Source organism: Cibotium barometz, chromosome 58 (genome assembly GCF_041138505.1).
Source record: "Cibotium barometz isolate CiBa-2024 chromosome 58, ASM4113850v1, whole genome shotgun sequence".
NCBI classification, from domain to species: domain Eukaryota; kingdom Viridiplantae; phylum Streptophyta; class Polypodiopsida; order Cyatheales; family Cibotiaceae; genus Cibotium; species Cibotium barometz.
This window is the reverse complement of record NC_141103.1, coordinates 12,327,790-12,471,968: the sequence shown is the minus strand read 5'-3', so window position 1 is coordinate 12,471,968 and position 144,179 is coordinate 12,327,790. Positions and strand designations below refer to the sequence as shown.

General features: G+C 43.5%; 3 protein-coding genes across 3 annotated transcripts; all 3 read left to right on the top strand.

Annotated features, from left to right (window-relative positions):
- The first annotated feature begins 59,540 nt into the window (after nucleotides 1-59,540).
- LOC147605907 (uncharacterized) lies at nucleotides 59,541-133,845 on the top strand. The gene is made up of 8 exons (XM_086792850.1): nucleotides 59,541-59,746; nucleotides 60,213-60,236; nucleotides 104,149-104,254; nucleotides 104,363-104,431; nucleotides 105,863-106,356; nucleotides 106,590-106,851; nucleotides 132,945-133,153; nucleotides 133,251-133,845. Exons 1-8 carry the CDS (start codon nucleotides 59,742-59,744, stop codon nucleotides 133,315-133,317), a joined length of 1,236 nt encoding a protein of 411 aa, XP_086648976.1. The 5' UTR covers nucleotides 59,541-59,741; the 3' UTR covers nucleotides 133,318-133,845.
- LOC147605909 (uncharacterized) lies at nucleotides 71,726-76,717 on the top strand. The gene is made up of 3 exons (XM_086792544.1): nucleotides 71,726-71,805; nucleotides 75,075-75,473; nucleotides 75,586-76,717. The coding sequence occupies exons 1-3, from the start codon at nucleotides 71,726-71,728 to the stop codon at nucleotides 76,715-76,717; spliced, it is 1,611 nt and encodes a 536-aa protein (XP_086648670.1).
- On the top strand, nucleotides 124,458-125,754 carry LOC147605908 (uncharacterized). The gene has a single exon (XM_086792561.1). It carries the CDS (start codon nucleotides 125,059-125,061, stop codon nucleotides 125,737-125,739), a length of 681 nt encoding a protein of 226 aa, XP_086648687.1. The 5' UTR covers nucleotides 124,458-125,058; the 3' UTR covers nucleotides 125,740-125,754.
- Nucleotides 133,846-144,179: the final 10,334 nt, after the last annotated feature.

Sequence of the window (144,179 nt, the reverse complement as noted above, 5' to 3'; positions counted from 1 at the left end):
TCCTATCCAGCCATGATATGAGAGAGAGAGAGAGAGAGAGAGAGAGAGAGAGAGAGATCCATTATGGATAACACTGGATTGCATGCATGTTTATTATGTGGTATCAGTAGTGATTAATTTGGGCCGACTTCCCATGATATCCCCCCCTATCCTCTATGACCATAATGAGTGTGTAGTTATGTCTGATTTAGCCAACACCCATCTCTAATTGATAGCAAGGCCTATGTGTATGTGAATGTGAATGCTTGTACTACATGACAATTGGAGGCCACCAAATACAAAAATAGCCCCAACCTGAACAGGGCGACTTTTGCCCAGACAAGCTTGCTATCTAGGCAAAAGTTGCCCTATTCAGGTTGGGGCTCCTTTTGCATTTTTTAGCCTTCAATTGTCATGTATAAGCATTCATATAGGCCTTGCTATAAGCATTCATATACGCCTTGCCATAAACTAGGTGTTTAAAATTAAAGATATATAGTGCCCTACAAAGTAGTATTAAGATCATAAAAGATACCCTTTTACATGATGAGAGAGTTCTTACACATGGAAGGAGAGAGTTCTTACATGAGTGTGTAGTTCTTACATGAGTGTGTAGTTCTGTCTGATTTAGCCAACACCCAACTCTAATTGATAGCAAGGCCTATGTGTATGTGAATGTGAATGCTTGCACATGACAATTGGAGGACACCAAATACAAAAATAGCCCCAACCTCAATAGGGCAACTTTTGCCCAAAAACAGGCTTACTGTCTGGGCAAAAGTTGCCTTGTTCAGGTTGTTAGGACTCCTTTTGCATTTTCTAGCCTTCAATTGTCATGTATAAGCATTCATATAGGCCTCGCTATAAACTAGGTGCTTAAAATTAAAGATATATAGTGCCCTACAAAGTAGTATTAAGATCATAAAAGATACCCTTTTACATGATGAGAGAGTTCTTACACATGGAAGGAAAGAGTTTGATTAATGTGAACCATAGCTATATAAATACATTTTTCCCATGATGAACTACCGATAAAATGGAAAATTTGGTGCCTTCACACTAGCCCTGACATCACCTAGTTATTTAGAGTTCAAAGTAAAATGGTAAAATGTTGCACTATCCCTGATGCTGACATTGGAAGCATATTTTGAGAACTATCTATATCATACATTGCAAACCTTGCTATCACCAAGCAATTTACAACTAAATAATATTAAAATAAAAAAATTATTGATACATATGGTTGAGAGGAAGGTTTACAAAGGCAAAAAGACCCCAACCTGAACAGGGCAACTTTTGCCCAGACAGGCTTCCTATCTGGGCAAAAGTCACCCTGTTTAGGATTTTTTTTCCTTTCCTTACCCTTCAAACTATACATACTAGAAAGTGAAATATACAAATCACCCTTGCAAATGAAATATACAAATCAAATACATTTAAATTTTTTTGATACAACCTTGATGTGGACAACTTGAGAAGCACCTAAAAAAAGAATATATTAAGTGAAGTTTTACATTGTCCAATCATGTACATCATAAGGGGGAATATTCAGACATTATCACATTGAATGGTGCGTGCTAGCTTCATGTCTTTACACATGATTGTGACCCGTTTTACATGGATTACACACAGGTTAGAATCCTCAAACATGGTGACCAAAAATGCCTCCGTTGCTTCTTGGATTGCAGCCAACAAGGCAAGGCTTTGCATCCTCTTGTCTCGGCCCCCAAAATCGTATAGTATCTCTTTGACAAGATGTGCAAAATGAGCTCTCAGGATGAGGAGGTCGACACTCTTCTGGAACCTCCGAATCTCCTTTAGAGCTGCCATGCCATTGCATTGTTTCCTCCTGGGGGCACGAGGAGGAGGGTTTCTTGTGGGTGGTCGAGGAGGAGGAGGGTTTCTTGCGGGTGGTCGAGGAGGAGGGTTTCTTGCGAGTGGTCGAGGAGGACATGCATGAGCACTCCAATCTCATGCATGTTTACGTTGAGAGGATGATGGAGCTCCTTCACAAAACTGCTGCTGCTTCTATTATAGCTACTTCCGTTGCTGCTGTTGCTGTCGCTGCCACCCCTTCTCATGTTGGCAACAGACCCATGCCGCCTCGATATGCAGGTTCTTCCCCCCAGTTATGGAATGTATTGGGGGGATAGGAATATCACCCCATGGCACTCCATCAGGATCAACATCACTCCCTATCTCTCGAAAGGGTCAGTGGTGGTGGCCAGATCAGTGGCGTCCAAATGAGGGGGAGAGGGAGGTGGAGGTGGATGTGGCGGTGGAGGACGATGAGGTGATGGTGGATGCTTACGTGCAGTGTTTTTTGTACGAGCCATTGCAAAAAGTGAAGTCAAAATATAGAAATGAGAATGAATGAGACTATTATGACTTTATATAAAGTCATTTATAATGTGTTTAGATACTATGAAACCGGTCAAATTTTACAAAACCACCAAATTAGACACGTTTAACCCAACGTCTGCCATGTCTTGCCATTGTGGCATGCCATGCAACATGGCCTACTCTTGAACTTCCATTCCACTTCTCTATGTTTGCCTCCTTTCTTTTGAGTCGTGCGGCTTTAGCAATTGCTGACATTTGAGCCTTTTCCCTAGTAACATTTCTTGCAAGATTGTTGTTGCGATAGAACCAATTAAACATCTCCACAAGATAATTGCTACGTGTCTTCCCTCCACCATGTCGATTATTCTTGAAGTACACTCCTTTGGCTGCATAATGTGATTTTTTCATGCCTTGGGTGGTGAACATATCCAAGGACCCATATTTTTGTAGAAAATGTAATATGTAATGGAGGTATCTCCCAACTCTCAATATTAAGCTTGATGAATTCTGTCACTTTGTTCTTCTTGAGTTGTTGTGCTCTTTAACATAGTTGTCACAACCTTGTCAAAGTAAGCCCACACCTTCTTTCGCTTGTTTCGTAGAGTTTACAATCCTTGTCTTGTAAATATCCTTCCAATGCTCCCATCACAGACTCCTCCTTGATCGTTCATAGGATGTAAGAATAGCCTCACCTTTGCACCGCTCATTGACACTTGTTGAGCAACAATATGATGTGCCCCAAACTTCTTAAGATCTTTCACAATCTTTACATTCTCGCCAGATTTAACATCTGCATTGCTTGCCTTCTTTTCTAATGATACTTTGTAGGAAGAAGGAAGAAAGTGCCCTCGAATCCCTCGGGCGCGAAGAGCTCCTTTGATGACTCCATAAATTCCCTTGCAACCCTTGTGAGACTGAAGCCAGCTTCATCACATGCATCTTGTACATCCCTTGCACTAATAAGCCCCTTGATATCTTGCATAATGTCCTTTGTAACCACCTCAAAGACCCTCTTGTAATTTGGATCATGGATGATTGATGTTATCTCTTTGTTCTTCATGCAGACTTTGAAAACATGCATAGTATCTCCCATACCAAATGTATCAACTAAGAAATTCATGCAGACTTTGAAAACATGCATAGTATCTCCCATACCAAATGTATCAACTAAGAAATTCCCAGGACATAATGAAACCACCATTAGATCTATCAGGAAAAACCTTCAAATTAACACATACATAAAAAATACAAACAAAAAATTTCATGAAAACATGCATTGTTGCCATGGCCCTCTGTTTCCTTGCATCGCCTTGCACCAAAAGATTTTCAATATTAGAAAGCTTTTGTTTACGTTCACATGCACCAATTGGTGTGTGCTTCAATCTCCTTATTTTTCGTTGTAACCTAGACAATTTATCTCTTTGATTATTTATGAGTGCTTCTTGTTCCTTATTTTTCATATCTAGGTCATGTGAATGTTTTTTCAAATCTTCAATACTTGATTAAAGACTTGAATTAATTGAGTGTAAGTATTGGTTATGAAGACCACCACTAATAGAAAGTCTTTTACAATAACCTAAGAGCCCATTTTTCCCATCACCTACACATCAAACAAAACTAGTCGTCATGAAATGGTAGACTGTACAAGGTCAAAGGGTCATAGGGGAAGAGATTCCCATCCACCATTTTTCTTCCCCTCATTCCTTAGTGTGGACATGGTTGAATTAGGTAATGGTTTCCTAACATATGGACGTTTTGCTAGTGCATAATCTTCATCTATGCGAATGTGAATGTCTACTTTAGCTTTCTACCATTCATAATATCATCTAAAGGCATGCCTAATTCAAGATAACAGAAAAATAAGATTAATAGAGGATTAGAAAAGAGATTTAAATTATATAATAATATTCTAACATTTGAAATGATCCTAGAGAAATATATATTAAGAATATATCTCTCTAAAAAAGCCATTATTGATACTCCAAAAATAAAGATTCTAGTCATGTGATAAGGAGATATGATAAGAATGAAAGGAGTGGGGTGGCATTAAATGACATTAAATGAGATGAGGATTTAAAAATGACATTTAAAAATAAACTTTTAAATATAATATATATATATATATATATATATATATATATATATATATATTTGGGAGAAAAGATTTACATTAAAATACACTATATCAAGACAAAGTACAATAGACAATGCAATAGATACACAATGGAGAGAATTTCAAATTCTAATTATACCAAAGAAGTCCAAAGAGGTCCAATTGATGGAGACAATTTCAAATTCTAATTATACCAAAGAGGTCCAAGTGATGGTGTTGTCCACCTGTGCGCTCTCAAGTAGAGCTTAGATGGCAATCTAGACAGACTCTGGATGGAGTATGTATGAAATGTAGAAGGGGGTGGATACTCACAAGCATTGGATACCTTAGCTCATGGCAACCATGTCCATATATAGTACTATAGGTGGTGTGGTAGACGCGGATACAATGAGGGCGGTTACACTACATAGACATGGTCACTGCTCGCATATCAAGAATGCGGCCCACCAACCACCACCCACTAATGAGAGACCTGGTATCCAAGGGAATATTTTAGGGAATATTCCTCATGCCATCGCCTCGAGGGCTCCCTCCCCCAAACCCCCGCCAAGGGGGCTAGCAGGGGTGATGCCCCGGACCCCAGCTAATGCTCGTACCCCTGACCATCTCCTAACCATCATCAATGGTCACAATAATGACCCCATTGGTGTCTAAGTCGAGGTCCCACTAATACATATGCACCATGGCTCCTCCTCATAATGGGGTCCTAACAAATGTGCATTATACATCAAAGTGAGATACATGCTGAGAGGTGGGCATTGACTGTATACTAACAGTTCCTAGTGAAAGTGGAAAAGGAAAGAGTGAAGGTATTAATAATGGTTATTATTATTAATAATATACATAGAAAAAATGATATTATATTTGAATGCAGCAAGAATAATGATGCTCTATAATATAGAACCTAAGATAATCTTATACACAAGTAATGTCTTGCCTTTGTCAAGCTAATATAAAAACCCACATTACTCTTATATTGGGAAGAAGGATCTTGATCATAATTTACAATGTGGAAGACTTATGTTTATCCATGTCAACAAAAACTGGCATTATCCTTTATTATAAGGGTGTTGTATTGGAGAATCAAAGGCCTCATTTTGTGTTAGAACACATCCACCTAAGTCCTATCCTTATTTGTATGTAAGTACTTTTTGAATTCAAACAACCACCTAACCCAAGACACCCTTAAGAATCTATTTCCCACCTTCAAATATGCATTTGACTCAAGCTTACGTACATATAAGATCCATTTGACTCAATCACACCTAAGATTCATTTCCATGTTTTTTTTGAGTATTTTTCAAAGTTAAAGGATTAACTAGACCCCAAGATACCCTTAAGAGCCTATTTTCCACACCCAAATATTCACTTTTGTAGTTGTATGCACTTAAGATTTATTACCATGAGTTCCAAAGTAAAAGGGCTACCTAGACCCAATTAAAAAAATCAATTTTTTTGACTCACTCTGTGTGAGGGATTATCCATTTAAGATCTAATTCCATATATTTATGAGTACTTTGTAAAGAAAAAGGATTACATAAACCCTTGGAGACCCTTAAAAACCTATTTTTAAGCCTCCATTTGGGTGAGGGTGAGTCCAATTAAGCCTCCATTTGGGTGACGGTGAGTCCAATTAAGATCCTTTTTTGAGTGTGCATTATTACTTCAATGCTTTCATTTATTGTTCTTATTCTTTTATGTGTCTAGTCGTTAATTACAAGAAGATTTGTAATACCTTAAACGTCAAGCAACATTGCTCCTAGTGCAAACAAGATAGTCATCTTATATCCGTTGGCGGGGCTAAAAATAGTAAGTTCCCCAAGTCCTTGTTTGTAGATAATAAAGTGAAACTATCATTACCCATCTCTAAAAAGGACACTAGTGAGCTCATTGACCAAAATGACATGCTAAACCAAGCTTCATATGGTAAAGATATGGCCACTAAGTTGGAGGCTAGTACTGGTGTTGGAGGCTAGTACTGGTGTTGGAGGCTAGTACTGGTGAATTAAATGTTGCTATGCTCCACTCCCAAGCAGTGAATGCCACCTTCTTCCCCAACACTGTGCAATCCTCATCACTATAGACTCCATTAGTAAACTAGGCCTCGATGTGCATTCTCTCCTACCATACACCAAGTTGCATTACCCGTTTGACTCACTTTGAGTGAGAACAAGTCTAACTAAATCCATGCTTTAGTGTCTATGATTACCTATCTTATCTCAAGGATGACCTAGACCTCATGACACCTTTGAGAAGTTATTTTCCACCCTCTAATACCCATTTACATCACTTTTATATAAAATTAGTAGTTTTAATTGATTTCACATACATTAAACCCTCTGGGTTATTTTTCATATCTAATGTATTTCCATGGTTAAAACCATTAACTTACTTCTCTTATCTCAAGGATGACCTAGACCCCATGACACCTTTGAGAAGTTATTTTCCACCCTCTAATACCCATTTATATCACTTTTATATAAGATTACTAGTTTTAATTGATCACACGTACATTAAACTCTCTAGGTTTTTTTTCATGATGTATTATCCATGGTAAAAGCCATTAACTTACTAATTTGATATAGCTAATGGTATTATCATGGATAATATTGAGGATTTATTTATAAAAATATCAAGGTGAATAGTTTGAATATTTTCACATTAATAGAAAAGTCTATAAATCTTTAGATAGCTTTTGACTAGATCCATAAAATTCCTTACTAAATTAGCTTGGTATACGTTCCATACGTTGTAGTCTGACATTATTGGGCCATTGGGCCATTCATCAATTAAAAGTGTTTCAATCAGTGATCCATTTGTTGTAGTGTGGCATGATTGGGCCATTGGGCCATTCATCAATTTACGAGTGTTTCAAGCGGTGATAATATGGATTACAAGTGTTTCAAGCGGTGATAATATGTATTACAAGTGTTTCAAGTGGGGACATGATTGGGCCATTAGGACATTCATCAATTACAAGTGTTTTAAGTGGTAATCGAAGACCAAGGTTATAGCACACTCGAAGACCAAGGTTATAGCACACTTGAAGAAATTGAACCCATGGAAAGTGGGTTCATATGAAGAGAGATGATTTGGACATGAAGAGTGATGCTTTGGAGATGAAGAGGGGTTCTCTATAGGAAAGAATTTGAGAAATGATAACATGGATTACCAATGTTTCAAGCGGAGACATGATTGGGCCACTAGGCCATTCATCAATTATAAAAGTGTTTCAAGTGGTGATAAATAAATTATCCTAACCTCTCCTCTCTTTAGAGAAGTTCTTAAGACAAATCCTTGTGATCTAGGTAAAGGGATGGAAAATGGAAGACCAAGGTTATAGCACACTTGAAGAAATTGCACCCATGGAAAGTGGGAACATATGAAGAGAGGTGCTTTGGAGATGAAGAGAGATGCTTTGGAGATGAAGAGGGATTCTCTATAGGAAATACTTTGAGTAATGACATTTGTTGATTTTTTATCATGCTACCAAATGATTATGTTATGTTTCAAGCATGTTATTATTGAAGCAAGGTTTCCTCTCTTGTCTTCAAGCAAGAGGGATTCTCTATAGGCGAGACTTTGAGCAATGAAATTTGTTGTTTTATTACCATGATTATATTATGTTTTATTACCATGATTATATTATGTTTCAAGCATGTTATTATTGAACCTTGTCTTGAGTCTATTTTTGAACTTAAGGGCTTCATGGTATGCAAAATCTTATGTACACACGGGTTTTTAAAAAAAAATAGCACTCTTAAGTGAAGATCTTGTGGCCAAAAGTAGATTAATTTTTCAAAGATTGGGTGGCACACCATGAAGTCTTGGTGCTAGGGGGGAATTTTTTCTATGAGCTTTAGAGCTTCCAAGATACTTTCACAAGATTTTAACTTTTTTCTTTTTTTTACTCTCAAATATTATACCTAAAAGCTCACAATATTTTGAAAATATTTTAAAGATTATGATGTGTAAGATATTTTCTCAATGCCTTAAGGCTTTCTTGATGGGGGCTTTGCATTATGTAATCTCTCTCTCTCTCTCTCTCTCTCTCTCTCTCTCATACACGTTGAGAAATGTGGTGCCAAAGAGCACAAGGAAGAGGTAGGGAGTGAGAAAGAGTAGCCCAAGAAAGTGCAAAGCATAGCATGCAGCCACATGAGCAAAGGGATTTATCCCACATTGATGTACAAGCCTAAGGGTGTACCTCCTTATATAAAAGGGGGCCATTTCAAGAAATGAAATCATATCACTTGCAAACATCTCAAGCCTCTTTATGAGTACAAGTCTTAATCTTATAACCTAATTGTACTTGAGTCTATTGCACATACTCATCATCACATGAGTAAACTTAGATTACACCCACCTTAGATTAATCATATTAGTTGTGTTGTCATTAGTGTAGGATTAGTTTGTGTTAGGTAAATATCTTGTTATTAATAATTTGTTTAGGAGAGCTCGATACATTCTTTCAACATGGTATCAGAGCTTAGGTCTAGCTCTCCTAGCGTAGGCCGCTTGAAATAGGTGATAGTAGATTCATTAGATTCTAGATTAGTTCCTTATCCCTCATTTTTACCTCTTGTAGGTAGTAATAAGAGTAGTGTTTATCAAGAGAAAGGGAGAGAGAGCATTGTCAAGGAGTAGTCCCTTGGGAAGAGATCGTCTTGTAAAGAAAAAGAGGACACTGCTTAGGGCAGATTTACACCAGCACAATGGAAGTTGCAAGAAATAGCAAAGGAAAGTAAGAAGAAGTGGCAACTTGAGCAAGACAATTGCATCATAGCCAAGAGAAATAACAACAATGCTAAAGGAGCTGGCCCACTGTAGCTAATGTGCTCAGAGTGATAGAGAGAAAGGTGGTGACACTAGCCAACACACAGAGAAGGAGCAGATATAGCAATTGCCAAATGCTGAAGGCAACTATACTGCGCATATTCAATCAGCAAGGTCAGTGCAAGCAAGTGGTTAAACGACGTAGAAGCCTGCAGGAGAGAGAGAAAGAAAACATTGTAAATCCATCCCATAAGTGCGATAGCCAGCCCCGATCAGCTCTATCCATAGCATAGGTAGCATTTCCTATCTCAGTAGTAACAAGGTGATGGTCTCTACTGCTGCTGCAAAGTAGTGGAACCAATGCAGGCAACAATGAGAATCTCCTCTACACATCAACAGTGCACAATACAGAGAAACAGAGGATAACAAGGGTCACCAGCGTAGGGGAGAGAGAAGTTTCTATGTATAGCAGCTTCGTGGATGACCGCCTCTAAGCAACGCCATGATTAGAAGGTAGACGGATCATGTGTCATCCTTCATTCCAACAACAGAGAAGTGTGCATTGTCATGCATCCACAGCCACGTGAGCAAACGTGCATCAAACTCCACCACATAGCTCTATAGGCTTAGCGATAAGATTTTTTTATGAAAAAAGAAAGAAAAGATAAGAAAAAACAAAGGGTTAATACCATATCCTTTAAAAATATAGTGTAAAAGACTTACACTAAAGAGTGTTCACACAAATTTCAAAGCCAAGATAAAAATGCACTTCATCATGGGCCTTCACACGATGGTCATCAGCATCAAAAACTTAAGAACCTTTGTAATTTTCCATGGGCAAATGAGTTCTACATCATCTCATGCAATTCTTACCACAATGGATTTTTGCAATATCATCATCAATGTTCATCAAAAATTGTGTAACCCTTGTTGTAAAAGTGGCCAAATAAGCATGCTAATGCATGTGCATGTGAAAAAGAAGAATACAACTCTTGTAAAAACGCTGCAACCAAATGAGTATGCAAGCGTAGGTGTGCACAAGCAAAGACCAAAGAGCCAACAAGAAGAAGAAGTCATCATCGTCGAGACAAGAAGAACAAGCAGTGGAGTCAAGGTCATAGCAACCAAAAGGCTACCATGACATCAACATCAACATGAAGCAAACTCTAAAAATATCGTCTAAAACATACACATGCTAATGCATGTGCATGTGCATGTGAAAAAGAAGAATATAACTCTTGTAAAAACGCTGCAACCAAATGAGTATGCAAGCGTAGGTGTGCACAAGCAAAGACCAAAGAGCCAACAAGAAGAAGAAGGCATCATCGTCGACAGAAGAACAAGCAGTGGAGTCAAGGCCATAGCAACCAAAAGGCTACCACGACATCAACATCAACATGAAGCAAACTCTAAAAATATCATCTAAAACATTTTATGTCCTACCCTCTGGCACCGATGATGTAGCCAAGGTAGAAATAGCCAAGATTTGTAACCCTACTCTTAGAAGAGACCTCTAGACCTCAAAGATAGGCCAAGTCTCTATCAAGGGGGGGACCTCACTCTTAGAGATGACCTCTAGACCTCAAAGATAGCCAAGTCTCTATCAAGGGGGGGACCTCACTCTTAGAGATGACCTCTAGGCCTCAAAAATAGGCCAAGTCAAGGGGGGGACCTCACTCTTAGAGATGACCTCTAGGCCTCAAAAATAGGTCAAGTCACCATCAAGGGGGGTGAAAATATGTTGTAAAACCTTGCATCCAACCACCTTAAGTAGCTCAAAGATTTGGCACCAAGGGGGGGTGTTGAGAAATGTGCCAAAGAGCACAAGGAAGAGGTAGGGAGTGAGAAAGAGTAGCCAAGAAAGTGCAAAGCATAGCATGTAGCCACATGAGCAAAGGGATTTATCCCACATTGATGTACAAGCCCAAGGGTGTACCTCCTCATACAAAAGGGGGCCATTTCAAGCTATTATGGACTACCGCATCTCCCAAGAGAGAACTCTAACCATTCACAATTGGAAGAAGCAATAGACAACAACCATCGTTGGGTACTATCAATGCTTCGAGCTCACATCCCTTGAGGTCCCCAAGCTTGCTTTCGAAAGCTCTACTCCTCCAAACTCCACCTCCTTACTGTCACTGTAGATTTTCTCGCACCACAAGGCAATCTCTTTCTCACTCTTCCATACATACATGCATAGAAAAGGAACATGTTCTAGAGTACTCTCTCTCTCTCTCTCTCTCTCTCTCTCTCTCTCTCTCTCTCTCTCTCTCTCTCTCTCTTATAAGACAAGCAAGAGCTCTCATAGCACAGAGGGGGATTGTGTCCTTCAAGTATGAGAAAATGCCTTATATACAATTGGCCCTTATTCACACTTGAGCGCCCAAAAATTACTAACTAAGGCCTTGGGTGGCCAATATCTCATAACGTACAACTTTTATAGTGCCCTTGCATGACACTTATTAATGTCCTCAAATGGAGGAGCATATTTGTTAATCCAAAATGGGATTAACATCCCCCCTACCTAACGTAGGTTCTATCCTCAGAACCTGTTACCTAGGCCGAGAGAGCCTGTAAAAGTTACAGTGTGACTAGATATTTTTTAAAGTTCTTCAAAAGGTGGAGTGAGAGGTCCAGAACCCTATGTCGACCATATCTTCAAAGGTGATATGCATGTAGCCTGGAAGACACCTTAGGCGATGATATTATAGCATCATTCCTCTTTCATTTGGCCCTATGTTCATGTCAAAAAGGAGTTGCTCTTCTGCATTAAAGCCATCATATGGCTCCTTTAGTTGATTAAGAAGCACCACGATCAACTTCAAAAACCTGACAGTTGCCACCACGATAGCTGGATCTAGAATACGGCACTACGCTTGTATCCATGTCAACATTTGTTGTAGTTGTTGTGCTATATCTGAAAATGTTGCTAGGAAAAATTGTGGGAAATTTTAGCACACATGTGAATCTCGTTGCTTTGCATCATGGAACTACAGTGGGGTGAGCCTCCGCTTAATTGGCATGTATAGCGGATCAACCCTTTGGTTTGGTGGGGTGAGCACTGGTACTGTTGGCTATACTCTAGAATGGTCAAGTACTCTTTATGCCAATCGAGTTGTATACCAAAATCTTCAATTATGGGATTGGTATCATCTGTGACAATGGCTATATAACCCCTCTTGTATGTGCAGGATTTGCTCTTCACACCACCGCAAAAATAGTAGATCATAAATTCAACAATTCTGATCTCGATCAAGTCCAGTAAGTGAGGGTTGTCTAGCTTTGTATTTTTTGCTACATTTGCCCCCATAAGGTTCCTTCTCCTGCCACCACTGGCAGTAACTCTTCTAATTCAGGTATTGGTGCTCGGAGAGGATATGGCACATATGGTTGCCGTGTAGATGAGACTGTTGAATAGGCATCTAGCATGATTCTTTTGTTTGGCTCAAAAGTTGTGATTTGCATCAACACCTTGAACATCAGCTTTGGCTTTAGTAATGGGTTGCATGCCCTGATAAGCCCTTCATATTTTGCACACGACAAGGACTCAAGAATATTGTTGTCAGTAAACGGCTCAATGTCATCTCTTGGTTGAATGGGACATACCTCTTGGTGGAAATGGGTGGGGTGCCAGCGTCTCCTTAGGGTCGAGAGGGTTAGTGGGAAAATCTAAAGGTATAGAAGGTAGTCGAGAGAAAATGTAGTCAGTCTTAGTGTTGTTAGTAGGAGTAACACTCAGAAAGGGGTGTAGTAACTTACTTGCCATAGAAGAGAAAATTGGATAGGTAGTAGGAATGGACAAGCCTTGTGTTTCTTACTGGCCCTCTCCTGAACTACTAGGGGGTATGTGGGTGGGCTTGTACTCTTGGAGTTCAATGAGCTCTCCTGTGGTCATATTAGGATATTCAATATGTACATCAAAGTTATATACCACATTAGTCATCATTGCCTCTAAATGTTTATGTATATTGCTGTAAAGCTTTATAATAGCAAACGGATGATAGAGGGTAAACTTTGAGAGATTTAAATGTTGGTGTGTATTATAACCCTCTAACCACCCCATGACTAATGATCCACTAACTACGTGCAACCACTAGTCGGCTGGTGTGGTGGGTATATCATCTTGCATAAACAGGTCAAGTTTGTCGACACTATTATCCAAGATGTCTAATTGTTGTAACACCCAACACCAACTATGGAAGTTAAGCATGATTGGATGTAAGGGATAGAAACATATATTAGCTGGATCTGATAGTACTAACTCACCCCCCCTAAAGATACCCATAATGATAGTTGGATCGACATCTCTTTCTATATTTTGGCAAATTAGTATCAAACCTCCTAAACTAAGGTTGTCAATTAGGTTTATCTCATACTAAAGAAGGGAGAGGGTTAGTGTAGACAAAACAAGGTTAAGGTTTGAGAGGAGGGGCTCGAGGAGTTACCAACAAACAAACCTATCTCTGAGGCTCGTTCAATGAGTAGTCTCAATGCATCTGTAGGCTCCATTCTTTCAGTCCTTTCTCTTATTTCTAGCTCGCATTTCAATTCTTGTATCCACGAGTCTTTTGTTAACACTGGCAAATTAGAGAGTATAGCCTCACGTACCATTTGTGTAGCATCCAACTCTTTATATCTTCTTGTAGCTGCTTCTTGTGCCCTTCTTTGCTGACGCTTCTAACGCATTAGCAGCTTCAATTCTCTTTAGTTTCTCTTCGGCTGGCTAATAATTGGTTGCTTCTTAGCTGTTGATTGACTCGATCGAGTACTTGTTTGTGGTGGCTGGCCATCATCTTATCTATTTTCAAAGATTTTGTAGTGATTACTTCATTTAAGGCTTTGATGTTTTTGGCATGTGCTTTGTTTAAAATCTCCCTTTCATCTTAAAGATTGCCCACTTTCTAATCAACTACCATCATGGATTCAATGAGGATGGAGATTCGCTTGGTTAACCCTTTTTCTTTGACCTCAAACGATGCCTGAGCCTCCTTGAGCTACTGTGTATGTTCTACTTCTTTTTCTTGAGCATTAGCCACCTCCTTTTGAAGCTGCTCTTTGACTTGTGTTGAAAAGGAGCCCTCCTCTCCATTTCAAAGAAGGGAATGAAGCCTCCTCAATTGAGCATTTTGTGTCATTGCCATTCTCTTATCTTCAAACCCTTATTCAAACACTCTCTTTACATGTGAATGTCTCATTTAGCATTAGCTCCTCATGCTTAACCCAATTTTGGACCTCTTTGATGATTCATGATAAGTGGGATAAGGAGTTATTATCTTGGTGGGCCTGTAACTTCTCAAGGTAGCCCTTGCCTTATTGCCACCCTCCTTTGGAGGTACCAATGGTTTTAGTGGTAATGAGCATGTGAAAAGACTTTAGGAAGAACCATAGGTATATCTTTATGATTGTCCGCGAAGCAATGTTAACCCTTACCCTTTTAGCTTGAATCATGAAGGAGATGAAAGGCAAGAGGCTATGTGAAAATTGGGGTTTCATGCAAAGAGAGGGAAGTGCAGTTTTTGTGGTCTAATACCCCAAAGTTCAACCACTCAGGTATTGGTTTCTAAAATTGATCATATGGCTAGGAAGCTCTTTATATGCTCTCATCACTCACGTATTAGTTTCTAAAATTGATCATATGGCTAGGAAGCTCTTTATATGCTCTTTCCACTCATGTAACTAATTTCTTAAATCCTTTACTTCATTGATGATCAGAATTTCTCCCAAAGTTACTAACTTTTAGACGAATTTTAGTCTTGTAGTAAAATGCTCATAACTTTTCGCTCAGTTGCCCGTTTTCAAAAGTTTTTATATAGGCGCAAAGCTCTCTTCAAGCTCTACATACTTATGTAATCCTCTTTTATACAGTCTATATGGATTTAAAACTGCAATTCTCTGTGTATCTCTATTTTTATAGACTTTTGGCCATTATTTCTTCTTAATAATGATTAATTCCTCTTAATCTCTTATCAAAAAGCAAATCCCATCTATCTTTTCTTCTTGTTAGTGATTGCTATATTCTTTTACTTTAAGATGTTCTGTCCAAATCGCCCAATTCGAACGGATGAACCTTACCAACATTCCCCATATGTTTCCATTCACATAATCCTGAGTCGGAAGATTTTCTTCCAACAAAGAATTGCTCTCTTGTTTGGAGCTACAAGACTAGCAAAAATTCTTGCTTTTCCTGAGCCTTTCATCTTTCCTTCCATGAATTATGATCTCACCTTTGATGTGTTTATCTTTATCTTAACCTAGGGAGAGAAAGGGAGGTGAGAAGGCTGTGAGGTTTCATACAAGTGTGTTTTGATTCTAAGAAGTGATCGATATCTTAACCTAGGGAGAGAAAGGGAGGTGAGAAGGCTGTGAGGTTTCATACAAGTGTGTTTTGATTCTAAGAAGTGATCGAAGTCAAAACCCCAACTTTGTGTCACATCTTTTGGTGGAGACGGCGGGCACGTTTTATTTAGAATTATTCTATTTTAACCTCAAGGTCCGGCGGCATGATTAAAGAAAAGTTATTTTGAAATAAGTAAATTTCCCTTGTTGCTACTCATCTTTTGGTGTAAGATGTTCAACATTCCGGTGTTCCAAGGATCGGAAAGAGAAGACCTGGGGAGTTATCTCCGAGAGTTTAACCGAGCATGCCACTTGAGGGGTTGGTCTATGGAGAGGGAAGAAATACTTCCAGATTTCTTGGAGGGTGTGGCCTTAACTTGGCATGAGGCTTTGCTAGAGGAGTCCAAGAATGATCGGGAAAGGTTGACCAAAGCAATGAAGGAGAGATTTGGGACATTGGAGTCACCAAATGCTTTACTATTGCAATTGGATCAGATTTTCCAAAAGGAAGGAGCGTCAGTTTCTGCCTTTCCAGTGAGGTATGAAGCCTTGTTCATCAAATATCAACAAGCTACTTTACATGTTGTTGCTTCTTCTTTTTCACCATCTATGGGAGACTCAAAGAGTTCTTTAGCAATGGAGCACCTTAAGAGATGAGCAAGTTTATCATGGCTTTAGATCCCCGCTTGCATGGAAAAGTTCTTAGCAAAGATCCCACTAATTTCAAAGAGGCTCTTCGTATTGCTTTGAAGAAGGAGGCCACTCTTCATATTGAGTCCACATTTCAATCTTCTCCGAGTGTGTCGACCCCACCCCACGAGTAGAGATAGCCTCAACATCTCAAGTACAAGCTCTATCCTTGGATCATAACATTGCACAACTTATGGCAGAATTTGCTGATTTGAAGTTACACTTAGTCGCCACCTAGGGTTCCACGAGTTGAGGATAAACCTAGGGATAGAAGTAGTGTCACATGCTATGAATGTCAAGAGAAGGGGCACTATCGCACTGAGTGTCCAAAATTGAAGAAAATAGAGGATAAAAGTTTAGTACTTTTAGAGGAAACATGCTCAGAAGAAGAAGAGGAAACATTGATGCCATTAATGGCAAAAAGGGGTCGTAAAACTAGGAGCCAAGAAGAAGAAGAACAAGAAGATAAATCTGAAGAAGAGGAGAAAAATAAGAAGAAGAAGAAGTCATCTAGGAGAAAAATTGGACAATCTGACTTTCCTCTTGGACAAGGATCTCTTAGTTATATGACCTCTTAACATATCTTAGGGAGAACACGGCACAAATCACATTTGGGCAGCTTTTAACACTCTCTCCAAAGCTCAGAAAGGAATGGGGTAAGCTGGCTAGCACAAGGGAATCTAAGAAAAAGAAGAAGAGGGATAATGGGACTCCTATGGCTCAAAAGGTAGATATTGATGTAGGAGATGATGTGCCTGTGATTGATATCATTGAGGGGCAAACAATTTCTAATGCATACATTGATGGAGGTGCGTCAATCAATGTCATGAGTGAAAAAACAATGAAAGATGCCGATTTAAAGTTTTCTACTAACTCTCTCTATCGTATCAAACTTGCTAATAATACTAGGGTGAAAACCTTAGGAATTGTCAGGAATTTGGGAGTGGATGTATGTGTATTTCTCTGCCTATAACTTTCTAGGTCATTCCTACAAAGCTTGATGCTAGGGCTTACCCATTGATATTGGGTAGGCCATGGCTTTACCAAGTGAAGGCAATTCAAAAGTGGGAGACAGGTGATCTTATTCTACAAGGTGAGAATAAGAAGGTCCACTACAACATCAAGAGTCATCCGCAAGAAAGTGGTAAGAGGTGAACCTTCAACTTTCAGAGTTAGAGTCATTCGATCAAGAGGAGACAAGTGGTAGCTCCGAGGATTCCATCTTAGAAGAAGGGGAGGTGGAGGGAGTTGCATTTGGTCTTTCCCTGGGAAGGGATCGAGGGGATGCTGAAGACAATGGAGCCTTGGAAGGGGAAGCTTCTTCAACCATGTTCAAGAAAGGAGATGTGGACCTCACTAGTCTTCGCCAACATAATGAACTTCTTCTTGATGAGTCCATAGCAGGTACTGAAAGGGAGAATTACTTAAAAATGTTGGATGGATTTCCTAACCTTTTTGCAAACAGCTATTCACAAGTACGCCAAGTTACCCTAGTAGAGCACAAGATTGATCTCAAGCCCCAAAGTAAGCCAGTGGTACAGTGGCTAAGGCATTTGGGAATAGTGAAGGCGGAGGTGCTTAAAAATGAGGTAACTAATTTGCTTGAAGCTGGATTTATTTTTCTAGTAGATAATTCAGAGTGGATTTCCCCAGTTGTAGTCACTCCCAAAAAGGGTGGAAAATGGCATGTGTGTGTGTGGACTTTCGCCCTCTGAATACATGCACAAAGAGGGATTATTATCCTCTACCCTTTCAGGATGAGATTTTGGATCAAGTTGTAGGTCATGAGTTGTATTCAGTGTGTGATGGATACTCTGGATACTTTCAAATCCGGATTTGTGTGAAGAAGATCAAAGGAAAACCTCATTTATCACCCCTTGGGGAGTGTATGCCTATAGGGTGATGCCATTTGGCTTGACCAATGCACCAGCAACTTTTCAATGCTTCATGAGTTAGGTATTTGCACCTTACTTGGGAAAGTTTATAAGGGTCTTTTTGGATGATTTTTGCATTTATTCAAGCCACATGGATCACTTGGAAAAGTTGAGGTTGGCCTTGCAAAGTATTGATGATGCAAAAGGGTGTCTTAATCCTGGAAAATGCTACTTGGCACGAAAAGGAAGGTGGTTCTCTTGGGATATGTTATCCTAGAAGAAGGCATAGAGATGGATCCTGAGAAGGTACAGGCAATTGTGGCCCTCCCACCACCTACCAATGTAAGGGAGGTAAGGAGGATTTTGGGAAAAACAAAGCATTACCAACACTTTGTTGACATGTTCTCTGAGAAGATGTATCCTATAAATCTGTTGATAAAGAAGAATGTTTCTTTCCAATGGGGGCCCGATCAAATTCAATCTTTTTGTTTACTCAAGGAATGCATGAGTCAAAGTCCAATTGTGCAACCTCCTAGGTGGGGGGAGGACTTTTATGTGAACCCAAGTGTCTCATCACATTCAGTGGTGCTATGCAAAAGGGAGAGCAAGGACATATGCAATTATGCAAGCCGACAACTCACTGATGCCGAGGAGAGGTATGGTGAAATGGAGAAAGGTGGTTTGTCTCTTGTTTTTGTAGTAAAAAAGTTCAGGTCATACTTGTTACCTTGCCCTTTTTTCTTCCTCACATCTCAACCTTCTTTACAATTCTTGGTCCGCAAACCCAATCCTGTAGGAGGGAAGTTTGCAAAGTGGATTTGTGAGCTTCAAAAATTCTCTTTCACTTTTATTACAAAAAACACCACTAGGGCGCCTTGCAGATTTGCTTACAAGGAACAGAGAGGAAGAAGGAACAGGAACAAAGGAAGAAGTATATGAAGATTTGGAGACACCAACAAACTGCTTTCACTATGCATTTTGATGGAGCCTTTAGCCCTTCCAGGCAATGTGGGACTGGGGGGATAGTTTTATTTGATCCAGAAGGAAAAGTGGTATGGGCCAAGGGTAGGGAATTTCCAAAGGCTATATCAAATAATGTGGCTGAGTACAATGCATTAATTTGGGGATTAGAAGATTGCATAAAAGATGGAATTAAAGAGGTAGAGGTTAAAGAGGATTCGCAATTGGTCATCCGACAAATGAAAGGAGAATATAAGGCAAGGAGTCCTAATCTCCAAGAATCGTATAAAAGGGAAATGGAGTTAAAAGGCTAATGAATTGGCTACTAAAACTTTGGCTTCTTTCAAAGTAGCTATTCTTACATTAATGGATACAGGTTGGCCTGAGCTCCAAGATGTTCAACACTATTTAGATATAGGATACTTCCCTCCTGGATTGAATCCTCAACAACAGAAGCAAAGGCTTATAAGGAAAGCTCATCCTTACACAATTCTAGGGGATGTTCTTTACAAGCAAGGTAAGGATAAGATTCTTAGGAGGATAGTGAGCCTGGAAGAATCTAAAAGGATTATGGAATTATGTCATGAATGTTCAGGTCACTTTGCCTCAGCCAACACAACTCGGAGGATCCTTAACATAGGTTATTATTGGCCTCGACTCAGCAAAGATGTCTATGAGTGGTGCAGAAACTGTGAAGTATGCTAGGCATATGGGCATAAGAAATTGGTTCCCGGACCCTTAAACCCTATCCCATCATATGGTCCATTTGAAAGGTGGGGATTATATTTTGTGGGCCTACTTCCTCGTTCCTCACATGGGAAGTATTACATATTGGTGGGGCCACAGATTATGCAACAAGGTGGGCAGAAGCAAAGGCCATGGTCAATAATAAAGCAGTGGCTGTGGCATCCTTTCTCAGGAAATACATATGTGCCCGATTTGGGTGTCCATTAGAAATCCTTACGGATGGGGGGAGGTCTTTCAAGAATGACTTGATATTGAAGCTTTGGTGCAGAAATAAAAAATAAAGCATGCTATGTCAACTCCCTATTATCCCCCGTGAGGTTTCATACAAGTGTCTTTCGATTGTAAGAAGTGATCGAAGTCACCGAAGTCAAAACCCTAACTTTGTGTCACAGTACCACGCCCCATCTTCTTCTTTCTCCTTATGCACTTTGGCTATTCGGTTGAGAGGAACCCTATTATATATGTCAACTGGCTTGACCTGCATAATCATAGACATTTCTAGGCATGTTGTCTCGGTTACTTGATCATGTATATTCTTATATTCTGCCCCATGTAAGAATTCCTTTTGAGCATTTCTTCCATGTGAATCTTCTCAATATTGTGAAAGTGCATTTTATGGGTGGGGCAGCTACAGCACCTCACATATCAACTCTTCTGAGAGGAGGATACATTCTTTTGTGCCATCTGCCTTTGTGACCCGTCCCCTCTTTGTGGCTTTATCATAAGATTTAAGGTACTTTGCACATAAGTCTATGTTGATTGTGCGGGGGAGGCATTCGGCCATTCTTCCAAGTTCTACTCTCTCTAGCTTCCCTTTGACCTCTGTCTCCTCCAGTATGTGTAAGCATTTAGGGTTGTGGTACTGGAGTGTGATCTTCATGTATTCAATTTGAACTTCTTTATTGATCACTAACCCCTAGAAATTCTGTGCATATGGCCCAAGGTAACTGAGCTTGGTGCCAGTCCTCTCTTCTTGTAACATTAGAAAGATCATCAGTCATAACTACTGGTAGGAGATCATGGTCTTCCTCCTTTTTTTGGCAAGTTTTGTGTGTGTGTGTGTGCGTGTGTGTGTGATGTGTGTGTGTGTGTGTGTGTGTGTGTGTGTGTGTGTGTGTGTGTGTGTGTGTGTGTGATGAGAAGTATGTTAGTGGGGTGAGTAGTAACAAGGTGGATGAGTGCTAGTCGGGAAATAGTGTTACCACGTAAAAGTCTTAAGCCGTGAAAGTGCAGGTGCGAGGCTTAAGATGTGAAAGTTTAACACGTGAAAGTCTTAAGACATGAAAGTGTTAACATGTGAAACATGAAAGTTCTACCCAAGATGATGTCATATGAATCCGGTTGGACAAAAAGTCCAACTGGACAGAAAGTCCATCACAACAAATGTATGATGGTCACGGAAATAGGACCAACTTTTGGTTAGTATAGTTGCTCGTGAGAGAAGCATATCAGCTTCTATTAGTCACACCCTTCCAAGGATAGCATGCCTTTTATCTAGGTGCCCACTTGGCCATAGCTTGGATTGTGCTTCTAACACCATGTTTGTAATTATTTTTATACATGTAAAATTGTGTTTTTGGAATGCCATGCATCTCATACCATGCTCTACAACATACCTCACTACCATTCATATAGATTTATATTTCTTCCTACCAGCATTATCCCTATGGTATGCCATGCCTAATGAGTCATATACATATGTCACACTTGTTTTTGTAGTGCCTACCCCTAATAGCCCCTTTGTAATTCCAAAATCATGTTACAATCAACCATTGGTAGATAGCACCTATATCTAGAATCTATGTTAACAGAAGCTACAATGACCCCTGAAAGATATTTATTTATCCTTTAATGGTTTGGCTTCCTATTGACCATGGGATATTTTCTTTTACAAGATTGAATGTTTTAAAATCCATAATAAAACTTAGTTTGATTATCTTACTTATCGTCTATTGTGATAGGTATTAACGTTATAGGTATCAAAGCAGAGCCATCATGAAAGTGAGATGAAAGTGCATCTATTAATAGGCCATTTATATTTTGAACTTTGATTAACTAGTAATAAATGTCTGACCTGGAATTATGTTTTCTAATAACTACTCCAATGTTGTGCTCACCTAGCTCTTTAAACTTTACTTCATCATATGGAGGATAAAGTAATACTAGTACCCCTTTTCTAATGACCAATTTAAACTTTACTTCATCATATGGACAGAGCAATGATAGTAGCCCTTTTTTTCCAATGCGCACAATATTATCTATAGCAACACTTTTTATTTCTCCAATTGTAGCTAATTTTGATCCCATCACATGCAACCTTCTCTAGCATTATTGATTCTATTCCTTGTTTTCTTGATTGCTCGGATTGATTAATCTACTTAAAATTTTGCATGATACTCTTACACCATTTAATGTTACTTCCCACCACGATCCCATCACATGCAACCTTCTCTAGCATTATTGATTCTATTCCTTGTTTTCTTGATTGCTCGGATTGATTAATCTACTTAAAATTTTGCATGATACTCTTACACCATTTAATGTTACTTCCCACCACATCCCTCAACTTACTTGTATCCATCATTGGAAAAGGCAGACTAACATCTTCATTAAAAATCTTCATCATAAATATGGATATCCAACCATATTCGATCGGGATTCCCCAACAAAATTTAGTTAGATTAGTTGAAAACACTTTATTCTAAGCCACAATCGCAACTCTAAACCATGATTTCCACAGCATCATCATAGTGAAATACAAAGACCATTGATACTATCACCAAAAAAGAACAAACTAGCCATGTAAGAATACTCTCTCTCTCTCTCTCTCTCTCTCTCTCTCTCTCTCTCTCTCTCTCTCTCTCCACCCATGGCGCTTCCTACTTGATGCAACTTTCTCCCAGTTAGGGTAGTTAACCATTAATAGTGGGTACCCGATCCCTAGATAGTGGGTGTAACTTCTTGCTGCTCAATCAAGGGGATTAGCCACAATAGTGGGTTCAACATCCCTAGGCTACAAGCTTTTGTCGCTTTAGTCTCTCTTCCCTCATTGTGCAAAACACGTATCCCCTACTCCTCATCTCGTCACAATAGCTTACCTCCCCAGTCATTTCCAAGCCATTTGCTCGATCAGGCTCATGACAATCGACGACCCAACACAATCATAGTTGACAAATATGAAGTAAAGCCTACACTGCCCAATCGATTATTAATCATTTTGGCCTTCCTTAATATGGTAGCAAAAACAAATTTGAAACTCCTTGCTCATAAATTTTCTCGCTCATACAACGTCCAAGGGGTGCTCCAATAAGATAATGGCTGTCATGACCTTTAAGACACTTGGAGAAGAAATTATAATTCTCAAGCACAAAAAGTTAGAGCATAGCATAGACTTTGCACAAATTAAAAGCATAAACCTTAATAAACAAAATTAAATAAACAAGATAGATAGAGAATAGGGAAGAGATCACTCGTCGACACAAGATTGGGTTGAATCTCCCTTGGATGAGTGTGGCCCTTGTACCAACTCACCCATATTTATATGTATTAAAAAGCTTGCTATTCAAAAAGATCACTCCAAAAATAAAATCTCAAGTGGTTTTACATTTTTGAGCAAAAACGCTCTTACAAAAGTATAGCAAGCTACAAATATAAAGTCTTGGGCCTACCAAAAGTATAAAATACTAATTGGTATATACAAAGGTGTGAGGCCTTAACCTTACAAAAATATTCTCTTCCAAAATATCTCATAGTGGTCCAACACATGGTCCATCCACAATCAACACATAATCCGCTACTCAGTCATCACTTATATCCAAAATAGTATATTAGTTAGTGCACACAACTTATTAAAAACATTAATCCCAACTATATCATATCAACACACATAGCTGATTAAATACATTAATCCTAGTAGATAATATAAATAGAAGGTATATCCAAAAAAAAGTATCTTGGAATAAAACATAAAGGTTATGACGAACATTCCCTCTTGCTCTCAGGTTACAATTGATCTCAATTACATGGATGGTAAGAGTGGATAAGATTTTGGTAAGAATGAAGAAAAAATTATAGCATTCCATTTAGCATCTTCAATATGATGATTCTTGAAAGTAACAAGATATTTAACATAAGTGTTACATGTGCATATAGTGATGGTCTCATGGTCAATGATAGACTCAGGAACAAGATGTTCTTCTTCATCTATAATGTTGAAAGGTCCATAAAATCTAGGAGCTAATTTTACCATAGGTTTTTTCTTTGTCCTTTAAGAGGTGAGACTTTATTTTCAATAGGTTTAGGCATACCTAGATCGTCAAGAATGTTCTCTTGTTCAGACTTACCCTCTTACTCGAGAGAGAAGTCGTCATCCTCATGATTGACTTGTGTAGAAAAAGATGTCAAAGAAGCCTGTATGGTGGCCTTGATGATATATTTCCCTTGAAACCCTTGATTTAATCTTCAAAAAACAACCCTTGATAAATCCTTAAAGTTCTCCTCTTGCTTGTAGCCCTTGATGCTCAATTTCCAAAAGTAATGCTTTTGTAAGGTTTTACTATGAGGCCTTGTTGATTTTATAGACTTAAGGTTTTGCAAACCTTTGAAATGAAGAACTTGTTAAGCTTTTAAATATAGAGCTTGAAAGAGTTTTAAAGCTTTTGAATTTTAAAGCTTTATAGCTTTTAAAGCTTTAGAGTAGAAAGTTTTTGAATGTAAAAGTTTTAAAACTTTTGAAATACAAGCTTTTAAGCTTTTTTTAAAAAGCTAGGCTTAAGGTTTTAGTTTAAGACTTAAGCCTTTAGTTTAAGCTTTATAAAATTTTAAAGGTTTTTAAGCATAAAGCTTTAGAGCTCTTTAAGGCCTTTAAAGCATAAAGCTTTAGAGTACCAAGCTTTTAAGCTTTTATAGGTTTAAAATTTAAAGCTTTTATAGGTTTAAGATATAGCTTTTAAAGATTTTAATAGTTATAATCTTTAAAGCTTAACGTTTAAAGCTTTTAAATTTTGAAGCTATGCCTAAAGTTGTATTAAAAATTTAAGCTGAACTTATAGACTAGCTAACCAATAGCTTTAGCTATATGACCAATATCTTTAGCTATTCTAATCTGCAAAGTAAAGGTGATGGCAGGCATTCAGTGCATGAATTAAAATAAAATCTATACCAATATACCATATGCACCTCTAGGTCTTAGGTCCTAGAGCACCTCTTAGACATGATCCAAAGAGATCCTCTATGACCTAAGTACAAAAGCTAAATAAAGTTCATCTGCGACTCTAGGACATGAGCATCAATATGTCTTGAGTGCATGGACACCACATACAAGAATTGAGACAACCTTGAGAAGAGTAGAATCTAGGTAACTCTACCCGTTCATTGCCAAGACTAGCCTTGAGAAGAGTAGAATCTAGGTAACTCTACCCGTTCATTGCCAAGACTAGCCTTGAGTCATCATCCTAGAGACATATTGTATTGTAGTCCAAGTTAAGACTATATCAAGTTCTACAGGTAACTCTATCATGTGCATGTCTCTAGGACTTGAGTCATATATCGCCTCTAGGATTTGTTGCCATTTATATGGTAGTGATGTGTGGACATATAATAATGGGCTGAGGCACTTTTCCCTCCTTAGGAGGATTTTTCCCTCAAACGTATGTACACACTCTTATGAGTGAGTGTATAAGTGACCTTATCATGTACTTCACTTGTTTTCATCAATCTACTTTGAGTGTTGTGCTTCTCTCTATCTCTATTTGCTTGATGCATCTGTGTGTGTGTGTGTGTGTGTGTGTGTGTGTGTGTGTGTGTGTGTGTTGCTCCTTTGTCTCCACTCTGACATTTATTATCAAAGCATGTTCTTTTCGCTCTCACCCCCTCATCATCACCTCCTTGAGTTTCTCTTCTAATTATCTAAGATTGAAATATCCTCTTAGGTGAAGAATGTATACCCTAGAATGTTCCATTGACTATGTCAACTAACTATGTTAATGATATTTTTATGCCTTTTGGGCCATTTTAGGCTCTTTTTGGGGCTTGTTTCCATGTTTTAAGGTTTTCACAAACATTCAAGGGAAGTACCAATTAAAACTGGTTTTTCGCATACATCCTAAGAGAGTACCAATTTAAACTATCTTTGTTTAATTTCTTGTTTTGAGCAATATAGTATAAATTTGGTGTGCATACATTTTATCATCGCTTCTCCATTGTCATCGATATTGCATCTTCAAGCTTATCAACATCATCATTTTGTCATTTTGCCAATAACAATTCTACACTTTACAGTTAGCCATTTTCATACACTTTGCCAAAAACATTTCTACACTCAACCATTTTTATACACTTTGTAGGTTTCTTCATCATCAATGATCTACTAATAGCCATCTCGATTGTATTTAGTGGCCAAGTACTTACAGGTTGTTCAGATATTTATAGTTTGTGTTCAATTTGTTATTTGCACGCTGAAATAGCAGACAGTGATGTATTTGGGATGCTTTTATTGAGGATAAGCTTGATGGGACCAACTACTCCTTGTGGTCCTATATGATGTGTCATATGTTTTAGTTGCCAAAGGGCTTTAGAATGTTGTATTGGCATTGAGGCATGCCATGTCTCACCATAGCGCAGGATAGTATAGGTACTTTGGATGGTGATACTAGTTTAGATATAAGTGGCATATCCACCTCCACCTCTCACAATGGAACAACAGGTGGGATGACAAGGATGCATAGGCACATGTATTGGTGGAGCTTTGCGTGAAAAAGAGCATCATTCCTCATATTTACTTATGTAAAACCGCTAAGCATGCTTGGGATATGCTTGCTATGCTGCTTTACTAAGTGCATAACTACTTGCGCAACAAGTAGTTAGAGTCCAATCATATTATTAATCATTCAACGGTGGTTAACATGGGGTGGGCTTTGCTCCAAAAAAAATTTAACTCATTTTAGCCCTAATTCCACTCATAAATGCAATATAAATCCACTCATAAATGCAATATAAATGTATTGGTTGCCTTCTTTGAATAATAGCCAGGAACTTGGTTAATGCTAATTTGTTTATTTTATTTTTTAAAAGTAGAGCTAGATGTATAAAATTGTCTGTTATGTACTTCATTATCCAAAGGAGGAGAGTTACTGGAGTGTAGAGCTCAATTCTTTATTTTGGGCACTCTAGGGTGGACACACTTACTCTAAGTGTGGACACACCAAATTTGTATGTAAGTCAATTTTCTCTCATAATACAATACTCTCTCCCATTAGTGTATTGAGCTCTGCTTTTCTCAAGCTCATGCTTATGCTTATTCTAAACCCTCTTATTATTTCTTCTACATGCTTACGTTTATCATTATGCTTATGAATGCTTATTCTAAACCTTCTTATTATTTTCTTCTACACATACTTACTTGCTTACTTATGTAAGGGAGTGAGAATCAAACGAGTAAAGAGTGTGAGAAGAGCTCTTCACCAACCCCTCTTCCTTTGGATTTGGTGCGGTGATAAGCGGCTCTACAAACCATGGAGGCTCCCCAAGCTTGACAACCTTGGTAGCAAACCAAGCTCTCGGGGGTCGAACTACAAGTTAGGCATTGGGTAACACCCAACGATATACAAGCACAATGGTAAGTGGCTTCTAGGTACTTGAAATCAAGCTTTCCATTTGGTGCAGTATTACTCTCTCCTAGTGTCACCTTGGTGATTCTTTTGTACAAGAAGAAGAAAAATAGCTTTTCGATTCATATAGCCCATAGCCACAACTAAAGAGGTTAAGAGGAAAAGAGTCTAAGGAGTGAATTTGTGCATGAAGATTATGGTTTTGTTTATTTGAATTGATCCATTAGCTTTTTGCTTTGCATTTAGAGACATTAGGATGTGCTGTTGGAATTAGGGTTGCAGGAAAGCACAAAAAGCTTGGAGAAGAAGAAGCAAGAATGCACATAACACACAGTGTATTAGATTGTGTCAATGTACAAAGATAAGATAGCCCTAAAATTATGGGTGTATATGCGGGGGAAAAAACCTCCTAAAGAGGGAAAAAGTGCCCCGGCGGTCCTAAGTGTGTTCACACACATCACTGCCTATATATATGGCAATAAATCTCCCCTGGGAGAGTGATGGTGTGAACGAGAGCTAGCACTCATGTATAGGGAAGTGCCATGCCCGAAGTAGATCAATCCACAAAGGGGAGCAAGCCCAAAGCTTTGCGGAAAGCTTCAAACTTCTCACGAGGAAGCGCCTTTGTGAAAAGATCGACGAGGTTGTCCTGTGTTGGCACATATGCCAAGCTGATCTCTCCTGTTAAGAGTCTCTCCCTCACATAGTGATAATGCACCTCAATGTGCTTTGTGCGAGCATGAAAAACTGGGTTTCTCGCAACTACCAATGCACTCTGACTGTCTCAGTGTAAATAGAGGTGGCAGACTCCTGTCCAACACCCAAGTCAGCCATAAGCCGTCTGAGCCACACACACTCAACTGTAGCTGTGAAAGCTGCCCTGTACTCAGCTTCACAACTAGAAGTGGCCACAGTAGGTTGCTTCTTGCTCAACCAAGATATGCATAAGCTACCGAGCATGAAACAAAAACCACTTGTGGACACTCTTGTGTCATAGCAACCAGCCCAATCTGAGTTCGAAAAAGCATGTAAATCTGGTGGCAATGATCCCCCCTTGGGATAAAACAACCCAAGATGTATGGTGCCACGCAAGTAGCGAAAGATGCGTTTAACTACCTTCCAATGCTAAGAGCCTGGGCTATGCATAAACCTGCTCACCTGTGAGACTGCAAACTGAATGTCCGGCCTCATAATGCATACATAAATGAGGCAACCAACAGCTGTCTGATAGAGTGTGACATCAAAGTGATCTCCAGCATCATGAAGACTCAACTTCAAATGTGTCTCCATTGGAGTAGCAATAGGCTTGCAGTCTTCAAGGCCAAATCTCCACAACAATGTCTCAATATACTTTGTCTGACACAAAGCAATACCTCCATCACACTACTTAAATTGTATCCCTAAATAATGATGCAAATGCCCCAAATATGACATCTCAAAGGAGGCATTCAAATCAACCTTAAAATCAGCTATATGACTCTCATTTGGTCTTGTGAGCAGCATGTCATCGACATAGAGATGAATGATTAGATGTACGTTTAACATACAAAGTGCTTTCTGTTGGACTATTCTGAAAACCATGTGCAGTCAAATATGCATGTATCTTTTCATACCAAGCTCGTGGAGCTTGCTTTAAACCATACAAAGCCTTTTTCAACCTGCACACTTTGTTTTCCTACCCTCTTTGAACAAAACCACAAGGCTACGATACCTCCTCATGCAAATCTCCATTCAAGAACGCAGTCTTTATGTCCAACTGATGTACATTCCAACCATTATGAGCTACCAATGCACAAATGCTACGAATGGTAGTCATACGACAAGTGCGAGGAAAGGTCTCATCAAAATCAATACCCTTTTCTTGAGCATAACCCTTCGCAACAAGTCTAGCCTTATAGCGATCAACACTGCCATCTAGCTTTCGTTTCAACTTAAAAACCCACTTACATCCAATGACCTTTTTACCAATAGGCAAATCACACAAAGACCATGTACCATTCTTCATTATAGCATCATATTCACTTTGCATTGCAACCAACCAATTTTCTGATTTTTGTGCCTCATCAAATAAAAGAGGTTCTTCCTCTTCACACATACTCTAGACATAGACAAAGCATAACAATTTGATGCATAAGAGGCATGCTGAAAACCTAAACGAGTATGACTAGAAATAGATGCATCAATTTTACTATCACGCAAGGTTTGCGCCAGCCATTTAGGCATACCTCTAGCCTGCTCATTTTCAGCCCTATCCTCATAAATTACATCCTGTAAATCTACATCAGAAATAGGCTGATCTATGATGTCATTTGAAATCTGCATAGGCTGAATATTTACTTCATTAGGACTTACATTTGAATTCCCACCTGTAAACAAAGGCAACAACGTATCAAATACATCCCGTGAGCTCACACCTGTCTCTTTGGTACATGATAACAAAGGCTACACAACATCTTCCACAAAAACAACATTTCGACTAATCAAGATACGCTTTGACTGCGGATGATACAATCTGTAATCCTTGCTCTCAGCAACATTGTAACCAACAACAAAAATGCATTTGACAGCCTTATCATCTAATTTTCTACGTTGTTGCATAGGCACTAAAGCATAGGCCAAGCAACCAATGCAAGTGACCAATAGAAGGCTTCATGTCATCATGCCAAGCTTCGTATGGAGTAACAGACTGCAAGGCCTTAGTGGGACACCTGTTGAGTACATATGCAGCACACATGACAGCCTCAAGCCAAAACGCATGTGGCAAAGCTTGGCTCTTGACCATACCCATGCATGCCTTGAGTAATCATCAATGAAAGTCATGAAGTACAAGTGTTTACCAAATGACGGAGTTTGCATAGGCCCACATACATCACTATGTACAAGTTGCAATTTACAAGTGGCCCGCACAGAACCATCCTTTGGAAATGCAGAACGCTGCATTTTGCCCAAAATACAGCCTTCACAAACATGTTTTAATGGTGCCTCAAGAGGGGGCAATGAAGCAACCATATCAAATTTTTGCAAACGCAGCAAACTAGCAAAGTTGAGATGACCAAAACGAGCATGCCATAGTTTTGCATCTAAAACTGCCTTTTCATCATAAACTGCATTTGCTGAATCTTCCACACACACTTATCATAAGAATTGAGCCTATACTGAGCCTATACAGCCCACGAAACAAGGTTCCAGATACAATAATCATATCACCAGAAGTCAAATCATGAACAGTACATCTATCATCCATAAATTTGACTACAAGTCCAAGTCTAGCAAGCGCAGAGACAGACAATAGATTCTTCTTTATCCCTAGCACATACAAAGCATCTGAAAGTGTGAAAGCGCTGTCATTTACAGCAGTAAGCATAATTTTACCAATGCCCTTCACTGGGTAAGAAGCATTATTGGCACATGTGATAGTATTCCCATTAGGGACAGCCTCAAGACAAGTGAACATATCACGATACGAGGTAATGTGCTTTGTAGCACCACTATCAAAATACCATACATCAGAGTCAACAGAAATTGCCAAACATGCATCATGTACAGATGGGTCATACTGGCAATACACGCTAAATGCCCATTTTGTATCTTGCACAACATTTGCAGAATCTGCATTTGTAGAAGCATCCGCTATTGTGGCTGCATTTGTAGAAGCATCCGCTATTGTGGCTACATTTGACTCTTTCTTCTTCGCCTCTTTAACCTTTAGCGCTTAGGGCAGTTCTTAATGACATGATCAATTGCCTTACAATAGTTGCACCTGATTTTTTTCTTGCCTTTATCAAGAGCCTTCTCAGACCTATTGTTGCTACCTGTGGAAGGAGAAGAAGTTGCAGACCTACTAATAGGAGAAGAAACAGTGGAAGGGGCTGCCTTACCACTTCTTCTCTGCTGGGCAGCAACAAATGCCTGATCAACTACATGCTGCCTAGCCCTATTTTGCCTGGACTGCGCTTCTTGTTGCAAGAGCTTGTTGACTAAAGTATCATACTTGACAACATCAGGTCTGTCCTAAAAGTAACAAGTCTCCATGTGGAAGCAAAAGTCTGATATGACTCAAGTAAAGCATCAAGAACAGTCTCTGCACACAAGAGAATGATCAGGAATAATCTCACCTACATAAATTAATTATTCCTTAAGATCTTTAATCTCAATAAGAAAAACATTCATGTCATCATCTTCCTGCATAATCTTCGATTCTATCTCTTTACGCAGGTAAGAGATTTTTGCCTCGTTAACGACCTGCATACAAACCAGCTAGAATATCCCAAGCCTGTTTTGCTGTTTTAGCTGAACGAATATGTGGAGTGATGTTATGTTTGATAGAAAGTGCAATCAAGGCATGAGCCTGTGCATCTTTACCATCCCAACAACGAGCTTGTTCAGTATAGTGGGTAAAACAGCAACAACAGTAGAGCTGCTAGAACATGCAACATCCTGAACAGATCCTACATCCACAGAACCTGAACGTACATCCATACCCTACACAATTTTCGACACTCCTTTTGCAACCAAAACATGTTGCATCATGTATGCCCAAAGTGGGTAGTTGTTGTCTCCATCCAATTTGTCATCAGTAAAACAACATGCGAAATACATCATTACTGTTATCAGCCATGGCCACTGACTAAAACTGATGCAAAAGCTACCTGTAATGAAGCAAAGACTAAACAGAAAACAACTCGTGCTATGTAGCAGGTCCACAATAGAATATGTATGCCTGTTTTATAGAAAATTGCACTGTCAAAATTTTTGCACAAAATGACAAAAACACCTGTACATAACTTGTAATGCAAAAACGGAGCCCGAAACGACCTCAGATACAATTTCTGAGAACGCAAAGCCCTACGAGTGTATCTACAAAGTATAGGGACCTGCAAGCGCTCGTGAAAGCTCCCCTCAATCGGAGAACGTGAGTCGGAGGGTGCTAGCGGCGTAGCCCTGGGAGCCGATGCCTACTCTCATACCAATTGTTGGAATTAGGGTTGCAAGAAAGCACACAAAGCTTGGAGAAGAAGAAGCAAGAATGCACACAACACACAGTGTATTAGATTGTGTCAATGTACAAAGATAAGATAGCCCTAGAATTATGGGCGTATATACAAGCCGAGAGGAAAAACCTCCTAAAGAGGGAAAAAGTGCCCCGCCGGCGGTCCTAAGTGTGTTCACACACATCACTGCCTATATATATGGCAACATGTGCATGAATAATGGAAAAACAAAAACTATGGTTGTATGCAACCGCTCCAAAATTTGAGGGACAGGACCAAAATTGGGAAAATTTTGAATTAATCGTGATTAAAGTGGCCTTAATCCCAAAACATTTATGTTACTTCCTTCATCTCCACATGCTTGATTCTGAGGAAAATAGGGTTTCAGCTTCTTTCCATTGATCAACATTGTTTTAGGGATTTGATAGTGCATTCCAAGACCTTTCTAATGAATCTTTCGATGGAGCTTCATGAATTTTTTTCATGGAGAAAACGCTGAACTGTTCTTGCACTCTTTTAAGGAGGGTGTGATGTCATTTTTACACGAATAGGAGTTATATAGCCATTGTATACCTTATAAAGCTTTAGCCAAGGTAATGCAAGCTTAATATATGCCATTAAGCTGTGTATAGTGTTCTTTTTCTACGTTAGCAGACCTGCGCATTTTTCCTTGTCGTGAGGCTTGAGGGAGCTGCCATTTTCGCTCCAAATAGCTTTGAGAGCAAGCAAGAGCTTGCCTAGGCTTGGCTTAAGCTTGGCAACAAGTGACTAAAAAGGTTATGAATCTACTACATTTGAAGAAGGCCGGTCGGGAGGAAGTATTCCATTCAAGAGGCGTGGAAGGAGATGCTTACCAAGCCTTTGATCATCCTCTTCATGTCTCAAGTCTTCAAGGCTTCAACATTCAAGCAATCATCATGGAATAAGACTGCATTTTAAATGTTTGAATGCCATTGCTAAGAAGCATCATTATTGTGGTATAAACACCATATTAGTGAATTTGGGAATTTTCCAATTCCCATTTTTGAATACTTAAAAAAGGGGGACATGGATAACATGTTTGTAAGTTTCTCAAAACCCTATCATATGACCTATCGTTGGAAAGCGCTTGAAAAATGGAATCTAAAGAGCTAAAAAGCGCTCATTTTGGATTAGTGGTGTTCAAGTTATGGTTAATCCAAACTTTTGATCACGTGTCCCAAACTTGTGGGAAATTTCCATATTCCCCAATATGGTGTTTATATGGGATGCTTATGGTTGGCTGCATTTTAAGTGCTTGGAATGCCATTACTTTACCTACTTGCATCCTAATTGCAATGGTGGAATGCTCATGAGTTGTGGAAGCTTTTGCATGGTCATTAAATCCACCATTGAAGGGACTTTGGAATGCATCATATGAGCTCTTTCTTTGCTTAAGCATTAAGTAAGCATCATTCTTTTGGTGTTCATTAAACCAATTAGAGTCTACTTGCCATTTGGTTAATTGTTTTGTTCATTGATGAGGGCTATAGTCAAGGCAAAGGGGTTGAAGTGATGCAAATCAGTGAGTTGTGCTTGTGAATCGCATGATGTTGGATGCTATGTGGATGTTGTTTTTGTGGTGATTGGTGTGACGGAGCCACTTTGGATGAATGGAGAAAACATGAGTACATGCTCTTTGTAATGATGAAATGAAATAGCATAAGTCGTGCTAAAAACATTGTAAGTGATCCTACCTTATCCTTTTAAAGCTACATCCACATACACTTCAATTCATATTATCTAGCATGCTTGTAAGGGTACCTCGGGCATTGGAGGAGAGGCCCGGGAGCATGGCATGAACTCTCCTTGTCGTGAGTGCTTTTGGTAAAGCGGCAAGGAGGGGGATTAGGTACTTGGATGTGGACTTAGCCCCAACTTGTGCCTAGAATCAAACTAGGTACGAGTGTGGGAAGGCTTGGCCGGGAGATCGGCAAAGCATAAAGTGCTTCTTCGACACACATTTAACTATATTGCAAGCATGCCGAGGCTATGGAAGCCAATTGTCACTTGATTGGGCATGCCATGGATGGTTGATAGTGGTAAAAGCATAAGGTTTACATGAGCAAGTATATGCTTTTGATGATGATTGTTTGGGGAATTATATCATGAGTGGATATTGGGCAAGTGCTTATGTATTTTGATTGAGATTTGGGCTAAATTGCGGGGAGACTATGGCAAAAATGTTGTGATTTTCCTGCACTCTTGTTGCAGTAGGTAAAGAAGGGAAATTCAGTCCCAATCCGTTCAAGATTTCTCAAGGCTCTTTAGAAGCCTTAAAAGAGCGTCTTAAGGTGATCCTAACTAGCTATCAAGTGGTTGATTCGGACACCATCTTAGAGTACAAAGTGGATAGTTCGATCAGGCTAAAAACCCTAATTCAGTCAAAATCAAGGCAAACTAAATTGAAGGTGTTCATATAGCTTAAGAATACTACTAAAGAGCTTCCCAATGAGCCAACAAATTCCCAAATCAATGAGACCATTTGGATGGTCAACCTCTCATAGTTGACTTTCATCTAAAAGTCAAATAGGGGTGCTCAAAGTGGTGATCCAAGGTGATAGAAGTGTTCCTCTCACATCAAGACGAATGTGGCAAGCCCTTGATCATTCAATTCCAACATAGGTAGCACCAAAAACCCTAATTTGGTACCATGGGTGACCGTGAACAAGAGGGAATGCCTTTACATGACATGAGCGATCACATGGTGAATGAGGGCATGTCAGGACATGAGCGATCACATGGTGAATGAGGGCATGTCATGGCATGTCAGGGCATGTCAAGGCACACAAGTGGAAGTGCACAAGTTTCTTTGGAGCACATTACTTTGGATGTGCTAAAGGTTACTATCATTGAAGCTATAAAGGATGCACAAAGGAATATTTGCTTCCAAAACAGTGAGCTTTTAAGGCAAAACAGTGAGCATATGTGGCAAAGCAAAGTTCTCATGGTGCAAATGTTCAATGCTATGAATGAGGGCTTCAAGAAGCTTGATGATGGGATAAAGGAAGTGCAAAGGTATGTGAAAAAGATTGACACTTCTCTTGATAGGACAAGAGGCTAGTCACAACCACAAAGGTCATTTCCAAATCCATCATCTTATGAGTTTAGTCGGCATGAAATGGTTGTATTTGAGGTGGGAACTTCTAATGGGAACACTCAAAGTATGAAGATAGCACTTTAAGAGAACCCAAAAGATGTTTCTCATGTTGAATCACCATTTTCAAAGCCCTATGGAAAGGAAGAAAAGGATAGGCAAGATTTGATGGAGTCAAAACAAAAGGAAATAGCCATAATTTCCAATGAAGATGACAAAGATAGGTATGCACAGTTGTATGATGAGGTCATACACAACAAGTTATCAACAAAGGATGAATTTGTGGATCGTATGATTTCTACTCCTATTGGAAGCTTATGGTTCAAGCATGGTGAATCATTTGTGGAAGCTTTGCTCTCTTTTGATGGGGAAGGAGTCGCTTGTATACAGCTCAAGGAATGGATTTGCAATTGGGATGCCTACTTTTGTGCATGTCCATGCAATGAGGGAGACAAAGTGAAGCAAGTGACATGCAAATTTGGAGGCAAAGCTAGACAATGGTGGTTGCAATTAATGCATAAGTACAAATAGGATTGGGCAAATCTAGCCTATGAAGTGGTACAAAACTTTGTGGCTACTCAAGAGCAATGGAGCTTTAGGGAAAATTGCATGCCATTATTACATATGGATTCATTGCCTAAGTATGCCGAGGAATATTAGTACCTTTCCTTATTTGTGCCTAAAATTGAGGAGAAGGAGATCATAGGTGGATTTGTGCAAAAATTAGGCAAGGAGTTCATGATGCAAGTGGTCCAATGCATCATGGATATTGACAATGACATTGCTCTTAATGAGATCATGTTGTTAGTGGAGCTCTTCTATAAGCCTACCCCATCTATACATGGGCTTTCTACTAGGAGTTCACTTCAGTCCACAACTCTTATTAGAATCCATTGCTATGGGGACACTTCAAGTGATGAAGGCGATGCTAATGGTTCATGTGTCAAGTGGCTTCAATGCATGTATGGATGGCTGAAAATGAACCAATGGTGGACAGACATGATTGAAGATGCAAGTGTTGATGGGAAAGATAAAGAGAAAATGTGTGGATCTCTTCTTGGGGAGAATAGTATGGATAAAGATGAATGCAATGAGACTCTTTTTGATGAAGGAGACAACTCTTACGAAGATCTTCATGGTGTTGCATTGCATGAGGAATTTGTAGTTGCCAACCATGAAGATGTGGCACATGATGTGGATTCACAAAATGATGGTGTGGATGAAAGCAATAATGTGGTTGATTGTGATCCTTATGATGACATTTATGAGGAAAATGCTTTGGGTAATGATGATGATGATGCTTTGGTTTATGGAAGTGATTCATGGGTGGACTTTGATGGTGGTTCTTTGGTTGGTGATGACACTTCCAACCATGATGTTTTATACCCATTTGATCTTGGTATACATGGAAAGATGCTTGATGTGTTTTCATTTCCATATGATCCGGGTGGACAACATGCATTGCCACTTGAAGCGGATGGATTTCCATATGACCCGGGTGGATACTATGAATTGCCACTTGAAGTGGATGGGTTTCTTTTTGAATGGTATTTCTAGAAGTCAACCTTATTGATGGGGACTTGGTGTGGGTCACCTATTACCTTATGCTAGAGTTTTCATGAAATGAGTACGGTTGTATAATGTCTTTGGATAGCTATATGCATGGAATGGGATGATGGCATGAAGGGTGTCATTGCTGCCAATTTACTATATGGACAGCCATAGCCATTGGTGTACTTCACCACATCAATCAAAGTTCAACAAGACTCAGTGGGCTTATGGATATCATAGGGGGCAATCCATATGTACATCAAATAAGTGGATAGCTCTGTGTGGAGTTCTCTTGTGTGAGGCACTTTTGGAGTTGCAAAAAATGTACTTCCGCGCATTCATGAGAGAAGTCAAGAAGATTCCCAACAGCCCATTGCTCCATACATGGTTTCGAGGATGAAACCTTTGGGTGGGGATGGTTTGTAATGAAGGGGCTTGGAATTAGACTCAAAGGGAGCCCATGGACATGGATATGGCTGGGAAAGTATGGATATGGCTGGGAAAGTATGGAGGCCCAACATTAATGAGTGTGAAAAGGTGGGCAAGTATATAAGTGAATATTGTAACTAGGGGCAAAACACACTTTTGACTAATGAAATCATACTTCTTGGAGCTCCATGCTTCTTGGGCTATTCTACACCAAGAGGGGTAATATTCAATCACATGCTTTCATTGACTCTGATCAGTGGACTCTGATTATTATGCCAAGAGGGGTAATATTCAATCGCATGCTTTCATTGACTCTGATTGGGCAAGATGTTATGACAGGTGAGTGTCATAACATCCACGTGACTCCGATTGGTGGACTGGATGTTATGACACATGAGTGTCCACTAGGTGGCTTTTTCTTTCATCTTGGTGATTTATTTATATCATGGCTCAGCACAATGGTGGGTCGGTTTAAGGTGTGAAATTGCGTACAAGGTAGCTTTAAGGCACAATGGTGGGTCGCTTTAAGGTGTGATATATTTATTTATATCATGGCTCAGCACAATGGTGGGTCGCTTTAAGGTGTGAAATTGCGTACAAGGTAGCTTTTATAAGTGATTGTGGACCCTATATGGCTCATATGTCTTTTAGTAGACCTTGGTGTTGCCCCCACCTCCATCTTTACTGATAGTCAAAGTGCATTGGTCAAGGAACCCAATATTTCATGTTTACACAAAGCACATTGAGGTGCATCATGATTATGCTAGGAAGTGGCTCATTGTAGGAGAAATCAACTTGGCTTATGTCTCTACATACGAGAATGTGGCAGATATGTTCACTGCTCTTTTTATTTTTTGTCTTTCATTACCTTTTGGCTTGCTATCCTTTTTTAAAAGAAACTTTGAGTACCAATGTATCCGATTAAATTATAAAAATGTGGAGTTAGTTAAATTGAAGTTAGTAAGAAATAGGCAAGAGGGAGGAACAAGTACCTACCTATTTAATTGAAGTATATTCTCTTCTCTCTTATTGCTTGTGCTACATTGGTTGTTGAAGCTGATAATGTGGACTTTGATTAATTTTTCATATGTTCTTGATGAGAAGTTGTTGTACTTCTGATTTCCTGGGGGAATGGATGTTTTTGGATTTGCATATTGTACATGGTTAAAGAGGTGAAACAAGTTATGGATCCTTGTTGAATTGTTGGTTGTTAAGTGGTAGTAAGGATGCAATGACATTAATTGATTGGAGAGGCTACTAGAAGTCCTTGACCACTGTATATTATATTCTATGGTCAATTTTTATCTAATGGCTTTAAAGAAAGACATATATCGTATTGCAGTCTACTTTTATCAACTTATATCATATTGCAATCAACTTTTGTCAACCTTGACTAGTGCTTATTAATGATTGCAATATATCATTTTGTAATCAATCATATTGCACTCAACTTTTATCAACTTATATCATATTACATTTATCTTTTATCAGCTTATATCATATTATAGTCAACTTTTGTGAGCTTATATCATATATCAAATCATTTTGTAATCAATCATATTGCACTCAACTTTTATCAAATCATATATCATATATCAAATCATTTTGTAATCAATCATATTGCACTCAACTTTTATCATATTATAGTCAATTTTTATTAAGCTTAACCACTGCGCTTATTGATTGGAATATCATATTAGTCAACTTTTGTCAAGCTTGACGACTGCTTATTTATTGGAATATGTCATATTATAGTCAACTTTTGTCAAGATTGACCTTTACTTGTTAATTGGAATATATCATATTACAGTCAACTTTTGTCAAGCTTGACCATTGCTTATTGATTGGAATTTGTCATATTACAGTCAACTTTTGTCAACTTATTAAGATGTTGATGGCTTTAAAGGAAGCCACTCTCTACACTAAGGGTCATGGTTCATGAACACTATAATTGTTGATGTTATCAATGATCAAGTTGTATTACTCTACTAATAAGAGAAATTGTGTTCTCCTTCAAGGGGTTTATGGACTAATTCTCCAACCCATTTTTTTCATATTTTTCTCCAATACTTCTACTTTCTTTAGCATTTTTTGCCTTGTCAACTCTTGACCTTTTTTTGTCACGAACAATTATAGTTTTCTACTATTGGACTATTAGACTTTTCCATTGTACATTTTGAATTATATGTGATCATTGTGTACTATGCACCATTGGAGGATGGGCACGGAGCATGTTTCTCCGAGCAGGTTTTGGAGCGGGTTTTTTTCAACCACTCTCTCTCTCTATGTATACCCATGTCTTCTCTTTCTTCTCCTCTCCTCCCTACTCCCCCTTCCCCCTCGCTCATGCTCCCTCTCCCCCTCCAACCCATTGTAGCCAACATGCTCTCCCTCTCCACCTCTATCGATCCCTCTCCCTCTCTCTCTCTCTCTCTCTCTCTCATTTCCACCGTACGCTCTCTCCCCCTATCTATCCCTCTCCCTCTCTCTCTCTCCATGCTCTCCCTCCTTCTTTCCCTCTATCTCTTTCTCCCTCTACACACTCTATCTCTCTCCCTCTCTTTCTCATCCTCCTTCAACATGCACCCTCATGCTCTCTCCACCTCTGTCTGTCCCTCTCCCTCCCTCTCTCCCTCTATCTCATTCTCCCTCTACAGTTCCTCCTTCAACACGTACCCTCTTTCTCTCTCCTCCTCTGTCTATCCCTCTCCTTCCCTCTCTCATTGCCATCATACTCTCTCTCTCTCCATGACATCCCTCCCTCTTTCCCTCTCTCTCTCTCTCTCTCTCTCTCTCTCTCTCTCTCTCTCTCTCTCTCTCTTTGTCCCTCTCTCACTCTCCCTCTACACACACTCTCTCTCCCTTTCCCTCTACACACACTCTCTCTCTCTCTACCTCTCTCTACTCCCTCTCTGTTTATCTTCATCATTGGCTACTTCTTTTTTCTATTTGGCCATGCAAGGATCACCTCTCATTGATTGGGTGCATGCAGAAAGGAACACCATTCCTTTAAATGGTTTGGCTATGCAAGGATTACCTCTCATTTTTTAGGTGCATGCAAAAAAGTACAACATTCCTTTCTTGTGTGTGCATAAAGTGTCTCTCATTATTCACAAAAGAAAAAGTGACTTTCCTTTTCAATATTAAATTAATCAAAGCTCATTACCACCACACTGTTTACTTATTATTCAAAAAAGAATAAGGAAATTTTCTTTATTTTATTATTTAATTAGAAGTTCTTTTTTACCACTCTGTTCACTCGTTATTCGACAAAGTAAAATTGAATTCCATTCTATTCAATAATTGAATAAAAGTTAACTATAAAAGTTAACTATCACCAAATAGTTCACAAAATTGTTTGAAATAAATGCAATCGCCAATCGTAATCTTCATTAACATAATAAAAAACTTCTATTTTTCTCCTTGAAAAAGATCCTCCCTAAAAAAGGACACGGATTTCACGAATTGAAGAACTTTTATGACACTATTCATAAGCAAGATTACAAAAAAACCATCGGAAGTCATGTGATCAAGCCATTTTCAAGGAGAGAAACATAAAAATGATTCCTTGGCACCACATGCTTACACTGGCATTGACCTTCTAGCACTCAAAATCCTGGGAAGGTCTTCCTTCTTAAGATCTGGTTGGTGTATGAATATGTTATTGTTTGCATCGAGCCCAAGTACACACAGGTAGACAAAATACATGTGCTTACATGCAACAAATGGACGTTCACCACATACTCTCATCTAAAAATACAGACATGTACAGCATGGTAGCTTTCCAATCGTCACATCATACCTCTCATCTTGCATCCTTGAAGAGTCAGTCTCTACTACAACACCTCATGTTCCATTTTCTTCACAACCCTTTCTACAATTTTTACTGACTGAAGCTGAAAAGGTGAGAGTATTGTCTATCCTCTTTTCTAGTATTTGCGACACTCCTCACCTACCCTAGCTGCCTATGTTACATTTGAAGTTTATGTGCATGTAGGGTAAATTTCCATTAGAAAATGTATATGATTACTATGTTACATTTAAAGTTTATAATTGAAGTTTACAATAAAGTTACAAAATCTGCATCATAATTATAATGCATATTTTGTAATAAAGTTGTAAATTAATATGCATAATAATTTTTCACAGGGCTCTTGTGTTTCCTCTTCTCAAGATACTCATGACCCAAAAAGTGGGTAGTTTTCTAGGATTATTGTTTTCTCTTCTCAAGCTACTCATGGCTCAAAAAGTGGATAGTTAAGTGGGTAGTTTCTTGGATGATTGCTTGTTCACCCTAATCTAAAATTGATTATATATGTGGGGGTCAACAATTGCACCTTGGTATTTGATTTCATAGTATCTCTCATAATCATGATTCATGTATTGTGTGTGCAAATACTTTTAATTATGGAAGTGATCATATGAATGATAAGGATCCCATATAATTTAGATGACATGATTTGAATTTGTTATGTCTTTTGTTTTTTCATGATGACAAGTTATTCTCACCATGCATGTGTGACAATTAAAGGGGATCAACTTAGCAAATTTAAGGAATTACGTGCTTGGTGACCCCTTCAAAAATAACGTTTTACATACTTTTATTATTCTTTTATATATAGAAGCTTCTAAATTTTGTGATAGCTTCAACACATTATATACATGTGTCCCTTTTACAAGCCATGGTTTGTACATTGAAATCATGGGTGCAACATGCATGAGAAATTAAGTTGAATATGTCAAAGTAGCTACTAGCTAAGCGAGTGGATGAATTTAAAGTGAAAAATTATATCCTCATGTTTATCACTTATAAAATTATGGCAAGGGCATGGAGAACCATGAATTTGCTTCACTCAAAGCAAGTGGCGGTTATAAAACTCCCAATATCTATAAATTTCATTGTGGTGGTTGATCTAAAGTGGACATTAGGTATCTGTGTACAAGTGATTTGGAGGTAGCCCTTCTTCTTTCATATTTCAAAAGTGCTACGTGAGAGTACATGTTGTAATAGAGATTGACCATTATGTTTTGGCCCTTTCTCCTAAAAATATGTAAAAGTTACCAATGTTGTTTGGGTCCTTTCTCTTGAAATTATGTAAAATTTACCAACATAGTTTGTTTTTTTTAATGATTAAGCACTGTCTCCTTGAAAAACAAATCTAAAATCCATATTTTTGCAACTCTTGGTGTAGACCAGCACAGCAGCTCAAGGGATCGAAAGAAGGGATGCTCACTCAATCAATTCTCACATCTTTCTCATGACTCTATAAGCAAAAACTTGTAATGTTTTCAAGTACCCCTTGGACTAAAGAAGAGCATAGGATGTTCTTGTTGGGCTTGTAGAGAAGCTGGCTAACAGCAATTGGAAGGGCATCTCCTAAGGCTACTTTATTAGGCAAACCAACTTGATAAGGTAGAAGAGGAGGTCCAGCCTCTTTGATATAACGTATGAAGCTGTGAGTATAACGTATGAAGCTGTGAGGCTAGTGTAATTGCCCTTGGGATGACATGTACCCACCTGGGTTCAAGTCTCTCCGTCGATTGGTCTCTTTAGATCAATAAGTCGACGTTAAGCATCTCTGATCTCATCTTGTTAGTTATGGGCAAGCTTTCTACTCTTCTAGTAATTAATAAGGATGTGGCATCGAAACAGGGATCCATTATTGCAGACCAAAGTGATGGTGTGGCCGAACCTCAACTGCCACCATGACTATGGCCACCTCCTTTCTTCCTTTATTTGATGTCTAGGTTGTGACTCCCCTTCCTGCAGAACCTCCACAATGGTCTAAAGTCGCCCGCGACTCCTTTGCATAGCATTTCCTCATGACACCCACCCCTTGATACCTACACGCTAGCCAACTACACCACCACCACCACCACCACCCCTTGCTTGTGCTACTCCATTGCTTCTGGTGTTAGCTCTGACACCTCTTCCTCTTGGTGCTAATGAGCGACACCACCTCCTCTCTATAGATCTCCTCACTCTGTCTCACAGCACCCAACTGCGCCTTCTTTGACATCCGATTTTTTACCTTACTATAGCAAAGTTATGCTTGCCCCTTGCTGTAACCTCTCACAAGCTCCTTCATTGCTTTGCTTGTGAGAGGTTCTTGTGAGCCGATCAAGATGCAAACTATAGGCTCTCTAGGTTGTAGTTTAATGGACTCTTGCAAGCTACCTTCTCCACTATAGGCTTACTAGGGACCCTTTCCATGGACTTGGCATGTGATATCCCTTGGTTGTGATGTGTACATTGAACTTTTGGTGCCCCTTTACACTATTGCCCCCATGAGCCGCGCCAAATTTCTTCCTTTTTACAACTATAATGCCTTGGTTATGGGACATCTTTCAAAAAAAATATCTCCTCCTTTCGTGCTTCCTTGCACCCTTCAAGAAAATTTATAAATAATTACCAAAAGGAATTGCCAAAAAAAAAACCCACAGCTTACACAAGAGGTTTGGGCTCATATGATCTTTCACTTGTGTTAATGTAGCCAACATATTTATTGGACGATTCTTTACAAACTTGTCTTAGAAACAAAACTATTGCTAAGCCACTGATGAGATGCTCTCTCAAGTCCAGACATTCGCAGCAGGAGTCGATGGAATATACCCATGGGAGGTCACCCAAGAGCTTGTCTCTCACCCAAGCCTTTGAATATCGAATAAAGAATAAAGAATATGCTAATCTAAAGAAAATGGGAGGAGAAAGGAAGAGGGTAATGAGGGAAAGAAACCTAATATAAAAGAAAAAGCAAAGCAATCACCTCCACACCACACTTACCTCTCATTCACCAGCCTAAGCTTAAGTAAATGACAAGGACACTGCAATGAGATAAAGGCAAACCCACACAAGCTCTCAATTGCAAGCCTCCTACACATGGGGAGTGCTTAAGAGTGAGCAAGCCACACTCAACACCCTAAGCTCCACTCTTAAGAGAACAAGGAGGAGATGAACTCACTCAACTTACTAATCTAAGAAAGTAGGAAAAATTAGGGCCATCCTGTATGTATAATGCTACATGGAAATCTTAGATGAGTCCTCAGAAATATACACAATAATCTCAATGTTAACCCATATCCTAAGGCAAACAAAATAGGACGTGCACCAAAAGATATGCATACATATACATAGGTGAGTCCTCAATATATATATATATATATATATATATATATATATATATATATATACACACACACACACACACACACACACACACAGGTGAATCCTCAAAATAGTATTCAATAAGCTCAATGTTACCCCATATCCTAAGGCAAACAACATAGATATGTGCTTTAAAAGATATACATGTACATGTGTATGTGCATCATCATATGTGATGGTAGGTAGTGCTAAGTTATGATGCTTCAAGACATCTTGGGGGAGTATTAATTCAAACTAGCTTGGTTCAATTTTAGATTTTATGTACTATAGCAGCAGCATACATTTGGTGACATTTTCTATACATACATGGCCATCATTACCGCTTCTCTGTCTCGACATTGCATCTTCGAGCTCATCATCAATAGCTTTATCAGTATCATCGACTTTTGCATCCTTGCCCCCATAATAACATTTCTACACTACACTACCATTTTTCATTGTAAGTTTTTTATACACTTTGTAAGTTTTTCATACACTTTACAAGTTTTTCATACACTTTACAAGTTTCTTCATCCATTAGTGATCTATTATCAGGTCATCTTGATTGTATTCAGTGGGCATTAACAGTACCTATAGGTTGTTGGGATTTTTACATTTTGTGTCATTATTTTGCAAGTTAAAATGGTAGGCAATGATATATTTGGGATGCTTTAACATAGTGGGCTCTGGAATTTACTTCCAGCCTGCCATGTAGTAGAGAATATTTGTTAGTATTCATTGGTTAAAGATATTACCCTTGGATTTGCACACAATGTATGTAGATCTTTGTTGAAATTCTCTACCTAGTTGTAGATATGCTTGCCCTTTAGATGTGCAGTGCCATTGTGTTACTGTTGGCATACTTATTAAACCAAAACATCTAGGTGACCATTATATAAGCTCTAGTGGGTGCAATTATCTCTTTCTCCAAGATTATTCCCCACAAATTATGCCCTTGTTTTTGAGGTCAATGCATGCAACTGAATTGGTAAGGATTTTCTTGGTAGTCTTCATCTATGTCCACTTTTCACTAAACCACTAAGAGCTTGAGAGTGTTGTGGATTTTGTCGATGTCCAAAGTCAAATATACTTATTGCTTTATCATATTCTAGAGTCATCTTGTGTGGTGGCCTTATGGTACGTATTAGCCACCCACGCCTGGACAATACCTCCGGGGTCTTCCAAGTAATATACTATTGAGAAGTATGCTACTTAGTACTCCTTACTGGCATCATCTTTCATTGATGTATGGTAAAACGCTACACCCAAGATCTCATCCTAGAGGGGTTTAAGGATGGATTTGCTAAAGTACATGTTGCCATACATTTGGTATGGTGATTTATCTCATTGCATCACTTTTTTGATGTTTGCTCTTCCTCAATGTTATGGCTCAAAGATGAGGCCATGGTCTGGTAGGGAGTTCCTTCTAGGTCATTATATATAATTGGTGTTAAATCGACTCTCTTACTTTCTCTCGCAGACTAAGGTCTGGTAGGGAGTTCATTTTAAGTCCTTATATATATACTTAGTGTTAAATTGACTCTTGCCCTATCTCACTCTATGTTATGGCTCAAAGATGAGGCCATGGTCTGGTAGGGAGTTCCTTCTAGGTCATTATATATAATTGGTGTTAAATCGACTCTCTTACTCTCTCTCGCAGACTAAGGTCTGGTAGGGAGTTCATTTTAAGTCCTTATATATATACTTAGTGTTAAATTGACTCTTGCACTATCTCACTCTATGTATTAGCTAAATAAATAAGATGGTGAGTCCTTGGGATGCCTAGAAGCTCTAGGTGAGTCCTTGGGATGCCTAGAAGCTCTAGGTGTGTCCTTAGGATGCCTAGAAAGCTCCATCTGCCGATACTAATAACCAAAGATGGAGCAAAAATGGACACATAAACAATAAAGAATCAAGATGTGAAGCGACAGTGTCTATTTCAACCACTCGATTGGGTAAGCGTAATGGTCTAATGGAATACCTATGGTGATTTTTTCTCTAAGAGCATGGGGAAACAAGATAAGATGAATTTTTTCATGATGTGATTCATGGGTATATTATATGATTAAGCATTTTATAATAAGTAGTAGGAAGGTGAATTTTTTAATGATAAGGTGAATTTTTTAATGATGTAATTCATGGGTATATTATAAGATTTAGCATTTTAAAAGTTGTGAGGCATGTGTGTGAGAGGTGCCAATTATTATGAGTGCCAGGCGCACGAGGTGCATGTGAGCGAGGTGTAAGTGCGAGTGCACACATGGGAGCGGGGGTGTGGGTGCGGGGTGGTGCAAGGTAAAGCTTCTTTGTGCTTTCTCTACTCCAAGCTACACATAGTAAGAAACAATGGAGATTTCTCTACCATGGGACTCTCACAACCCTTTCCACAATCCCACTCTTTAGCCCCACAATTCCTCTTGCTATCTCCTTTACCTATGCACATCTCCCTCTCATCTCTCTAGCTCTACTCCCCTCCCATGCTCATGATTCTTTCTAGCTTAATCTTGAGATTTCATCCCAAACCTTTCTCCTTCACTCATGAGAATGTGAGCTTCTCCTACTCACATACATCTTAATCTTAAGCAGAGCCACAAATCAAACTAAAGCAAAACACAATAATATAAGAGTCTGCATGAAATCTAGAACACTCATAAGTCCCATGGAAGCTATAAATTATAAGCGAGCACCACATATAAGTTGCATAGAGAAGCACCCACAAGAGGGAAAGAGGGCATGAGTGCTCCAAAGTCAACACAAGCATGTAAAAGCTAGAAATTATAAGAGAGAACCACATATAAAGGGTATAGAGAAGCACAAGAGGGAAAGAGGGAATGAGTACAAATTCAACATGAGCATGTAAAAGTGAATTTAGTGTATATTTTAATGTGTAAGTTAGGGGCATTCACACTTGTCTATTGCCAATTGTAACTCACTCAATTACTAGTCTAATCTTTACCTCCTTATTTACTAAGCTCCTAATTCAACACACAAGGCCTAGGCACATCCTTGGGGATGCTAATGCCATCAAGGGCATCTCATAGTACATTTACCTATTTCAATGAAGCTTTGAGCCAAAAATGACTTTCCATCATGCTCCATGCTCTTGGGTTTTGGATCATTGGGCTTGGCTAATGTAGACCATAAACCCATCTCTTATTAGCATGTTCAACCTTAGAATTGGTGTTTTACACCAGGTGGACCCGTATTGGACCTCCATCCATAAGTTAGAGGTCACCAACATGCTCAATCTCTTTGTAAAGCTTTGTAAATTTCACACATTGCTCTAGTAGCATCCATGCATCCTTGGCATTATCACTGACTACTTCCTTATTGACCTTTGACTTACATTGACTCCCATTGAATTGGGTTGACTTGCATTGACTCTTGTCTTGACTCAATCAAGGCATTAACTGGGTTAACACTAGCCGTGGTATTTGACTCTTCTCCTAGGAACCCCCCAAACATGGATGACCTTTACGGCGGTTTGGTCCTTCTTTCTAAGGTAGATGTGATATGTATACAAGTTCACCTTTACAGTTTGGTCCTTCTTCTAAGGTAGATGTGATATGTATCTCAAACATACATCATGGAATCCCAGTTGATGGTGGAAGTCCATCACAACAAAAAAGGATGGTAGCTATCTAAAATTTTTTGACTTTCATATCTCTCCAAAGTCCAAGCAATTTTTAGTCATATTCCTGTCAGCTCATTTCATAACCAAATTAGTCTCTTCCATGGGTGGTTTCCCCCCAAAACTCCCAACAATGTTCAATGACATATTCCTGTTAGCTCATTTCACAACCAAATTAGTCTCTTCCATGGGTGGTTTTCCCCCCAAAACTCCCAACAATGTTCGGTGACATTGCTAACCCTAACATCACCAAATTAGTCTCTTCCATGGGTGGTTTTCCCCCCAAAACTCCCAACAATGTTCGGTGACATTTCTAACCATAACATCACCACATCAAACAAGAATAGCTATGACTTCATGGATTTTGTATACCACTAGTAACACCTCACATCACTTTCAATGCTCTAAAGCACCTTAGGTATCTTTTATAGTAATGTTATAACTTCTTTACAAGCACCTTAGGTATCTTTTCCTTTCCTTCACTCAAAAAGGGTCTCCTTTTGATATAGGTTTGGGTTCAAATTTCTCGTCCATGATTTCTCATAGTCTCCCTTTCATTTCCCTCCTCAAACTCATATTAACCCTCTAATAGGAACCTTGATCTCTAATAATGTTATAAGTCCAACAATATCTCTTAGCCTATAGTCAACTCACGCAATAATGGATTAGATTCTGCATTTGTTTAGGGAATATGAAATGTATCCCTTTGTAATGGGTCATCAAGATATTGATTTCGATGTATTGGGATAATTTTGGAAGGGTTTCTTGGAGGAATCATCTAATTCATATCCTAAATTATGCAAGAGGGGTTATGGGAATACTAAAGCCCTACCCACTTTTTCAATTAGCAATACAGTAGATCTGACTTGCCTTTCACTCACCGTTAAACTTTTTCAGACATTCTTGGCCTAAGATTTGGCTTCCTCTATTTGTTGTTTCTCCTAAAGTGGGTCTAGGTATTCACCTAGCCCTTTAAGTGTGGCTATTTCTTCTTCTTGAGTACTACTTTAGTGAGTCACTACTTTTAAACCTTGAAGGTTCTTGGTTTAGGGTCTATTGAAGTAGTAGATATGGACTCATTATCATAATCACTTTGTATGGTAGCTTTGTCTTCACATTTTTCATATGCCAAATTTATGTTTCTTTTATTTTTCCATGAAATTGAGCTCAACTAGACACCTCCTTAGAAGTCTGAGTACTATTAGCTTCGTTTGCCACCACGAATAGCTTGCAAGCGTGCTATTGCATTAAGATATATGGTAGTGATTCTACCTCCTTGGAAATTTAATAGATTCATACTTACATTTTGTGTCCCTTATGAGTTGTGGTTTACATGTCCTCATAGGACACATGCCTTGTAGAAATGATCAACTCCACATCCATTACAAAGAGGTGTATTGGTACGGGACAACGTTGATGCTAGCAACTTCTAAGGACATTTCACCACTATTTGTAGTACTTAGCAACGGTAACATTGCAATGGGCCTCTCTTCATCACGTTGATCATGTCTTGGCCGCTACCCATAGGTCACATAACCAATTGACAACAATTGTTGAAACGCTGGTATCTCATTTAGTACCATATAGTAGAGCGATATCTCACTTTGCTCTTCCATATATTAAGGATAATAAACATCTATCTTCCAAGCCTTTTACAATTCTCCACTTGACTTAGTTGCATAGGCATAAGCCTTTGGTGCTAGTGGTTGTGGTTGGCAAGACAATTAGTGACAAAGGTACTTTAAGATCCTTACTACCCTTTGTTGGTTCATATTCATTATAGCAATAGTTTGTCAATGCCAAAAATGTTTATCCTCAATGCAAGGATTGTTAGAATACTTACCGTAGTGCCACCGCTCAACCTCCTAGTGGTGGACGGTATATGTACTTACACTCCACTCCATTTTCATGCCATAGTGGTCTTTAATCCATTGAATATAGAGGAATGCTTGGATGGAGGGTTATGTAGGCACCTCCAATCACACAACATGCTAGCCTCACACACTTTTGAGATCGAGAAGCACCAGTATAAAAGCAATCCCTCTCTCACATACACTTAACCACACTTCGCACACACAAGAGAGCAAGAGAGAACTCAATTTTTGGATGTTAGTATCATATTTACATGATCAATCTTTTTACATGTGGTGCGTCTAGGGCTCCCATGGTCCAGAACTCAATTTTTGGATGTTAGTATCATATTTACAAGAGAGCAAGAGAGAACTCAATTTTTGGATGTTAGTATCATATTTACATGACCATCTTTTTACATGTGGTGCGTCTAGGGCTCCCATGGTCCAGAACTACTATATATGACTCATATCTTAATGCGTAAAATCTTGGATCTTCATTAATGTGGGAAATTACAAAAGTTATGCCACCACACTTACAAAATATAGTGTTACACTCACGAAAGAGAACTTAAATTTTGGATAATAGCATTGTGTTAGTAACTTATATGTAGTGTGTCTAGGGTGCCCATGGTCCACCAAGTTGTGGATAATAGCATTGTGTTTAGTATCTTAAATATATGACCATCTTTTTACATGTAGTGTGTCTAGGGTGCCCATGGTCCAGCAAAAGTACTATATATGGCTCATAGCTTAATGCATCAAAGCCTCGATCTCCATTAATGTGGGAAATTACAAAGTTATGCCACTACACTTTAAAAAATATGGCGTTACACTCAAGAGGAGGTAATGTTGACCATGGTGGTTATTAACAATGGCTATGTGTATCTTCAAGAATGGTAAATTGTATGTATTCCAAGGAAATCATACATATTAATGATTGAGTTATCCTAAAGTTGGAATCATTACACTACCAACATTGATATGGAATTACCATTGCTTCTAGTTTATCAATGTAAAGTCCAAATGAGTAAGTGTATAAGGGCATTCTTATGTCACCCCAATGTCACTAAAAGCATCTTCAAGAAAATGGCACTTAACCTACTCAATGTAAAGTCCAAATGAGTAAGTGTATAAGGGAATTCTTATGTCACCCCAATGTCACTAAAAGCATCTTCAAGAAAATGGCACTTAACCTACTCACAAACTCATGTAGTAGCATACATGATCTTAGGTGGAATTCTCAGTTATCCTTATCCAAAGAGTGTCTCTTGTGATTATAAAGCTACAATTTAATCTTTTACCAAAGTTCTCTTTCCTTCTTAAGCACTCTAAGTGCTACCAAATGGTATCAAATGGTTACTTCTTAATGCTCCAACTCATAGTAGCACTCCCAAATGAGAACATAAAACCACTGGTAGATCTTGCTTGTCCCTTGGCTTGCTTGTTGTTTTCGTCCCCCCACATGTTTAGTTTATATTCCATGATAATCCAAAAAATGATAATCCAAAAGCTAGTCCTGTTGAAGCCAACCATAATAGTACCAAAGTTGCTAAGTTGATATTTTGTGCCTTTGTTTATGGAGAGGTTTAACCTAGTTCATGGTCTAGTCGATGGCCATACCATGAAGATAAATTAAACATGCCACAAATCTATCCAGTTAGTTATCGCCTCTGTCCATTTGAGCATTCATCTTAAAAACCCTTTCTTTTTGCTATTTGATATAAGGTAAGCTAGAAAGGAGAAGGTAGTCAATAGCATTGTTGCCATTGTATTTCATACATGTGATGTCATTTGTGTTGGCCCATTTATGACATCCCATTTCCTACCAGTAGATTGGCATTGACTTTCTCCCACATTCAAGACTATTAGTCTCTATACATAACTATCTTGGCATGGTTGACTCTAGTGTCTTAAGTTGTCAAGGTCTTTTGAAATCAAGGTCTTGAATATTTTTCATATCGTAGAGATACGACATAGGGGGACTTTCAACACTTGAAAAATAAGTGAGAAGCTAGATTTCACTTAGCTTGCATGGCATGCTTTTGGGTAGTTTGGAGGCTATCTTAGACATGCTACATTGGATAATTTTTCTATTGATAGCTAGATGTGCTAAAGCCAAGGCACGAAGGCTAACGAAGGAAAAGCTATTCAAGTACTTCTTTGACTGTGCTTTTTTGTGTGTAGACTCTTAGAACGCTAATTCTTAAAATTTTGTAACTTTGGAATCTTAATCATTGTAATCATTATTTTGAGGCTTTGTGGAGTTCAGTGAGAGTGTGAGTGCAAGGGAATAAATTGTAAGCCCTCTATAAAGAAATATTCGAGAGGAAAATTGAGACCTTGCGTGGTTGTGAGTGAGAGTTGCTAGGTGGTCGGGTGGATCAAGCTTCTCTAGGAGTGCTATGTTCCATGTATATGAACATAATATACAATGGCTACAATCTCTTGGATGGATATCTCATCTTTTAATAATTCATGATATTGCAAACATGATCTTAGATTTGATGTGAATTTGAGGTTGAAGAGAGCATGATTTATGCCACATTAATTGACTCTTTCAATATCCATTTGCCATGTCTAAGGTCTAAATATGCTATAATTCATGGTTTGTTTTATCTTGGGCAGTCACTTGTACCATTAACCTATGCAAGGAATAAAATAGTAGGGGACGAGTGCATACCTACCATTAACCACCATAAACATACCTAGTGCATGCTACTGTTAACCATGGGCATATCCAGTGCATCAAAGTAGTTCTTGATTTGCATGGTACTCTTTGATTGACTTTGGCTCCCTTTTGGATGTTGTGGGAGGCTAGTTCTAAGTCTTACATGCCTCCTTGACCTAGCATACTAGAGCTATCAACGATTTGTCCGTCCATCCTTCTATGATTAATTGGGGAAGCCTAATTACCACTATTTTCAATGCATGGACTACAACAGATAACTCCTTATTATAGGTGCTATACTTACTTTCAATAGGACGAAATTTCCTACTCTCGAAAGCAATAAGATGACCATCTTGCATTAATATAGCACAAATTCTCTTACCATTAGCATCGATTACAACCACAAAGAAAGGACGTGAAAAATCGGGTAATTGTAACACAGGTGTATGAGTAAGTGCATATTTTAATGCAAGAAAAGATTTCTCTTGAAGTTCGGTCCATTCATAAGGTTTGGTTTTCTTGAGAAGTTTAGTGAGATAGTGCGCCTTATATGCAAAATTACAGACAAATTTGCGATAATAGCTACATAACCCTAGAAAAGATCGTAATTCATGAAGGTTCGGGATGTGGCCATGTCGCAATAGTTTCTATTTTCTTGGGATCAACATGTATGCCTTTAGCAGAAAGTATATGTCCCAAATACTCAATCTCACTCAGGAAGAAACTACTCTTTTTGGGATTAATGTAAAGTTCATTTTCCTTGAGCAAATTAAATACGATTTCTAAGTGTTTTTCGTGCTCTTCTTCAGATTTACTAAAAACTAAGATATCATCGAAAAAGACAACCACAAAGTTTTGATATTCAAGAAAGATTCTATTCATTATACGACTAAAAGTTGCAGGAGCATTAGTAAGACCGAACGGCATTACTAAAAACTCAAAGTGACCAGTCTGAGTTCTAAAAGCAATTTTATATCTTGCTCGGCCATTCTTACTTGATGATATCTAGATTTTAGGTCAATTTTGCTAAAGAAGTTGGCTCCCCTTAATTTATCAAGTAGATCATCAACTCTAGGAATTAAAAATCTATTCTTGATAGTGTTCTTGTTGAGAGCCGTGTAGTCTACACATATATGATAAGTACCATTTTTCTTTTTTACAACAAGAACTGGTGCTCCATATGGTGAACTACTTGGTCTAATAAGTCCCCAAGAAAGTAATTCCTCGATTTGAGTCCGAATTTCTCTTTACTCAAGAGAGTTAACTCTATAAGGTGCTCTACAAGGCGGTGCACTACCTAGAATAATGTCTATGTGATGATCTTCAGGACGTGCTCTAGGGAGTCCAGGAGGTAACTCATTGAGAAAACAGTTAGAGAATTTAGAAATGAAAGAGTCATGGGATGTATCCCTAGGTGGTGGTTCTTGAGCACTAAGCTGGTTAGCCAAAATTAAAAAAGTTTTCTCCCTCTTCCTCAAAGTCCTTTTTTCTCTCTTGAGTATGGCTCAAAAGTGGTCGATCCTTACCCTCAGAAATTTCTTGCAAATAAACATTCTTTCCATGATGCATAAAAGACATTGTGTGCTTTGCATAATCAATATGTGGTGTGTACTCATGTCGAAGAGGCATTCCCAAAATCATGTCAATACCATGCAAAGGTGTTACTAAGACAGTACGTTGATCCGAAAATTGTGCAATAGAAAAAGCAAGATTCTTTGCTTTCTTAGTGCAATTATACTTTTGATTTTGAAAAGTAGCCTTTACTTTAAAATGAGAAGGAATCATGTCAAGATGAAGAGCACGTGCAAGATGTTTAGAAATAAAGTCGTGTGTGCTATCATCATCATGCAAGGTTGTGATTTCCTTATCTTGAATTTTTCCCTTCATTTTAAGTAAAGTATGTGGTGAAAAATAATGAGGATCAAGGTTAGAAGTACCTTCTTGATCAGATTTACCATTGAACTCGTTACCATCAGACTCTGGCTCGTAGTCGTCATCGTCTCGTAAAGCATCATCATCATCTTCATTGCCAATGTCTTCATCTCCATCCACCATGTTAAGTCATGCCATTGGCTTCGTCTTATTGTTGTTGTTGTTGTTGTTAGTGTCATTTGGACACTTATTAGCATAGTGTCGCCTCTGATGACAAGTGTAACATCGAACATTGCTTGCTTTTTCATCTCGAGTCAATGAATGTGGAACATCTGTCTTCTTTGGTTCTCCACTCGCTCCATTACTATTGTTACCAATCTTTGCTTTGTTGTTGTTGTTGAATTGCTGGCTTCTTTGATCTTGACCCTTGTTAAAAAAGGTCGCTTCTTGAATGAAGAACGCCTATCAAAACCACTAGAAGATGTCTAATCTTTGGAGAATTTAGAAGCACGATTCTCCTGTTGGAACCTGGGCACACCATTTTTCTTTTCACAATTTAGAGCAAGAGATTTAATAGAGGAAAGAGTGTGAGGATGAAACATATTAACCTCCGCTCTAATCTTTGGATCCAATCTTGAGAGATGAACTTCCTTTTAAGATGCTTTTCATGCACTTTTTCTATAGATTTCATTTGAATGAGAGCATTCCAAGATTTTTCAATATAGGTTTGGACATCCTCTCCTTTCAATTGCCTAAGAGTATCCCAATGCTGTAGGGCTTTAGCCTTGTACTGAGGAGGTAGAAAATGTTTCTTAATTTCGTGCTGAAAATCCTCCCAAGTACGAGGTTTATGCTGACCATTCTTGGTAGCATTCCACCATAAAGCAGCATTCTGAATCAAGTGATTCATAGCACACTTGACCTTATCTTTCTCAGAAAATTTCTCTCCCAAAAAATAGTCATCGAATTGGCTAATCTAAGCCAAAAGAGTGCGTGCGTCCTTCTTTCCATTAAAATTCTGAAAAGAAAAAAGCTTGGCGACTAATGCGAGATTCTTTTCGAGCCGTTTGAGCATTTAAAGTTGCTTTCATGGTTCGAAGAATAGAATCTTCATCACTATCGCCTTCAGTGTCATGCTTATTCTTCTTACATGATTTCAATTGATCTTCTAATGCAAGTCTATGAGTTCGTTTATTGACCAATTGTGCTTGTAAAGCTGTGAGTTGCTCTTGAATAGACGGAAGTGCAGGTAGATCAGTCGAAAAAAATAAAGATAGGAAAAAGTTAGAAATACTTATCGAACTTCAAGAGAAATCTTTTCTTGCATTAAAATATGCACTTACTCCTACACCTATGTTACAATTACCTAATTTTTCATGTCCTTTCTTTGTGGTTGTAACTGATGCTAGTGGTAAGGGCATTGGTGCTATTAATGCAAGATGGTCATCCTATTGCTTTCGAGAGTAGGAAATTTTGTCTTGCTAAAAGTAAGTATAGGACCTATGACAAGGAGTTGTCTGCTGTAGTCCATGCATTGAAAATTTGGAAACATTATTTGATGGGCTTAGAATTTCTTATAAAGACTGATCAATAGAGTATCAAACATTTCCTTTCTCAACCACTTATTTCGGTAGACATATTAAATGGGCAGCTTTTATTCAAAGTTTTCAGCCTATTATTCAATACCAACCTGGTAAAGAAAATGTAGTTGTTGACACTTTGAGTAGAAGACCTTCCATTCAAAATATTTCTGTGATTGAGAATACATCTTTTGACTCTATGCGTGAAACTTATGACCAAGACCCTAACTTTAGTGATATTTGGTCTAGATTGAGAGAAAATCATTGAACACCTTTTGAGTATTCCTATGATTATGGATATCTTTTCTTCCAGAAAAGATTATGCATTACTCGACCTTTTAGACATTCTATTTTAGAGGAATTACATCAGCCACCTTATGCGGGGCATCGAGGTGTTTCATCCACATTCCAGACTATTTCTAATGACTTTTATTGGCCTAAAATGAAAAATGATGTAGCTAAATTTGTGTCTGAATGTGATGTTTATCAAAAAGTAAAAAGTTATAAGCGTAAGAAACTTGGTTTACTCATGCCACTTCCTATTCTTAAAACTCCTTTGGGAACAGATTTATATGGATTTTATCACTGGTTTTTCATTGACTCTATGAACCATAATGATATGATTTGGACCATTGTTGATAGGTTTAGCAAATAAGCATATTTTATTCCTTGTAAAAAGACTCTTACTGCACATCAAGCTGCACGAACCATAATGATATGATTTGGACTATCGTTGATAGGTTTAGCAAACAAGCATATTTTATTCCTTGTAAAAAGACTCTTACTGCACATCAAGCTGCACGAACCATAATGATATGATTTGGACCATTGTTGATAGGTTTAGCAAACAAGCATATGATTTGGACCATTTGTTTGTTAAACACATCTTTACACATCATGGTTTACCTCAAGTGATTGTTTTTTATAGAGATTCTAAGTTTTGCAGTGATTTTTGGACTACATTGTTTGATAATCTAGGCACTAAAATGGATTTTTCCACTGCATTTCATCCTGAATCTAATGGTCAAACAGAAGTGACAAATGGCACAATATTGGATTTACTTCGTGCATATGTTTCATCACAACCTAAACAATGGTATAAGTATATCCATATTTTGCAATTTGCATATAACAACACACCGCATTCATCCACTGGAAAGGCACCTTTTGCAATTTGCATATAACAACACACCGCATTCATCCACTGGAAAGGCACCTTTTGCAATTATGGAAAAGCTTTACCTACTCCTATCACTCGTTTGTCACACACTATTGAAGCTGCAGATCAATTCATCATTGATTTCACTTCCATTCATGATCATGTTCGTAAAGCTATTTCTAATGCACAAGAGAAATACACTAAACAAGCTAATAAGAAAAGGAAGCACATGGTTTTTCAAGAAGGTCAATATGTTTTGCTTCGTATTGAAAAGAGACGTCTTAAAAGTGTTGAGACTAATCCTGTTGTTAAGTTAGATCCTCATTTTTATGGTCCTTTTAAAATTACTCATAAGATTAATGACCTAGCATACAGGCTCTCACTTTCTTCTCATTGGAGAATTCATAATTCTTTTCATATTAGTCTTTTGAGGCCTTATAGAGGGGACCAATTCCTACACATCTTGTATATGAGGAAGCACCTAGTCTTGTTGACCAAGTAGAAGAACTTCAACCTGAGGCTATTATTGACCACCATGAGACCACTCCTACTCGCACAGATAATGCATATAATAGATATCTTTTGACCTTCAAAAATCATCCTTTCGTGAAAATGTGAAATGGATGCCTGAGTGGTTTTTCCGCGCCTATCCCGACATCATTCAATGTTACTTTCAAACACGGGCCGGTTGATATGATGCAACTGAGGATAGTTGCTCTCCCGGGCAGGAAGGATGTCACGATTTGTCCGTCCATCCTTCTGTGGTTAATTGGGGACGCCTAATCACCACTATGTTCAAAGCATGGCACTTGGGTGATTCCAAATATTCCATGTTTAGGACATATGAAATTAGGGATAGCTGGAACTAAGTGTGGATTTATTACTTATGTGCTGCCTGTGGACTTGTGGCATGTGTTGCTAACTCGTAGTGTGTTTGAATGGACAACCTTGTAGGTTGGTGAGATTGACGTGATGGCGGCGATATGGTGCAAGCTATTACCGGGATGGTTTTCATTTTGATATTTTTACCGTAGTGTTCACTACAAGATTTTATAGTTGGCCACCCATTTTGATGTATTCGAGCATGGACCTATTGAGCCGCCCACTTTTGTTATATTGGGTGTGGATTTATTTATTTGCACGTGAATTAGCCCTTGGGGTTCTTTTTGTAATTATCCTTTAATGTTTAGATAGGAACAATTTAGCTAAGCTTGTGTTAAAAGCAACCCTCATTTTTGTAAAGGGCAAGCCCATGCATAAGCGTGCATCTATTTTTGGCTTATGGGCTATTCTTGATTAATAAAACATAAATACTCAAGAAGTGGAAGGAAGCCGACACTTCTTAAGGGGGGATAGATTGCACCCAATGATTCTCTCTTGTGTTTTTATGATATTTATTAATTTTTCGGTTATAGCAATTTGATTGAAGTGATGAACCGGTTGGCATTTGGTTGGACGGTGTGTCTCCCCATGATCCTAGTGGTTTCAAGAGCACCTGTCGAACTTGGTCTAAGGAGGCTCATGGGCAATAGCCTAGCTTGCTCTTCTTTTTTTAAAAGCTAAGTGTCAATGCTTTAGTATTTACATGGACTTGTAAAATTGGTAAAGGTTTGGAGAGGAGAAGTAACTCAAGCCAGGGAGGGGTGTAGGACACGAAGCTCGAGTTAAGGGGACAAAGGACAACATTAAAGTGGGGAAGGGACAACGATAGCGAAACATGAAAGTTGGGGAGGCAAGGCAGAACAGAGGACATAAAACGTGCAATAGTAGGGCATTACCCAAGTGAAGGGTGAGCAGTGGTGGCATGCAGCAACATATAAGAAGGTTGAGAGAGAGAGAGAGAGAGAGAGAGAGAGAGAGAGATGTATCGCTGTGGTTGCATAGTGCACATGCGCGCGCTTGCACACACACATGACTCACATGTAGAAAACCACCTTGTTTCAAAAAGTTGAGCCGAGAATTTGATAACATATAAAGTTATCAAAACAAAACCTAGGCTAAGGTTATCACCTTGGCTACCTTTGGCTATCCTTAGGTTGGAATTAATATGCCTCAAGAAATCCACATTGGGAGGACTTAATGTGATTATAAATTTGTTTGAAGTACATTTAAGTACGTTACTGGAAAAATGTAAGCATGTATTGATTCATATTAGGCTAGAGAACAAAGGCCTCTTCACACCCACACTTGCCCCACTCTTTTTCTAAGCTCACGTTCTCTGCACTCTCCCCGTTTGCCAAATTGCCGCTGAAGCACACGCAGCTCGGACAGAGCTCCTCCAGCCTCAGAAGGATCTCTCCTCTCCCAAACCCAGTCATAGTTTATGAGGTAAGATCTCATCTCTCCCTTCCTGCGTTTTTCTCTCTCTAACTCTGCAGTTTTCTCCTTCTATTTTTGTGTGCACTTTGTCTGTCTTTTAGTGTTTTCCCATGATTTGTCACATTGGGCTCTCCAGATCGGCTCTTTTCTGCCATTTGGGTCCTCTGTTATTAATCCATTCTGGGCTCCCCTGGCCTTCCGATCTACACATTGTGCCCATTTTGAAGAGGTTTTTGACCATTTAGTTGTATTCATTGGCAATAATCTCTTAATATAACTGAGTGATTGTTAGTGATGCTCGGTGAACACTGTTTAATCCAATCAAACTCATGACTTTATACTCGATCCCCATGAAGAAAAAATATTGAGACCCTTGCCATGATTTAGTGTAATGTTGTGTGATCTTTCTTTTGGGAAGCTGGTCTGGGAAGGACACTTACTGATGTTTTTGTTTTTTTAAATGATTTGTTTGCAGCACTAAGGAGAGGCCGACCCTTGGGTAAGACTTAAGCTCAAAGATTTCAAAAATTTATTGAAATGTTTTTTCTTGGATGAGTTTGATCTTGGATCAAGATAATTAATGTTTCTTTTTGCTTTACATGCATCTATACACATGTCCATGTGCACACATGCTTGAATGGAAGCATGTATACACATCTATACACATGTCCATGTGCACACATGCTTGAATGGAAGCACGCACTCACAACAAGTGCACACACATATACACACATTATGTATTTATGTATGTATCTATAGATGGATAGATAGATAGATATATACATAATATCTGTCTATCTCACAGTTGAGGGAAACTGCAACAGGGACGGCAATCCCAAGGGGTCAGAAACAAAAATGGAAATGCCACCTCAGCACGGAGGGTTGAGGGAGGGAAGGGGCTGAATTTCAGTTCATGGTTGTTTGTACATATGTATGATCATATTATGGGGATGAATTTCAAGGTTTGTGAGAAAAGAAAAGGGAAATGAATTGATGTGATGAAGATTTTCTTACACATGCATGTTGATTTGGGTGAGATGTAGTGGGAAACGGCAAACAGCATGTCCCTCTAGCTATTGAAATGTTCCAGCCAGGGTTACCGAAATGTTTTTTGGCGATAGAAACATGTTTCGGCCCCCTACCTGTCCTGAAATGTTTTTTTGACCCTTTTGAGTAACTGTTTTTTCCGTTTCTTGCAAGTACAATCTATCTGTCTACATACATATATACATATAATATTTATCTATCTATATGTACATATGTATGTATGTATGTATGTTTACCTACCTACCTACCGTCATACATACATACATACAAAATACATACACATACATACATGTCTATCCAAGTGTGTATGTACAGGCGTGCACGTGCACTCAAACACACGTATATATGTATACACGCACCTGCACCAATAAATTTTGTAGTCATCGTTGATTTTGGTTTGTCTCGAATACCAACCTCATGTGCTCGAGCTCAAGTGTGTGCTGATGCTCCAATTTCTCTTCTGTGGGTCCTAAGCGCTTGTTCCTTTGCATGAAATCTGCTTCATCAGCTAGTGTATGATTGTTATGTGCAAGTCTTTGGCTGTTCATCTTTCTCAGTTAGCACTTTATGGTTTATATTTGCTATCAGAGCCTAGATTTCCTACAAGATATTCTTTTCACTGTTCAGACATCATGTGTGTGTTGCCTTCCGGAGTAGGGATCAACTTTAAATAAAGAAAGCATAGTTAGGATTTGGAAAAAGTTACACAAGCTTTTAAGATTTTATCATGGCCATAGATGAGATGATAGCAGCTTTCTCCCCACATGATGGCACAAATAGCAACTCTTTGGCAAGAGCTTTCTATGCAGTTAGTTGCGGTTCTGTAGGGTGCAAGCCCAGATGTTGAAGCGTCTTAAATTCAATAAGAAGATGGATGGTGAGACAATCACCAATTGGGCTTGGGGGTTGACTGCATATGGGAGGTAGTAGGTGGTTTGGATTGGTTTCTCTTGCACATTGTCTGGACAGCTTTGATAGGTGCCAACTTGTCATGGTGGGAGGACTACTTGAAGCATCATGTGGTTAGACATGAGGAGATGACCGTCGTAGCATAGGGTGGTCTCGAAGGAGTTCACTCCTTACTTACCAACGCGGGTGACGGGAGCAATGGGAGAAAACAGGCTGAGCCAATGATCGAGTAGTTGATCAGTTTCAGGAATCTGTCACTCATGCTTCAAAAGCCTATCCAGCGGAAGGAGTAGATGGACATATTTGTGGATGGCTTGAATCTGTCCTTGCACATGCTTGTTTTTGTTCATCGACCTTGTACTTTGTCGAATGTGGTTCATATTGCAACGACCCTTGAGACTTAGTTCTACGCCATAGAGCGGTCTTGAAGGAGTTCACTCCTTGTTTATCAGCATGAGCAGCACGAGCAACGGGATAATTTTGTTCCCCAATGCACACACCATTTAATTTGTTGACACGTGGACATAATCCTACAATTTAGGGGCAGTTTTGGACCAATTTTAGGCAGCTGAGGCATGTGTAAACCATCCTAGCTAAGGGGCCATGGGTTGTGTATTTTTTAGCGCAATATAAACGCATTAAGGGATTTTTATGACATTATTTTTGAGCTTGCAAAAGATTGACAGTCCAACAAGAGTTTTGCCTATAAATATTAAAGCTTGGGTCAAATCTCAGCATTCAATATTGGATAGCTTGAATCAAGCAGTTTGCAGTCCTTACACAACAGGTTTCAGCCCTGTACAGATTTGGAGTAGCAAAGTACATGTAAGGGGAAGCGTAGATCTCTAGATGATTAACCATTAATTTAATCAAACACACTTTGTTCCCACCTTACCTCAGGGCTGACCTGGAACAGCACACACTTTGTTCCCACCTTACCTTTGTCAGAATACGCAGCGGAAATGATAACCAAACTTGGGTAGACAAGAGCAAGTAGACTGCAGAAAATAATCAGCACAAGAAACACAGAGAGATAGGTGTGTAAACTCTTCTCTATACACAAGATCCCGAAAAACTGAATGAGAAAGTGGTGGGGGCTGAGGGGCAATATATACAACTCCATGAGGGCAGTCGGCCAGCAGGAGAGTGTGCCCACGACTGGAGAAAATCCCACGACTGCATAAATGCAGTCGGCCAGCAGCCTGATGCGCACGACTGGTGCAAAAGCAGTCGGCCAGCAGCCCTGATGCCCACGCCTGAAGAAAGTCGAGTCGGCCAGCATTGGGGTGCTCCTGGCATCACATGGTAGCCCTCCCACCACTAGGAAAAAGCACATCCACAACAGAGGCCCTGGTGTATACAAATAGACAGGAGATGACTTCTAACACCCCCTCTCAGCTCCTGGCTGTGAAACCAACCCAAGGGAGCTGGAGTGCCGCCTGAGCGTAGCCTGAGGTAGAGACTTCGTGAAGAGGTCCGCCGCATTGTCCTCTGTCGAACAATAAAGTAGCAAGATGTCAACCGCCAAGATCTTCTCACGTACAAAGTGATACTGTATCTCTATATGCTTGGTCCGGGCATGGAAAATCGGGTTCCGAGCGATAGCTATACAACTCTGGTTATCACACTGGATGACTGTGGGCTCCCTCTGTGGAAACCCAATCTCGCCTAGCAGCCTCCGCAGCCATACAACCTCACAAGCAGCACCACAAGCAGCCCGATACTCTGCCTCTGTCGAAGAAAGGGCAATAGTTGGCTGCTTCTTGCTGCTCCAAGAAACTGCTCCTGAGCCGAGGGTAAAAGTGTATCCTGAAGTAGATCTCCTCGTGTCTGGATCTCCTCCCCAATTTGAGTCACTCCAACCTTGGAGCTTGACTCCATTCCCTCCTGTGTAAAAGAGTCCCAGATCCTTCGTACTATGCAGATACCGCAAGATCCGCAATCCTGCATCCCAATGAGTCTTCAATGGCGTCTGCATAAAAGAGCTCAACAGCCCCACGGAGAAGCTCAAGTCCAATCTGGTGTTCAGCAACCAGATCAATGAACCAACCAACTTCCGGTACTGCGAGGCATCAACTGGCTCACAAGGATCTGTAACGGTTAACTTTGTGTTCGGGTCCATCGGCGAAGTAATAGGCTTGCAGTTCTCCATCCCAAAGGCCTCAAGCAACTCATGAACATACCGCTGCTGAGAGACGAAAAACTCCCTCTGGGTCTGCCAGATCTCCAATCCCAAGAAGAAGTGGAGTAAGCCTAAGTCGGTCATCTCAAACTCCTTTGACAAGGCAGCCTTCGTCACTCCGATGTGCTCCACATGACCGTCGGTGAGAATGAGATCATCCACATAAAGGATGATAAGTGTGACCATGCCGCGTTCCCGAAAGAGATACAGGTTCGGATCTGCAACCGATCTCTGAAATCCAGTCCGAATAAAGAAGGAATCAATCTTCTGATTCCAAGCCCTCGGAGCCTGCTTAAGACCATACAAGGCCTTACGTAACCTGTAAACCATCCCTTCCGATCCTGGAACAATAAAGCCTGGAGGCTGCTCAACATACACCTCCTCCTACAGGTCACCATTAAGGAACGCAGATTTTACATCCATCTGGTACACGGGCCACCTCTGAGAAGAACCAAGGGCAAGAACGGTCCGAATCGTGGTCATCCGCGCTGTCGGTGCAAAGGTATCCTCGTAGTCGATGCCTGGCCGCTGAGCATAACCTTTAGCCACGAGCCTGGCTTTGTGTTTGTCCACCGACCCATCAGCCGCGTACTTGGTCTTAAAGACCCATTTGACACCAATGACTGACCGCTTCGACGGCCTCGGTACCAACTCCCAAGTGTTGTTCTTCTCGATGGCATCAAGTTCCACCTGTATGGCTTCCCTGTGAAAGGGCTTCCTTTACGGAAGTGGGCTCTTTATCCCGCATGATACGAGACATCAGAGCATAGTTCACCTGAAGAAGCTCCGCCGTGTTGCTTTTATCTCGGACTCGATGTGATCTTCGAGGGCTGTCCTCTGTGGTCCACTCGGAGGGTAGCTCCGTGACACCTGACTCCCGAAGGGTGTCTAACAACCACCTAGGTACTCGAACAGATCGTGGAGCCTCTTGTGGTCACGGGGGCTCAACTCCAGCTGTGGGCTCCAACCTCCTGTGATGACTGAGGTGGATCAACTGGAGTGATAGATTGGGAATCATCATCAGACTCCTCTGGATCTCCAAGAAGTGGCGGCTCCTCGACAGTGGATGCTGGAACATGCTCGTCAAAGACCACATCCCGGCTGACAACAATCTCGTTCCTCTCTGGATCAGACAACCTGTATCCCTTGGAAAGAGAGTTATACCCCACAAATACCAGCTTGCGGGACTTGGAGTCAAGCTTCCCCCTCTGCTTCTTCGGAATATGTACATACGCATCACTCCCAAAGACACGGAAGTGCGAGACATCGGGTTTCCTGCCAAAATATGCCTCAAATGGAGTCATATGGGGTACAGAAGTCGTCGGAGAGCGGTTAATGGTATGGACAGCTGTTGCCACAACCTCACCCCAAAGTGGACGAGGAAGATCACGATGCTCCAGCATGGTCCTCGCCATCTCCACCACAGTCCTGTTCTTACGTTCAACAACTCCATTCTCCGAAGGCGATCCGGTATTGGCCAATTCCCTCTTGATGCCATGATCTGCACAAAACCGGAAAAATACAGTCGAGGAGAATTCGCCTCCTTTGTCAGCCCTGAGAGTCTTGATCTGATATCCAGACTCTTTCTCCACCATCACGTGCCAATCCTTGAACCGAGCAAAAGCTTGGTCCTTCTGAGAAAGAAAGTAGACCCACGTGAATCTGGTACAATCATCAACAAGCAGCATGAAGTAGAGAGATCCTCCCAAGGATGGTATCTGCTGTGGTCCACACAAGTCAGTGTGAATCAACTCCAATGGTTTCGAAGCCCGCCTGGAAGCCTGCTTCGGAAAGGATTCCCTGTGCTGCTTACCACGTATGCAAGAACTGTGAATGGGAGAAGAAGAATTAGGGTTAGAGATTCATGTGGGAGACATACACAGAGAGAACAAGGGAGAGAGAGAGTTGTGGGGATAAGTCAACTCATGAAGATATGAGTGTGTGACTCCCCTATCACACATGTATATTGCACTAGTACACATAGTGCACTTAGTACATTAAAAGTACTAAGTGTACTATGTACTATAACTTATGGGCTTGTACACACTATAAGGGTGGGCATTATGCCTTTACCCCAACAACCTCCCACTTAAAGGCAAAGTGCCCTTAAGTAAAGGAAAAGAAAAATCAGCATGTACATGATAATATACAAGGCCATATCAAGGCTGAAAATGGCCTCATCCAATGCCCATCAAGTGTCTGCAATGAGCAAACCGCTCCGGAGGCAAACTCTTTGTCAACAGATCAGCCGGGTTGTCATCCGTATGAATCTTAACAAGCTGAATTTGCTTGTTCTCTATCACCTCTCTGATGAAGTGATACTTCACATCCACATGCTTCGTCTTTGCATGAAAGACAGGGTTCTTTGCCAACTGGATGGCACTCTGATTGTCACAATGCAACAATGGAATATCCCCTGTATAACCCAAATCAACCACTAACCGAGATAGCCATAATGCCTCCTTGCAAGCCTCTGTGGTTGCAATATACTCGGCCTCTGTAGTAGATAAGGCTGTGCACTTCTGCATCCTGGATATCCATGACACAGCACCTCCTGTGAATGTAAACACATAACCGGTAGTAGACTTCCGGTTATCTGGATGACCGGCATAATCCGAATCCGTGTAACCATGCACTAATGCATCCTGTTTGCCAAAACAAATGCACATATCCTGTGTGCCCTTCAGGTATCTCATGACACCTTTCACTGCTTCCCAATGCTTCTTGCCAGGGTTGGCCATGTATCTAGAAACCACTCCCACTGCAAATGCAATGTCCGGCCTAGTAGCAACCATGGCATACATGAGACTGCCACAAGCTGAAGCATACGGAATCTTGGCCATATCAGCCCTGCCACTATCTGACTGTGGGCTGTCCATAGCACTGAGTTTCACATATGGAGGCAAAGGAGTACTAGTCTTCTTCCCCCCGTCCATATTGAACCTCTGCAAGACTTTGCCAATGTATTCCTTCTGAGACAAATACAACACATGCTGATTTCTGTCCCGAAGTATCCGCATACCCAAAATGTGATTTGCATCACCCAAATCCTTCATATCAAAGGTTTGATGCAGCCTCTGCTTCAAGGTATCCATCTCCTTACGAGATTTCCCGGCAATCAACATATCATCAACATACAAGATGAGGATCAATAGACTGCCATCCAAAGCTTTCTTGGTGTACAAGCAGTGATCTATGTCACTTCTCCTGAATTTCTGGGATTTCATGAATGTATCAAATTTATGATACCATTCCCTTGGTGCCTGTTTGAGCCCATAAAGATTCTTTTTCAGCTTGCATACAAGCTTCTCCTTTCCACTCACTGCATAACCCTCTGGCTGCTGCATATATATCTCCTCATGGAGATCACCGTGAAGAAAAGCAGTCTTCACATCCATCTGAATCAAGTCCAGATCATCATGTGCAACCAAAGCTAACACAGCTCTAAGTGTGGTCATTTTGACCATTGGAGAGAAGATCTCCTCAAAGTCCACACCATATTCCTGCTTAAAGCCCTTAGCCACTAACCTGGCTTTGTATCTTGGCTTTGCATCAGGTGCAACTTTGAGCCTGTAAACCCACTTGCATGGCAAAACCTTCTTGCCTGCAGGCAAATGCACCAACTTCCATGTTCCATTTTTGTGCAGAGAATCCATCTCTGACTTCATGGCACGCTCCCAAAGAGCCTTGTCTGCCCTCTGTAAAGCCTCCTTATAACATGAGGGCTCCCCACAGTCAGTGAGCATCAAGTAGTCAACCCCTGGAACAAACCTGTCAGGGGCTCTGGAGGGTCTAGTGGACCTCCGTACCCAATGACCATCATTTGCAGGTTGCTGTCCAGCCTGCATATCACCCATTGGTGGCTCCTGTTCCATGCCATAAGGCTGAAATATCATGCCCGGTATTTCTTCTAACTGTGGTATATCCATAGGGATATCTTCTGCCATCTCTGGCTGTCCATTTGGACCATTTTCAGCACCATTTAAGGGCTGGTTTTCCTGCTGTAATGGCTGATTTACAGCCCTTGGTTGTTGTCCATGATGTCCATCATCATCAAAGATGACTCTGCCAGGCTCCTGTTGCCTTGCAGGCTCCTTATATATGCATGTTTCATAAAAAATGACATCATTGCTGCGTATAATCTTTCTATTCACGGGATCCCAAAGTCTATACCCCATTTCACCTCTGTCACCATATCCTAGGAATATGCATTTGTGAGACTTAGGATCAAGTTTGGTGCGCATTTCCCTACGTACGTGCACGTACGCAACGCAACCAAACACTCTCAAGTGCTTGTATGACGGAGGCTTCCCTGTCCATACTTCTTCTGGCACTTTCCCACCAAGCCTCGTGTTAGGTGACCTATTTATAAGATGAACGGCTGTCATAACAGCTTCAGCCCAAAAACCATGAGGTAACGCAGCATGTGACAACATAGAACGGACCTTCTCCTGAATGGTCCTCTTCATCCTCTCTGCTGTCCCGTTTTGTGGAGGATCATAAGGAGTAGAGAGCTCCCTCTTGATGCCTTTAGCATCACAAAAGTCCTGAAACTGTTTGGACATGTACTCTCCACCATCGTCGGAACGCAAAGCCTTCAGTGTTTTGCCAGTTTGATTCTCAACAAGAGCAACAAACTTCTGAAACACTGAGAATGTATCACTCTTCAAACGAAGAGGATAAACCCACACCTTGCGTGTGGCATCATCAATAAAAGACACAAAGTATTTTGCCCCTCCCAAAGAAAGCTTAGGCATCTCACATACATGTGTATGCACAAGCTCTAACTGAGCATCTTTCTGTCCAAGAGCTTTCTTTTGGGGGCACTGGAGTTGCCTGCCATAAATACAATGCTCACAAAACTGAAAACTTGAAAACTTTAGAGAAGGCAAGTAACCCAAACGAGACAATTGCTCCATTCCTTTGACACTCATGTGTCCCAACCGGCTATGCCACATAGAGATTTCCGGCAGCTCGGTTGCATTTACATTAGCATGGTGACAAACACCTGCATGCATAAAGTAAAGAGTGTCCACCTTAGAGCCTCTGGCAACAACCAGTGAGCCCTTACTAATCTTCCACTTTCCACGACCAAATGTGGTAACATAATCAGCATCATCAAGCTGTCCAGTAGAAAGCAGATTCTTCTTGATCTCAGGCACATGCCTGACATCATGGAGCATAAGCTGTGAGCCATCTGAAAACACAAGCCTCACATCACCTCTGCCAAGAATCTTGCATGCATGGCTATCACCCAAATAAACCACTCCTTCATTGCCAGCAGTATACCTGACAAACAAGTCTCTGCAACCTGTGACATGAAAGGAGGCACCTGAATCAATGATCCATGAGTGCATACCATGACCACCTGTAAGAAGTGAATGGGCATCAAGTGAAGACGTAAATAGGACCTCATCCTCACTGCCACCTGCATGTGACACATTGATTTCTTCAATCTTGACTCCACTTTTGCCCTTTGGCTTTACATCTTTGGCTTCATCTTTCTCTTTGTCTTTGCCTTTTCCCTTTTCCTTTTGATCATTTTTCCATTTGTAGCATTGCTTTTTAATGTGTCCCTTCTTGCCACAATAATGGCATTCCAAATCCTTTTTGGAGCGAGACTTGCTCCCTCTCCGTTCTTGGCTTTTTCCCCTTTGTTGGGATCTCCCACGTGCATTCATTGCATTGGACTTTCCAACAGAGTTGTTTTTCCTGTTCATCTCTTCTTGAAGAAGAGCACCCTCAACATCTGCATATGACAGCATAGCATGCGAATTGCTAGTGGCTGTCCTGAATGTATCCCAACTCTTTGGCAAAGTGCATAAGAGAAAAGTGGCTTTGAACTCATCGTCCATCGCCAACTTTTGATTTATAACTTGGCTGACAATACCATTAAACTCATTTAGATGGGCTGCCATAGACGCCCCTTCCTTCATCTGAAGACCTATGAGTTTCTTCAACCAATACACTTTGCTTGAGGCACTTTGTTGGGCATACAAGTCCTGCAATCTCTGCCACATTCCCCAAGCTGTCTTCTCTTCACGAATGCTGAAAAGTAATGAGTCTGACACAGACAACATGATAGTAGATCTTGCCAGCTCATCCATATCTTCCCACTCTTCAGCAGTAAGAGAAGCGGGCATTACACCCCTTTCTTTGATAGGCTTGTGCTGCTTTTTCTGGAGCAACACATTATAGCACTGGGTTTGCCAAATATCATAGTTATGTGAGCCTTCAAGCTTCTTGATGTGAAGCAATGAAGAGCTCTCACCTGTGGTTGCCATAGCAATATGCAACCTGTCAATGCCTGACTCCCTGCAAAATGTGCAAACACTGCACCAAAAGCACACAAAGTGCTCACAGTTGTTCTCCCAAGCTTTATCTCCCACTACGGAAGCAAGAATGCAACTTTTCTCCCACTGTTTGTGATGAAATCACCAAAATCTGGTTGCTGCAGATTTAGGACAGCACCTTAAATGTGCTCTGTTGCCCTTCCAAAGTATTGTACAGCAGTACTAAGTGCTCACCAATGATATACCAAACCTGTACTGGCAAGTACAGCAGCTGTAAATGAACCTTTTGCTCACTCAAATCAATGTGCAGCCATGCCAAAACTTGTACAAAGCTGTACCAAATCTGTACCAGCAGGTACAGTAGCAATAAATGCTCTCCTGGCTGTCCAAAAGAGTGAAAATCAGACTTTTACAGTCCCGAACACTGCATACAACAGTCCCGAACAGAAATTGGGCAAAAGCCCCTTGACTGCAAGCTGATTTCTGAGGATTCAAGGCATAAAAGTGTTGCCTGCTGCTTTGCCAAGCTTAACAAGCATAAAATCTTGAAAAGTCCCTCGATTTAAGATCAATTTCTGATCATACATGGTACATTAACGCACATGGAGGCATCCAGAGTCTTCGGGATTGCTTCCCCCTGGCCACATATACATCCGATACATGAAAGCCACTTGATTTACAGGCACATTGAGTGCTTGACAGGCATCAACACATTGCCCAAAGCATCAAATGCGAGTGCCTGCATGCAAATCAACCCAATCGGCACAAAAGCCCCTTGATTTGCACTGCAATTTGCTGCAATTTTGCCCGAATGTGTGATTTCTCACATCATACAGCATGTATGAGTGCTTAATTGCACAATTACATCAAAAGCCCCAAATTTCGACATCCAATTTCCTGCAAATTGATCCTGATTGTGACCAATTTCCTGCAAATTGATCCTGATTGTGACCAATGTCACCCAATTTTGCCAATTTTGCTCAGAAATTGAGCAATTCGGCACCTGTACCTGCACAATTAATGATTGTACCTGCCCAATTGCAAGTCCCAAAAAAAATTGAAGCAAGATACCTTGTAATTTCTGATTTTTTGTTGCAGAAAAAAAAAGTTCATGAATTTGGTGCTGCTATTGATGCTGATGCTGATGCTCCTGCAGCTGTAGCTGATGCACGGGCTTCTGTTGAATGTGCTGTTGACGGGCACCGGGGTTCTGCTCGCGCTGGGCTTCTGCTTGCGGGTGGCTAATCACCCGATGGAGCTGCTCCTTTTTCACACCAGGCAGAGGCGGCGAAGGCGAGCGTGCATTCATTCGTGCCCAGCCAGCAACGCAGGCTGGCTACTAGGCGCCCTCCTTCGCACGGCGCCCAACTAAAAAAAAAAAACAAACGCTGCACATGTTCGTTTGTTGACGCCGCCTTGTGGCTAACGCTCGCCACGTGCAAAGTTGGGTACGCCGCTGCACTCCGTGTCCGCCTGGCTGCTGGCTACCTGCGCTGCAGCCTGGGCTTCGCTACGAGCTTGCCTTTCCAGACTTGGTAGAGTCGTTTGCCATTCGTGATGGTGGCAGAATCAGGTCCCCCTTTGAACACGTTGCTCAGCTGGGGGCTTGGTGTTATGTCCATCCTCAATGGCTTTCTGTGAGATCGAACAGAACTAACCCTAGATGGATCCTCCACAGCTTCATGCACCCCAAGGCATTTCGGCAGAGGGGCTCCACTTTCCCCTTGCCTGCACACACAGGAAGCGAAGAAGCTTTTTGATTTTTTTTTTCTGTCAACGCAGAAGGCCCACTTGTTTTAAAAGCTGAAGAGGGCGACGGTTCTAAAGGGGTGAAGCTACTAGTTTCGGCCGTCCTCAGATTGTGATGTATCCAGCAAGAACAAGCCACAGGCTATGACCATGGCTCTGATACCAGTTGAATGGGAGAAGAAGAATTAGGGTTAGAGATTCATGTGGGAGACATACACAGAGAGAACAAGGGAGAGAGAGAGTTGTGGGGATAAGTCAACTCATGAAGATATGAGTGTGTGACTCCCTTATCACACATGTATATTGCACTAGTACACACAGTGCACTTAGTTCATTAAAAGTACTAAGTGTACTATGTACTATAACTTATGGGCTTGTACACACTATAAGGGTGGGCATTATGCCTTTACCCCAACAAACTGCAGCGTCCTTGCCTATTACCAACATCTGGCAAGCCAACCACCATCTGGTCCCGGAAGGCGCGCCGCAAAGCATCCACATTTAAGTGGCCAAAACGAAAGTGCCACAAATCTCCGACCTGAGAGCCTGTCAATGAGGAGAGTGCAGAGAGCTTGTAGATGCCATTCTCCACACCGCCTTCCCAAACAACTTTGCCTGTCTCACGGTCCCTTAGAGCAACTGAATGCTCCTCAAATTCCACCCGAAAGCCAGTCTTGCATACCTCATGCACTGACAGAAGATGAAAACCCAGAGCAGGGACATAAAGAACACGGGAAGCATGCTTGCCCCCCTTGCCGTCGGGAATAATCTCCATCCGGCCCTCACTATGTATCGGAATAGTGGAGTTATCGCCAATAAAGATACGACCTGACTGCCGTTTCAGATTCAGAAAGAAGTCACGGGATGGAGTCATGTGCCTGGAAGTACCACTGTCGAGAATCCATTCCCGGGTATCCTTCGCGGTGAAGCCAACTGCCTCCTCGCTCGAAGATGATGAAGCATCGGAGTCCACCATCTCTAAGTGCACAAATGCCGGAGTCTTCGCAGCTGAGGCTGAGGAATCAACACTCTTCCCTGTCCGCTTAGGGCACTTCCTCCAGTAGTGGCCTTCCTCGCCACAATCATTACAAGATCTTTCGGCCTTCAGCTTCTCTCGTTCTGGATCAGGCTTCTTCTCAGAAGACTTCTCCGGTGAAGCCTTCCCTTTGCCCTTGTTGGTATTACGGCCTTTTGATCGTTGGCCAGTTAAGGCCTCCGAACCTCTGCCGTGAGGAGGGTTCGTGAAACGTTCCTCCTAGTCCAAGACCATTGGCACAAGCTCCTCCCAAGTAATGGTGCTGAGCCTGCCACTCGTGATCAACGAGGAATAGAAAGCAGAATACTGACCAGGCAAGTGGGAAAGTAACGTGATGGCCATATCTTCGGATGATATCTCTTTCCCAGCTTGAAGGACTTCCTGCTGAAGGGCCTGTAGCTTGTTAATGTGTTCCCGCATCGTCGAGGACTTTGCAGGGTTCATAACCCGCATCTGCACTTCCAAGGATATCCGCTTCATGGGTGACACCCTGTTATACAAAGAAGCCAAGTGCTCCCATATGCCTCTCGCCAGCGTCATGTGCTTCACATGGTTGATCACCTGTGGCGTGCAATTGAGGAAAATAAACGACCGGACCCTGGCGTTGACACGGTCCCACATGTGTGCCTGTGCCTCTCGGTCCTTCCTCGTCGATAATAACTCCCCTTCCTCAGCTTCCGGCCGTGGCACCCCTATGATAATAAAATCAGCAAGGTCATATGACTCCAGAACTGACTCCATCATGACCTTCCAGATGCCATAATTGGACCCGTCCAACTGACGATCCACTGGGAACGTGGGGAGAGTCGGAATCTTCACGTGCTTCTCAGCCATCTCTAGTAAATCTGCCATCTCGGAGAGTAACCTGAAAGGGTGGGTGGGTGGGAAAAATCTGAAAATCTGCAAGCGGCTGTCCAGCACCTTTGCCCGCCTTCCTCTTGCACCTTCTCTTCCCGTTCAGCCCGAAATAGTCCACCAATCAGCAACCTGTTGCTCCCCCTCTTGCTCAGAAAAACGCCCAAGATCTCCTAGAGCCTAGGGCTCTGATACCATGTCAGAATATGCAGCGGAAATGATAACCAAACTTGGGCAGACAAGAGCAAGTAGACTGCAGAAAATAATCAGCACAAGAAACACAGAGAGATAGGTGTGTAAACTCTTCTCTATACACAAGATCCCGAAAAACTGAATGAGAAAGTGGTGGGGGCTGAGGGGCAATATATTCAACTCCATGAGGGCAGTCGGCCAGTAGCAGATAGTGCCCACGACTGGAGAAAATCCCACGACTGCATATTTTACTCCTTTGGAGGCAAGACATGATGTACTGGATGAGCTTCACTTTCTGTTTGATAGTCGTCATTCTATGCCTTTTAGTAGTTGGCATGAGAGTTTTCGTTTGCAACATTAATGGTCTCCTTGGTGGAGCATAGTGACAGGGGGACGGCGGGACGCCCACGTGGGACGTGGGAACGCCGTCCCGAACAACGACACTTGCGTAACGGCGGCGGGACGGCCTGGGGGACGGTATGGATGGGACGTGACCAGGGGACGCCCGTCCCCGCCCGGGGGAACGGGGGGACGTCATCATTCGGGGACGGGGGGACGTCTGCAACGGCTACAGTTCCAGCTATTTTTTTTTTCAAATAACGGCTACTAGCCGTTGGCGGCTGGCCGTTTGAGAGTTTGTGAGAGAGAGAGAGAGAGAGAGAGAGAGCCAGCTGCCATATTCTATATAATGGGTTGCAAGCTACTCCTCTTCTACTCAAGCCTTCCAAGACTTGAGTTCCTCTCCACCATCTCCCTCTCCTACTCAAGCTTTCCTCTCCACTATCTCCCTCTCCTACTCCACCACCTTCCTCTCCACCCTCTCCTACTAGACTACTTCAATCTTTCCTCTACTTCTCCTACTCTACCCTCTAAGCTCTCTCCACCCTCTTCTACTAGACTACTACTAAGTTACTAACTATTCATGGCATCCTCTTCTCGTGCGGGCGGTAGGAGTAGAACGGATGGGTGGTCATGGTGGGATGAGGTCAACTTCGAGCCTCCTACTCATGCGGGGGGTGCACGTCCATGGACATGCAAGCTTTGCCCATATAAGCGTGTGGGTGGGGCCAATAGGGTGAGGGCCCATTTGTTGCATGAGCCCGGTCATGAGGTGAAATTTTGTGAGCGGGTCACACTGGAGATAAGAAAGGAGCTTCTTGCAAAGCTTGCCGCCCATCAAGCTTTGAGTGCAAGCCAAAGGGTGCGTGCAGTGGATCCCAACACTTATGTCACTCCAACCCAAACATCAGGTTCTACATCAGGTGGTGGTGTATCTTCATCTTCACGTCCTCCTCGTGGCACTTCTCGAGGTTTCACACAAACCGCCTTCTCAATGCCGCAACCTAGTCCACCCTCTCTCTCTCGTCGGCAAAGTACTCTTGAGGGGAGTTGGGATCCCAAAAAGAAGGAGGAGGTTGATACCGCGGTGGCCCGCTTCTTTTTTCATGACCACATTGCTTTTCGTGTGGCACGGTACGTATTTCACTCACATGATTTCATCATCATGTCTCACGAGTCACGATTCACGGGTCACCATTTTGTCATTCTAATTACTTACCCTCTTTTTTTTTGAAATGATAAATAGGTCCGACTACTTCAAAACGATGGTGAAGAAGATTGGCGAGTATGGTCCTCACTACACACCTCCATCCTCCGAAACCTCGCGGACCACTATGCTTGACAAGGAGAAACGCCTTGTTGAGCAAGCGGCGGCAAACACAAAGAGACAATGGGCTCGCAATGGAGTCTCTTTGATTGCAGACGGATGGAGTGACACGTGGAAAAGGTCTATCCATGGTCTTGTGGCATACTCACGGGGGGAGATGTACTTTGTCTCCTCACATGATGCTTCAGGGACGGGAAAGAGTGCGGATGTACTTGCTGCTGAGTGGAGTAGCGCTGTCGAGATTATCGGCCCTGAATGTGTGATCGGTTTCGTCACGGATGGTGAGGCGACAAACAGGGCAGCGGGAGCTATTCTTGAGAGTATGTATCCTCAAATCACCGTCTCTTTTTGCATGGCACATTGTCTCAATAATCTTTTGAAAGATATTGGGAAATTGTCATGGATTGAATCGGTGATTGATGATGCATGTGCAATTGTGACCTTCATCAACAATCACACATACCTTCGATCCGAGTTTGGGAAGAGGTCCACAAAGGTCCTTCTCAAGTACTCGGACATTCGCTTTGCATACAACTTTCTTATGTTGCATCGCTTGAAGGATTGTCAGGGTGCCGTGCGGCAACTATTCATTAGTGATGAGTTTTGCTCCTCATCTTTTGCATGTACACAGGTGGGGATTTCATGCAAGAAAAAGGTCGACGATGCTGATTTTTGGGAGGACCTCAAGCGTACTGACGCCATGGTGCATCCCATTGTCCACTTGCTCAGGATTGTTGATGCTATGCAGCCATGCATCGGCAAAGTATATGAAGCCATGGACCGGATGATAGAGAGTCTTGAGAAGCTTGAGCCAGACGTAGATAGATATGAGGAGATCCACTCGCTTTGTGTGGCGAGATGGAGCTCATATTCCTCTCCTTTACATGCAGCTGCTTTTATGGTGGACCCAGAATTTCAGGGAAAAGAGCAGGAGGGTGATAAAGAGGTGAGCAACGGTTGGAGACTCATCTTGGATCACCTCACGTCGGATGCAGAAATCAGGCGCAAAATTAGAGACCAGCTCTCTAATTACAGGGCATTTCAAGCATAGTTACCACGGAACGTCGTTCCGCCTTCCTGGAACGCCGGAACGCCGTTCCGGGCGAAGGCACGTTCTCGGAACGTCGGAACGTTCCGAAATTTTTTTTTTTTTTGGGGGGGGGGGGTGTGTTTTGCTTGCAGAAATGTATGTTCATGTCTTGGGGGAGCAAATATTAGGAAGCATATTTGGCTATCCGTATACAAAAAGTTACATTTTTTTGTGTCATATGCTGACATGTCATATGACGCGGCGTTCCGCGACGTTCCCGATCCGCTCCCGTTCCCGCTCCCGTTCCCGCTCCCGTTCTAGCATCCGACGTTCTCGGAACGTTCCCGTTCCGCGGTAACTATGATTTCAAGGCTCATATGCGCAGCAGGACAGATTCAAGGTTGGTGCAGCATTATGGTGGGAGGACTTCGGATCAGATGGATCAGAGCTACAATAGTTGGCGATCTGGATCTTGAGCCAGTCCATTAGCTCTTCTTGCCTAGAGCAATTATGGTCCTCCTACAGTCACATTTCATCAAAGAAAAGAAATCGGCTTGGGGTGGAAAGAGCTAATGATCTTGTCTTCATTAGCGCAAACTTGCGCATGCTTGGCAAGAGTGCAAGATGCAATGCTGATACTTTTACACAGTGGGAGATGGAACAAGAGGAGGCAGCTACAACTATTGCACAGGAGGGTGGGACAGATGGTTCTCATCATGAGCCTTCATCGGATGACACAACCCCCATCCACACTTCACGCACTCATGATCATGAGGCTAGCACCTCTCTTATTGGGAGCGCAGAGTATGAGAGCGAGTGACTTATATTTTGTATCGCCTAGGCCCCAACATCTTTTGAGTATATCTATTTAATGTTATCAACTTTAAAGTCTTTCTTTTCCGACTTTGCAAGTCTTGACTCCGGACAGTTCATGCTCAGTTTTTGGGGTTGTTTTGGCTTGGTGTTTGGCGCTTTTCTTTTGGCTCCGTTACAGGCTGATTTATGGACTGTTTGTGAGCTGATTATGGGATTGTTTTTGAGATTTTTTCGGATGGCTTTTCGTGTTGTGTTTGTGTGTCTTGGCACTGGGCAAGAGCTGTGCTGATGCTTTGTGGAAAATCCGGTGTTGTATGCACCCGCACCTTGGTTTATTGTAGAAGCTTCTCTCTCTCTCTCTAAATAAAGAAGTTCCTAGGGAGGCCGGCCGTTCCGGCTTAGTGCGATGTTATTGTATTATTTATGGTTCTTCCGCTGTGTCTTCATACTATCTGTCTGGTATTTGAAGTGTTGGTCTATCTATTGTTACGGGTTCCCCCCCCCTTTTGGCTTGTTACAGTGGTATCAGAGCATAGGCTTTCTCGGAAGCAAGAGGCTTCCTTTCAACGATGAGAAAGAGAAAAGATCAAAAGTGGGGACTACACTGAGCAACAGTTTTGCTATTGAGCTTGTGGAAGCAATCATGAGCATGAGCAGTAGATGTTGGGGTAAAGGCATTATGCCCACCCTTATAGTGTGTACAAGTCCATAAGTTATAGTACATAGTACACTTAGTACTTTTAATGTACTAAGTGCACTATGTGTACTAGTGCAATATACATGTGTGATAGGGGAGTCACACACACACTTGGTGAGTTGACTTATCCCCACAACTCTCTCTCCCTTCTTTCTCTGTGTGTTTGTCTCCCACATGAACTCTAACCCTAATTATCTCTCCCATTCAACTGGTATCAGAGCATTCTTGATCCCCTCCCTCTTCTTATGATGGATGCACCCTGTTTTTCTCTTACAGAACTGTAGAGATTCGCTTCTTCACTCCTTTGCCCAGCTGCTGGTTGGGCAGCAAAGTATAGTGCGTAGGCTAATGGCAAAGCTCCACGAAGAAGCCAGATAGCAGGAAGGCGCGGGTGGAGAAGAAGGCGAAGAGCTGGACTTTGGCGTGAGCAAAGCACAGGGCAGAGCTGCATGCTTTATCTACAGCAGCGCTTGCAGCAAACGAGTCGGGCGTCGAGCGGGAGAAACAAGGAACTTTCTGGCCAGCGCTGCAAAGCAACGTGGTGAGGCAGGCGAGAGCAGCGGCGCTTCACCATCGTGTGCAGCTGAGGAGTCGGGCGCCGTGCGTCGCCAACCTCATAGCGAAACTCGAACGAGCACGTGGCAAATAGGAGTCGGGCGCCGTGCTGGAGCTTTCGCGCACAACAGGAGGAAGTCACGTCGCGTGTAGCGTTGGTGGCCACAAGGCGTCAGACTCTTGGCCCCAAGGCGTAGCAAAGTACACCTGCACGAACATAACGAGGGCTGCCCAGCCAGCAGCGTAGGCTGCTCAGCTGCTGCCCAGCAGCAGCAGCCACGCTGCCCAATCAAGCAGCGCAGAGGGCTGCCCAGCCAACCAGGCGTAGCCAGCGTTTCATAGCAGCAGCAGCCAGCCATCCGTACACGCACAGCAACGAGCAGGAGCATCAGCATCAACATCAGCAAGAAGTGCCCCCCCCCCCCCCCCTTCTGCAGCAGCATCAGCAAACTCCCCTTTCCTGCAACAAAAAATCAAAAAAATTACCTGAGGTATTTGCTTTTTGGAATTTGCATGTCCAATTTGCAATTGAGCAGGTACAATCATCAATTGAGCAGGTCAAGTGCCGAATTGCTCAATTTTTGAGCAAAATTGGCAAAATTGGGTGACATTGGTCACAATCAGGATCAATTTGCAGGAAATTGGATGCCGAAATCTGGGGCTTTTGATGTAATTGTGAAATTAAGCATTCATACATGCTGTATGATGTGAGAAATCACACATTCGGGCAAAATTGCAGCAAATTGCATTGCAAATCAAGGGGCTTTTGTGCCGATTGGGTTGATTTGCATGCAGGCACTCGCATTTGATGCTTTGGGCAATGTGTTGATGCCTGTCAAGCACTCAATGTGCCTGTAAATCAAGTGGCTTTCATGTATTGGATGTATATGTGGCCAGGGGGAAGCAATCCCGAAGACTCTGGATGCCTCCATGTGCGTTAATGTACCATGTATGATCAAAAATTGATCTTAAATCAAGGGACTTTTCAAGATTTTATGCTTGTTAAGCTTGGCAAAGCAGCAGGCAACACTTTTATGCCTTGAATCCTCAGAAATCAGCTTGCAGTCAAGGGGCTTTTGCCCAATTTCTGTTCGGGACTGTTGTATGCAGTGTTCGGGACTGTAAAAGTCTGATTTTCACTCTTTTGGACAGCCAGGAGAGCATTTATTGCTATTGTACCTGCTGGTACAGATTTGGTACAGCTTTGTACAAGTTTTGGCATGGCTGCACATTGATTTGAGTGAGCAAAAGGTTCATTTACAGCTGCTGTACTTGCCAGTACAGGTTTGGTACATCATTGGTGAGCACTTAGTACTGCTGTACAGTACTTTGGAAGGGGAACAGAGCACATTTAAGGTGCTGTCCTAAATCTGCAGCAACCAGATTTTGGTGATTTCATCACATACAGTGGGAGAAAAGTTGCATTTGTGCTTCCGCAGTGGGAGATAAAGCTTGGGAGAACAACTGTGAGCACTTTGTGTGCTTTTGGTGCAGTGTTTGCACATTTTGCAGGGAGTCAGGCATTGACAGGTTGCATATTGCTATGGCAACCACAGGTGAGAGCTCGTCATTGCTTCACATCAAGAAGCTTGAAGGCTCACATAACTATGATATTTGGCAAACCCAGTGCTATAATGTGTTGCTCCAGAAGAAGCAGCACAAGCCTATCAAAGAAAGGGGTGTAATGCCCGCTTCTCTTACTGCTGAAGAGTGGGAAGATATGGATGAGCTGGCAAGATCTACTATCATGTTGTCTGTGTCAGACACTTTACTTTTCAGCATTCGTGAAGAGAAGACAGCTTGGGGAATGTGGCAAAGATTGCAGGACTTGTATGCCCAGCAAAGTGTGTCAAGCAAAGTGTATTGGTTGAAGAAACTCATAGGTCTTCAGATGAAGGAAGGGGCGTCTATGGCAGCCCATCTAAATGAGTTTAATGGTATTGTCAGCCAAGTTATAAATCAAAAGTTGGCAATGGACGATGAGTTCAAAGCCACTTTTGTCTTATGGACTTTGCCAGAGAGTTGGGACACATTCAGGACAGCCACTAGCAATTCGAATGCTATGCTGTCATATGCAGATGTTGAGGGTGCTCTTCTTCAAGAAGAGATGAACAGGAAAAACATCTCTGTTGGAAAGTCCAATGCAATGAATGCACGTGGGAGATCCCAGCAAAGGGGTAAAAGCCAAGAACGGGGAAGGAGCAAGTCTCGCTCCAAAAAGGACTTGGAATGCCATTATTGTGGCAAGAAGGGACACATCAAAAAGCAATGCTACAAATGGAAAAATGATCAAAAGGAAAAGGGAAAAGGCAAAGACAAAGACAAAGATGAAGCCAAAGATGTAAAGCCAAAGGGCAAAAGTGGAGTCAAGATTGAAGAAATCAATGTGTCACATGCAGGTGACAGTGAGGATGAGGTCCTATTCACGTCTTCACTTGATGCCCATTCACTTCTTACAGGAGATGGTCATGGTATGCACTCATGGATCATTGATTCAGGTGCCTCCTTTCATGTCACAGGTTGCAGAGACTTGTTTGTCAGGTATACTGCTGGCAATGAAGGAGTAGTTTATTTGGGTGATAACCATGCATGCAAGATTCTTGGCAGAGGTGATGTGAGGCTTGTGTTTTCAGATGGCTCACAACTTATGCTCCATGATGTCAGGCATGTGCCTGAGATCAAGAAGAATCTGCTTTCTACTGGACAGCTTGATGATGCTGATTATGTTACCACATTTGGTCGTGGAAAGTGGAAGATTAGTAAGGGCTCACTGGTTGTTGCCAGAGGCTCTAAGGTGGACACTCTTTACTTCATGCATGCAGGTGTTTGTCACCATGCTAATGTAAATGTAACCGAGCTGCCGGAAATTTCTATGTGGCATAGCCGGTTGGGACACATGAGTGTCAAAGGAATGGAGCAATTGTCTCGTTTGGGTTACTTGCCTTCTCTAAAGTTTTCAAGTTTTCAGTTTTGTGAGCATTGTATATATAGTAGGCAACTCCAGTGCCCCCACAAGAAGGCTCTTGGACAGAAAGATGCTCAGTTAGAGCTTGTGCATACAGATGTATGTGAGATGCCTTAGCTTTCTTTGGGAGGGGCAAAATATTTTGTGTCTTTTATTGATGATGCCACACGCAAGGTGTGGGTTTATCCTCTTCGTTTGAAGAGTGATACATTCTCAGTGTTTCAGAAGTTTGTTTCAAACTGGCAAAACACTGAAGGCTTTGCGTTCCGACAATGGTGGAGAGTATATGTCCAAACAGTTTCAGGACTTTTGTGATGCTAAAGGCATCAAGAGGGAGCTCTCTACTCCTTATGATCCTCCACAAAACGGGACAGCAGAGAGGATGAAGAGGACCATTCAGGAGAAGGTCCGTTCTATGTTGTCACATGCTGCGTTACCTCATGGTTTTTGGGCTAAAGCTGTTATGACAGCCGTTCATCTTATAAACAGGTCACCTAACACGAGGCTTGGTGGGAAAGTGCCAGAAGAAGTATGGACAGGGAAGCCTCCGTCATACAAGCACTTGAGCGTGTTTGGTTGCGTTGCGTACGTGCACATACGCAGGGAAATGCGCACCAAACTTGAACCTAAGTCTCACAAATGCATATTCCTAGGATATGGTGACAGAGGTGAAATGGGGTATAGACTTTGGGATCCCGTGAATAAAAAGATTATATGCAGCAATGATGTCATTTTTGATGAAACATGCATGTATAAGGAGCCTGCAAGGCAACAGGAGCCTGGCAGAGTCATCTTTGATGATGATGGACATCATGGACAACAACAAAGGGCTGTAAATCAGCCATTACAGCAGCAAAACCAGCCCTTAAATGGTGCTGAAAATGGTCCAAATGGACAGCCAGAGATGGCAGAAGATATCCCTATGGATATGCCACAGTTAGAGGAGATACCGGGCATGATATTTCAGCCTTATGGCATGGAACAGGAGCCACCAATTGGTGATATGCAGGCTGGACAGCAACCTGCAAATGATGGTCATTGGGTACGGAGGTCCACTAGACCCTCCAGAGCCCTTGACAGGTTTGTTCCAGGGGTTGACTACTTGATGCTCACTGACTGTGGGGAGCCCTCATGTTATAAGGAGGCTTTACAAAGGGCAGACAAGGCTCTTTGGGAGCGTGCCATGAAGTCAGAGATGGATTCTCTGCACAAAAATGGAACATGCAAGTTAGTTCATTTGCCTACAGGCAAGAAGGTTTTGCCTTGCAAGTGGGTTTACAGGCTCAAAGTTGCATCTGATGCAAAGCCAAGATACAAAGCCAGGTTAGTGGCTAAGGGCTTCAAGCAGGAATATGGTGTGGACTTTGATGAGATCTTCTCTCCAGTGGTCAAAATGACCACACTTAGAGCTGTATTAGCTTTGGTTGCACATGATGATCTGGATTTGATTCAGATGGATGTGAAGACTGCTTTTCTTCACGGTGATCTCCATGAGGAGATATATATGCAACAGCCAGAGGGTTATGCAGTGAGTGGAAAGGAGAAGCTTGTATGCAAGCTGAAAAAGAGTCTTTATGGGCTCAAACAGGCACCAAGGGAATGGTATCATAAATTTGATACATTCATGAAATCACAGGATTTCAGGAGGAGTGACATAGATCACTGCTTGTACACCAAGAAAGCTTTGGATGGCAGTCTATTGATCCTCATCTTGTATGTTGATGATATGTTGATTGTCGGGAAATCTCGTAAGGAGATGGATGCCTTGAAGAAGAGGCTGCATCAAACCTTCGATATGAAGGATTTGGGTGATGCAAATCACATCTTGGGTATGCGGATACTTCGGGACAGAAATCAGCATGTGTTGTACTTGTCTCAGAAGGAATACATTGGCAAAGTTTTGCAGAGGCTCAATATGGATGGGGGGAAGAAGACTAGTACTCCTTTGCCTCCATATGTGAAACTCAGTGCTATGGACAGCCCACAGTCAGATAGTGGCAGGGCTGATATGGCCAAGATTCCGTATGCTTCAGCTTGTGGCAGTCTCATGTATGCCATGGTTGCTACTAGGCCGGACATTGCATTTGCAGTGGGAGTGGTTTCTAGATACATGGCCAACCCTGGCAAGAAGCATTGGGAAGCAGTGAAAGGTGTCATGAGATACCTGAAGGGCGCGCAGGATATGTGCATTTGTTTTGGCAAACAGGATGCATTAGTGCATGGTTACATGGATTCGGATTATGCCGGTCATCCAGATAACCGGAAGTCTATACCGGTTACGTGTTTACATTCACAGGAGGTGCTGTGTCATGGATATCCAGGATGCAGAAGTGCACTGCCTTATCTACTACAGAGGCCGAGTATATTGCAGCCACAGAGGCTTGCAAGGAGGCATTATGGCTATCTCGGTTAGTGGTTGATTTGGGCTATACAGGGGATATTCCATTGTTGCATTGTGACAGTCAGAGTGCCATCTAGTTGGCAAAGAACCCTGTCTTTCATGCAAAGACGAAGCATGTGGATGTGAAGTATCACTTCATCAGAGAGGTGATAGAGAACAAGCAAATTCAGCTTGTTAAGATTCATACGGATGACAACCCGGCTGATCTATTGACAAAGAGTTTGCCTCCGGAGCGGTTTGCTCATTGCAGATACTTGATGGGCATTGGATGAGGCCAGTTTCAGCCTTGATATGGCCTTGTATATTATCATGTACATGCTGATTTTTCTTTTCCTTCATTTAAGGGCACTTTGCCTTTAAGTGGGAGGTTGTTGGGGTAAAGGCATTATGCCCACCCTTATAGTGTGTACGAGCCCATAAGTTATAGTACATAGTACACTTAGTACTTTTAATGTACTAAGTGCACTATGTGTACTAGTGCAATATACATGTGTGATAGGGGAGTCACACACACTCACTTGGTGAGTTGACTTATCCCCACAACTCTCCCCTTCTTTCTCTGTGTGTTTGTCTCCCACATGAACTCTAACCCTAATTATCTCTCCCATTCAGTAGATAGCTTGGTCTAAGGATTTATGGATTCACAGATTTTATCCTCAGAATATGGAGTTTGTTTTATGTGCCCGTGTTCAACACTCTTTTCATATAGATTATTATGGATTATAAATCAAGTTTATGAGCAAGCTATATAGAGCTATATCTCAAGATACCTTATGTGTCTGCCAAGGAGAAATTTCTTTTGGCTTCATGACGGACTTGGCAAGAAAAGCTAAGTATACTTTGAGGTTTGCAAAGTTGCTAGTTTTTGTTTTTATTGTAAGTGTTTTTGGACACTTGACCCTTGTATGTCTGCACAAGGAGAATTGTGTGTTGTTTGTTTGCCTAGAACTGTTTCAGGTAAACATTACGGTTGAAAAGCCTGGTTTACATGGTTTTTCATATGGACATGACCAAGGACTATGGACTGAGTTTTTGGTTCCTTTTGCTTGGATGGAGTATGTTTTTGGCTCCCTGTGTTTGGGATACGAAACTCATGGATATCTCACGGATTGAGGATTTTTCTATGGATTTCTTTTATTGGCCGAAATGCCTGTAAAACTATCTGTTGCATACATGTTTATGGAGAACTAGGATATTTATGCCTGTGGCTCAATTCTCATCTTATATTCTACACTTGAGTGCATCTCTCCCTCCAGGTTTGTGATCAGGATACCACCAGGGAGTGCACGTGGTAGAGCCCATCTCTCCTCCGAAGTGTATATTCTCAATATCGACATGGAGTGCATGTGGTAAGAGTGGACATGACGCCTTGTTGGCTGGGGACTTATGTCTACGCCGAGGGTCATGTGATCTAACATCTCGTTGGGGCAGGGGACTATTTTTGTTCCAACTGTGGATGGTTTCATTCATGGAAGGGTGGTAATCCTGGTGAGTGTCGCATGAACTCATGGAAGGGTAGTTGCCCTGGTGAGTGAAGTCTCGTGGAAGGGGAACCCTAGCGAGCATGTATGGTTTCATGGAAGGGTAGTTGCCCTGGTGAACCATATGGCTTGGGCATGCCTATGGTAATCCTGGTGAGTGTCGCATGAACTCATGGAACGGTAGTTGCCCTGGTGAGTGAAGCCTCGTGGAAGGGGAAACCCTAGTAGCGAGCATGTATGGTTTCATGGAAGGGTTGTTGCCCTGGTGAACCATATGGCTTGGGCATGCCTATGGATCATACGGGTGGTGCCCTTATGCAGTCCAATGGCATGGCAAGATGTTTTGTGGCTATTTATTCTGCTTACTTTTCTTTTGCAGGTATTTAAAGCTACTTATGAATTTATGGATTCATGGGACAGAATTGGCTCTTGTGCTTGTGTCTCGTTATTATTTGGTTTATAGATTTATGAATATTTGGGACATAGTTGGCTCTTGGACCTGTGTCTAGTTATTATTAGAGTTGTTGATTCAAGATATGGATACAGTTGGCTCTTGTGCCCATATTTGACTTGGGATCGTGGATATGGAGTTATGGTTTTAATGTCAGAATTATGAAATATCATGGATTGGTATTGCATCTGCCATGCTTGAAGGATATCCGAGTGGTATCAGGCTTAAACAGTTGTGGACAACTGTTTTATAAGACGGAGGGGATGTCACCATTTGGTCCTTTCATTAGTCTTGACCAGTGTTTCACACACTGAGCGGAACCAAGGTGTGAACGAGGATTTTCCACAAAAGAAAGCTGAAGCATCTATTGGCAAAATTGGGCCACACAGCAAAAGCAACATGAGATTTTATTCATTAAAATGACTTATAATGTTTATAAGTCAGTGTTTTCACACATCATTAATGAAGGGTTGGACATACTATTATTTGGGACATGTATATGTGGACAGAAGAAGGCGCCTAGGGAAAACTTGGGCTATAAGCTGGGAAAAGCACTAAAGTTGATATTTTGGGCTTAAACTTGGAGTACAAAACTTGGGCTAAAACTTGGATGCCCCGCATCTCTGGAGGTTTGAAAGAAACTTAGTACGAAGGGCTGTGTGTGAATATATGCTCTTATGTGTGTGTGTGTGTGTGTGTGGTGTGTGTGGAGTGCGTGTGTGAGAGCATATCTTGATACAGAGTTCTACACCCACTATTGGGCATTGATGATGTTAGTGGGGATGTCATAGTATCTAGTCCATACTATGCATAATGGAGTTGATAGTTATATAGTCTTGTGGGTTGACTACCATGAGTATATAACATGCACGTTCCTAAAAGGTGAATTTGGGCATGTTCCTGGATTCGTCTAGGTATATTAAACTTGGAGTACAAGCCAAGAAAAGCATAAAGTTCATATTTTGGGCTGAAAACTTGGGCATCAAGCCAAGAAAAGCATAAAGTTGATATTTTTGGTCAAAAAGGGAAAAGTGCTACAAATATAGGTGCTCGGACTCTATAAAAGCGAGGATTGGGGCCACCCTATGGAGACACAGAGACATTGCCTTTGGGATTGCCCTCAGGCACAACAGATTTGGCTGCGGATGCTGCGTATTCTGGCCCCCCTCTCTCCAGAGGGTATGTTTACTTGGGGTGCCGCTGCTTGGTCGACTTCGTCAGGGCCTGCTATGGGCTATGAGATGGAGCAGGGCAGTCAGGCCATCAGATTTATTAGGGGCCAGCCTCGCCTGGTTCCGGCACCGGATTTCTCGTCCGCCAGCTGGACACAGGAGAGGGATTTACGATGGGAGCTCCTCAGCAGCCTCACCATCTGGTTCACCTGGAGGGCCCGGTGCTTTACGGCCTTTGAGGGGAGATTGGAGCCACCAGCAGAGACTGTACGGGGGATTTTGCAGGAGTTGATCCACACCCTGCGAGGACAGTACGACCGCATCCGGGGAGACTCGGATGAGGCGATCTTACGGCGCCAGGCCTTTCACACCACTTGGCGCTGTGGCCCTTTCTACACCTTACACACGGGATCCCCCCGTTGGCACTACAGGCCACCTGTTTGGCTCTTCCCCCCCCTATTGTATGATTTAGCCGCTCAGTTCTTTGTACTGATGCTTGTATTTTGCAGCACCTAGGGAGAGTCTCCCGGGCTGCCATGTTGTATTCACTGCTCTGTCTCTCTTATGAGCAGGAGAGATCTTTTGTAGCCCTACGGGCGTTTTTATATAACTAATGAAAGGATCTTTTCTCGGAAAAAAAAAAAAAGCGAGGATTGGGGCTGTTTTTGAGCATGCGTATCCGTCCTCAGCATATTGGAGTCTTCTCTCTCTTCTCTACTGGTCGACTTCCTCCATGGCCCCTACAGGGCTGGTCGACTTGCTTCAGAGCTCCTACAAGGCTGGTCGACTTCTTCCATACCTTCTACAGGGCCAGTTGACTTGTTCCAGAGCAGCCACATGGCTGGTCGCTTTCTCCTAGAGCCTGACAAGACTGGTCGATTGATTTCTGGGCAGATACGGGACTGTTTTTAGGGCTGATTTGAGAGCTCTTTTGGGGCTGATTTGAGGCTCAGTTTTTGGGGCTGTTTTGGCACGGTGTTCGGGGCTGTTCTTTTGGCTCTGTTCCAAGTTGATTTATGGATTGTTTGTGAGCTGATTATGGGACTGTTTTTGAGACAGTTTTTCGGATGGCTTTTGGTGCCATGTTTGTGTCTTGGCACTAGGCAAGAGTCGTGCTGATACTTTGTGGAAAATCCGGTGTTGTGTGCACCCGCACCTTGGTTTATTGTACAAGCTTCTCTCTCTCTCTAAATAAAGAAGTTTCTATGGGGGGCCGGCCGTTCGGGCTCAGTGCGATGTTATTGTATTATTTATGGTTCTTCCGTTGTGTTATCATGCTCTGTCTAGTATTTGAAGTGTTTGTCTATCATACTCCTACTTGCAAAGGGGGGGGAAGGGGAGGGGGGGGGGGCGCTTTTTAGTGGGTATTTGGATTGGGACCCAATACTATGTCGTCTACTTCATTTCTATTCTGTTCTCTCTTACCACATAAAGGTATAAAGAAGGCCCTGTTGACGATCAACCTCAGTGCATGTAACATTGGTATTAGAGCACCAGGTTGGGGACCGAACTCGGCTACATAAAGAAGTGAGAGCATCCGATGGATGGTAAAGTTGCGGTCCGAAAAAACACCTTGGCCTCCACCCTGTCGGGAGAGAAATCGTATCAAGAAGAAAGTGAGCAGGAAGTTATGGAAGCACAAAGCTCCCAAAGCGACACACCAAGAGAAAGTATGCTTCCGCCAAGCACAGAAGAGCTCTTGAGAATAACGATTGAGCAAATAAATTCTTTGAAGATGCAGGTTGCCGCAAAAAAAGAGAAGCCCAAAGAAGGCCTCTCAGATTTGGCACATATGTTCTTCAATATAGAGAACAAAGAAGAAAGATGACGAAAGACATGAAAAAGCAAGAAGAAAAGTAGCAGAAGAAAAAAATAGAGAAGAACAGAGACGTGTGAAGGAACAAAGGGATAAGGAAGCCACACGCAAATATGAGGAAGATGAGCGTCGTCGAGAAGCCGCCGACCGAGAGTTTCAGCAAAGACTCAATTGGGAGGCTATGCAAATCCAACATCAGTAGACGATGGCATGTATTCAGGCATCCCTTCCCACGATGGCTCCGAATACCTCTCCACCACCCCTACCACCACGGTTACATGAACCTCTGCGATCATGTTGCTATCACTTAATTTATTCGTCAATTTGAAGCACATTTTCCATTAGCTAAAGTTAGAGATCCACAGGACAAAGTCCATGTGGCAATACCCCAACTCATTGGGGAAGCTATTACTTGGTGGCAGCATTGGTCACAACTTCACACAGACCCCATCACATGCCAATTCCAATTTGATTGGGCTACTTTCATGGCTGACCTTAAGGCCCACCACAGTATATGACCAATCTTGAGGATGAGTTTTACAAACTCACTCAGGGTGGTTCCCTTGTTTTGACCTATTCCAACAAATGGCCCAGTAGTTGGGCATATCGGAAGAAGATAAGCTCAAGCAGTTCATTTGAGGTTTAGACACTAACATTAGGTACCCAGTTAAGAATTTGAAGCCTTAGACTTATGCACGGGCAGTGATCCTCGCTTAGAATCAGGAACTGATGCTGAACGGAGTAAGCCCAAGCAGGTACAATCTACTCCTAAGCCCCAACATCAATCTTCTACCCAGTAGTCATCTACCCAGGGTAAGGGGGCTCAGAACAACAAATAACAAAAGGACCAAAAGAAAAATTCTCAGGGTCAATCGGATAATAAGAAGGATTCTACGCCCAAGAAGACTCCTAAGGAAAAAGCTAAGGAGGGCATCACTGGAGGCTACCTCCAGTCAGATGAACTGACATGGTTTCGAACGGAGAACCGTTGTTTCTTCTGTCACACTGTGGGACACGGGAAGAAAGATTGCACTAAGTTTCAAGCTGAAAAGTTTGCCAAGGCATCCACTTCCACAGTTGCGACTATAGCATCCCCATCCACATCTTTGCCATTAGCCTCTAATGCTGTTCAGCTATTTCCCGCTTTGAATTCGGGGCCACCAGTGGTATTTGATGATAAGTAGGAGGGTGAGGCTGAGGGACAGACGAAGGCTCTCATCCGTGCCTATGGCACTGCCAAGGGACAACAAGTTATTCTCCTCTTTGACATGGGCAGTTTTAAGGATGCCATCTCTCCACAATTGGCAAACAAAATGAGCTGTACCTTGGTTTCTTACCATTTAGATGTGGATGGGTTTATCCTTGGTCTACGTACACACATTTCTCATAAAGCTCAACAGCTGGAGTTTCAAGTTCAGAGGACAACATTCCAGTGGGATTTCATTGTCTCTCCTCTTTAAGGGTGTGACATGATGATCGGGATCGAGTGGTTTCGACAGTATGCACCCATTCTTGATTGGAGGTAGGACACTTTCACTATTGTTGAAGGTTTCTTGAGCCCATCATGATTCGTGGGGATTAGAGCATTCCTGGAATTCTAGGATTGGAGCATTCCTGGAATTCCACTCTTTTCCCACATACAGGCCTAACGAGCCATAAGAAAAGGAGTAGAGTGTGTGTTGCTATATGTCCGCTCTCAGTCTAAATGCAGTTCACACCGCTAACGAGCCATAAGAAAAGGAGTAGAGTGTGTGTTGCTATATGTCCGCTCTCAATCTAATGCCACTTCACACCGCATTCGCAGTGGGGCAGAGGATGGCTAGTGTTTTGTCTCAATATAGCAACATCATGCTACGAAATGACCTCCCACCCAGTAGACTCGAGGACCATCGCGCATAGAGTTGATTCTTGGTTTAGAGCCTCTGAGCAAGCTCCCCTACCACCTTTCTAAGGCATTGGAGAGCGAGCTAGAGAAACAGTTATCCGAGCTACTCCGGTCTAGATTTATTGGACCTTCCTCATTCTCATTTTCTACTCCCAAAATGTTTGTCCAAAAGAAGGATAAGTCTGCACGCTTATGTGTGGATTACTGGGCGCTCAATAAGCTAACAGTTAAGAATAGATTTCCCATGCCCAGAATAGAGTACATCCTAGAAGGACTCAATGATGCAAAATTTTTCTCTAAGATAAATCTTAAGAGTGGCTACCATCAGGTTAAGATCTTTGAGATAGACATTTCAAAAACCGCCTTCAAGACCGAGCGTGGGCACTATGAATTTGTGGTGATGTCCTTTTAACTCACCAATGCACCAATGACGTTCAACGAGATGATGTCTTGGGTTTTTTGGTTGGCTAATGCGTCTTCATCTTTCTAGCTGACATCCTTATCTTCGTAGGGACTGCAGAGCAACATGAGCGAGATGTATCATGTGGCACAAGTTTTGCAACTCTTGTAGGACAATGAGTTGTTTATTAATGCCAAGAAGAGTGAGTTGGAGTACTGGAAATCCATTACTTGGGATACATCATCAGTTCATCAGGTAATAGTCTCGATCTTGAAAAGGTACAAGCCATTCATTGTTGGGATATTCCCACTACAGCCCAGGAAATCCGCTCATTTGTGGCTCTTTGTCAGGTCTACAACACACATGGACAAGTTATCTGACCTTGTGGCACCTCTCACCGACTTGCTCAAGGGCGTGAAGACTCGTCGTTAGAAAGTGTCTGTCATGGGCAAGGCTTTACAAGCATTCTAGGCAATGAAGAAAGTTGCCTCTGAATCACCAGTTTTGAAGTTGGCATCATGGGATGATTCTTTCGAGGTGATTACCGATGCCAGTAACCTAGCCATTGGAGCTGTTTTATAGCAAGATGGTAGGCCAGTGGCTTATTATAACAGCAAGTTGAATAATGCTAAAAAGAATTATTTGGTGTATAACAAGGAGCTTTTGGGGTTGATAACCGCGCTTAAACATTGGAACCACTTTCTTTACGGGAGGGACTTCACAGTTAAGACAGATCACCGGGCGCTTAAATGGTTGCAAACCATGCCTAGTGCCCAATGGAGTGATAGGCAGTCCAGAGATGGAGTCATTGTTCCAAAAATTTGGGGGAATGATTATGTCCCTGGTAAGAACAATCCCGTTGCCGATGCTCTTAGTTGAAAAGGCACAATCCAAACATTGCAGGAGTCCACTGTGTGTGCTGGAAATTCAAGGTAAAGACTTGGACATCATGAAGACACAAAATTCGGATTTAGAAGAATTCGGGACTCAATATGAGTTGGTCCTCAGTTCAAAACCAGGCCACTACAATATACATGATGGTTGGTTGTTTTTCAAGAACCGTCTTTGTGTACTAAAAGAAAAGCACCAAGTCCTTCATGATGCCCATGTCGGAGATCATAGGGTTATCAAAAGTACCTTGGAGAAGTTAGACAGGTCATTCTATAGGCCTCAAATGCGACGGGATGTCTACCAACACGTCCATAGTAACATAAAAACCTGTTTTACCCTCTCGAAACGGCACGAAATGTTTCTAGCACGAAACGTTTCGAAACACAACGAAACCTGCCCATCGAAACGATGTTTCGCCCAAATGTAAACTGAGGTAAAAAAAACGGGTGGAAGCTTTTTTTTTTTTGCAAATGCGATTTTCGCAATCGTTTCCGTCCTTGTTTGCTGCCCATTTGCCACTTCACGCATCCGACTTTTCTTCTCGGCCGCAACCTGGTGCTCTGCCTCTTCTCCTCGTTTTCGCTCCTTCACTTTTTCTCCTCCACGCCTCCTCTTCCTCTTCCCTTTTCCTCTTTCTCTCTTCTCCTCCACGGTCCACCCCTCCTCTTCCCTCCTCCTCTTTCTCTCCTTTTCTTCTCACCTCCTTCCCTTTTCTTCTCACCTCCCTCTTCCCTTCCAACTTGTTTCTTTCCTCCTCTTTTTCTCTCCTTTTCTTGCCCAAATTTTGAAAATACCAAAAAACCTACTCCCAAAATTATGAATTTCATACCCACTAGTCCCAAAAAATGCATCTTCATCTTTCTGTTGGCTATGTTATAAATTTGGTATGTGTATATAAGAAGTGTCATTTCGAAACCTTTGCGTTTCGTCCAAAACAGACGAAACGAAACGAGACGAAACCTTCGAAACGACGAAACGGACGAAACGTTTCATGTTACTATGAACACGTCCAATCATGTTAGATATGTCAAAAGGTGAAAGTTCCTCATACGAAACAGGTAGGGTTACTTCAGCCTTTGTCTATTCAAGAGGGACCTTTTCACGACATCGGTATGGACTTCGTAGGGCCTCTTCTCGCCTCAGCTGGATCTAGAAACACACAGTGTATGACAATTGTGGACATATTTAGTAAGTTTTGCATGCTCATTCCATGCAAGCAGATTGCCATAGCTGAGGACATAGCTTGCTTGTTCATTCGGTTTTGGTACCCCATTGGTGGTTTGCCGCGGACGATCACGTCGGATAGAGATCCTAAGTCCACGTCCCATTTTTAGAGAGTATTGTTTGACAATTTTGGGACTAAGTTACAGTTGCCCAGAGCATTTCATCCACAAACAGATGGCCAAACAAAAATATACAATTAATTGGCCTTTGACGTTCTCAAATCATACTGTCATGACAAGCAGTCGAAATGGGAACAATACCTTCCATTGGTTCAGGCAATCCTAAATGTTACTCACTCATCGAGTATTGGTCGGGCGCCGTATGAGTCGTTGGTTCTCATCTCTTTTGACGAGATAGGTATCACCATCTCTAGAGGCCAATAAGACAATCGAAACATTTTCGGAAATCATTGAGTCAATTAAGGAGCATCTTGCCCAAAGCTCAGGAAGCATATACCCATGCAAGCCAACAAATCCAAGCAAGATGTCAACTTTAAGAAAGGGGATTGGGTATATCCATGAAACAACGGCTAAAGCAAGTGGGCAAGCGTTGTCCCAAGCTTTCATTTTGAAGTTTCGGTCCATTTTCCGTCATTCAAAAGTTAAGTGATGTCTCTTTAAAGTTAAAGTTGCCGACTATGCACAATGTCTTTCATGTTTCTTGGTTGAAGCCATATGAAGGTCCATCATTGCAAGATATATAAGAAGAGCAACAACGAGATATGATCGATGAAGACGAAGTCATAGAGCCAGAGAAAATTCTTGAAACCGATCCCGTCAAGTGGGAAGACTCCGTTGGACACCCACACGCATAATAGCACAACTTTAAAACCACAATTTGAAATGGACAACTTAACACAACTTGAAATTGAAATAAAATGAAATGGAAAGATGGACACCAGCACTGGGGCCGGAACGGGCCGACCCCCCCTTAATATATGATATATTTATTGGGAGTATTTAACAAATACAATGCTCCATGGGTTCCAAGAACCAGATGATGTCCATGTACATATGAAAACAGTACCAAACAAAAATAGGCTCGAAGTCGACGTTCGAAGTAGATACTCGAAGCAGAACGACCACTAGCGTGGTCCAGTCTCTACGGTCCTGTGCTTTCACTGGACTCCGTGGAGAGCGCCTCACTGGTGTTCCGAGACCACACACAAACAGGCGCTCTCGTATTGACGCCTAGCTCTCCCGATCTCAGCACCTTTGGACTGAGGTTCTCCAATAGAGCTTGGACTACTCGGCACCGAACGGGTGTTGACCGTATAGGGAGTCGGGAATCCCTTATCAGATTTAACACAAAATACTTTACTTAAATCTGAAATTCACTTACTTGTGGATGGCAGATAGAGGACCAATACCCGTGGTATTTGTGTAGAAGGTGTAGCCACCCAGGAGATGTGAAGTCCTCTTGTGGTCGCCAGTGGAGAAGATGTGCAACCTCTTTCAAAGTAGGAAATAGAGAGGCAGCCTTAGGAGAGATAACACCCTGTTGAAGAAGCAGCTACCTTGTTGGGATGGCACAGCCCCTCGTAGAGAACTTAGCGCAGCCACCAAGACAAGTACAACAGCAAAGACCACAGCCGCCTGCTGTGAGAGAAGGAGTACCCACTGGCAAGGGAGGAGATGCCTGGCTGCTGCGTGTAGGAGCCGGCTGATTTGAATGGGAAGCCGTCAGTAGATGGTGGGCAGTACTGTTGGAAGACAAGCGCTGCACGTGAGGTTTGCAGCCGCCAGTAGATGGTGGGCAGCCTTGCTGAAAGACAGGCGCAGCACGTGAGCACACAGGCGCCTACAAGAGCAGCACCATCTGGCGGCAGCCAGCTGGAGATACAACGCGGCCTGCTGGTCAAGGAGGAGTCGCCGACTGCAGTACAGCCTGTATGAACAGGTAGCGGCTGACTGCAACTTGTACCGCCAGCAGAGATGGAGCGCAGCAACACCAAAAGTGATGTAGGCGCACCAAATTCGTGTACGTGCGCAGCCTGAAGGAGCGAAGAGATGGTCGCCGGTGGTTTCTCCTACGAAGGGTGGTCGCCTTTTTCATGAATATTGAAGTGGAGTTCAACCTTAGTGTTGGCTGGCTCCCCACGATTTGCATGTGGGTGGCCAGTTCTAAGGTGGGTTGGGTAGGTGCCCATGCACCCACCCCCACACACACTTAAGTGGGGCTCCCCACCTTGGCCCCTAAGTGGGTGCTCACTTTTAAATGAATGTGAACATTTAACCTTATAAAACGAAAGGTTAGAATATGAAATATTAAAATAACATGTGAAATATACTTACCACCTGTTCACATGCACTAAAACTCGTCAGAAGACAGAGCAGACTTCACGACTCACTGGCAGGCGTCCCCGCTCAGTAAGTAACATGTCAAGCAGGCAAACACAAAAATACATGTCATGCGAAAACAGTTTCAAACATGCAAAACATGTGTGCATGTGCAAATAGTATCATGGACATATCTCCCGTTCATGGAACAAGTACAAAATATCTGTCGGCACAAAAATGGCACGACGTAAAACATAAAAACCTGGTCTTCCTATGGAGTGACAGTCCCATAGGTAAGACACAGTTCCAGGCACGAGCCTCCCTATGGTGTGACAGTCCCATAGGCAAAACACGGCACGAATACTGGCTCTTCCATGGCGTGACAATCCCATGGGTCGAACACAGTCTAGGTCATACACGGGTGGCACCGGTCTGGCTCCCGTCCATACGACACCATCCTGCTAACACACGGGTGGCACCAGTCTGGCTCCCGTCCATGTCAGCAAAATATTGGCCTCTTCACATGAGACACCGGCCTGGCCTCAAGTGAATGAGATGCAAAAACTGGAGATGGACCAAATGGTTGGCCAATTGGTGACAATTCTCCTCCATACATGGAAGCATGGTTCCGGTCAAAGAATATGATAGTTTTATACGAAGTTTAAGGACCGAGGAACCCATGAAGCAGTATAGCTAGATGAAGAGTTCTTTCAGGAGTTGGCGGACTACTTGGAAGCCTTGAACCTACCGCCAAGTTAAGCTGGAGGGAATGTCATGTGCACCCTGCACCGGGGTACAAAGTGACACACTTGCATGATCATCAGTGCAAACATTTGTATAGAATAGTACCTTTCTATAGGAATATTTGTTGTATGCCATGACCCCATTGTGAGTCCTGAGTCCAGAGAAAGTCAGGCACGAGCTACATAGGTCAGTCTCCGAGCCATAGAGGTCAGTCCTCTTAACCCTTGGAGAATTCATCATATAGTCAGCCATAGCATGTAGTGTCATTAGCCAGCTGTAGAACTTTATAGGTTTGCATTTGGGCCAGCCCATAATGTCATCAGCTTGTCTAGGGGCTGTTCACAACCCTGGACAGTAGACAGGGCCAGCCGACAGGCATTGGGGCCAGTATGCTCGAGTCGGCCAGCATTTGCAGCAGGCCGACAACCTAACTCTGCATGTGCTACAGTCGGCCAGCTTAAGGACTCAGCAGCAGCCAGTAAAAAGGCTAGAAATATTGCATAAATCAGCGCTCAGCATTTAATAGCATTAAATGCTATTTTTTCAGCATTATTTTTCCAACACAGAACTGGCCGACAACATCTGCCGGCCGACCTGCTCTTGGAGGACATATATAAACAAGCGCATCATTCCTTCTTTATTCATTCATAATTCAGCAAAGCATTCAGTAGTTCAAGCAGTAGTTCAGCATCCTACTTCTTCTAGGCAATCATTGAGGTATCTCTTTAACATTCAGCCAGCATATGTGCAATCTTATAGCTATCTTGACTTGCATAAGTGGTCTGAAGAGTCTTCTGCAGTGCCTTGGATTGGTGGATACTCAGCGGACGTACGATCTTCCTCATCCTTGCGTTGGGCAATCATATTGGTTTGTTCTCAAGCATTGTACAACAATTCCCCAAAGAAATAATATAAGCAAATACTCCTTGTTTGGGGGGGGGGGGCGGGGGGCACTTTCAGTGGGTAATTGGGACCCAATACTATGTTGTCTACTTCATTTCTACTCTCTTCTCTCTCTCTACTATGTGAATTGGATGCTAAAGTTCTCACCACATAAAGGTATAAGGAAGGCTCTATTGTGCGTTACCATGATGAACCTCAATGCATGTAACATTGCCAGTACAATTTCCAAGAAATCTATGCATTGTGAAGACACACACCCACTAGTATATTCCCCCAAGGTGAAGACAAACGTGGTGATATGTTCTCCTGTGGTGCCTTAGCAGCAGTGAAGAAATTCCACCCAATGCAAACGGTAAATGAGAAGAGTCTGACTAGCCGTGAAACTGAAGCAACCGCCACTGAGGCCAAAGATTTTCCACCTAGTGCAGATGACAACACTGTGACTCTGTCTCAGAGACTTGGCCAGCTTTGTCTATATGTGTGGCTTGACGCAACGAAGCACCCCGGTGTGCCCAACCCGAGAAATGAATAAAGTTGAGTCACACACACATGCATCATCCTCCGATTTTGAAAAAGCCTCCTCCTCGGTTTGCTCTTCCAAATTTTGATTTTTCTTGTCCAAGATCTAGCAATACTACCTCGTGTAGAGAGCACGCTTGATCTAAACTCTAGCCACCTATGAAATTCCGCCTATGGATTACCATCTTTCAAAATCCCACATATGCCCGCCGACGAAAGAATCAAATAGAAACCCATGGCTTCCCAGAATTGTTGCATCAACATTGTAATTTCGCGAATATCTTTGGACACTAGTATGCTAAGAACAATTATCCTGCGTGTTGGGCACCAATGCTTGGTCCTCCTGTAACTTGGTTGAACACAATGCTAATCAATACACTTAAATACACTAAGATTTGATGGACACTTGCTCAAATACAAGAAGTAAATTGCTGAATTGACAAGAGACACACAATGAGCCGGAACGGCCGACCTCTCTCTCAAATAAAGTATATTGATTTTGGGAGAATCAAGTACATAGTGTCATGGGCATTTCTGACCAGATTTCCATACCAATGCATATGAATACAGTATGGCAAACAAGTGGTTGTCGTTGTAGACTTGCAATCCACACTACCCTCTCAAGTGCCCATGTTCCCTACCATCTGCTCTCTGTTGTTCCACCAACACATGGTAGCAACAATCTGCAAGAGAGCACGTAGGACAAGAGAACACTACACAGGGTATGTGACCTTGTAATCCGGTTCCTCCCTCTTGCTACTTGCTTCCATATTTAAGCGTAAAAGCTTACCAATAGCAAGTAGAGTCGATGACAGCGGAAGTCTTCGCGATGGAAGTCCTTGGAGTGTTGAGATCTTCGATTTGTCGCCTTTCTTCGCGACAAAAGTCTTCAAGAGGATGAAGGGAACCTTGGGAAAGCGTCCCCTATGGTTCAGCTTGAGAAAGGAGGGCTGAAATTAGAGTTTCAGCAAAAAGACCAGAAATTACAGCAATAAAGAGAGCTGTTTTGCTGAATTTCAGTCATTGGGAGTGTGTAGGAGAGTGATTAGCATCCGGAATCACTCTTGGAAGCTTGAAAATCACCTTAGCAAGCTTGGAAATGGAGTTGGGAAGGAGAATGTGCAGAAAATGCAGCCCAACAGTCCTCATGAAAGAGGCGCCAATCTCTAGAGAGAGGAGGAGGAGAGAGGTGGTGAGTTGTCCAGTGTAGGTGGCAGGCAGGTGCTTTGTGGAGCAAGCTAGAGTGGACACATGGCTGGTTACTCCCTTTGTACAAAGGAGATAAGGTCTGGGCGGTGGACATTGGGTTATGTCCACCTCGGGACATTAGTGTGTGTGAACACCGGGCTGGTCATAATTTATAAGTGAGTTTTGGTCGCCCAAAACTTAATGAAGTGTGTACACACTCACTTGTAAATTACTAACTCCTAAGGCTAGGTTTACGACCAATACTTACCACCTGTCACATGCCACATAACCATTTCAACAGACAATTTCACACGCACGGTTTGCGGGCGGGCGTCCCCTTACCCAGAACTACACATTGGTCAAGCAAGCATGAAAACAGCATGCAATTTCAATTGCAAGCAAGCACATAAAGATGCTATGCAATGCAGCATTGGTATGGACAATCCCCGTTCACGAGACTATACCAAAATAGACGTGCTCCAGGTAAGTACACGAGGTACCAGACCCAATGGAACACCAATCCACCAAGCATTTCTGGGCATGTACACGGAGGCACAAGTCCCAACGGAAAGCCAAGTCCACAGTATCACATGAATGGCATCAATCCCCGGCATATACAACTGCCGTGGACACGAGTCCAATGTACATACATGATAAGAAAGCACGGGTGGACCAATTGGGTGGCCAAATGGTGACATCCCCATGGAAACCTCCATGTCGAGCATACTCGAGATAATACAACGTGCTAGGCACCAAAGAAAACACTCAATCGTCCAAAGCTATCTTTGACATGACCTCCTATGGTGAAGACACATCCACTGACATGTCCTCATGTGGTGCACTCTCTAAAGAAATCACTTGTGTTGTTGAAGAAAGCGAAGATTCTTGCGATTGCTTTGAAGAATTCTCTTGGGGAGCTTGCTTCTTAGCTAGTATTTGCAATAGAAGCTTTAATCCTTGACGAATCTTGTTGTGGAACCCTTGCGCTTATGTGTTAGGGTCTTCTAGAGATAGATAGAAGAGTGCGACGGAAGCACACATACAACACACACAAGAGTTCAAAACTACTGCTGTGTATTATGTACAAGAAAGAAGTAATACAATTGAAATTCAAGTACAAGATGTGGTTGAGAATGAAGACATCAAATTGGTGCCTCCGTGACATCATACACTAAAGATACTCCACCCAATGCAAATGGCAGGTGAGAAGAGTCCTCCTGAAAGTGAAGCAATTGCCACTGAAGCCAAAGATTTTCCACTGAGTGCCAATGGCAACTATGAAGACTCTCCCTTAGAGATCTGGTTGAAAACTTTCTCTATTCGTACATGTGGCCTAGTGAAGTGAAGCACCTTGGGGGTGTGCTCGGACTGCTGCTCTAGTTCTGAAGAAGCGTCCTCCTCGGATTGCTCCTCCAAGGTCTTTAGACAATCCTTAGCAATGTGCTCGGTGGAGTCACAATAAAAGCAGTGTCAAGCAACCATCTTTGCGCGACACTCTTCAAGGGTGAGGCAAGTCACTGAGGCTTGCCTTGTCCTTACCATCCTTGGCCTTGGATTGGCTACCCTCGTCTATGCCATTTTGTTGCACCTGTTGTTGTCAAAACTCTCTTGTGTCTTGAGGGTTGTAGCAACACGAACTGCATGTGAAAGAGCATGGGGCCGATGTGCACAAACGTTTGCGTGAAAAGACGGTTTCAAACCATCCACAATTTGCCGCTCTGACCGTCGAACGATCCTTGGGAGCATGAGCAAAAGCTTCTAGAAATGAGCGAGATAGTTGGTTATCGATTAGCCATGTTTCTGCATAAAACGCTCCCGCTGTTTCTTCACTTCATACTGGTAGTCTACGAGAATACACTGCTTCAAGACCGCCTTTTGTGAATCACCCAGCAAGTCACAGAGTGGTGCTTGTGGTCTTTCCACAACAAGAGAGTTGTCAAAGCCATACACACCAAATGGAGTTGAAAAATAAGTTGAAAAATATCTTAACCACTTGCTGTTGCCAACATGATCTACCGGGTCCAATCGGTAACGACTTCTCCGTCCATCTTCCCATTGAACTTGGGAGGTTTCAAAAGCTTCAATAGTCGAGCTCGTTCCTCACGAGGGATGGAGGAAGAACTCGGTAAACTGGTAGTCCCCCAACATCGAGCCGGTGAAGCGAGCGGGAACTGTCCGGAGAATTTGGTGGAGAGGGATTTTGCGAAGGAGACCATCAGTGACATGAATGGCACCTTCTTGATTGACTACGTGCATGTGAAGATGACCGCCGGACTAGGAGCGAAGCTCATCTAGTACATCCTTGCATCTATCCAAAGGAGCGAAAAATCCTCCTCCAGGAAATTTTGCCACTTCATCCTCGGAATCGTCTTAACACTTGCTCCAAAGCACGGGCCCTTGTAGATTCCAGTTCGGGAATACTAGGTGCTTGAGCTGCTGACTCCATCCTATTGAGGCGGGTAGATATAGCCTCCATTTTAGCCACATGTGCGTTCATGGATGCCTCCATGCTGAGAAACAAATCAATGGGTTGTGAATCCATGACAAATATCAAGTGATCAAGGACCGGGTGAGGGATTTCCGCCCTGAGCGATGAGGTAAGGGTTTGGTGGGACAAGAAAGCACAATATATATACTCCCAATTAACTTAGGCAATTAACCTAGGTGCAATGAGCACAATAAAGCCCCAATTGGCCGAGGTGCAATGAGCACAATATACCACCAATTAACTCAAGTGCAATGAAGAGAACCTGAACTTGTGCACTCTTGGAATCTAAGTGCTCTATCCTATGCAAACAGTTAATGCACATGGGTGGCAGAGAAGAAGAAAAATTTGCAGGGCCCCTGGCCTCTGATACCAATTGTAGAACACTTGCTTGTATGTGCTAGGTTTTCCAGAGATAGAAGAGTGCAACGGAATCACACATATGGCACACACAAGAGTCCTAAACTACTGCTTTGTATTATGTTCAAAAGAAAGAAGTAATACAACTGAAATTCAAGTACAAGATGTGGCAGAGAATGAGGACGTCAAATCACAGCCTTGTGACCTACTGTACAGTCCTCGTCAGCACTCCGCCTATAGAGAAACACTCTGTGAAGTCCAACACTGAGGAAAACAGATGAATATGATGATTTGGCTACCCACATATATTTATGCACCAATGCTCCTAGTTGGCCAACAGTATTCCTCTCGGCCACATCATTAATGCCATGTCACCACTGCCACATAATCACTGCCATGTGGTAGTGTCATGTGTCACCTGCGTTGTCTGACTCTGTACATCAGCTGCTATTTGATGTCTGGCACTCATAGGTGTGTCACACTTCATATGCTTGGTTGTATTTTTGGGTTATGGTTGCCCTCTCCTTAACAAATGACAAGGTTGACATCACACTGCAAGGCTGACCAAGAAGCTTATGGCACTGCTTGCTGAATTACCTGAGCCAATGAAAGTAGTTGTCAATTTCTAAGAAGTAGAAGGATCAAGATCAAGAAAGCAACAAGGTGAACTAAGCAAAGGAATGCCAATTTCAAGCTCTGAGAGTAGTAAACTGAACCGTTCAGCCCAATTCTCTGCTGAATACACCTCTGGCTGGGTTCGCCTGTAGAGAGATGCTTTGGAGAAGTCCAATGCTTTGTATTTTGCATATGATTATGACAGTTTTGCTACCCCTATATTTATATGCATCATTATTTCTGGTAGGCTTGCTACTGTCGCTCGGATCAAAGGATTGCCCATGACCTACTCACCAAGGGATCCGAGGACCGAAGCTTCACACCAGGTCCAGTGTGGATCTCTCAAGCATTGACTCAATCTCATACAGACTCCCATGTGGATCTCTCAAGTCATGCTCACACTGGAACAAGGATGCCTTCAAAATTGGAGCACTTGGTCTTCACACCTTAATGATCAATAATTCACGAGATGAGACTGTCTTCCAATCTCCAACGGATGAAAGCCTAGGCTCTTATACCAATGTAAAACGGGGGGTGTAGATCTCGGGATCATTAACATTAATTTAATTAAACTCACTCAAGCATGAAAACATAGTCAATATCATATACACTCCACTAGGCGCAAAAGATGGGTTTACCTCTGCCTTTATTATATTGTATTGCCAAAAGTGCACAAGCCTGGAATGATTGGGAGCTACCTCCACCCGCTTATTAGCATTATCCGATTACAATTGATTGATAAAAACATTCAAAGAGCAGTTGTGTTGGTACACTTGATCATTTTCCACGATTGATCAGATAATCACATGGTACCCACTACTGGAGGTGAATACTCACTCTCACAGGTTATCTAGTTCTCCCAAAAGCTTTTAAAATTTGATCCATCCAGTGAAAGTCTTCGCATACATGGGTATTTTCTGATTTTCTCTCTTTTCCATGCTCATTTAGTGGTAGGAGAGTCCCTCACAGCTTCAAATTAGGTTGGACAGCAATCTGTAACCTTCAAAACAGCCCTAAAACAGGCCAGCCAGCATTTGGAGCAGTTCTAGGCAGCAATAGGAGAAGCATTTGGAGTGGTGCAGCTACCATATGTTATTGAAGGATAATATATTTACTGAATTTTGCATGTGCAGGATAGGGGAGAAGGGTGCCTAATTGCATATGCTTGCCCATACTTTTTACATGTGGAATAGTCAGCTGATACTTGTGGGGTGCCCATTTTCACTCACATGACCATGATCTGGGATAGGCCTCACTTCATTAATGAAGGGGCACCCATTTTATAAATTGTTTGCCCTTTTATTATTTGTGCTTGGGTTGTGCACTTGTTATCTAGACCCTCCGGTATGAAACCCTGCTTGGGAGTCTAGCTAATTGACTCATAGTCAACAATCATGGGATTCACACTCATGATTATGTAGAGTAGTGATACTTACATGGATGATTAGCCAATCTGGTGACAATACAATCGTCTATGCATCAGTAGTTTAACACACATCATTTAGAATTTTAGATCTGATCTAGATTGAGCAGTCATTGTAATCAACACACTTTTGCATTAACTTGTTTCATTGCTTGTGGTTCTAACTTTTTTTTGGAATGGAGTGGCACGCGGATCAAGACCCGCAAACGGAATATAGCAGCTCCTTTAGATCCTACCAGTTTTGCGGATGCAATTGTCCAAATCTACCTCGAGCATGAGGGAGACTTGGTATAGAGGCTCTTTTTGTTTGTTTCTTCGTCTTTACATATCATGGTAATATTTAGGACTGCTTCTATACATCACTTAATTACTTGGCTTTTGACACTGTTATGGCAGGAGCTTATTGCCAAAGACATTGAGGCCTCAGATCTTGATTTTTCAAGATATGGTGAAACCTTCTTTGAGGTTAATTTCTCTCCTTTTGTAATTATGTCTCAAGATAGTCAATCAACAAAAAACAGTTTAAATTTTAGGGACAAGCTCGTCATTATCAGGTAATTACTAAGAAGGGGTCTTTCAAGCTTCTTTCAAGCTTTAATTCGACTTCTTGGTGTACATGTTTTTTTTGGCTTGCCTTCTGTAGAATGTAGGATGTGGTATTCCACAGATTTTAAAATACATTTGATTTTGTAGAGTCAAATTGTGAAACTTGACCGAATTGGATTTTTCCCCCTTTTCCCCTTCTCTCTTTCAGGATAGTAAGAAGCTTTTGCAAAACATACTCTGAGCACCCAATAGAACCTCCTCCTTAACCACTATTTGCTAGCGGACAAGTTATTAAGGATTACAAGAACTTAGCTCCTGAAAGATTAATAAAGGGCAACCTTTTGTCAAATCACAAACACATTCCACAAAGTCTGTGATGCAATCACCATTTGAGTGTGTAAAAGCTGCATAAAAGGTTGAACCCTAGAGTTTCATTTGATGGTATCAAGGTAGATCCATTAGTCATATACTGATTGAAGTTCATGTTATTTTCCCAACTTGACCCAAAAAAAAAGACTTCATGAGAGTCTACCTCACAGAGCTTCAAGTTTTCAACTCCATACATGCTATGAAATTCCCACTTATCCCATCAGCGCTCAAGAGTAGTAATGTTTACATGTAATGTGCCCCAAAGGAAAACTAAAAAATTGGCTCTTCATTTGCAATTCAGTATAGATATTCTGAGTCATGACTAAAGTCTTCATCCAATAAAATTGCTCTGATAGTCACTCTTTGTGTCACTGTTGTTCTTGTGAAGAAGTTTTGTGCTTTGAGTGTGCGTTGCCTGTTCTTGATCTAGAGACATGCAATGACGGATCCTAAAGAGATCAAGGCACAGCTGACACAAGCCTTGCCACTTCCATGAGGCTAGTTTTGTTGAGGTAGCAGTTGGGCCTGGGTGTTGCCACTTCAATGAGACTAGTCTATTTTGAGGGAATGCAATGGAGTGTCATCACATTGGTGATCTTTTGAACAGTGATGGTGCCTTCGTTGAAGGATGTGAAAACTTCAAAGGCATGTGGCGTTATGGTGAAACAAGCAAAAGCACCTAGTCAAACATAGCTTGCGAACTACAATTTGTCTTCCTATCCAAGGATAGCCATGTGCTTTTTACTCGGCTCTACTTTATCTATTTCTACATGTCTGTTCAGAACAGTGACCTAATTTCCAATTAAAGAATCAGACTGATTGACATGATACTCGTGTTTTGGTTGGGGTTTTAGCTTCGTCAAACAAAAACGATTGTGCAAGTAAATGCTAGTCCTTAAAGATGGTGTGTTTTTTCCTCTTCAGCTGAGAAGGAAATATTTATTTTTCGGCAAGCTCATGTAATTGGGGATATGTGCACAGGTGGTCTACACTGGTGGCCGTATCCAGCTCGGGACTACAAAGCCAGAAGAGGGTGAAAGGCAGCCGTACTCTATCTTGAACTGTGAAGCTTCACGAGAGAAAATCCTGCCACATGTGCTCTACATTCAGAAGATCATACGGCGTCGCCCCTTTATGATCAAGAGCCTTGAAAATGTCATGCAAAGGCAGCTTCAATCCTTGGAGCTTTATGAACAGGATGATCGCTTGAAGCTTGCAATTTTCACTGCCCTCACCTTCACCCAAAAGCTCTCTGGGCTTCCTCCTGAAACCATTTTTTCTGCCTTATTAAAGGACAGCCTTGTTGCTAAAGGGACAGTGCTTGGTTTCATAACAGATTGTTTCAAGGAGTACCTTGTGGAGAACAGTTTTGATGATCTAGTGGGTCTTTTGAAGCGGGCTAAAATTGAGGATCGCCTTTTGGAGTTTTTCCCGATGCAAAAAAGAAGCATTGAGGCCTTTGCGGAGCATTTCAGGTTTGTGACTCTTGCTTGTTTTGCATTCATATTTCAGTGTAAATTAGAATAAGGGGCTTTATAGATTAGATTTCTGCCTTTGAAAGGTGGGGATCATGGCCTACATGAATGGGGGATTTCTCCTATTGGTTGGATTAATGGGGGATGGGCAAAGTACCTAAAAATTGCTACCAAGGAGGTGGCTTAGACAAGCTCCTTTATCAGTTGTTGAATGCTTTTTTTTTCTTTTGCAGCAAAGCGGGTTTAGGTCCACTTGTAGAGTACAACAGGAAGAAGGTCTTTGATGTGAAGTTGAAGGAATTGAAGACCAGTTTGACTGGTCAGATTGCCGAAAATCCAGACATGACCGAGGTGATTGACTCTGTTAAGCAGCGCTGCAAGGAATCCAGTTTACCGGATGTGGACGTGGTGCGGACTGTGTGGGATGCTCTAATGGATGCCATCCAATGGTCAGGAAAGAATCAGCAGCAGAATATAAACTTGGCCCTGCGACAGGTGGTTAAATTAGCTGTGTTAGCTGTTGGATCATTTCTTTACCTGTTTGTGAAAGCTCTTGTATGCCTTTTTTTAACTTCGCACACTGCCACTCCATGTGGTTTCGTTCGCTGCTGGCATTGATGGTCAAGAATGAGCGGAAGGGGAGCCTTTGCGTGCTGCTATTTGCCAGCAACTGGCCTGCTATTTTGCCTCATTACCAGCAATAAGCTGCATCCTGTAGATGCCCATCTGTGGTTCCACATGAGGCCTTAGGCACCCAGACCTTTTTTGGGTCTGCCTACTCATGCGGGCATCCCTACCTATGGTTCCCCATGAGTCCTTAGCCTATCCAGACCTTTTTGGATCTGCCTGCCCATGCGGGCATCCCCACCTATGGTTCCCCATGAGTCAGTCTATCCAGACCCTTTTTTGGGTCTGCCTACCCATGCTGTGCACCTTCTGTTTTCTTGTTGGCTGGACCTCTCCTCTGTTCATCAAGGTGTGAAGTTTGAACATGGCCACCCCTGCTGAAAGCTGTCCGCCTTTGCAGTTCGATTAAGTGGTCAAATGGGTGTGCTTTGTATGGATTTAAGCTGCTCCTTTGAGAAGTGTTCTAAGTTCATGAACTGCTCTAGAGGATAGTGTCAGACAAAGATGGAAAGTTTACAGTTCACCTCGAATAAAGGAGGAGGAGAGAAAAGGGGAAGGAAGGGATTTGAAAGTAAGGATGGGAGAGGAAAGATACTGAAAATGTAAGTTGTTTGATCTACACGTGACCTGAAACGGGGGGCGCACAGGTATAATGCCATGTGTTGTTGGGGTAAAACAGCTGAAATGGCAGGGGGCAAACAGCTGAAACTGCCAAACACACTGTTTTGGAATTGGGAAACAGTTGAAATGGCCGGATCAGGCCCAAGGAACCCCAAAGCAGATGTATCTGTTTCATCATAAATACACCTTCGTATGGTTGTTTTACAACCATGACATGCACCCTTTTCTCAGTGCATACTTCACTCTTTCAATAATGAATCAAATTACCTTCTTTAAAGTTGGAATCGCTTTTAACTCAAGACTCCGAAGTCCATGACAGGCACCCTTTCTCAGTGCAAACTTCATCCTTTCAAGAAATCAAATCACCTTCTTTAAAGTTGGAATTGCTTTTAACTCTAAGACTCCAAAGTCCACGTCTCTGTTTATATTAATCATTGGAAGACTATGAAGTATCTCAAAGAAAGTCTGCCTGAGCAAAGTCATTGATGGACAACCACAAGTTGTCACGTGCATGACCAGGGCTACTTTCACACCTTCTGGGTTAGCATAATGTGTCCTCGTTCTCTTTGGTAGAACATCCATTGTGGCAAGAATATGCATCGGCTGAGGGAGTAGAGCACCGGCGTACCGCCAGGAGGTGGTGAGAGTTGTGCACGTCCTGCACACGTCCTTGTCGTTCCTGTTCTGCACATAATTGTTGTTGGGTATTTTGGAGTCTTTGTGTGTGTATCCATCGTATACGTGTACTCCTGTTTGTGTACCCGCTTGTGTCTGTGTGTGAACAGTCCTTGTATATGTGTGTGAACACTCACTTAGGTAAGTGAGTAAATGTGAACCTTCTCTTATAGCCATTTATGTGTGTATGTGATAAGCAGTGATGTCATTGGCCTAGCCATGCCTATCCTGTGATGTGTCAAAGATGAGGCTTTCCCACCTGCTCATCCACTGCCCATGTGCGTTTCTGCATGGCTGCGTCCATGGGTCTGACCTGATTGGCCGGCTCTGGAACCTCTGTGCAACACCTTCCAGCAGAGCTCTTCGCCAACGCTGACTACCACCAAAGTGCCACCATTCTTCTGGCCCCCTCAGCAGGCGGTGCTAGTGCTGAGAGGGATGCCAATGCCAGCGGTGCTACCCAGACGGCGGAGCATCATGGCCTGCTCAACGAACAGCCTCTTCCACATCTACCCGCTTGGGCCATCAGAGCTGCTCATGCCGCCCACCTGCAGCAACCACCACCAAGGATGACTGTACCTGCAATAGGCCACATCAGCAAAAATTAGGGCTTTCTTGAATTAGTGGTAAAATTATCTTATTAAAGCTCTTCCATTCCACAAAAATTAGGGCTTTCTTGAAATTTCAGCAATCAGCAGCATGCTTGCACACACAAATTTGGGTTTTTTTTTTCGTTTTTTCCATTTCTGCATCAAATTGAAGCTACATCAGAGAAAAATTGGGGCTTTTACAAAAATTGCCCTCTACATCAGAAATTGAGCCCTGTAAAAGCTCAAAATTTAGGGGTTTTACTGAAATTGGCGACTTGAGCCAAAATTGAAGGGTGTGCACCTTTTACAGTTTGGGGCTTTTCCCAAAATTGGCCATTTGCATAAAAATTGAGCAAAATTGAAGAGCCCAGAATGTTTAATTTCTGGGGCTTTCCCAAAAATTGACATTTTCTCGCAAATCTGATGCGTCCTGCATCAGTTATCGTCATCCCCGTGTGTACCAGAGGCGGCAAAACCGCCCTACATCATCTCGGCGGCACCAAGATTCTGCATTAGCACTGTTCAGCTCCACCAGAGCCGTGGCCTTGCCAATACTTCCTTGCATGCGGCTCCACCGACGTTGAGTTCCTCTGCGGGCTCCAGGTACTGAAGGATTTTCTTTCACTGAGAAAAAATATTTTTTTCATGGTTATTTATGTGAGTTGCCATGGGTCCTCTTCTTGGGTTGTCTCTTGAAATAGATTTGTAATAAATATTTGTCATGTCTGTGAGTTTTTAATGTGTTTGTATTGCCTTATGTTATAAAAGGCTCCACTATTCCAGTCTATACCTATTTAGATCCAAGGGGGGTTGATTTTTATTGGCATATATGCTATGAGTTATGCCACATCTGATATGAGTAGTGAGTGCCACATGTGAACATGGGCTAACCAAGGGCACTTTTCTCCCTTTGGGTTTTTCCCCTTGGATATTAGGTATGAAAGGACACCACACTTTTTTTGTCTTTTGATACTGTGGAGTCAACCCTTTTTGCTCCACACATTTGTATCCATCTTCTTTGAGCATCAATATCTCTCTCTCACTCTCTTGAGAGAGCTTGTTGCTATGTATTTATCTGTGTGTGCCTCATTTTTGTGCAGCCCTAACCCAACAATTTTTGAGTAGATTGATGTAAGTGAAAGTCATGAGTGGTCAAGCTCTTTTGGCACCTGTTCCCTAGACCTTTGAGTCATTGTTTGTCCATGCTTGTTAAGCCTCTGAGTCATGCTTGTTGAGCCTCTGAGCCTTTTGTGGCAAGCTCACTGGCCTTTGAACCATGCTTACTAGCCTCTGAGTCTGTAGCAGGAAACATGTCTTAGATGGAGCATTAGAGTGTAGTCAGGGTTGTTTCTCGTACGCGTACGAACCTGTTCGTACGTACGAGTCGTACGGTACGATACCGTACGAATTCGTACGATATCGTACGGTACGAGTTAGTTTTTTTTTTTTTTTTCCCCCAAAAGATTTTTTTTCCTTGAAAAAAAAATTCCAAATGCTAAAAAAAAATAGAAACCCTGCTGTACGAAGATCCCAAATGCTCGCAATACTTCGCAACTTTCGTGTCCACTCAGTATTCCATATGGGGTTGTGGAGAGACCTAAAAAATCTGGCGAGGTAGACTGGTAGTGTACACTTGATTGGTAGGATGAGAGAATCTTGCTACATCACTTGGGGATCCCTGGTATAGGTAGGCTAGACAATTAGACTCAAGTTATGCACAAGGGAGAACATTTGGACATGGCCATTTTGATCTAGAGAGAAGTCCCTAAACTTATCACCCTAGATGCACTCCTCGTATTTGTGCAAGGATGGTCCCTTAGTCATAAACGCTACACTGGGAGACCTTTGGTATTGCATTACCCATCCAGGTTCTTTTTTGGAGACAATCGGGAGATCCAACCGGGAGAGACACATATCCATGTACTGGTTTCTCAAGCACTGTAGACTCCTCCCCTCCCAACCTTCCCTCACATTCAAGCTTGAAGCTCCATAGCTTGTAAGTGTAAAAAATAAAAACCGTATTTTATCGTACCGTATCCCAAAATTTCATATCGTACCGAATATTCCCGTACGGTATCGTACCGTACCGTATCGTATTTTCGTACCGTGACAACTATGAGTGTAGTGTTGAGCCCAAATCACAATGGCTATTGAAGGTCTATCTTGAGACATCTCCATCTTCGCTCCGAAGGGAAGTTTGTTGGGTATTTGGAGTCTCTGTGTGTATCCATTGTATACGCGTATTCGTGTTTGTGTATCCGCTTGTGTCTGTGTCTGAACAGCCCTCGTATATGTGTGTGAACCTCCTCTTATAGCCATTTATGTGTGTATCCGCTTGTTTTTGTGTGTAAACAGCCCTTGTATATGTGTGTGAACACTCACTTATGCGAGTAAATGTGTGTGAACCTCCTTATAGCCATTTATGTGTGTATGTGATAAGTAGTGATGTCATTGGCCTAGCCATGTGTCAATCCCCTATCATGTGATTTGTCAAAGATGAGGCTTTCTAGCCTATAAAAGCATGTACTTGATACAAGGGTAATCTATCATTCAAAGTATCATTTAGTTGTGCAAATACACACACAGAGACTCCGAAGGGGACTTTGTTGGGTATTCGGAGTCTCTGTGTGTGTATCCATTGTATACGCGTATTCGTGTTTGTGTATCCGCTTGTGTGTGTGAACAACCCTTGTATATGTGTGTGTGTGAACCTCCTCTTATAGCCATTTATGTGTGTATGTGATAAGCAGTGATGTCATTGGCCTAGCCATGTGTCAGTCCCCTATCATGTGATGTGTCAAAGATGAGGCTGTCTAGCCTATAAAAGCATGTACTTGATACAAGGATAATCTATCATTCAAAGTATCATTTAGTTGTGCAAATACTCTCTCTAAGAGTTTTGTACTCTCTCTCTAAGAGTTTTTTTCTCTCTAATCGCCGCCCTCTCCTCTGTTCGCTTCTGTCACCGCCGCCTTCTCCCTGGGCCGCCCCTGCTCATCGCCGCCTTCTCCCCGCTGCTCTCTATTTGCCGCCCTCTCCTGTGTTCGCTATTGTCGCCGCCGCCTTCTCCCTGGGCCGCCCCTGCTCACCGCCACCTTCTCCCCGCTGCTCTCTGTTCGCTACTGTCGCTGTTCGCTGCTCCTCTCTCTTGACATCCCTCGCCTACCCTCCTCGCCCTCGCCCTCGCCTCTACCCTCGCCGCCCGAGTTCGCCTCTGCCCTCGCCGCTCTTGTTCGCCTGTTAATCTCTCTACTGTTGCCGCCGCAACTGTTCGCTGCCCGCTTTTCGCCGCCCGCTTTTCGCCGCCCGCTTTTCGCCGCCCGCTTTTCGCCGCTTGCTTCACTTCGTTGTTCCTTGTTCACTTCGCGCCTTTGTGCGTAGCTGCCCTCTCTATTCCCCACTGGCGGCCAGTACTGCTGGTATTATGATGGCCCGCCTCCCTCTCCGCTAGGGTCCGCGCCCCCCTTTCCCCACCCACCCTTGCTCAGGCCCCCAAGGTAGCAACATAACTCTCTCTCTCCTCAATCTCGAGGAATGGCCCCGAGTCTCCAAGAGAAACTCGAGGCCCTCGAGACGGCAATGAAGGCACTAATCAACGAGAATAAGAAGACATCCGATTCCAACCTCAATGAGGTGGAGAACAAACTACACCGGCACATCATGGCCCTTGAAGCACGGGTCACGGGCCTTGAACAAGGGAACACAGCACTCAAGGAGGAGGTGAGTGCATTGAAAGTGGAACTGGTAGCCGTCAAGAACACCGAGAAGGAAGAAGGGGAGATCAACGAGAACACTCTCACGGCCATCAAAGAAGAGATCTCCAAGGAGATCACAAAGGACATGGAGGGAAAACTCGAAGCCAAGCAGTCAGGATGGGTTGAGGTGGTGAAGAAGAACATCCGCAAAGAAGTGAGGGAGGAGACTCAAAGGGAAGAACATCAAATCATTCACACCACCATTGAGGAGGAGAAGATGAGGCATGCCCGCCGCCTCAACATTCGAGTCACAGGTATAGCCGAGACACCCAACTCCACTCCCGAGAAAGATGGACAGCTTCTATGCATGAAGCTAGGCTACAGGGAAGAGGACCCTCTCCCCTTCACCAAAGCATGGAGAGCCGGGAAAGACTCAACACGCAAGCGAGCTCTCATCCTACAGTTTGCAGGAGAGACGGAGAGGGTCACCTTCATGAGGAAGAGGGTCATACTACGAGGCTTAGAGGGAGCTCCTATTTCCTTGGATGATGATCTCACGAGGATGTAGCTAGAGCATAGGAGAGCTTGCATGCCACGAGTCTTACACGCGAGGAGAGAAGGCAAGAAGGCCTTTTATTGAGATGGTCGGGTCATCATTGATGGCCGGCCCATGGATTAGCGGTTTCGGGCCTATGGGACACAGACCAGGCCACTGACAGAGATACACATGGCAGTATGGAACTGTAATGGTTCACTATGGGTGCAGCCTGGACGACTGGAGCATGTTATGGTGGGGAGAGACATCATACTTCTGACAGAGACACATCAGAGCCCAGAGAGAGGGCTACCTCGAGTAGAGGGATTCTAGTGGGAGTCAGCATACAGGAGGACCACACGCCAAGGTACCTCGAGAGGGTCGGGGGGAGTAGCGGTTCTATTCAGACGGGAGCTACAGGGGAGACTGAGAGTGGTAGCACAGGATCCAGAGGCCAGATACATGTGGATCAGCTTACAGTTCTCACAGGACAGGGTTATATACATAGCCCTATGTTACTTTCCTCCATCAAGATCCTCCTATGTCATTACAGAGGACATGCCACAGGAGGAGGAGACAGGAGCCTCGCCATACACTTGTCTGTAAGAGGAGATTATGCATTATTCTACACTAGGGGAAGTATTTCTTACAGGTGACTTCAATGCCCACACACAGAGCAGACAGTGTGAGGTGTATGACTATGATGACATGGAGATTCTCCACCCTGTGGATCCAGAGGAGATAGGGGCTAGTCGGGCATGAGAGGGCACTGGACCGGACAGAGGACATTATGGGGACCACTTACTAGAGTTGGGAGCCAGGTATCGTCTCGTTATTTATAACGGGATGCTACAGTGGCCGGGGTCAGGAGGGGTGACATGCTTCCCACATGGGGGTCATACACGGACCGGAGGCACGGTGGTGGACTACATTAGGGGATCTTTTGAGGCATCACAGCTTGTCACCTCATTCTCCATCCCACCTCGTCCTATTGGGGCAGATCATACATACTTGGCATTTTCACTAGCCGGATCACCAGTATCACCAGCCCTCCACATACCGACGCCACACACTACCATCTACTTCACAAGTTCACACATGACATGGTAGACATATACACTGGCAGAGTAGAGGATGGGCTCCTACTCATGGATTTCGTGGTACCTATGGATACCATTACAGCCCAGCTGGCATCACTCCTACACACGGCTGCATTACAGAGCTTCCGACATCGTGTCCACGAGCAGGAGTTGAGGAGAGAGATGAGGAGACTTACTTGCCGCAAAAGGCGGGCCTTCGCAGAGAATTAGGAGCTAGAGATCTTTCATTTCTTCATGAGTAGAGATAGCCCTATCTCATGGCGGCACTTCAGAGAGCCCCGGACACCGACACCCATTGCAGACCCATAGACATGGCACACATATGCAGAGGGCCTATACCACGCCCCACAGCAGCCACCTATACCTCAGCCCACAGGAGCCTCGACCTACCACAGCTAGCTTCTTTACCCACTCGATGGTAAAGGAAGCTATCCGCCGCCTACAGCATGGACGGGCCGCCGACCATATGGGCCTACAGGGTGAGCATCTCATATATGCAGTAGATTCTTTGGCTCCTTTTCTTGCACACTTGTTTAACAGGGCACTAGCAGAGGGTTTGCCTGCGGAGTGGACGATGCACACCATTGTGCCGATCCACAAAATAGGGGATATGCTCGATCCGAGCAACTACGAGACGGTTATGGTTGGCCACGTGTTGGCCATACTCTATGGTACAGTGTTGGAGCAAGAGCTTAGCTTATATGCTCAGCGAGCAGGTTTACGCTCATTAGGGCAGGCAGGCTTCAGGAGAGCTTTCTCTACCACTGACCATGTATTCACTTTGAGATGTATGATTGATCAGGCCAGAGTGAGGAAGAGAAAGCTCTATTGCTGCTTTGTGGATTTCCGCAAGGCATTTGACACAGTACCACGAGAGAGGCTCTTTCAACGCGTGCAGTCTCTTAGCATACCAGCAGATATGACATGGGGCATCTATGCATTATATGAGCATGTTTTTGGGCGAGTCAGATGCCCAGGAGGTATGTCCGAGACTATTGCTAGCACCGTTGGAACTTGGTGTGAAGCAAGGATGCCCACTTTCCCCCACGCTATTTGGGTTATACATTGATGAGGTGGCTGACTTCATTACACGGGGAGGCGGAGATGGAGTTGATCTAGCAGGTACCTCAGTACATATTATGCTTTATGCTGATGATATTGTATTAGTGTCTGAGTCTCCAGGAGGTCTATAGCAGCATCTACATGCACTCGATGATTTCTGCACACAGAGGGGTCTTACTGTGAACCTTGGGAAAACCAAGGTTATGGTCTTTCATACATCGAGACAGGGCAGGAGTCAGCTGACATTCACTCTCGCAGGACGCCAGGTGGAGGTGGTGACATCATACGTGTACCTAGGGGTTACCAGCAGCCACGCGCTTCACCATGGGTTCAGCAGCCAGAGCCAGATTGACATGGGGATATGTAGCATTGGCTATGCTAGAGAGACAGTGCCACCGGGCGCATTTTCAGGAGCCCCGGACGAAAGGGTGGCTATTTGACACATTAGTCACACCGGCACTGATGTATGGAGCAGCGGTATGGGCGCCAGGACTTGCTACCCATTGGTGGACACAGATAGAGAGACCACAGGCCCTCATGATGGCACGCATGATACGTAGCAAACTGTCAGTACCTCATGACATTATCCGAGCAGAGTCTGCTGTGCCTCCTATGATGGTAGAGGCCATATTCCAGACTATATGCCTGCTAGACAGATTCAGAGAGATGCCACAGGACAGATTGTCATACAGAGCTTTTGAGGCATCTAGACAGCTGGCTGAGGCAAGAGACAGAGGATCATGGTATGCACAGGTCACACATTGGTTCTCACAGCATGGCCTAGACATGGATCATCTACCACCATTCCAGTATGACAGGGATGCACCACATATCTCTCTCTCTCATAGTGAGAGGAATAGAGTATTGAGACAGGACCTATGGCAACTCTATACACGAGAGACATGGATATCACCTACACAGCCTCTTCCACCGAAGATGCTATACTACAGAGATCACTTCATGAGTATCACCGATGATGGATTTATAGAGAGGCCTAGATACATGGAGGGCTTTTTACCACACAGCTCCCGAGTAGCTATTGGTTAGCTTAGAGTCTCATTACATCGATTGGAGATTGAGACTGGCAGAGCAGCATGGATCCCCCGAGAGGAGAGGGTATGCAGATTGTGCAGAGAGGAGGTGGAGAGTGAGGAGCATTATGTATGCAGATGCAGAGCATACTGGGGAGATTCATTCTAGACATACAACGTCACAGAGAGACAGCATTACAGGTTCAGACAGCTCCAGAGGGGGGACGATAGACACAGATTACTACATTTTTTCAGAGATCCACCCCACTACCAGCCCCTACACAGCAGGGAATTACTCTCCAGAGAGCAGAGACACTCAGAGCCCGCAGGAGACAGAGGACACCTGGCTTTCGGACACCACGCCTATACCAGAGAGAGATGACAGAGATCAGAGCTCAGTTTCACAGAGAGGGTGCGGAGCGACTGGCTCGCTTCAGAGCAGACCCAGGCATGTTCTTCAGGGAGCTGTGGACACCCCTTCATTGATGTATACCATTCTATACCCCCAGTATGGTACAGGATGGAGTTAGCTAGGTTTTTTTTTTTTTTTTTCCCGAGAAAAGATCCTTTCATTAGTTATAAAAAACGCTCGTAGGGCTATAAAAGATCCTCTCCTGCTCACAAGAAAAACAGAGCAGAGAACAAAGCAGGGCAGTCAGGGAGACTCTCCCTAGGTGCTGAAAAGTACAAGTATCAGTACAAAGAACTGAATGGCTATATCATACAATAGGAGGGGGGAAAAGCCAAACAGGTGGCCTGTAGTGCCAGCGGGGGGACCCCGCGTGAAGGGTATAGAAGGGGCCGTTGCGCCAGGTGGTGTGAAAGGCCTGGAGCAGCAAGATCGCCTCATCCGAGTCGCCCCGAATGCGGTCGTACTGTCCCCGCAAGGTGTGGATCAACTCCTGCCAAATCCCCCGAACAGTCTCTGCTGGTGGCTCCAGTCTCCCCTCAAAGGCCCTGAAACACCGGGCCTTCTAGGTGAACCAGATGGTGATGTTGCTGAGGAGCTCCCATCGTAGATCCCTCTCCTGTGTCCAGCTGGCGGACGAGAAATCCGGTGAAGGAACAAGGCGAGGCTGGCCCCTAATGAATCTGATGGCCTAGCTGTCCTGCTCCGTCTCATAGCCCATAGCAGGCCCTGACGAAGTCGACCAAGCAGCGGCACCCCACGTATACGTACCCTCTGGAGAGGGGGGCCAGAATACGCAGCATCCACAGCCAAATCTGCTGCGCCTGAGGGGAGTCCCAAAGGCAATGTCTCTGTGTCTCCATAGGGTGGCTGCATCGGACGCAGGCCGTCGGAAGACCGCTGTAGACAAGCCAGGTGCCAACTGCTGAGCCCCTGTGGGCGACCAGCCACTGGAAAGTCGAGATCCTGCGGGCCTGTCGACTAGCCCAAAGCCGGGCCCAAAAATCCTCTAGAAACTCCTGTGAGAGTCCTTGTAGCCGCCAGTGCCCTGCTGCTGCAGCTGGAGAGACCATCCTCCTCGCCGTCAAAATATGCCGTCCCAACCGAACAGTATACTGAAAAAAGGTAATCTCTGTGGCCTCAAGGGATGCATAAGGATCATGCCACTCGTACTCACCAGGGTCCCACTGTAGCCGGGCCAAGGGGCGCGCTGCATATGCCCATATGCGCCAATCCGGGAGCACATCTGCAAGGTCTGGGTCAATATGCCACTTCCGAGAAGCGGCGGCCACTACCCGTATCCTCTGAAAGGTGCACTCTGCAACCAAAGGCGACTCCACCTCCACTCTCTGAAGTCTGCCCTCATCCTGAATCTCATAGTAGAGGCATCTGCCATCCTCAGTGCAAGCTCTGACAGCAATCAGGATCTCCATCTGTGTAAAGGCTCCCAGCCACCGTGGGGTCACTAGCTCGATAGGCGTGAACCACTCCTCTGTGAGTGCCTCCTGAATGTCATCCCTCATAATCAACCCCCCTCTGAAGTGACTCAGCCTCTCCACCTGGATCTCCTCTGGTAGACTGCAGAAGGCCTGCCAGTCTCCAAAGCTACGTGCTGGGCCTGCCACCAAAGGTCCCCAGGCTAGACGAGGCCGAGAACCCAGCATATGACCCTGCTCTGTGCGAACCGCTCGGCTCCAGATGAGCGGCTGTCTGGCCCGCTCCTCAACACAAGGAGGAGGTCGCTGAGAGAGCCCCGGTCTCAGCAGCTCCCAAGCTCTCAGGATGCTCAAGGCAAATCTGTCCTCCCATCCTCTACTGAGGCCTGTCCTCCTCATCTCTATGAAGATCCATCGAATCTCTGGTGCCCAAGTGCCCCCTGCTGGGGGAGCTCGAGCCTGCAGCAACCGCTGCAAGAGCAGCTCTTTCCAAGGCTCAGCGCCTGGAAGCAGCCCCTGAACAATAAGCTTCCCCAATAAGGCTCTACTCTGATCGACTGGATCTATAATGCCCAAGCCTCCCTGAGCCAGCGGAAGTGTAATAACTGCCCATGCAACCTTTGCCCGAGCTGGCTGACTGTCCCGCCCAGACCAAAGAAAGTTCCTGATCAGCCTCTGTACTTGGCTGATGCACGAGCTCGAGAAGATCCAGCAAGACGTAATGTACCACATGGTCGCTAACAGCACCTAATTTGCCACCACCGCCCTCCCGGCCAAGGATAGTCGAGCTGTACTCCAATACAAAAGCTTCTTCCGAATGCTCAGAAGAAGCGGGGCAATCTGCTGCTCAGGTGACAAATCTAGTCCAATCTGGCATCCCAATACTGCACTGTTGTGCCAGGAGGAATCCATCTAAAACCGGGGTCCGGGCTCCATGCCGGAGTGGGAGCGCTACTGATCCAAAAGGCCACTGTCTTGCGCCAATTGATCAATGCTCCTGAAGCTGCACTAAAAACTTGGAGCGACTGCTCTGCCTGAAGAAGATTGGCCTCCTGGCCATGCAAAAATAAGCCCGTGTCGTCAGCAAACTCAGCATCGAGCAGGTCCTCCCCCCGAATTGGGAGCTGGAGTCCTCTGCCGTCAAATACATGCTCATAGCCTCCGCAAAGAAGAGAAAAAGAAAAGGGGCGAGGGGACACCCTTGACGGACTGATCTGGTCAGCTCAAAACTTGGCCCCTGTCCTCCTGCAATCAACACCTGGCTGCGAGCTGTGGAATACAGAGCCGCCACCCCTCTAATCCAACCTGGCTCAAAGCCCAGGCGAAGCATAGTGCCCTCTAAGAAACCCCAATCGACTCTATCGTATGCCTTCTCAAAATCGAGAAGCATCACGACCAAGTCCTCACCAAGAAATCTAGCTCGGGCTGTCGCCTCCCAGAAGGTGAAAATGTTGTCAAGGATACTACGCTCCTTGACGAATCCTGTCTGGGTAGCATGAATCAACTCCCCCAGGAAGGGCTGGATCCTCAAACTCAAGGCCTTTGCTAAGACCTTGTAGACAGTATTGAGGATCGTAATAGGTCTCCAATGCCGAATATCATCTGATACTCCCTCCCCCTTGGGGATAAGAAAGATCAAGCCCTCTGAAAAGCTATGTGGCATCACCCCAGTGTCCAAAACATACTGAAAGCCCCTGCGGAGGCCTGGGCCCAAAAGGTCCCAATAGCGCATAAAAAAGGCAGGCGTCAGCCCGTCCTCCCCTGGGCAACTATGGCGCGGCAGGACCCTCAAGGCCTCAGCAAGCTCAACCTCTGAAAGAGGCACACCAAGGACTGTACGCATACGATCTGTGACCCTCCTCTGCACATGGGCCCACACCGTCTGTCTGCAAGCATCCCGAGCCTCAGTGGCTGGCTCCGCTGAAAGCAGGTCTCTATAGAACCCAGTGGCAATGGCTCTGACCTCCCCGGGCTCGGTAGCTACAGACCCGTCCGGCCTCCCAAGCTGACGGACTCCTGCTCGAGCATGGCGGGGTCCAGTAATCTCAAAAAACTTCCCAGTCACTCTATCCCCAAGCTGCGTCCACTGATAGGCCTGGCGACGATAGTAAAACTCATGTCTCTGCTCCTCTGCCTCTCTAACCTCCTGGCGTGCTTGGCTCAGCTGGGACGCCACCCGCTCACATGCAGGCTGCTGCTCCTGAAGGCGCTGAAGCGAAGCAAGGCTGCGTCTCAGCCGCTGCTCCCGCTTGCGAATCTCTCCCAGCTGTGTCAAAGCTGCAGCGTGTAGAAAAGAGCTAAGCTCTATGAGTCCCTGGGCACACTGGCCTGCGGCATCCTGGTCAGAGCACTGACTATCATGCCAGATCCTCTCAATGTCCTCTGCGAGACTAGGATCTGTAAGTACCCTCTCTGGGATCCTCAACTGCAAGCTGGGCTCCCGTGTCCTCTCCTCAAGTGTCAAAATAACTGGCGCATGATTTGAAAATGAGGTGCCAGCGAGAATGCCAACGGAGCCCCCTCGCTCCCCTAACCAGTCGCCCACATAAAAGCGATCAATCTGTGATAGATTAGTCCCTCCTTGCCGGCGATCTGACCGAGAGAAACTAAGACTGTCCTGAGAGCGGGAGAAGGCCCCATGCTGCCATGCATCAGTGATCCTCAGTGACATGCAAAATCGCTCCCAAGCTGCAAGCTCCGTGCCGTGCACTGTAACATGACTGCCTCCCACCCTATCAGCCGGGTCCTCAAGCATGTTGAAGTCACCCCCGACACACCAATGTGCGGCCTCTGGCAATGCATCCGTAACCTGGGTCCAGAACTCTGCTCTGGCACTAGCATGGTTGGGCGCATAGACGTTGAGCACGCCCACTAGCTCATCATGCATCCTCAGAATGACATACTGTGCTCTAGCAGGCACAATGATCCCTCGATCCACAATGGCCTGCCGCCATACATCTGCAATGACCATGCATACTCCTCCCTGTCCACCCAAAGGACCAAACCCTGCAGACCAAAAGGTGTCCCATCTACCAGGCATCACCGAACCATATCTCCGGATCCTGCTCTCACCCAAGTGGTGCTCCTGCATCATCAAAATATCAATGCTGCCACCAACCAGGCATCTCTGAAGCTCCTGCCTCAAGTAACCACGATAGTGTATATAATGTGCTCCGCCAAGGCCCTGTACATTCCATGAGATGATCCTCATGGATGACCTGCTGAGGTGGATGCTGTCTCAGATGTACGGCGGGCCTTCGCAAGCGGCTTGGATGGAGAATAGTCCCCATCCGAGCGGCTGCGAATCTGCCCACCCGGTGTACTGCAAGAATCACGGATCAGGCGCCAGTGGCTGTGTCCCATGGCGACTGCCTCCCGCTCAGACAGAGCAACCTCGTGTATACGTACATATCCAGGGTCGCGTGCTAAGTCTGCCATTATGCAAATGACCAAATGACGAATCCCTGAGGCATCCACATTCCCGGGATCCAAGAAAATATGAGCCAACTCCCATAGTCGGCCTATCACATCTGTCACCTCCAGATCGCTCACATGATGAGAAAACTCAACTGCCTGAGTCTTTAAAGTGCTAAGAGCGAGCTCTAGAGTCCACTCCCGGTCGCATGGGCCACATCGAGGGAACGAGAAGGCCACCGCTGAATCAAGTGCCTCCTCCCCGCGGGCCGGAGGAATCACTACATGAACTCTGATGGGTGCTGGCTCATGGGGGCCCTCTGCTCCAAAAAGCCGTGTGAAGGGCCGAGGCGACTTAGCCGACTGCGGATAGATGATATCCGTGAAGCCCGAATCGGCATGGTAAGTCTCCTCTGTGGTGCTCGAGCAAGGTCGGTGCTCAGCGCCCTCCGGACTGCAGGTGAACGCCAGGGGACTGCCAGGGCCTCCCGGGGAGGTGAGGCGGGCGGGGGGGGAGGAGGGGGGGGCGAGGGGGGTGGAGAGGGAGCCGCTGCCGAAACCGGAGCAGGGACGGGAGGAGGCGAAGATGGAAGCGAGGCGGTGGGGGGGGACGGGGGTGGGGGGGGTGAAGGAGGGGGTGCTGGCATCTCCTGGTCCTCAGTCGTCGCAGGGGTCTCTTCCTGGAGGGGAGCAAAGCTGTTCCTCACGGGAACCTAGTGATGCTGAGACTGTGGCTGCTGCTGCAGCGGTCTCTGGGCGTGCTGCTGTGGCTGTCTCCCTCGACGGTGCCCCTGTCCAGGCTGCCACTCCGAGGTCTCTGTGGCCTGAGCAGGTGTCCCGGAGGCTACCTGCCGAGCTGCATCTGTGGGCGGGCCATCAGGGGCCTGCTGCTGCGGTGAGGGTCGGGGTCTCCTGCGGGCAGGCCTTGGCCAGATGACCGACCTGCCTGCAAACGAAGCACTGGTTCGGGAGCCGCGAGAACTCCACTCTCTGATCAATCCATCCCCCCCCTATCCTAGGTAGCTGAATGACCTTCGGAAGGGAGGAGATGTTAGACACCAAAACTCTGACCGAAGGTAGCCCAGCTGCTCTGGCCACCGCTGAAGCTGCTGTGGGCCAGTCTCTAGTACCGAACCCACGAATGCTCCTAGCCTAGAGAGGAGCGGAAGATACTCCCGGCGGAGTCCAGGGAAGCAAACTGTAACATGGAAAAGGCGCTCTCCCTGCTCGGCCGCTGCTGGGTCAAAGCCATGCTGCCAAGATCTGAAGAAGGCCCGAGCACCCCTGATGTCAAGGGGACTCATGGCTAGGACCTTGGCCACGCTCTGGGCGGTCTCGAACTCGATCTGGTAATGTCCACGGCCCAGTAGCTGAACGTCCAGGATCTTGCCCACATTTGCAAGAAGGCAGGCCTGGAGAAGATCCCGGATCTCCCCTCTGCTGGGGCGAGTGCCGACTATACGGCAGATGGTGGAATGAGCCTGGAGGTGTTCCACCTCTACGGTGAGGCTCGCTTCCTCTTCTGGCGAAAGAGAAAGCCTGATGGGGGTGTCCTCAGGGGCGGGCGAGGGGGCTGTGGGGGAGTCCCTCTAAGGCGAGGGGGCTGCGGGGGAGTCCCTCTAAGGCGGGGCGGGAGGAGCCTCCATCAGAGTCTGAAGCTGTGTCGAAGGCGGAGCGAAAGCGGAGAGCCTGCTGGAACCGAGTTGCACACAAAGAACGGAGGGGGAAGGCTGAAGGCAAAAAGTGAAGAAAACCCCAGGGAAAACGAAAAATTAGAAAAGGAAAAGAGGCGGGGGGAAGGCGGCGAGGACAAAAACCCTAGGGGGAGGCGGCTGCAGCGCGAAGAAGGGGGGGCGGGGGGAAGAAGAGGCGACAGTGGCTGAAGGGGGGGGCGGGGCGCTGAAGACAGACGGGGGGGCAAAGAAGAGGAGCTGGAGCAGGGGGCGGCTGCGCAGCAGCGCTGGGGCGCGCAGAACAGCCAGGCGGGGGAGGGGGGGGGGCAAGCGCGATGGCAGGCGGGGGAGGGGGGAGCAGCGCGAAGGCGGAAAAAGCAGGGGGGGTCGTGCAGACAGCGCGAGCAGGGGGGGCGAGCGACAGCGTGAGCGAGCTTTTTTCGAAGGATCCATTTTTTGCTGGAGCTAGCTAGGTTGCATATCATGGTTGTATACTCCATTGATGTATACCATTCTATACCCCCAGTATGGTATAGGATGGAGCTAGCTAGGTTGCATATATCATGGTTGTATACTCCATGCATATAGCTTTGCATTCTCCTAGTAGTAGAGCTCCATCACCTCCCCCACTCATTGTACTTATTGCACACCCAGATTCAGCTTTTTTCAGAGTCACACGGGGACGCGGGGACGCGGAGACGGGGACGGGTGGGACGTGCAGGGGATGCCGTGCAACACGGGGACGCATGAGGGCGTCCCGGGGACGCGTTCCCGAAACGCGGGACGGGCAGGGGACGCGGTGAGGGGACGTCTCCAACGGCCAGAAACGGGCAGAAAACGGGCAGAAACGGGCAGAAACGGGCAGAAACGGGCAGATTTCCAGCTATAAAAAAAGGCACTCTCTCTATTGCACCCACACTCATTTCTCAAGCCTCAAGCTTCCAAATCCAAACTTCAAAGTTCCAAGTTGTGCCAACTTCCAAGCCATCTCTCTCTCTCTCTCTCTCTCTCTCTCTCTCCAAGTTCCATGATCCATCCCTCTTGAGACTTGCAAGCCTCAAGAGTCAAGCAATACTTGCAACTCTCTATTGCACCCTTCTTCCCTCTCTCTCACACTATCATCATTCATGGCATCTCAAGGTGAACGCGCCGCCGCCACATCTTCTGTTGCGGGCTCTTCACGAAGGAGGCCGGCGGTGCACACATGGTCATGGTGGGATGAGGTCCACTACGCTAGTCGTGGAGTGGGTGGTGGTTCAAGGGCATGGAATTGCAAGCTTTGTTCCTACAAGAGAAGTGGCGGCGCCAACAAAGTGCGAGCTCACTTTTTGCACGAGGCCGGTCATCAAGTGCAATTTTGCGCACGCGTTACTCCTGAGAAGCGAGCGGAGCTTCTTGAGAAGCTCAAGGTTTATGAGGCGGCTGAGGCGGCAAAGAGAGGGCAACATGTTGCCGTTGATCCTCATGATGTGGTGAGAGCACGAGAGCAACCGACGCGAATGGAGGTGGAGAGGAACCCAAATCTTGCTTCAAGCTCTCAACCATTCAAGTCCACTCCATCCACATCGGGTGCCTCCATTCCCATCCGCCGTCAATCCACTCTTAACGAGAATTGGAACCCAAAATTGAAGGATGAGGTGGATAGGTCGGTGGCTAGGTTCTTCTACCACGACCACATTGCGTTTCAAGCGGCACGGTGAGAGTCGAGACTCAATTCTCTTCACTCTTTTTTTTTTAAATGTCTCATGCTTCAAAGCATTTGTCATATTGCCAAAAAAAGCTAACATGCTACATGGTTTTCCTTACTTGAAATAGGTCTCCTTACTTCCGTGAGATGGCCACAAAGATCGGGGAATATGGCCCCTCTTATGTGCCACCTTCATCGGAAAAGATTCGCACCACTTTGCTTGATAGGGAGAAGTTGGCCGTTGAGCAGGCGGCGGCGGATACAAAGGCAACATGGGAGACTAACGGAGTCTCTCTCATTGTAGACGGATGGAGTGACACGCGCAAGCGCTCCATCCATGGAGTGGTGGCCTACTCAAGGGGCAAAGTGTACTTCATCGAGTCACATGATGCGAGTGGCACTGGGAAGGCCGTGGATGTGCTTGCCGCGGAATGGGCGTCCACGATCGAGGTCATTGGGCCGGAGCTTGTGGTCGGCATGGTGGCGGATGGAGAGGCGTCAAATAGGGCAGCCGGGAGCATTATTGAGTCAATGTATCCATCCATCACAGTTTCTTTTTGCATGGCCCATTGTCTCAACAACCTCCTCAAAGACATAGGTGCCTTGCCATGGATTGCACCCACCATTGAGGAGGCTAACCAGCTTGTATCCTTTGTCCTCAACCACCAAAGGCTGCGACATGAGTTCTCTAAAAGGAGCACTCTTTCCCTCCTCAAGTATTCTGAGACAAGGTTTGCATACAACTTCCTCATGCTAGGCCGCTTGTCTACATGTGGCGGAGCCCTAGGAGGGCTTTTCCTTAGTGATGAATTTTTTGCCATGCCGTAGTCAAAATCGGCAACAGGGAGAACCTGCTGAGATCGCGCCGACGATGCCGCTTGGTGGAAGAAGGTGAAGACACTCGATGCCTCGGTCAAGCCTATTGTTCACCTTCTACGAGTCATTGACGGCCGTGAACCATGTATCGGCAAGGTCTATGAGGCCATGGATCGCATGATCGAGTCACTCCAGCAGCTTGTGCCAGACAGGGCCGAGTTTGAGGAGATCCACTCATTATGTGAGTCCATGTGGAACTCCTACTACTCCCCTCTTCATGCGGCTGCCTTTGTGGTTGATCCAGAGTTCTAGGGCAGAAAGCAAGAGGCCGACAAGGAAGTAAGCAGGGGATGGCGGATCATTTTGGAGCGCTTAGAGCCCGACCCTACCATCAGGCGGAAGATCAGAGACTAGCTATCTCAGTACAGGACGCGGCAGGGATCTTTTGGATGTTTAGATGCACAGCTTGACCGCCTCAAGATTGGGTCTCCTCTTTGGTGGGAGGATTACGGATCAGATGGGCCGGAGTTGTAGCGCTTGGCTATTCGCATCCTTAGCCAGGCTGTGAGCTCTAGTTGCTTGGAGCAACTTTGGAACGTTTATAGTCACATTGCCTCTAAGAAGAGGAACCGCCTTGAAGTGCAAAGGGCAAGTGATTTGGTTTTTGTGAGCGCCAACTTGCGCATGCTATGTGCGACAGCAAAACAGGGAAGGCGGATCCCTTCACCGAATGGGAGATGGCACAGCAGGATCCTGCAGCTCAGGAGCATCTTGAGGAGGTAGACGAGGAGCTACAGCCTGAGGGGGAGGAGGAGGCTTCAAATGGCATCGACGACTTCGACTTCCAAGCCTCCCGCCAGGCTAGCACTTCAGGAGCTTGAGGCTTGACTCTTGAGCCTTGAGCCATCTCACCTTTTTTGTGCCCACTACCAATGGCCATGATCTATTGTGATCTATCTAGTATCCCTATTTTGTACCCACTCTTTTTTGTAACCCTCACTGCCCATGAGGCATGTACTTATCTCTTTGTATCTATCAGACTATCAATCACATAATCAATGTGCCATCGATGTTTTATTAGCGCATTTTGCTCAAAATGACTCTTGTTTTTTTGTCTATTCGGTGTAAAATTTTGTTCAAAGTGTGTCTCTATATGTATGTCATGCATACAACTCCTAAATTGCTTTTAAAAAAGAGGTTTTTTTTTTGCCGTCCCCGTCCCCGTCCCCGTCCCCGTCCCCGTCCCCCGTCCCCATGTGACTCTGGCTTTTTTAGTTCAATACTTTTTCATTTTGTTGGGATGACAGAGGATACACCACACAGGTACACTGATTTGTCTCATAGGCCGAGTTCGATCTTTTGGAAGACGTTAATAAAATCTTTCTTTCTCTCTCTCTCTCTCTCTCTCTCTCTCTCTCTAGGTAACCCTAACCCTAAAATCCATCAATTGTAACCCTCTTGTATGATGTAATGTTGTCGTGCAGTCCCAAGCACTTATTAGGCCATGGTCATTGGCTAGAATCACTATTCTGGTGTGTACAAACCCATTTCATATGGTACTATTGACACCAACCTTAAGTGGCATGGCTAAGGTCTCAGTTATGGGCATGGGCAGCCCATCGGCCACCCAAAAGGGGGCAATGGGTAGGTTTGGGTGCCCAAGCATGGCCCATTTGTGGGGGTGCTCATGTAAAAGCTTAGCCCAAGGCTATTTTGGCTAGATGACCAGCCCTTGGACAAGTTGGCCAGCCCTAAGAGAAAGAGGGAGGGGGGGTCTGCCAGCAGCAATGCATCCCCCACCCCAATATAAAGGGCGATCTAGCCCTAAACTCACCCCCCTTGGGCCTTGTCATCTCTGATGGAAAGTGAAGCTCATGTAAGCAAGCAAAAAGCCGTGATCTCGGTATTGAGTCAAAGTCCTTCCTTGAAATTCACAAAGCAACAAATGTCCCATTGCTCCCGCACTCTTTCCTCCTCAATGGCAGTCCACAGTGTAAATTTATGGTCTAGGGTTGAATAGTTCTCCTGAATCCTGCTTGACATGTGGCTCTGTCAGTTTCCCTCTTCTCGTGAGCTGATCTAAGCCTCCAAGGCTTCTCCATAAATCTTAGTGTGTGACCAATCATCATGGTTCGGTAGTTACTAGGGTTCAAGGGGTGGGTCTCCAGCCTTATGAATGGGGATGATGGTGTTGGTAGTTGAGGATAGAGGAAACCCATCACAGAGAGCCCTCTTGAAGATGTGAGCTAGGGTAGGAGCCAATGTTTTTGCTAGGTGTTGGAAAATAGGGTGGCAAGGCGGCCCGATCCCGAGGCCTGAGTATCGCCTTTGAGGACAGATGTGCAGCCAGTTTGATGAGAGCTTGAGTTTACCTCAACCCAGCCCTTCATCAGCAGCCCATCACACCATAGTCACAGGAAACGGCTGTTTCAATCCCTAGAAACACGTTTCTCCGTTTCAGGACCCCATCCGTTTCCATGGCCGTTCCTCGTTTCCCAAGTGATATTGTCACAGGAAATGGCTGTTTCCACCCCTAAAAATTCGTTTCCCTATTTCCATTCCTCGAATGTGTCCGTTCCCATTTCTCGTTTCTGGTGACTCTGTAGCACCCCCCCACCCCCCCCCCCCCCCCCCCAAACCTTGAACGAGGAGCGACTCTGCCTGACTGATCTCAAACCGCCTCTTTAGGATGCCTAGCAGTCACCCTGTGGGCGCGTGTTCGCACATAGCGTAGGGCCCCCTCAGCTCTGGTCCATCCCAGTCTCTTGGCGAGTGGACTAGTTTCAGGCGCGGCTTCCTCTGGAGGCTTAGGACAGATGCCTTGTTGAGATCCAAGGTAGAGAGCAGATATACCTCGTGAATCGACTCAGCCATTCCCCTGACTGGCAGAGCCCTCTCCCCTCCCCAGTGGCATGGAGCTTTCACGTGCCACGACATCCCTCTGGCGGTGCTAGGATCAGATGGGGGACCTGCTCTCATTTCCTTTGAGGGAAGTCATGGACGTCTGACCCTCTCCCGAGGAGAGGACTTTAGCGATGGCTCACTTCAGAGGGTCTGGTTTATCGGCTCCATGAGCACCGCTCTGGCACCCCCCCCTCCCCGGGCAATAGTTCCCTCTATTAGTTATATGAAAAACCAGCCAACAGGCTGAAGTGCATGTTCAGAACCCTCAAGAGAGGAAAAAAATATTAGTCCCCTCCCTGGCTGGCCGCTCTTGGAGGGAACTGCCTCATAATAAGAAAGGGAGGAGAGGGGGGGAGGGGGGGGAGGGGAAGGGAAGGGAAGAGAGTGGCAAGGTGTAGAATGTGAGCTATGTCGGGTAGAACCGGTAGCATTTGGGATGTAATAAAGGTTGCGGGCATAGATTTCCCATATGGAGGGGTTGGTGATGAGGTGGGTGGCTTCTTTTCTTCAAGGATGTGGCAAGTGTCCGAGCTGTCTGTACCCAGAAACAGGCAGAATAATTTTTCCTAGCCAAGAATGTGCACTTATTTAGGCAAGTAATGTGATAAAAAGTGTCGGAATGGACAACGGAAATGAGACAAACTACTGTGAGAAAGAAAACGTAGAAGTGTAGGAGAGAGAAGTTGTAGACCCACTTGACACCAATGACCGACCGTTTTGATGGTCTCAGAACCAACTCCCAATTGTTATTCTTCTCTATAGCTTCAAGTTCCACTTGCATGGCTTTTCTCAAAGTCTCCTGGGAAAGAGCTTCCTTAACTAAAGCAGGCTCTTTGTCCCGAATGATACGACACATCAATGCATAATTTACCTGCAAAGGCTCCTCTAACTGACGAACGCAAGAACTGGAATGTCCCTGCCTGCTGCCAACATCTGGCAAGCCATCCACCATCTGGTCCCGGAAAGCCCACCACAGCGTATCCACATTCAAGTGGCCATGACGAAACTATCAGAGAAGAGAGCGTTGAGAGTTTGTAAATCCCATTCTCCACTCTGCCTTCCCAAACAACCTGGCTTGTTGCTTTGTCCCGGAGATCAACAAAATGCTCATCAAACTCCACCTGTATGCCAATCTTGCAAACCTTATGCACTGACAAAAGATGAAAACCAAGAGATGGGACATAAAGAACTTGGGAGGAATGCTTTCGCCCTCTGCCATCGAGAATGATCTCCAACCTGCTCTCACTGTGAATAGGGATAGTGGACTTGTCACCAATAAGGATGTGACCTGGTTGCCTTCGAAAGATCATGTAATAACTCTTGGGAAGGAGTCATATGCCTGGAAGTACCACTGTCGAGAATCCACTCCCGAGTAATCCTAGCGGTGAGACTAACCACCTCCCTGCTCGAAGAAGATGAAGCTTTGGTGTCCATAACCTCCAAGTGCACAAAAGCTGGAGTCTGCACGGTTGCACCTGAGGAATCAGCACCTTTCTCGGTGCTCTGGTGATGACATTTCCTCCGGCAGTGACCCTTATGGTCACAATGGTTACAGGTCCGCTCTGCCCCTCAAGGCATCACGATCCAAGTTGGCTCTTGCTCAGAAGACTTCGCATGTGTAATCCTTTCCTTTGCCCTTGTTGTTGTTGTTGTGGCCTTTCGACCGTTGGCCAGTCAAGGCCTCAGAACCTCTGCCCTGTGGAGGGTTCGTAAACCGCTCTTCTTGGTCTACAACCATCGGCACAAGGTCCTCCCATGTGATGGTGTTGAGCCTCCCTCTGGTGATCAAAGAATAATAGAAAGCTGAGTACCGAGGGGTAAGATGCGATAGCAAAGTGATGGCCATATCCTCTGAAGATATCTACTTCCAGCCCGAAGAACCTCTTGCTGAAGAGCCTGGAGTTTGTTGATGTGCTCGTGCATCGTCGAAGACTTTGTAGGATTCATCGCTCGCATCTGCACTTCCAAGGAAATCCTCTTCATGGGTGATATCCTGTTATACAAAGAAGCCAAGTGCCACCAAATCCCTCGGGCCAGCGTCATGTGTTTGATGTGATTGATCACTTGGGGTGTGCAATTAAGGAAGATGAAAGAACGCACATGGGCATTGACATGATCCCACAACTGTGCTTGAGCCTCTTGCTCTTTCCTAGTAGAAAGTGAAAGCTTCTCCTCCAACTCTGGCCATGGAACTCCAACCACAATGAAATCAGCCAAATCATAAGACTCTAGGACAGACTCCATCATTACCTTCTAGATGCCATAATTGGCCCGTCCAACTGTCAGTCCACCGGGAATGTCGGGAGGGTGGGGATCTTCATATGCTTCGCAGCCATCTCGAGGGTTCACAAGGTCTTGTGAAGGGAGGGCGGGTGGGAAAAAAAATGAAGAAGTGGCTGCAATTGCCATGCAAGGTGGCTGTCCAACAATGATGGCCGCCTTCTGCCTGCTTCTCCACGTCCCGAATAGCCCAGAAATTCTCCAATCAGCACCAAAAACAGCAAACCCTCAAGCTCTCACTGTCTCCAAGCTGCAAGCCACCTGGAGCTTTGATACCATGTCAGAATGCACAACGGAAATGAGACAAACTGCTGTGAGAAAGAAAATGCAGAAGTGTAGGAGAGAGCAGCTGTATAAACTCTGCTATATACACGTGAGATCCGATACAAAATGGTGTGGGGGGCAAGAGTGGTATATATACCACCCTGTGCTGCTGGTCGGCCACCGCAATACAGGCCGACAGCAGCAGAGGAACTCCACGACTGAATAATCATCGGTCGGCGAGCAAACAGGCCAGTCGGCCAACAGTAAAAGAAGTCTGCCAACACGAAACAAGTCGGCCAACAGAAATAGTCCCCCCGCCTCCCCCCCCCCCCCCCCCCCCCCCACCGACTAGCAAAACTAGGAAAAAACATGGACAATGAGGAAAAATGGAGAATACTCCTAAAACTGGGCGGGCACACCCACAACAGAGGCCCTCACTCCCTACTGAGTAATATGGTACAGACAGGAGATGATTGCTAACAGAAAGATCTCTGCATTTCTCGTGCAAAGATCCTACCGCACTGCCCTTAGTGCTGGAGGTGAAGTCGTGTGGTTTTGCATTCATCATACCAACCATTAGAGGATGTGAGCCAACGGGTGGTTTGACAGTGAAGGAAATGAGAATGGAAAGCTGGCCTGTGCTTATTCATAAGAGGATGGATGTGAGCAGTCACCAGTGAGATGAGAGCGGGTAGAGGCAATGAGAGGTGTAGATCAGCCATATGGCTGTCTAAACTAGACTTGCATATGGGTTCCAAATCATGGTGAAAGTGGATGGGGAAAGTGAAGGTGGAGGTTGGGGGATTTGGGGGAAGTGAAGGTGGAGATTTGAATATGGTGAAGGCGAGGTAAGTATGATTAGCCTAAATAGGTGGAAGTGGAGGTGGAGATTTGGATATGGTGAAGGCGAGGTAAGTATGATTAGCCTAAATAGGTGGAAGTGGTTTGGTAAATCCACATATGCTTCACCTAAAGGTAGGAGACCCCATTAAATAGTCTATTGTACTTGAATCCCCACTATGTGGAAAGCATGTGAGTCTGGAAGATGAGGGTCATTGTGACAGCCCATATAACAGCAAGCTGGGCTGAGATCTAGGGAGTTCTACCTTTTGGGGTTACCATTTGTATAGAGGAACCTTTTCATCATATTTCTTTTCATTGTACATAATACAAGGTGCAGAGCAGGCTACTTGTGAATGCTTCTGGGTTGACGTCTTCGGCTGTTCATTGCATCTCTGTGCACACTTGCATCACACCAATAGTCTTACATCTCTCAGGATGTGCTGTAGTTGGTTGTGTTTGCCTTCTCCTCATTATTCGACTCTTTAGCTGCCCAATACCCTAATCTGTTCCATTGAAATCCTGAGTGCATGTGACATATGAATCAGAAGAATCTTGGCATCTGGAAAAATCCATATGCAATCACAGCGAGAAAATGGTCTCTGTACAAACTGATTCTGGATGCGTGTGTCTCCGGCTGTATCCATGCCCTATGAATATAAATTTGCCAGATGTTGCCTCTAATAACTTCGTTACATTGTGCCATGGCAATACATGGGGCTGGCCAGGGTATTGAACAGGTGGCAATGCATCTATAAAGAGGCTGTTCATTGTCATCCAGCTCGTTATCCTGGCCTACCAGCAGCTGTCTAACACCTTTGATGCTAGGTGCAGACAAGGCAGACATGCAGTTAGCTTCACAGAGGTGCATATTTGAGAGAGAGAGAGAGAGAGAGAGAGAGAGAGCGAGAGATTTCTTTTCAATTCAGGTGAAAACATGGGGAACATTACTTGGCTCCTTCACCACTACGGGGAAGCTTGAGTCGGAGCTAATGTACACAATCCAGACTTACTGTTATGAAGATGCGAAACTGATGAAATTGTTCCCAGAAATTATTCGTGCTTTGTATGAGCAAGATGTACTTGCAGAAGACACCATTCTCACGTGGTTCAAGAAGGGTTCCAACCCAAAAGGAAGGTACTAGCAAGCTTTTTGCATTGATCATATTATTCCCTCTTGAGTGATATTTTTGGTTTCCACTACGGTTACATTACTCTAATTGTCTATGTCACAGGCAAACCTTCGTAAAGGGTCTTGAGCCTTTTGTCAAATGGTTGGAGGAAGCTGAGGAGGAGGACTAGACAGGTGTTTGAGATACTTGGTCCTATTATCATAGTTGGTTGCGTGTGCTTTTTAGTTTGCTTGGAACTTCCAAGTTTGGCTGGTTCAATAAATGTTGTGTGCCTTTAATGTTCTAAATTCTGCTAGTTAAGTCTGCAAGTACTTGCTGTCAGGATTTTATTTTAGCATGTCTATTCTCTCTCTCTTAGTGGATTGCTGAGAGGTTGAATAACATTTGGATTGAGAAACGAAGTGGATTGGTACTTCCCTCAAAGTGCTTGTTTACGCATGTATCTTCAAAACTTGCCCGATTGTGGGGGATGTAAAGGAAAAAGGAGTAGAGAGTGAGGAGGGAGGAGAATTGAGGGAGAAGAATTGAGGGAGAATGGCTGTATTGTCTTTAAAAAGGTGGCACCTTTGGACCTTGGTGAAAAATATGGTATAAACATCACCATATTCCTCAGGTTTCTAAAAGTATTTGATCCATGCAGTCATGAGTGTACTGAAGGTGAGGTCTAGATGAAATCATAATTTATCCTTGGATGCCATATGCCAATGTACTTTGCTTTTTAGGTTGTTTTAATCTTTTTTTTTCTGTCCTTTTTGTAAGGCAGGCAGCTATTTTGGTAAGTTTAGGAATTTACCTGAACTTTCAATCGGTATATCTTTCTGCGATACTAGCTGACATGTATATTTCTTTTGAGGTCTTTGTCCATGATGCAGCTGGTTGGTTTTTGCTGATTCTTTCTAACTTCAGTAGTGCATTTGCCCGACCAGCTACTGTGCATCTGTGTTCTGTGTGCTACCCTACAGCATGGCTGGGTCTGCCCTTCACCTCTGGAAAAGAGAGAGAAACTCGTATGGTGGTTTATTCATGAAGATTTGTCTACTTTAGCGGGCATATCTTTATGGATGAACCTGCAGGTTCTCTTGGGCACTGATGATGTGAGTGGGCATGCCATAGCACATAGTCTATGCTCTGCATTATGAAGTTGACGATTCGAAGCTTTGTGAGTAGACTCTGCAGTTAAGATTGCACTTAGGCTCTTGTTAAGTTTGGGAAATAACCGGAACTTTAGTAGGTAGATCTTTTTGCTGTATAAGCAGGCCTGATTTCTTTTGAGGCCTTTGTCCAAGTTGTGACCAGCTGCTTTAAGCTTTTTTCTTTCCATCTTAAGGGGTACATTTTCCCAACCATCTTTTCTGCATGAGCGCATGCGCATGTTTTTCTCTAGTGCCGAGTCCTGGGAAGTAATAGAAAGTCAATATGGTGGTTTATGTATGAAGATTTGTCTTCTCAAGTGGAATTATCTTATGCACGAACCTGCACCTGATGAAGTTAGCAGGGATGCCACAACACGTGGTCTATGTTGTGCATGATAAGAGTTAATGAATTGAAGCTTTGCAAGTAGACTCTCGTGAAGTTAAGATTTCACTGTGGTATTTGTTAAGTTCGGGAAAATGTGAACTTCTAGCGGGGGGGGGGGGGGGGGGGGGGGGGATTTCTGAATTTCTAAAAGATTAGACATTGTTCTTTGCAGTAGTAGTTTTGGTCCTGAATTTGCTATACCACAAATACCTAATAATATTTTCTCTATGCATTTTCTCATTCATTCTAAAGCATGGCATTGTGTTTATGAATGTGAATTGTCTAGTTGTGAACCTCAAAGGAAGCCGTATGGAGCCCGATGTACTCCCGTGAGAAGTGTCTCCGTGATTTGATTCCCTAGCGATACGATCAACTTCTTGAATATGAATTGTCTAGAAAGAGCTATATATAGAGCTTGTTGTGAGCATAACTGTTGAGGAGTGGGTATTGCATGACCCACTTTTCTTTCTTTCATCTATGTAGAAGTGTCATGTACATTTTTGCAATGCACTTAACGTGGTCTTGTACATCCTGCAATAACTAGAGGTCCCATGAGGATTGAGTATTGAGTTTGCATTGCAGTTGCAGGTAGCTTTGGTGTTCTTCTCAACATGCAACAAATTTTCTTAAGTCTTCGCTATAATCAATTCCAATTGTTAGAATACCTTGTTAGAATACCAAGTCATTCATCATGTATGAACTATTTGATGTTGATTGTGCTCTATTTTTCTTAAATTGTGATGAGAAGCTAAAGTATATGGGAGCATGCACACTCTACTTCTCAAGTGGTTTGGGGTACTTCAAACAATAGATGTCATTCTTGCTTTTGCAAATAGAACAGTGTCGATGTGTTTGAGTGCCTTGTAACTAGCATGGTAGCTTGTCAATGTTTTTTTTAAGTATTTGCTCACAAATGCAATATATCTTTGTCACTAATGTGTCAGTATAATTGTGTATCCTTTATCCATGTTAAACCATGGTCATGCACACTATTCAACTTCGAAAATTAGAATGATTCAGAAATACACCAATTAAACTTGTGGTAGTCTCAGTACTAGTACCTTGTGATAGTTTTAGTACTAGTCCTATAATTCAACCATACAAGTGGCTTTAGCCACGCACACACACGCACACGCACATGTATATATATATATATATATATATATATATATATATATATATATATATATATATATATGTATGTATGTATGTATGTATGTATCTATATCTCTACATATATACATGTACATACATATGTATATGTAGAGATATAGATACATATAAAAAGGCATACATACATACATACATACATACATACATACATATATATATATATATATATATATATATATATATATATATATATGTTTGTGTGCGTGCGTGTGTGCGCACGCAAACATATACATATACATATATATGTGTATGTATGTATGTATAAATCACTCGAAAGATCTTGTTCATCATGTATCTATAGATAGTAGGTATTTTAAAATAGAAGCATGTATTTAGTACATTTGAAGTTTTCAAAAATATTTAAAGTATGTTACATAGCAAAATTTTATTAGTGTGCATTAAAGACTATTTAGAAAATCACCAATGCAAACATAAATAAATATTATTTTTTTGCAAAAGAAACTTTTGTTTATAGGAGGCCATGAATTCCTCCTCTAGTGATAGTATGAGCATGTACATGGATCATGTGGTTGATCAATCTCCACAAATGAAAGTTGTCCATCAGGGCTACCCAAAACTTTCCATCACTTTGCTTTGCATCCGGTTGTGGATTGGTCTTGAACTATACCACTTGATCTTAGTTGCCGAGAACTTCAATCGTAGCTGTAGCATGTGGTTACCATTAGGAAGGGGGGTATGTTAACACTTCATAGGATAACATAGTTTCGTCCATCTGACCTCCCGTAAGGCGCTTTGATAATAGATTCACCATTGACTTGGGTGATGTGAGGATGTGATCACTATTAGGAAGAGGGGTAAGCTAACCAATTTATAGGTTAGCATATTTTCCTTAAATTTTATATTTGATGTGTAGTGTGCTTTAAAAACTATTTAGAAAACCTTCAATGCAAACATAAAAAAATCATGTGGTTGATCAATCCCCAAATGGAAGTTGCCTGCCACATCAGGGCTACCCAAAGCTTCCCATCACTTTATCCTGTTGATTGGTCGTAAACTATACCACTACTACATGGTGTATCTTGGACCAATCACACCTTCCACCTTGGTAGTAGCTTCACCATTGACTTGGGTGAATTAAAGATGTGCTTATCACCATTAGGAAGGGGGGTATGCTAACCACTTCATAAGTTTAGAATGGAGACTTAACTTTTGTAAAGACGACGCTCCAACATATAAAGTGGTCTCACCCTATGCGTAATGTCAAATAGGAAAAGTTTATGAACTTAGTGTATATAGTTACTTAAGACTAGTAATAGAGGTGTACTATTTTTAAGTTTGACTGGCCTAGTGTGAAAACTAGCCATTCCTATGTCATTTTTGACAATAAGCAATATATAATCATTCCTTTGCAATAGTTTTCTTGTGAGCTCTCCTTATGCTCTCTTCTTGCTTGCTTACATGATATTGAATCTTGCTTGCTTGATGGATGCATGCTAGATAGGTTCAGTTATAGGTGTTTTTCTTGCACTAGCTTTATCTTCTTTCCTCCTCTTTTGTGAGAGAGAACCATCACGAAGACAGATCTCTTGTTGTCTCCATCAAGGCATATAAAGATTTTCCTTCATCCCTTTGGCAAGGAGCATTCTAGTGTGACAATGGAATGAGGACGTGACGGATGAGCTAGCGCATCCACAATGAAGTGGCATTTGCGGCTCGACGGGGGCAAGACCCAACGACATGTCTTGGCAAGGCTAAGGTAAGTTATTGACTTAAACACTCCTCAATGTCCTCCTGAGAAGGTGAACTACCTTTTTGGGGAGTCAATGCCCAATTGATGGTGTCTCTGCATCCGGTCTCCTATTAAGAGTTGTCATGAAGATATAGACACAATTCTCTATTACTAAGTAGTAGACCACCTTGACCTCTTTAAACACTGTGAGTTTACGTACAAATGAGTGTGAATATCTATATGTTTGGTATAAGCATCAAGCACAATGATTTCAAGCAATGAGCATGCTCTAGTTTTCACTGTGGAATGTCATGGGTTGATTTTACACTGCTCCTAGATCTTGTAGAATCCTCATGTATAATTTCTTAAAGCAAGTAGCTTTATACTTAACCTTTGTTGATGAGAGTATAATTATGGACTGCTTATTACTCCAAATAATACACTCTAAATGAAGAGAAAATTATTATCTTGTTATTGAGTGTATGTTTTCTAAATTACTCTCATGTAATCTAAGCCACAAAAAGCATTGAAAATCTTGCACGTGGCATAGGTGATGTTACACTTGTGTGATGAGTATCTTGAATGTATCTTAACATGTGTATTCTTTGTTTTTTAATGGTTCTTCTCGGCCTATTAGAGGCATTGAGAATCTTAAATATAGCATAGGTGATGCTGCACTTGTGAGTGATGAGTACCTTGGATGTATCTCAACATGTGTATTCTTTGCTCTCTAATGGTTCTTATTAGCCTATTAAAGAATTTACAGTAAAACACAAACAACAAAATTGATGTTTAGCTAGGTATGGCATAAAAATATTAAACTCTCAAACTAGGTTCTTGTATAAGGTCAATCTTGGTCTTTTGCATCTCTTTTAAGACTACAAAACTTAGGTGGCCAAACCTTTTCATGCCATAGCTTGCTTGCCTTGACATTGGCTAGGGTCGTAAAAGCCAACAGCTCATACAAGTTGTGCCGAATTCCTCTCCCTTTGACATTGCTGTTGGCATCTATGATGAGACCGCACCAGCCTTATCGAGGAGAACCTTCAAGTCATGGTCAGCTACTATGGCCGCAATTGATAGCAAATTCCTCTTGATGTTTGGGCAAAAAGGGTATTGAACAACTACTTAGTATTACAATTTCTAGAAATAAAAGAAGTGGTACATTTTCCCATGGCTGGGCCTTTGGCATCGTCTCCCAACCCGTACAAGGATGGACTCCCCCACAAGCTTGGGAGAGCTGTACTGTCCCTTTTGATTGGTCATATGTCGGGATACTGTAGTGTCGATGATCCATGAACCATCGGTGCGCTGAAGAAGTGGAATTGGAGTTGTTTATGGAAATCAAAAGATTTGTGCTAAGGCGGAACATTCCGCAGGCCCATGCGGATATGTGTGCCTCTAGGGGTGATAGTGGCTTTGAAAAGCATGCTAGGCACATATGTTGGCCAATTGCTAATCTAGATGTTAATGTGATATATTGACACATCATGGGTGGTGTGGTAGCTCTTGGTTTTCCAAGATGGTATTAGAGCCCTAGTTCATGGTTCCGAGCCACTTCCTTGCATTCTCTATTATTGGGGGGGGGGGGGGGGGGGTTGTTGGAGGTGAAAATCTCACATGCATAGTGGAGATTATAAGACGGAAAAAGGGATGCCAACAAGTAATGCAAAGATAGGGTGGAAGATAAAAGGGTATATATAATCGAAAGGGATTCCTCTTATCTTCAACTCCCCCAAGCTTGTCTTTTATGGAAGATAGGAGGGCTTGTTGGTTAGGTAGAGTGGGGACCTACCTTAGAATGATGCTAGAGCCTCCACCACAAAGTGGGTACCTACCTTAGCATGATGCTAGATCCTTCACGCAATGGGGACCTACCGTAGCATGCTAGAGTCTGCACCGCATGCCGATGTATATGTGTGACTCAAGGGTGTTAGTGGCTACATGACACTTTGGAGGTATTCTCCCCAATTATCCACTAACTTCCGATGAGCGTCATATGCTCCTACATAACTAAGCCATTCTGTAGTGGATCTCTCTTTGTTTATTCTAGCTCGTACATTAGCTCGATATAGCGTTGTCGAGTTTGATACCAATCTCTAGCTTTTCCACTCAAGGTTAAGCCTAAGTCTTTACACTTATGTAGCTCATTGTGCTCTTCCAAGCAATCACACACGTGTTCAAAAACTTCAATGTGCTTCCTAACATCTTCGTTACCCCACTGAAGTTCTGAGGAGTGAGCTGGGCAACTTGTACTGCCTTGCTTCTCTAGGCTCTCTCTCAGGTATACCACGCATGTTTTTCACAATAGATCATCCGATCGTTTGAGCAAACACTGCTAGATCACCTAAGTGAGCAGGCATAGCTGGTGGAGGCACTTCTGGGATGGCCTGGTTGAAAGGAGTTGGCATTGGTCTTGGTATGTATGCAACTGACGCAGGATATGATATGTGACTAGGCATAACTCCTCTTGGATAAGGGTTCTGATAAGGCATTCATGGAGCATACGCCATTGGCATAACAGGAGGCGTAGGAGCTACATGAGCATGAGTAGCGATAGGTACATATGGTTGATATGCACTGGTACACACTGTTGTAGGTACTATACCACTAGGTAGTGGTGCTGTACTAATTACAGTGGTAACGGGTGCACTTTCCGTCATGCTCATCATCGGAGTAGGAATTGTGGATTCCCTAATGGAAAGTTGAGCCAAAGTTGGAAAGCTAAAGCTTGTGGGCTTAACCTGCATTGAGACTCTAGGCGAAACAACATACGAAGGATCTACGGGAGTCTCCAATTTGCGACAGGGTTGGTTGTTTAGCCTTGCTCGTATCCAAAAATCTCATAGGGCCAGTTGAAACTAGGTTCACTCCCCTAATCTGCCTCTCGAATTGGATAATTCTATGGATAACTTCACATATCATTTGTTGTTGTTCATCTAGATTGGTGGCACTAGATGTAGATCATATGACTTCTAACCAACCTACATGGTATGTGTAACCTGTGTATAGGTTAGTCAGAGTCTCCGTGTGTAGGTCATATTCCCAATTTTCATTGAGAAATATCCCATCTAAACTTGGCGTGCCAAAAGGTTCTCTCGAAGTGGACGCAATGTCACTTCTTGTGGTTTGACTTCTAGGGGCCTCTACTTTAGGAAGAGCATCAGAAAAGTGGTAGCTCAGTAGGGCCTTCCTTAAATGAAGTGGGTAGAATATCCACATGGACACTCTTTGGGAGAGTAGGGTCTACATGAGATGTGAATGGCGAATCTACTTCTCCACCTCCTTCGTTTACTTCACTTGTCGAGAGCGCGTAGCTCTACTAAAAGTCTCTATTAGATGACTAAACATGCTAGATCCGGGTTGTGGGGCCCAAACTAGCACGTTTTGGCTTGCTTCCTCAAAGTTCTGGGTAGGATGCCCTTCCATGACTTCAGAGTCAGAGGACGAGTACTAGCCGCTATTCGTGGATCTTGGGTTGCACTTCCTCGGGTTCCAACTGAAGGCCAAGATGCTAACGTGGAGGGATGGTGTGAGCCTACGTAAACTGAAACGCTTTCTAGTTGCTCAAACTCTAGCACCCCACCACCAGAGCGTAGATGCATGTGACGTGGGTATCCTTACGGGCGTTGGTAACTACCCTTGAAGCCCACACAAGTGGTTTCTCAGGTGTTTCGCACCCCGTCTTTACTTGTTTTTGTCTTGTTTTCAACCCGTTTTTAGCCCCTTACTTATGGTCGAAACTGGACTAAGGCGTGTGATAGCTCAAGAAAAGCGTATCGTTCAAGGGGTCCTAGCGTGCTTTACAGCACAATGTTCGCCTATCCGGAGCTCCCGTGGCCCTCAGAACACTCTATTTGTGCCTAGGTGTGAGGCTTAAATTAAAAAAGTCCAAGGGTGCCTGTGGGGGGAAAGGTGAAGGATTTGTCCCACATGCCCACTCCACTCCTTGGGGGGGTAGACTATATATAGAGCTTCACTCCCCTTAAGCTTTCACTTGAGAGAAAGCTATGGAGGCTCACTCTCCTATATATATACATATCAAAAGACCGAGGCCGGGGGTCGAGGTCGATTGGGGGTTTTTTCTTTTTCAATATTTTTTTTCAATAAAAAATTTCTTTCCACGCGGGTTGGGTTGATTTAATTTTTTTTATTTTTTTAAAAGAGAAAAATAGCTCATGTGCACCTAGGACTGGCCGCTTGCGCAGCGCCCTCTGCGGCGGCTGCCAACACAGCAGCACAGCGCGTAGCAGCTCTTCTACCCTCTGTCTATACGAGCGCATGCACACACTAACACTAACTAACTTACTGCTCTAACAGCTAACACACAGAACTGAAATGTACAGAAAATGAAGAAAACAGAACTGAAAAATGATTGAAGAACAGTAGCAAACACCCAAACACGCCTCTCTTTGCCTTTCTTGCAGGATAAAATAGACTTCAAACAGCAGCCCCCCGAGCTGCATCTAGAGCTTGGTGCAGGGCAATTTCCCAGCAGCGGCACCAAAAATATGCGCTCTTGCCACACATGTTGGAGTTAGGGACTTGCCAAAGCACTGTGTGCAAGCCACGAATGGCTGCAAGCACACAACCAGGAAACTAGCAAGCTCAAAACAGGAAGCAATGGTGTGTCACTCACTGCTCAGATCGCTGTCGTGAAGGATTCTCGTGCCGCGATGAAGAAGGAGCTGCTGCCCCATCGCTCTACTGCCTCGCCGCCGCCGTGCCGCCATGCAATGCTCGATCGCTACACACACACACACACTCTCTCTCTCTCTCTCTCACACACACACACACACACACGTTGGTGGAGAAGGAGATGGAGAAGATGAAGCAAGAGCACTCCTTGTATTCAACACTCACAGAATGAGAGGTTTTAGGTTACATTTGCCTTTAAAATTTGACCTGGCCATGCACACATGGGTGCCCACACATGGCCGGCCGATCCTAACCCTTATCCTGATGAAATTCGAGGTGCGCCTCTCATCGGCGATCACCCAATCCCCTTACCCTTTACATGTGGTGCCGACAAGCTCGGCCCATGACTCAGAATATATGACGTAAAAAATAATACGTCTCAATGTCCGCCATATGTTAACATCTTATGAGAGAGAGAGAGAGAGAGAGAGAGAGAGAGAGAGAGAGAGAGAGAGAGAGAGAGAGAGAGAGAGAGAGAGAGAGTGTACTCTAGGACATGTTTCTTTTCTATGCGTATATGTGTTGAAGAGTGAGAGAGAGATTTCCTTGTGTTGTGGTGCAAGTGACTCTATGGTGACAACATGGAGGTGGAGTTTGGAGGAGTGGATCTTCTGAAAGCAAGCTTGGGGACCCCAAGGGATGTGAGCTCGAAGCATTGGTAAGGACCCAATGATGGTTGTTGTCTATTGCTTCTTCCAATTGTGAATGGTTAGAGTTCTCTCTTGGAAGATGTGTACCGTCCATAACATTTTTGGTGTTGCTACCAGGCAGAAACCATTGTTTTTTCCATCCTCTTGGAGCTTCAGCTCCCACTATGCAAGATTCATGAGATTGCCTTTGCATTCAGAAAGTGCATTGTGAAAAGAATATTTAGATAAAGTTTGATTGGTAGAGAAGAGTTGTGAGAAATCGTATGTTTTTGGTGTCTGGGTGAGTACTTGGTTGTCTTAGAGGAAAGTTGCACTGTTTTTTTTTCTTTTAATTTTGATGTTTGTATCACAAAACTTGCTACCGTGAATGAGCAGGTGTTATACTTTGTTTCATGTTTTTTCAAAAAAATTCACAAAGCTCACAAAAATAAGGAGCTAATGGTTGTGCTTATAACTTGCATTACATACCTTACTCCTAGCACAACCGTTCTGGAACATTTAGATAGGTGAATTACACTCCAGGCTTCATTCTGTTGACGTGGGGCCAAACACGTGAAAGTGCAGAAAATGGTTCATGGCATGAACCATTTCCTGTTACTTCACAACGTGAACTGCCTCCGCAATTAGCGCCGCAAAATTCGAGATTACCTTGCCAAAAATAGGTACCTTATCCTGACACCTATGACACAACGGATCTGAAGGAATCTTATCCCATGGATTAGGAGTAAGATAATTCATGGCATGAACCATTGACGACTTCACGACGTGAACTATTGACGACTTCACGAGGTGAACTATTGATGACTTCACGACGTGAACTATTGACGACTTCACGACCTGGACCACTTACGGTTTCACAGCATGAACCATTCATCATTTCATGGCGTGAACCCTTGTTTACTACTTCACGACGTAAACTATTCTATGTGGTTTCACAGCTTGAACTATCAGATATGGATCTAGTTCACGAACTAAGGGTTGTCAGACTAAAGTCAGGAAAGGACCTTATTTGCATAATTTAAATCCAACTAGCTCAGATCAAGGCGACATTGACCTGAAATTTCGAGTGTCTATTTAACACGTGAAAGTGTAGAAAGAGTTCACGAGACGTGAACCATTTATGTTTCACGACGTGAACCATTTCCTGTTGCTTCACGACTGGAACTGCAGTTTGCATTTTCACGACCCAAAAATTTAGTTCGACAGAAACCTATGAGAATCTAATTGGGGTAGTGATTTAGCCTGTCAAATCACATTCTCATGCACTTGAGGTTGTTGAAATCATGGATCAAGCTCTCCAAA

Coding starts and splice junctions, on each gene's coding strand:
- LOC147605907 (XM_086792850.1), top strand. Junction 106,357..106,589: donor GCCTTTGCGGAGCATTTCAG/GTTTGTGACTCT, acceptor TTTCTTTTGCAG/CAAAGCGGGTTTAGGTCCAC. Junction 106,852..132,944: donor TAAACTTGGCCCTGCGACAG/GTGGTTAAATTA, acceptor TTTTCAATTCAG/GTGAAAACATGGGGAACATT.
- LOC147605909 (XM_086792544.1), top strand. CDS start 71,726: ATGGTGGCAGAATCAGGTCCCCCTTTGAACACGTTGCTCAGCTGGGGG. Junction 71,806..75,074: donor TCCATCCTCAATGGCTTTCT/GTGAGATCGAAC, acceptor TGGGGCCAATAG/GGTGAGGGCCCATTTGTTGC. Junction 75,474..75,585: donor ATTGCTTTTCGTGTGGCACG/GTACGTATTTCA, acceptor AATGATAAATAG/GTCCGACTACTTCAAAACGA.
- LOC147605908 (XM_086792561.1), top strand. CDS start 125,059: ATGGCCACAAAGATCGGGGAATATGGCCCCTCTTATGTGCCACCTTCA.